Source organism: Lepidochelys kempii, chromosome 6, assembly GCF_965140265.1.
Source record: "Lepidochelys kempii isolate rLepKem1 chromosome 6, rLepKem1.hap2, whole genome shotgun sequence".
NCBI classification, from domain to species: Eukaryota; Metazoa; Chordata; order Testudines; family Cheloniidae; genus Lepidochelys; species Lepidochelys kempii.
In genome coordinates, this window is record NC_133261.1 from 8,353,105 (window position 1) to 8,497,283 (window position 144,179).

General features: G+C 45.8%; 2 pseudogenes; both read right to left on the minus strand.

Annotated features, from left to right (window-relative positions):
* Positions 1-20,895: 20,895 nt before the first annotated feature.
* Positions 20,896-76,269, minus strand: LOC140912906 (up-regulator of cell proliferation-like; annotated as a pseudogene).
* Positions 76,270-99,221: 22,952 nt separating this feature from the next.
* Positions 99,222-107,607, minus strand: LOC140912916 (up-regulator of cell proliferation-like; annotated as a pseudogene).
* Positions 107,608-144,179: the final 36,572 nt, after the last annotated feature.

Consider the following 144,179-nt stretch of genomic DNA (forward strand, 5'->3'; position numbering starts at 1 on the left):
AACGTCCAAAAATTCCTAACTACAAAAAATATTAAAAACTAGCCCTGGTAAAAAAACAAAAAATTATACACTGGCCAAAAAAGCCTTGTAAAACCCATGCTTAACAAAGTGGTATTAATTAAATGTGGGGCTTTATTCAACAGGCTGCGCCCTATGTTTTTAAATAAGTATCTTCAGCATATATTGTCCTTTCTGATTGGCTGTTAAATAACAAATACCAGAAACGCCTTGTTTCCACTGCCCCCGCCATTTTCTCCACTATACTATCCCCCGTAACACATCCAAGTACAGACAATACCATATAGTCTAATAACACCCAATAGCCAAGGCCTTCCCACTTTAGTAATTTATTTAAATATTGTTTAAAAATATTTTTAACGTTCAAAATATCCCATATAAGCAAACAATTAAGTAATACAAACCGGTCAGTAAAAGTAAAGGTATATCACATGACTACAAATAAGCCTAAAAAATTTAAAATGTAAATTAGTGGGTTTTATAATGGGGTTAATATAATGGCCATTCCAGGGGTCTGTAGTATATATATATAAAAAATGGGTCCTTATTGATTTTGGTGACCCAATTAGAAAATAATTAAATTCATATTTAAAAAAGGTGTGTTCTGCCACCAAAAAATTACCTGTACTAAAATAGTCCCAGTAATTAATAACCTAATCTGTACCATATTGCAATATACCCCTTCCTATGCTATTCATGTCAATGCTTCTTAAAGGTACATAAAAATTTTAAACAAATGTGGTACCGTATTTATTGAAAAAAAGTTTTAAAATACTAATTTACAGTAATTTATGTTACATTAAAAAATGTAAAATTTGTTTGGCCCTATCTCATTTCAGGTCAATTTTATATATCCAAACTGCTCCAAGGGGGCTGCTGTTCTGTTGGCACAACAAAGGCCGTGGGTCTCCTCTAGAAAAAGGAAATCTGGTAAAACACCTGTAAAATGGTGCCAGGAGTGCAGCAGCAATTTAAAACATTTCAAGGCCAACAGCATAATAAAAAATTAAAACAGCTAAAAAAGGCCACTGGTCTTATTACTAAAGGACAGTTAACCCAGGTACAGGCTAAAGTTGGTAAATTACATGTTATCTCCACCCTTAGTTCAAGGACCCAAAAGCTGTTCACAAAAATGGTATTAAATATCACTAAGGCAAAAAAAAAAATGCAGTAAAATCTGGCATGTTCAAACATGCAGAATTTCCCAGATAACCAGCTAACGGCCATTCAAAGTAACCTTAAGCATCAGGCTTGGTCCACTGCCCTTACTAGTGCTTCCAAAGTGCCATCTGATCTGTGGCTGTAAAAACAAACTTAAATGTTTTCAGGGTAAAGTTTCAGGCACTCGCAGTGCTCCTTCCAAGCCTACGGGCCGGTTAAAGGGGTGTGGGCTCCCACATACCAAATCCTGCCAGGTCCATAAAAAAAATGCAGGTAAAGTTAAATAATTCACCGTAATATTTAAAAAATTAAACCACCTTGTATGCCTAGCCAATTTGTTGTCAGTGCTCCTAAAATAACACCTAATGTTTAAATAAAAATAAAAAATTAATAAACACTTTGGCCTTTAAAGCCCCCACAGCATCAGTGCGTACAAAAGCTAAAGCCAAAAAAAGTCGTCACTGTTTATAACAATGGTTGTTAAAAAGGTAGCAAACAGAAAACGACCTGAACAAAACACCGAATTTTCCAATTAGTAACAGCTGTGTAAATGTTGAGGCCACCACTTTGTAAAATATACATTTTAATTTCATAACTGCTGGCAACAATTCCATTATTGGCCTGCAAATGAAGTCCTACAATTAAATCTTAGGTTTCAAATACCTTTGAATTAAACTACCTTCATACCAAACCAATTCCAAAACCTACACTCACTCCTACCAAAGGTTCAAAAAATTTCTAAATTACAAGGTCAAATTTATGTACTTCAAGTTATATTGTATTTATGTACTTCATTGATGTACATATATATTTATGTACTTCAAAGTATATTATATTATACTTCGAATTATATATTCAATTAAAAACCATGCATTCCACAGTTTATAAAGTGTCTATCATAATGTAGTGTGTTATGTAACTAAGGCTATAAATCAACCCCAGCAGATTGTTACAATAAAAACAGTAATGTTTATACTGTTTTCATGTAGTTTAAAAATATGTTGTTGTAAAAAATGTAATAACAAAAATACCTTTCATGTTCAAACAGTGTGCTTTGTTGTTATATCCAGTCACAGTTGATAAGGCTAACCATTTAATCTAAAATCAAAAATACAAAATCTAATAAAAATAAAAAATTTAAAATGGTAGTTGTGCTAAAAAATGCCCAAAAGGCGGGGGGAGAGTGTAAAACAAAATTAAAAAACATTAAATGTCGGCCTCTCAGTTGATTTAAAAACAAAGCAACAGTCAGGCTAATGCAGAACCATAATAACACAAAATTTGTAAAGGCAGACCTGGTAAAGCGTATAAAAAACTGCAAACAAAGCTGTTTAACCTTGCCTTAAAATAAAAATAAAATGTAATTGTTAGCAAAAAATTTTAAAAACAAATAAAATATCAAAAAAGTATAAACAAAGACACCATCTTATATAATCAAAGGGTATAAATACTGCTTTATATTGTTTATACTTTAAAAAACTACTAAGGCAAAGGTATTCTTCATCCATTGCATTTCTTCCCTTGCAATTGCTTAAAAATAAACTCTTTTTGGCTTGTTGCATTCAAACTAATATATTATGTGTATATATTTATTTTCTTCCACAGTACTAAACCACAATTGCTCCAAAACAAACAAACAAACAAACAAAGCCGCTCACTCTGCTAAAACCGCCAAAGTCCAAAAATTCCTAACTACAAAGGACATTAAAAACTGGCCCTGGTAAACAAGGCGAAGCGTTATACACTGGCAAAAAAAAAAACCCTTGTAAAATCCATGCTTAATAGTGTGGTATTAATTGGGTTTGGGGGTTTATTCCAAGGCTGCGCCCTGTGTTTTTCAATAAGTACCTTCAGCATGTATTGCCCTCCCTACTTCGCTTTCAAATAACAAATACCAAAGGTGCCTTGTTGCCACTGCCCCTGCCATTCCCTCCATGATACTTCTACCCCCGTAACACATCCAAATACAAACAACACCATATATTCTAATAAAACCCAATGGCCAAGGCCTTCACATTTTAATAATGTAATTAAATATTGTTTAAAAAATTAGGTTAAAGGTTCAAAATATCCTATCTAAGAAAACAATTAAATAAAAAACAAACTAGTCCATAAAAAGAAAAGTATACAATATCACTACAAATAAGCCTCAAAAATCTAAAATTAAAATTCGTGGATTTTATAGCGGGGTTAATATAAAAGCCATCTTAGGGGTCTATAATATGTCATAAAAAAGGTCCTTATTGGTTTTGGTTGCCCAATTAGTAAATAATCAAATTCATATTTAAAAAAGGGTGTGTTCTGCCACCAAAAATTTACCTGTACTAAAATAGTCCCAGTAATTAATAACCTAATCTGTACCATATTGCAAAATACCCCTCCTATGCTATTCATGTCAATGCTTCTTAAAAGTATTTTAAATTATATAAACAACAAATGTGGTATGGTACTTTACTAAAAGAAATGTGTTAAAGTAAGAGTAATTAATGCTATATTAAAAACTATAAAATTTACTCTTCCCCTATTTAGCTTTCAGGTCACGTATATCTATCCCAACTGCTCCAAAAAAGCTACCATTCGGTTAGCAGAGCAAAGCGCCCGTGTCTCCTCTAAAAAAATATTTGGTCAAACACCTGTCAAGTGGGGCCAATAGTGCAGCAGCAATTGAAAACATTTATAAAAGCCAACAACATAATAAAAAATCAGGGCAGCTAAAAAAGGCCACTAGTCTTATGACTGAAGCACAGTTAACCCAAGTGCAAGCTGAAATGGATAAATTACATGTTATCTCCGCCCTTAGGTTAATAACCCAAAAGCTATTAATAAAAATGGTATTAAATATCACTAAGGCAAAAAAAATTGCAATAAAATCTGGCATGTTCCAAATTTCCTAAATAACCAGCTAGCGGCCATTCACAGTGACTTTAAGCACCAGGCCTGGCCCACTGCCCTTACTCGTGCTTCAAAAGTGCCATCTGATCTGTGGCCGTAAAAACAAACTTAAACGTTTTCAGGGTAAAGTTGCAGGCACTCGCAGTGCTCCTGCCAAGCCTACGGGCCGGTGAAAGGGGTGTGGGCTCCCACATACCAAATCCTGCCGGGTCCGTAAAAACAATGCATAGAACATGAAACAATTCACGGTAATATTAAAAAAATTAATTCCCCTGGTATGCCGAGCCAATTTGTTGTCAGTGCTCCTAAAATAACACCCAATGTTTACATAAAAATAAAAAGCCAATAAACATTTTTGGCCTTTAAAGCCCCCACAGCCTCAGTGCGTACAAAAGCTAAAGCCAAAAAAAATGTGTCACTGTTTCTAACAGCGTTTGTTAAAAAAGTAGAAAACAAACACCGACCCTAACAAAACACCGGCTCTTCCAAGCTAGTTACAGCTGTGTAAACGTTAAGGTCACCATTTGCAAAACATACATTTTAATTTCACCATTGCTGCAAAAAATCCTTATCTATTGGCCTGCAAATAAAATCCTATAATTAAATCTTAGGCTTCAAATACCCTTTCATTAAACCACCTTAATACCTGACCAATTCCAAAACCTACACTCACTCCTACCAAAGGTTCAAAAACTCTCTAAATTACAAGGCCAAATCTATGTGCTTCAAAATATATATCAAATTAAAAAACATGCCTTTCATACCATCTATAAAGCATTTATCTTATGGACTAATTATAATATATTGTGCTATGCAACTAAGGCTACAAAATAACTCCAGCATATTATTACACTAAACACATTAATGTTTGTATTGTTTTTGTTTAATTAAAAAATATGTTATTGTTGTTATAAAAAACAGAATAACAAAAATACTTTTCATGTTCATACTAATTATGCATTATCGTTACATCCAACCAAAAGTTATGGAGCCGATCCTTTTAATCTAATATCAAAAATACAAGGTCTAATAACAATAAAAGTTTAAAAATGATGGTTGGGCTAAAAGCACTGAAGAGGGGAGTGTGAAAGTAAAAAAGGGCATTTAAGTGCAGCCATCTTAGTTCTGTTTAAAAAAAAAAAAAAAAAAAGCAAAAGTCAGGGTAACTCTAACCCCTAAGAATTCAAAACTTCTAAAGTCAAAACTGGTGTAAGCGTACAAAAATTGCAAAGCAAAAACCTTGCCTTAAAAGAACAATAAAATGTAATTGTAGCAAAAACATGTTAAAAACAAATACAATATAAAAAATGTATAGACAAAGCAGATTTTTATGTAATAAAAAGGTATAAATACTTGCTTTACATTGTTTATACTTTAAAAATTTGCATAAAAACAGACACCCTGTCCAAACGGCTGTCTTCCTTCTTGCAATTGCCTAAAAATAAAACTGTCTCTAACTTGTTGCATGCAAACTAAAAGTAAGAACTTGTCTTCTTCCACAGTATCCATTTGTTCTTGTGTCCACATTGGTACTGAGCTTAAAGAATTCCTCTCCCTCCATGGTATTTATCCCTCCGATGTATTTACAGAGAGCAATCACATGTTCCCTCAGCCTTCTTTTGGTTAGGCTAAAGCAGCCAAGCTCCTTGAGTCTCCTTTCATAAGACAGGTTTTCCATTTCTCGGATCATCCTAGTAGCTCTTCTCTGTACCTGTTCCTGTATCCTTCTTAAACATGGGAGATCAGAACTGCATACAGTCTTCCAGATGAGGTCTCACCAGTGCCTTGTAGAACGGTACTAACACCTCCTTATCTCTACTGGAAATACCTCACCTGATGCATGCCAAAACCGCATTAGCTTTCTTCACGGCCATATCACATTGGTGGCCCATAGTCATCCTGCGGTCAACCAATCCTCCAAGGGCCTTCTCCTCCTCTGTTACTTCCAATTGATGCATCTCCAGCTTATAACTAAAATTCTTGTTATTAATCCCTAAATGCATGACCTTACACTTCTCACTATTAATTTTCATCCTATGACTATTACTCCAGTTTACAAGGTCATTCAGGTCTTCCTGTATGATATCCCGGTCCTTCTCTGAATTGGCAATACCTCCCAGCTTTGTGTCATACACAAACATTATTAGCATACACTCACTTTTTGTGCCGAGGTCAGTAATAAAAAGATTAAATAAGATTGGCCCCAAAACCGATCCCTGAGGAACTCCACTGGTAACCTCCCTCCAGCCTGACAGTTCACCTTTCAGTAGGACCCTCTGTAATAATTTGTATTCTTGAACTAATAATTCCCCATGTGGCACCGTAACAAACGCCTTACTGAAATCTAGCTAAATTAGATCCACTGTGTTTCCTTTGTCTAAAAAATCTGTTACTGTCTCAAGGAAGGAGATCAGGTTGGTCTGGCACCATCTAACTTTTGTTAAACCATGTTGTATTTTGTCCCATTTACCATTGACCTCAATGTCCTTAACTACTTTCTCCTTCAAAATTTTTTCTATACTACAGATGTCAAACTAACAGGCCTGTAGTTACCCGGATCACTTGTTTTCCTTTCTTAAAAATAGGAACTATGTTAGCAATTCTCCAGTCATGTGGTACAACCCCTGCGTTTACAAATTCATTAAACATTCTTGCTCATGGGCTTGCAAGTTCATGTGCCAATTCCTTTAATATTCTTGGATGAAGATTATCTGGGCCCCCCATTTAGTCCCATTCAGCTGTACAAGTTTGGCTTCTATCTCGGATATGGTAATCTCTACCTCCATAGCCTCATTCCCATTTGTCATGCTACCATTACCCTAAGATCCTCATTAGCCTCATTAAAGACAAAGGCAAAGTACTTGTTTAGCTATTGGGCCATGCCTAGATATTCTATGATTCTATGATTATCCTTAACTTCCATTCAGTCCTCAGTGTTTAACTGTCCCACTTCTTCTTTCTTTGTTTTCTTCTTATTTATATGGCTATAGCACCTTTTACTATTTGTTTTAATTCCCTTTGCAAGCTCCAACTCTACATGGCTTTTAGCCTTTCTCACTTTATCCCGACATGTTCTAACCTCAATAAGGTAGCTTTCCTTGCTGATCCCTCCCATCTTCCACACCCTGTATACTTTCTGCTTTGTCCTAATCACCTCTCTGAGATGCTTGCTTATCCAGCTTGGTCTACAAGTCCTGCCTATGAATTTTTTCCCCTTTCTTGGGATGCAGGCTTCTGACAGCTTCTGCAACTTTGACTTGCAGGAATCCCAGGCCTCCTCTGCCTTTAGATCCATAAGTTCTTCAGTCCAATCCACTTCCCTAACTAATGTCCTTCATTTTTTTAAAGTTAGCCCTTTTGAAATCAAAAACCCTACTCACAGATCTATTTTTTGTTATCCTTCCCTTCAGGTTAAGGTGAATTAGCTCATGATCACTGGAACCAAGGGTGTCCCCTACAACCATTTCTTCTAGGAGGTTCTCACAACTTACCAAAACCAAATCTAAAATGACATCCCCAGTTGTTGGTTCAGCAACTACTTGATGAAGGAATTCATCAGCTATCGCATCTATTAAAATCTGAGCCCTATTATTATTATTACTAGCACTTGTCCTCCAGTCTATATCTGGGAAGTTAAAGTCTCCCATGAGCGCACAGTTCCCATGAGTATTTACTTCATTAAAAACATTAAAGAGGGCAACAGTGGAAGAAAACATGAGTTTTTCATTGTGTCCCCCACCGCTTGGGTCACCACCACTGCTGCCTCTGTGTCTGCCTTTGCCTTCTCATCTCAGTCCTTCTCCTCCAGCAGAACTCCCCCTCAACCTCCCCTGTCTCCAGCTCTGGTGGCTGGCTCCTCTGCCGCTGCAGCCACCTACACTCCTTCCGGCCAGATGAGGGATTTCAAAACGTTCTGAAGAGTGCGCAGAAATGGGTAGAGGAGCTTCACACTGAAGCTATTTCCCCACCCATTCAAGAATACAAGAGTCACCAAAGAAGACGACATTTTGTATATGAGGCACGGGATAATCTCATAAGAGACCCCAAACAACAATTCAAAGCTGAATTCTTTAACCGGGTGCTAGACTGTGCGATACAATCAGTTGCAGAATGTTTCATGCAGCTCAAGGATCACAGCAGCATATTTGGGATGTTGTAGGATGTTCCCAAACTCCTCACTGTACCTGAAGAAGACCTAAACCAGCAATGCAGGGCACTAGAGACCCTGTTGACACATGATGACATGTGCGATATTGATGCAAGTGATATAGGTGATGAACTGAAAGCCCTTTTCAGATACATTCAACAGGATCAACTCCAAAGGCTGTTCTGGAATATGCGTGCACAAATAAGATGACCACCATCTTTCCAAATTATTTTGTTGCTCTGTGCATATTTCTAACACTTCCTGTAACAGCTGCCAGTGGAGAACACAGCTTCTCCAAGCTGAAATTAGTAAAAACACATCTATGCTCCACAATGACCCAGGAGAGGCTAGTCAGCCTTGCAACCATCTCAATAGAGTATGAGTTGGCCCAGACTGTGGACCTTCAGGAAGCAGAAGCAGTTCAAATCTCTGCAACCAAGAAGGCACGGAAGCACCACTTTGATTATTCAAACATCAAAATGCCAGTGTTAACTTTCAAATGCCTGAACAGCAAATGTAACTTTTCTTGTCTGCATAATAAAGTGTACTGACAATTTTTGAACAAGGCATTTAAAGTTGTTAGTTCTCCTTTATTGGGGTAGGTAGCAGAGCAGTACCATGGGCGGAGTAGAACAGAAAGTAGGCAGAATTGAGACCTTTCAAAGTTTTGGCCCAAGCAAGGGGGCATGGGGGTGTCATTTGAGCTCCCCGCCTGATAGGGTGACCAGACAGCAAATGTGAAAAATCAGGAGAGGGGGTGGGGGGTAATAGGAACCCATATAAGAAAAAGACCCAAAAGTCGGCACTGGCCCTATAAAGTTGGGACATCTGGTCACCCTAATGCCTGAGGTGCCAAAATGTTGTGGGCCGGCCCTGCCGGCAGGTGCAGTGTATTGAATAAAACAAACACATACAAAACAGGATGTGATTGAAGAGAATTAGTCATTAAATTACTTATTTCTTTTCTGTTTATCTTGATGGAGGTATTAAATCAGGAATCACAGACTCTGCAAGCCCCAAAGCTGTGGGAGAAAGGTGGCATAAATCCCGAGTTGGAATTAGACTTTCAACAAACCAGAGAGCCGGAGGAGACAGACCTTCCCCAAGACAATGTCCTCTTATCGCCCTTTGTTCTCTAGTGGCAGTGAACATGGTTAGAAGAGATTGGCACTGCCAGGTGTGAATGGGGCTTGTGAGAGTGAAGTATTTTCATTGTATTCTGCAGATAATATTGCTCAGATTCAAAAGGAGATGCCGAGTTAACTCAAGCTACACCTTATGCATTGCCCTAACTCGACTCCTGTCCACATAGAAAAACCCTAAAGATGTGCTGCTTATAACTCAAGTGAGCTGGCCCCTCGGGGCACAGGCTAAAGCCTAAGTTAGCACAACTCACCAGCTAACATGATCTTTCTGTAGTATGGATGCAAGCTAGCTGCACTTGAGTGCTTCTAATTCGCCAATGCCTTCCCACTCTTCCCCCTGTGTCCCAAGAAAGGACAGACAAGTTCTCCCACCATCCACTGGGGAAGAATCCATACAGTGGCTCAGCTCACTGCTGTGCAAAGAGCCTTAGGATGAGCTCCTAAAAGTCTGAGTGCCCCACCTGAGTGAGTGCAGTGCCAGTCTGGACACAGCAGGACCTTTGTTTATTCACAGTGTGGCTCTTCTCATGTGAGAGAGGCTGATTCAAGCCCAGTAATTGAGTGTAGAAAACTCAAGTTAACTCTGCAGTGAAGACAAAGCCTCAGATCTTTCGGCTGACAGGGATCTATTCTACCACAGTGGTTCTCAACTGGGGGGGTCTGTGGCCCTGTGGGTGACGGGTGTCACAAGCAGGCTTAAGAGGATCTGCCCAAATAAACCAGAGAGCATGGCTGGCCTTAGACTCGGAGGCTTCTCTATCAAGCCTTAAAACCCACAGATTGTGTTAATCACTCCTATTTATGGACCAGGCGATTCCACAGGCTACTGCCCACTACCTCCAACTGTAACACAAACTTTAACTGTGACATCAGCAACATTAACATGAGCTTTCTAGAAACGTGAAGATACATGATCTATTCTTTTTGTGTGGGGGAAGTATGAATTCAGAGTTAAGGTTTTGTGTTGCAGTTCAAGCTAAAGGCATTTTTTTGTGTGTACTGTATTTCTTTATAGGGTTGCCTCTCGGTCCAAGTGCTTAGCAGTATTTGGGGCCTCTCCAGGTTGTTTCCATTAAGAGGAGAAATTGATTATAAATGTCCCATATTTCTTGGTACAATCTTGTTTACTTAAGAAGAAGGTGCACACAGTTCTGTTTCCCTGAACACAGTAGAAATGCAAACTTGCTTATAGCCAGTCCTGCGCCCTAACAAAGGGCTTTTTCTTGGCTTCCTCCACAGCCACATTACCAAGGCTTCTCTGGGTTTCTGCTGGCTTCCTTATTCCTTTCGATAGTTATCTGCAACATAAATCCATTCCCCAGCCCCTGCATTTTTGCAATCAGTCCTAGGGTTCTCCTCAGCCTGCTTGTCTCACCTACTACTCAGGCCTTGCCATGCTGGTCCATGCCTTGGGTGGTGGGTTCTGTTGTTTTTGCTCCCACTAAACCATGGGGTATTTAATTGCTCCCATATTTAGCCTAACTGAAAGGGTGCGTTGTCCACACCTGAACTTCAAAGGTGGCTATCAATGGACGGGATATATTTGACCTCCTTGTAGGAGGTGGAAAGAAGAAGAAACTGCAGTCGTAGGTGGGGAGGGAGAAAGAGCACAGATCCTAGCTCAGCTGCAAAGGCCTCCTTTGCCTTTCACAAAGATCATCAGTGCTGGGATCCCCAGTGATTGAACTAAGGATCTCTTGTACCATGGGCCAATCATCAGGGAGAGAACTCCTGACTAAGGATGCATGACATTAATGGGGGGGGGGCATTTACAGAGGTTATAGCTGCCCCCACCATTCCTTCTCTCCCATGTTCCTCCCAGATATTCCTGCTCCCCCAGTCCTTCCATAGCATAGGCCAGAAGGGCCTCTCCTTGCCCCCCCAGTAACCTGCCTTTGCAGCTGGGGAGGTGTCCCATCAGCACTGGCTCCTCAGAGCAGGACATCCCTTCCCGCAAGCCGCAGGAGAAGCTCTCGGAGAGCAGAACTGGCACCTGAGCTCTGGAAACCGCTTCAGGGACAAGTTTCCTCTCTCTCAATTTGACAAGGGGCAGGAAGAAGAGGCATAAATCCCTGGAGCTGTGTCGAGAGCTGGAGGAAAGGACTGTGTGTCCATGGCTGAAGGTGGGAGGGGAATGGATGGAGATGTGGTTCTCTGCTCTCTCACACGGAACGTGTCAGCCAGCACAGCTGAGCCATCGTGGGGTTCTGTTAATTTTCTGCTGTTAGATGCCTGCCCTAAATTACTGCCTCCCATCTGAATGAAGGCAAAGCAAGAGGGGCACTGTGCCCTCACCCTTGTCTGGACTTAGGGGATGTCTTCACCACCAAGCGTGGCAACGCTTTAATGTGGCTGTGTAGTCGCAGCACCAGCGCTGGGAAAGAGCTCTCCCAGTACTGTAAAAAAACCCACCCTGACCAGGGGAGTAGCTGCCAGTGCTGGGAGCATTTCCCCACCCCCGTGTCCCACCCAGCTACCAAGTGGCGGGAACTTTTACCAGCAGCGGAGGGTGGGGAACCCTGGTGGGCCAGCTTATATTCCATCTTAGTTCTGTTGAAGACTTGCCACTTTTAGGTCTGTAATCGAGTGACCAGAGAGATTGAAGTGTTCTCCAACCAGTTTTTGAATGTTATAATTCTTGACATCTGATTTGTGTCCATTTATTCTTTTACCTAGAGACTGTCCAGTTTGGCCAATGTACATGGCAGAGGGGCATTGCTGGCACATATCACATTGGTAGATGTGCAGATAAACGAGCCTCTGATAGTGTGGCTGATGTGATTAGGCCCTATGATGGTGTCCCCTGAATAGATATGTGGACACAGTTGGCAACGGGCTTTGTTGCAAGGATAGGTTCCTGGGTTAGTGGTTCTGTGGTGTGGTGTGTGGTTGCTGGTGAGTATTTGCCTCAGGTTGGGGGGCTGTCTGTAGGCAAGGACTGGCCTGTCTCCCAAGATTTGTGAGAGTGATAGGTCGTCCCTCAGGATAGGTTGTAGATCCTTGCTGATGCGTTGGAGAGGTTTTAGTTGGGGGCTGAAGATGATGGCTAGTGGCGTTCTGTTATTTTCCTCATTGGGCCTGTCCTGTAGTAGGTGAATTCTGGGTACTCTTCTGTCTCTGTCAATTTGTTTCTTCGCTTCAGCAGGTGGGTATTGTAGTTGTAAGAATGCTTGATAGAGATCTTGTAGGTGTTTGTCCCTGTCTGAGGGGTTGGAGCAAATGCAGTTGTATCGTAGAGCTTGGCTATAGACAATGGATCGTGTGGTATGGTCTGGATGAAAGCTGGAGGCATGTAGGTAGGAGCGGTCAGTAGGTTTCCGGTATAGGGTGGTGTTTATGTGACCATCGCTTATTAGCACCGTAGTGTCCAGGAAGTGGATCTCTTGTGTGGACTGGTCCAGGCTGAGGTTGATGGTGGGATGGAAATTGTTGAAATCATGGTGGAATTCCTCAAGGGCTACTTTCCCATGGGTCCAGATGATGAAGATGTCATTAGTGTAGCGCAAGTAGAGTAGGGGCAATAGGGGACGAGAGCTGAGGAAGCATTGTTCTAAGTCAGCCATAAAAATGTTTGCATACTGAGGGGCCATGCGGGTACCCATAGCAGTGCCGCTGATCTGAAGGTATACATTGTCCCCAAATGTGAAATAGTTATGGGTGAGGACAAAGTCACAAAGTTCAGCCACCAGGTTGGCCGTGACATTATTGGGGATAATGTTCCTGACGGCTTGTAGTCCATCTTTGTGTGGAATGTTGGTGTTGAGGGCTTCTACATCCATAGTGGCCAGGATGGTGTTATCAGGAAGATCACCGATGGATTGTAGTTTCCTCAGGAAGTCAGTGGTGTCTCGAAGATAGCTGGGAGTGCTGGTAGCGTAGGGTCTGAGGAGGGAGTCTACATAGCCAGACAATCCTGCTGTCAGGGTGCCAATGACTCAGATGATGGGGCATCCAGGATTTCCAGGTTTATGGATCTTGGGTAGCAAATAGAATAGCCCTGGTCGGAGTTCCAGGGGTGTGTCTATGCGGATTTGTTCTTGTGCTTTTTCAGGGAGTTTCTTGAGCAAATGGTGTAGTTTCTTTTGGTAACTCTCAGTGGGATCAGAGGGTAATGGCTCGTAGAAAGTGGTGTTGGAGAGCTGCCGGGCAGCCTCTTGTTCATATGCTGACCTATTCATGATGACAACAGCACCTCCTTTGTCAGCCTTTTTGACTATGCTGTCAGAGTTGTTTCTGAGGCTGTGGATGGCATTGTGTTCTGCACAGCTGAGGTTATGGGGCAAGTGATGCTGCTTTTCAACAATTTCAGCCCATGCACGTCAGCGGAAGCACTCTATGTAGAAGTCCAGTCTCTTGTTTCGACCTTCAGGAGGAGTCCACCTAGAATCCTTCTTTTTGTAGTGTTGGTAGGAAGGTCTCTGTGGATTAGTATGTTGTTCAGAGGTGTGTTGGAAATATTCCTTGAGTCGGAGACGTTGAAAATAGGATTCTAGGTCACCGCAGAACTGTATGATGTTCGTGGGGGTGGAGGGGCAGAAGGAGAGGCACCGAGATAGGACAGAGTCTTCTGCTGGGCTAAGAGTATAATTGGATAGATTAACAATATTGCTGGGTGGGTTAAGGGAACCATTGCTGTGGCCCCTTGTGGCATGTAGTAGTTTAGATAGTTTAGTGTCCTTTTTCTTTTGTAGAGAAGCAAAGTGTGTGTTGTAAATGGCTAGTCTAGTTTTTGTAAATTCCAGCCACGAGGAAGTTTGTGTGGAGGGTTGTTTTTTATGAGAGTATCCAGTTCTGAGAGCTCATTCTTAATCTTTCCCTGTTTGCTGTAGAGGATGTTGATCAGGTGCTTCCGCAGTTTCTTTGAGAGCGTGTGGCACAAGCTGTCAGCATAGTCTGTGTGGTATGTAGATTGTAATGGATTTTTTACCTTCAGTCCTTTTGGTATGATGTCCATCTGTCTGCATTTGGAAAGGAAGATGATGCCTGTCTGTATCTGTACGAGTTTTTTCATGAATTTCCGATCTTCCAGTTTTGGACAGTTAAGATAGTGACCCTCATGTCTGTGATTGCGTGACCAGAGAGATGGAAGTGTTCTCCGACTGGTTTATGAATGTTATAATTCTGGACATCTGATTTGTGTCCATTTATTCTTTTACGTAGAGACTGTCCGGTTTGGCCAATGTACATGGCAGAGGGGCATTGCTGGCACATGATGGCATATATCACATTGGTGGATGTGCAGGTGAATGAGCCTCTGATAGTGTGGCTGATGTGATTAGGCCCTTTGATGGTGTTCCCTGAATAGATATGTGGTAGATTGCGTGACCAGAGATCAGATATCACCATCGGCCCTTTACATGCTCCTCCTCCCACTGTCCTGTCCCTGCTTTGCCCCTTCACCCCCACAAGTCCTGCTGCTCCTCCATATCAACCCCCCCCCAAACACACAGCAGGACATATCCCACTCCCAGCGCTGTGCGGAGAACCAGCTCCTGTTTGGAGCCCTGCACTTATTAACAGTCTGGCCGGCAGACTCCTTCCTTCCCCCACTGCCTCTGGCTGGGCCAGCACCCTGGGAAAGCCCAAGACCCTCCGGCCCGGGACACTGGCCAGGAGGAGCCGAGCCCTCCGTGTGTCAAAGCCCTGTGCAATCCATGCATGGGGAAGCCGCTAAGCTATGGACTGGGGTGGGAAACAATTTCCAGCCTGTTCCCAACCTGACCCTGCAGGCTTCACAGCAGCCCCCGGACAGGGGTTTAGTGCCCTCTTTGCCCTGCGGTCCAGCCCCCAAGGAGCGTGGGGCTGCTCTGTCCCCTAGGCACCCTCCCCTGCTGAGCTACCTCTCTGGCCGGGTTCTCTGAAGCCTCTGCAATCAGGTTACCTGGGCCCTGGTGCACAGTGCATTCTTAAGGCTTAACCCCTTCCTTCCCACGCTGTAGCCGGGGGGGACAGAAGGCATCTAGGTTATGTTGGTGGCCAGCAGAAGCATGGAGTCTTAGCTGCTTTATGATACTGTGTGGGCAGGAAGGGACAAGCTGCTTCCAGCCACGGTGGGGGTGGGGGGAACAAGATGAGAATAGCTCTGCAAAGACGAGGGCCAGGTCATCATTTCCTCTCTACTCCTCCCCTGTGGCTGGAAGCAGCTCCTATCCCTTCCCTCCTGCACAGTGCCAATAGGCTGCTGGTGGCCACATGCCACATTTTGGTATAAGCCCTGGCAGAAATGGGGGGAGGCATGTGACCCTGCGTGCCCCCATCCATGTGTTGCCTTGGTAAGATGTGGCACCAGGTACTAGGAGCGGCAGGTCTGACCCGGGGGCCCAGCAAGGCATGGAGGGCAAAGAGCACCAGGCAGGGAAAGGGTCGAGTCCGTCAGTCACACACACATACACCCGTGTGAGAGAGGTGTATGGGCGTGTGTGTGCGTCACCTCACCCTGCAGGCGTGGGAAGGTGTGTGTGGGGGGGTGTCACACACCCCTAAATGTGAACCCTAAAGCCTTAAAGATAAGAAGATAAATAAAAAGAATCCAACTAGGCAGTATTTCTTTTTAATGGAGGCTCAGTCAACTTGATGCTAATTTGAATGTTTGTACTGCATAGTTCTGACTGATTGCCAGTGAACTCACGAGTAATTTTACGAGGTGTTCATATCCAGCATAGGGAAATATGGTCACCCTAATTATAAAACACACCACCATGTTGGGCTCTCTGCCCTATTTTCTGACAGTCTGCCCTGAGATTGGCACTCACAGTTGTGAGCCACTCCAGACAGCATGAAATTAGGAGAACCTGGTATAGGGGGAAGGGGGCACATAGCACCCCTAGCATGGAGGGAAGTTGGGAATGGGGGGCAGACAGAGCTCCTGGCCTGAGAGTGAAGGGAGGCCCTGGTTTAGAGGGAGGGAGTAATAGGGGGCACACAGAGCTCCTGGTGGGGGGAAGATTAGGGAACTCCGGTATGGAGGGAGTGAAGAAGAATGCGTGGGGGGGTAGGGGAATGGGAGCACATTCAGAACCCCTGCTATTGGGGGAGGAATGGGGGGAGTGAGGAATGGGGTACACAAAGCCCCTGGTATGGGGGGAATGGGAGTCACACAGAGCTGCTGTCATTGGAGGGGGAAACGGGGGGTAGTATGGGAGGAGGAGGGACTTTGGGGGGCACAGAGAGCCCCTGAAATAGAGGGGCATGGGAGCGTGGCATGCAGGAAGCTTGTGGGTGGGAATGGAGGGATGTGAGGATCCTCTGGGGTGTGAAATAAGTTCACCCGACAGTAGCAACTTAGTGTGTGACCCCCTTCGACACATACACTAAACCCAGAACATAAAGTTTGCAACATCAGCCTTATCCACAGGCCTGTGTCGGGGTACTGATATGGCAGGATGTAAGAGGCTGCACAGGGTGACTGTTGAAAAAAATGAGAAAACTGAATGAGATGATGGGGCTGGCTGCCTAGACAGGGAAAGGTACTTGGACAGAGCAGTGCTGGGGAAGGTCAGGGGGAGCTAGGGTAGCTCTGGCCTGACCAACTCCCAGGCTGAGGGCCTGATACAGGGCCTGGAGGAGGTATTAGGGCTGCAGAGGGGCAGCCAGGGGAGGAAGAGGCAGCAGATCCACCCCCTTACTGATGATGAGTGGCCAGTTCAGACTGCAGTTTGCCCCTGAGGGAAGGGGGCTAGGTGAAGAACGGCAGTGGGTCACTGAGGCGAGTGGTGGGATTAGGGGTAGCCAGTTCCCTGGAGGGGCAGCACCCAGAGAGTGGGGCACCGCCAGAGGGCAGTACCCCAGGAAAGTGCACCATGGTCTGGGAGGGATGTAGGGCCTAATGTGGTGGAGCTTGGAAAAGGGCAGGTAATTGTGGGCAAGACACCACCTGCAGAGGATGCTCCTGAGTGGCGAGAGCTAATGCCCTAGCCTGGCCAGCCTCGTATCTACCTCACAGTCTGTGTGAGAATCTAAAGAGATCCCCTCCCCCAACGAAGTGTCTGTATTATGCAGTGGACGCTTATGGTAAGTCAGACATTTCAATAAGTATTCTGGGGAGAGCCGCTGGCCGGTGTCCCTCTGGGTTGACAGAAAATTGGCAGAAGAGAAGAAGTCACATCCCTAAAGAGCGCACATCATCCCCCTCTCCTGTGACCCTTGGCACCATCACAGGCTCTATTTGTATCCAGTCGTTAACCAAGAAGAAACTGAAAGGGTTTGAGCTCAGGTTCAGACTGTCCTTCATCAGAGAGCATGACTCGCAGGGCAAGAGCAGCTGCTTCGGGACACCGATATCTTTCTGCTCTCCTCCAGCTCCCAGGGACGTGCTCCCAGCCAGGAAGCTGGTATGGCAGGGCCAGGTCACTACTGAGCTGTGACTGAGAAAGGCCAAGAAACAAAACAGATCATAGCTAGAGACATAAAGGGTGACAAGAAAACATTCTACAACTACGTTAGAAGCAAGAGGAAGATCAAGGACAGGGTAGGCCCATTACTCAATGAAGAGGAAAAAAACAATAACAGAAAATGTGGAAATGGCAGCGGTGCTTAATGACTTCTTTGTTTCAGTGTTCAAGAAGAGGGTTAGTGGTAATTGGACATCTAGTATACTGAATGCCAGTGAAAGTGAGGTGGGATCCGAGGATAAAATAGGAAAAGAACAAGTAAAAAATTATTTAGACCAATTAGATGTCTTCAGGTCACCAGGGCCTGATGAAATGCATCCTAGAATACTCAAGAAGCTGACTGAGGAGATATCTGAGCCATTAGTGATTATCTTTGAAAAGTCATGGAAAACGGGAGAGATTTCAGAAGACTTGAAAAGGGCATCTATAAAAAGGGAAATAAGGACAACCTGGGGAAATACAGACCAGTCAGCTTAACTTCTGTACCTGGAAAGATAATGGAGCAAATAATTAAGCTCTAAATTTGCAAACATCTGGAAGATAATAAGGTGATAAGTAATAGTCAGCATGGATTTGTCAAGAACAAATCCTGTCAAACCAACCTGATAGCTTTCTTTGACAGGGTAACGAGCCTTGTGGATGGGGAGAAGCAGTAGATGTGGTATATGTTGACGGTAGTAAGGCTTTTGATGCAGTCTCACATGACCTTCTCATAAACAAACTAACTAGGGAAAGACAACTTAGATGGAGTTACTATAAGATGCGTGCAAAACTGGTGGAAAACCATTCCCAGAGAGTAGCTATCAATGGCTAACTTCCTGTCAGGGTGGTTAAGCACTGAAATAAATTGCCTGTGGGGTTCTGGAATCTCCATCAGTGGAGATTTTTTAGAGTAGGTTAAACAAACACCTGTCTGGGATGATCTAGATAATGCTTAGTCATGCCATGAGTGCAGGGGACTGGATTAGATCAGTGGTTCTCAGCCGGGGGTCAGTGAGCCCTTTCAGGGGGGCCGCAGAGCCCCACGGCTGAAACCTGGAGCCCCAGTGCTGAAGCCTGGGGGCCCCCCTTCCTCCTAAGCCAGGAGCAGTGCAGGTCTGAAGCCAGTGGGCCCCCTGCCCTAGTTAGGAGCAGCGCGGGGCTGAAGCCCGTGGTGCCCTCCCCATGCCCCCCAAGCCGTGAGTGTCGCAGCCAGAAGCTAGGTGAGGCTGAAGCTGGCAGGGTCCCCACATCCCCTCCAAGCCAGGAGCAACGCGGTGCTCGAGCCAGCAAACCTCCCCTCCCCCACAAGCCAGGAGCAGCAGGGAGGCTGAAGCCGGGAGTCCCAGTGCCTTGCCCCTGAAGCTGGGCATTGCACTGGAAGCCCCCCTGCATGCATACAGCCCATAGCTACCCCCTGCCCATACACAGCCCTTAGCTATTCCCTCCCTGCACCGTGAGCTACTCCCCTCATTTCACACAGCCCCTAAATAACCTCCTGCCCGCACCTGAGCGGTTTTCAAACTTTTTGAACTGAGTCCCCCCTTTCAGTTATATTTTTGGTTGCATCCCCCCAGAGCCCAGACTAGCTGGGTGACCTCCTGAGTGAGACAGGGGGTGGAGATGGCACATCCTTCCTGCACCCTGCTGTGTGGAGCTGGAATGAGCCCTGCCAGGCCTTCCTCCCCCCAACCCCCCCAAAAATAGAAGTAAAACTATGCCTATGCCCAAGTGTGTCCCCCTGGCCTGGAGCCCATGTTTCCCCGCTGCTGGGCGCTGTTGTTTTTATAGGATGTTGAATGGGGCCTCAGCAAGAAAAAGGTTGAGAACCCCTGGATTTGATGATCTCTCAAGGTCCCTTCCAGTCCTATGATTCTATGTGGAAAGGAAAAATTTCTGGAGGCCGATCAGAGTGCAGTAATGCAACACCTCGTTCACACTGACGCTGGGGCGTTTCAGCCGAGACGCACCAAGCGTTATGCTTCTGGTGGAGGTGGATTAGCAGGGGCACTCCCGCTACAAAGTCCAGGTGCTCTACGTGCCTTGCCAGTGTGGATGCGTCGTGAGTTAGGGTGCCTGGGGCTGCTTTAATGCACTCTAACTCACAAGTGTAGCCAAGTCCTTAGTGATTTTCAGCTATTAGGCTGGGCAGAAATGCTGTCCTGCCACAAGTAATTGTCAGCTCTTTTGAGCACTTAAAATAACAAAAGGCCCTATCTTCTGAACAGTGGGGAGAAACAGGTTAAACCAGACCAGGGACCCTTAGGGAGAGTTCACTCCTCCTGGCAGAGATACCTCTCCTCACCCCTCTTACCTTCACAGGAGTCAGGCATTTGAGCACCTGGCTTAATGAGTCCTTTCAGCTGTGGGTGACCCCTCATTTGAGACAGGTTAAGCACAGTTCTGCTCCCCTTTACTCATACAATAAATACAACAACACTGACAACAGCATTTCACTACCCCTTCATTCAGTACTAAAGTGATTTGTAACCCAACACAAGTCAATATTGATCACTTTGAGCAACACCTCTATATCTGATGGATATCTAGGCAGAGTAGGTGAGTTCATGTAAATACAATTTCCTCCTAAAGTCTCTCCCGCTAACAGCTAGCTGTCATGGGAGAACTCATTCGGACCCTGTTTACATAGTTATGTTAGGAAGAAGCTTCTCCTCTAAAAACGTTTCTATACAATTTCCATTAGATGGTTTCTTGCACCTCCCACTGAGACATTTTGTAATGGCCACTGTCAGAGACAGGATGGATCACTGGTTTGATCCAGTACAGCAGGGAGATGAGATACCAAGCTAGATGGCCTTTAGGTCTGATCCAATACAGCAAGGATGTGGGATACTAGGCTATATGGGTGATTGGTCTGATCCAGTACTGCAGAGAGGTGGGGATACCAGGCTAGATGGGCTGTTATTCTGGTTCAGCAAGGACACAGGGATACACGGACTATCAGTTTGCTTTGGTATGGCTGTTCCTGTGCAGCAGCCTTGCACTAACTGGAAGATGTGACCTGCAATTGATTTTTTGTTTTTAGTTTTCAATTTAAAAAACGGTACAGGCTGTCAGATTTGTTCATATTCCGTTTTTTTTTTAATTAAGGGTTTTGTTTTGTTGAAGTGTATCCTATTTAAAGAGACTCTTGGCATGTCTATTATTTCATGTAAAATGCTTCCTTTAGGCTCTTCAGTGCCTGCTCTTTAGTTATATTTTTCCAGTCTCCTGGAAGTTCTGCTGCTTTAGCACCATACGCTCTAGCTAACTGGTCATTGAATGATTTGAAAACAAATTTCCGGAAATCAGAAGCATCAATGCTGGGATCAGGCTGAATGCGCCAGTCTGGGTAGTAATGGCGGTAATCTTTGTAGGGATGAAATTTCCCATCTGCGGCTGCAGTTCGGAATTCACGATTGGAAACCACATCAGAGGAGCATATGGAATGCTCAAGCTTTTGTGAATCACAATCCCTGAAGTTCCCTAACCCTTTGGGTCGATGGACTGATACAAAATGCTCTTTATGGTCAGTGCCTCCTGCTTCACAGGGGGCTTCACAGAACGGACACTGCTTCCCACAGCCAAACACTCGCTTGAAGATCTCATCCTGGGGTTTCACTGGCAGGCTGGAGAGTTTGGTCTCAAGTTCCAAATGATTAAACTGGGTTAAGATTTGTTGTTCCAGCTCCAGAAGGAAGATTTCAATGTTACCAGAAAGCTGCTCAATTTTTGCTGTGGTTTTAAACTGTACTCCAACTAAGCTATTGCTGGAAATGGCCAGGTCCTGCTGCAGCTCTTTGCAAAAGCTGTCTAAAAAGGCAGAAACTGTGTTATTGTTTTTATTTATGGAGTTTTTCAGAACTCCCTTGATTTTATTTATTATTCCGGATAGAATCCCTTTCTCCAAATCTCTCAAACTTGCCTTCCCTCCATAGTGGTCTATCAGACATCTCTGTATCCAGGATTTGACAAACTCTTCATAGTTACTTATGTATTTCACATAGTTGCCAAAGTTCATCTCTTCCAGCAGCTTCTTTAGCAAAAAGAACTGAAAGAAGCTTCGGCTGGCGTATTCAAGGGCCTGTTCACTGCTGAGAATATTGTCAACTATTTCTAGTCCGAGCCTTTTGTTGACATAACCCACCAGGGCAGGTTTGAGACACTGATCACAGAAATTCCTCACCCTTGTTTGGCTCTCTTTCTTTTCCAAATAGAGATCAGTAAATATGGAGAAATAATGAGGTTTCAGCTTCTCCAGACGTTGCTGAGGATCGTTTTCTTTGATAAAATCTTCATGCATCTTCTGAAATGCCCAAGCTGCTTCCCCCAAACGTGACGCTTCAGGTCAACTTCAAACAAAGGAGAAGTGTGAAGTTTCTCAATCTCCTCCTCTTTTAACCTCTCATTAACCATATGCAGCAGTTCTCCACAATAGGTTTCATCATAGTCTGTTTTGGATTTAACTTTTTCTTCAATGTGTTTCTTGCATTCAGTCATTAAAGATAGAGCAAGCTCTTCAGTTTTACAGTAACATTCCTGTGAGAAGTATTCTACAACTGCTCTGGTCCATTTTAGGTTTAAGTATTCCTTCTTCATTGTGAAAGACTTCATTCTATAATCCAGCAGGCTTTTTGCATGTTGCAGTATCTGTCTGACAGCACCCGCTCTGTGCTTCAGATCCTTTCTCAGCTGGAGATCCATATCTTGAACAACTTGACATTTCTGTAAAGTACAGAGCGTTAACTCTGACAAGGTTTCTCGTCACATCGTTTCAAATTCTTTCTTCAGTTTCTCATGGTCGAGTTTATCTTCTCTGTTTCGGCATTCAGCCAAGAGTCTGGCAACTTCCCCTTCAATTTTCTGCTTGTACCCAGACTGGATATTGTCTATCTTGCGCTGTCCTCTTCGTATTCGAATTGCTTCCTCACAGTTACTGGTTGAATAATTTTCAAGTTCTCTTTTGAGGCTATTCGTGCTCCTTTTGAAATCTTCTCTGTACTTTTCTATCAGGTTCAAATTTGGAGCTTCACCTTTCAAATACTGTTCTAAGTTATTCAAGAGCTTCTGTTCTCCCTGCTGTAGTTTCCCTTGTGCTTCCATTTTTAAGCTGTGAAAGAGATCACCCTCTAGTGTCTCTGGCAGCTGATTCTAGATAAAAGTTTCTTTTTCAGATATCCAGAGATACATCTCCTTGCGGAAACCCCATTGCCATTCAGAATACTTCACAGACAGCAGGTTATAGGCTTCAGCTACAAGGCTGTTTCTAAAGCTAAAGATGAAGTTCTCATGTTTCACTGACTTCCACAAGCTCTTCAACCATACAATAAAATCAGGAATATCCTTTCCAGCTCTTTTCCGTGAACGGTTCTCTATGAATTCAAACAGTTATTTCTTTAGCTTTCACACCCTCTCACTGTATCCAGTGTTTACGGGAGCCATGGGAGGGACTTCATGCCACAAGCCAGGTATGTACCAATTGTGTTTTTCTGGGTCATACTCCATAATATCAGAAAATGTCATTTCCCTGCTTTGCTTTTCCATCCTTGCTGCAGCTTTGGTCATTTCATTCAGCTGCTCCAGGAGGTGTTTCCTGTCCCTCATATTTTGAACATGAGCAGACACATCACTGACGTTCTGGTGCACAAACTGGCAGTTTGGCTGTTTTCCTATTTCCTCCATTCTGAGAAATGCCTGGACCACAATTTGCAGAACATCCTTCATTTCTGTGGCATTCTCCATGGCCATGTTAACGATGGTGACGTCACTCAGTCCAATCACCAGGGTGGCCAGCTCATTGTCATGTTGATAACTGTCTTCCAGTGCTGTTAGTTCAGGGGCCTTCAGACCTTCAGTGTCTATCACCAGGATGAAATCACAGCCAAGCGGCTCCTGAACAGCTTCTGTAACTTTAATGAGCGTCATGAAGTCTCCTCGCGCACTTCGACCGCTACTCACTGCAAACTGCAGGCCGAACATGGTGTTGAGAGGATGGATTTCCCAGTGCTCTGCACTCTCAGCACTGTTATAACCACCATTCTGGATCTATCCCCTAGCCTGATATGGAGATGAGTTAGAACCTCTACTACCCAGTTCATGGGGATGTTGGAGGCATCTCCATCGGTCAGCTAAACAGGAAACCCTTCCAGCATCAGGTCAGCTGCTATGCATGGGAGACGGGTGAAATGTCTTTGGCTTTCTTCCATTTTCCCTTCTTTAACCATTGAGCATTCAGCTTCATAGAACTGCCCCAACTCACGCATGAAATACTCCACCCCCAAGGAACTATCAGATATTAATTCATCTAATTCCTCCAGCTGTTTTTGGTCCACTCCTGGAGTTTCACATTTCTCTTTATAGTCCGCCCGCATTTTAGAAAGATTCGCCTCGCAATATTATCCAGGATAAATTTCATCCATTTCAGAAAGTAATGTTTCTCCACTGGCTTCAGCTGTACTATTCCCTTGATGAACTTAGTCAAACCATTAGTACGGTCACACTGATTCTGCTGTCTGCGTATCTCTAACCATTTCTGTTTCAGTGCAGATTTATAGTCTTCAATGGCCATGACCCCTTGCCTTTTCATTCGGCACATCTCTTCTTCCACTTTAGCCAAGTTTTTCCATAGGTCTCCTTGCAGGCTCAGCATTTCCCTTTTGTATTTTGCCCCATCTCTTATTTCTGCAGTGATTTCTTCAGTATATTTGCTCACACATTGACATGCCTGACAGTCCTCATTCACCAGGATTCCTAGGTCAGGTGCCGTCACAGCCATGGCTTCCAAACTCACTGTCTTCAGAGATGAATTCACTATGGTTCCTATGGTGGACTGCACCTTTTTCACAAATCCTGCATTATTCATGGTACGATCTTTCACCAGTAGCTGTGATTTGCTCAGCTTCAACACTGAGGACAGCTTATTAAGGAATCCCAGAGTTTCTTTGGGTTTCTTATTCTTGTAGTTGAGGATGAAGTAATATTTAGAGCTGGATTCTTTCCAAGATGATATCAGTGCCTATTCTCTCTCACCGATGCTCTCGGTAACTATGAACACTGCGGAGGAGACCTCTGTTCAAAAGCTAAACTGTAGCCAGTGGGACTCAATGTCTCCACGCAGATTTGTAACTGCAATGGGTTCTGGGAAAAGATCAGAATTTTCCATCCCCCCAGGGAAATACCAGGCAATCTCAACCAGCCCATCTGCGATTTTCCGAAGGAAGTTCCCAGACTCCATGTCCCGCACTGATAAAGAAATCGTGGTGCTGCTGGGAGGGGCTGAGAACCTCATTGAGGAGGTGGGACTTGGAGAAGCTGCAGCTCCCCATCCACACAAAAGAAATGGTTGGCATTGACGTGAGCATCAAGCTCTCCTCTCTGAACCCTCTGTTCTCTGCCAGGGAGTGCGGCCTCCACTTCCGCACAATGTCCCTCATGGCCCACAGTATTAGGGTGCACTTGGGGGTGTCAAGGGTGAGTAGCAGCAGAGGAAAGGCAAACTGGCACATGGACATTTTGGACAGGATCTCCTGCTTTAGGAAGCTGTCTGAGCAAAGCAGAACAGCACAGAGAACATCAAGAGGTTGCAGAGAAATTTTCATCTCAGTGTCACTAAAACAGAAAGTGCCATCAATATGCAGCTTCTCCTCATAATCACCCATTTCTTCTGCAGGAGCCTTGTGCCCAATGCTTGTATTTCTGGCCGTCCCATTCAGAGCCATGACCTTCCTCAGGAAATGCCAAGGTAAATCATCTAATGCCTCTGGAATCTTGTTCTTGATGCTTTCTGGGCAAATCTCCAGGACATCCCTCAGCCTGATCTTGATGCTTCTGTGCTTCTCCAGGTTTAATCTGGACAGAACATCTTGAAATGCTTTACTTCTTTCTGCAGAAGGAAGTTAAAACAAACCAAAATTTCAGAGTAGAAAATGGTGACTTTATATACAGTTTACTCATTCCATAGACAGCCTGATGTTTGTAATTTAAAGAAAAGCAGTACCCAGTAAGTAACAGATGACTTATACATCCTGGGTTCAATTCTTCTCTTACTTATATTGATATAACAAAAATGAAGCCAATGGGATTACTTCTATACAAATAAAACATAGTTCTGGCCCACTTTGAACTCCGCTAATGTGAGGTTGGTTTGCATTTTTTGATCCCAATCCTTATCCTCAGTGCAGTGCAGAGTCCACTTTAAAATGGCTTAAGTGGCCAACTGAGAATTTCCTAGAAAATCTTCCAGTATAACCAGCTCTATGACATCGCAGCTCACAGCTACTGGAGGAGGGGGCATAGACTCAGGACCCTGTCTCTGTGGTGATCCCAGAAGCTGGAATGATCCCTTGGCTGCTCTAAGCTGCTGCTCAGGATCAGACTGGTGCCTGGCAGTCTGAGGATCAGGTGGCTGTGATGGTAGCCTTCACCCCTCACCCTGAGCTGTGCTGGGCATCAATGGCTCATCCGGAGGATCTGACCCTTTATTTCCCTTTCAGCAGTCAGTGCAGATTACACCTTCTGGGTTACGCCTTCCTTTTTGATTTTCTTCATATCTTCCTCCATCTCTTTGCTGGGACATGTCTTTTACAGGTGTAGCTAACAGCACTGTGGCTTTGCTTACCTCCCAGCGACCAAATCAGTCCCTTCACTCACGCTACTTCCTCTCTCCTTTTGGGGAGCTGTGAGGACTGTCATTACTTACAAAGCAAATTTACCCACATTGCAACCTGGGGAGCTAATGCTAAGACACCTCCAGGCCAGTCCTGGTACGGTAATGTCTCCGGTGCAGTGTTAGGGTATTTGGACCTGATAAACGATTAACCCATTTATTATGTGTTATAGAGACATTATTAAGGTCACAAGAGCAAACTATTCCACTGCACAGGAAAGATAGGAAGAATGGCAAGAGACCACCCTGGCTTAATCAGGAGATCTTCCATGATCTAAAAATAAAAAAAAGAGTCCTACAAAAAGTGGAAACTAGGTCAGATGACAAAGGACGAATACAAACAAACAACACAAGTATGTAGGGGCAAAATTAGAAAGGCCAAGGCACAAAAGGAAATCAAACAAGCTAGGGACATAAAGGGTAACAAGAAAACATTCTACAAATACATTAGAAGCAAGAGGAAGACCAAGGACAGAGTAGGCCCATTACTCAAAGAAGACAAAAAACCAATAACAGAAAATGTGGAAATGGCAGACGTGCTTAATGACTTCTTTGTTTCGGTTTTCACCAAGAAGGTTGGTGGCGATTGGACACCTAACATAGTGAACACCAGTGAAAATGGGGTAGGTTCAAAACAGGAAAGAGCAAGGTGAAAATTACTTAGACAAGTGAGATGTCTTCAAGTCACTAGAGCCCAATGAAGTGCATCCTAGAATACACAAGGAGCTGACTGAGGAGATATCTGAGCCATTAGCTATTATCTTTGAAAAGTCATGGAAGACGGGTGATATTCCAGAAGACTGGAAAAGGGCACATATAGTGCCTATCTATAAAAAGGGAAATAAGGACAACCCAGGGAATTACAGACCAGTCAGCTTAACTTCTGGACCCGGAAAGATAATGGAGCAAATAATGAAGGAATCAATTTGCAAACATCTAGAAGATAATAAGGCAATATGTAATAGTCAGCATGGATTTGTCAAGAACAAATCATATCAAACTGACTCGATAGTTTTCTTTGACAGGGTGACGGCCGTGTGGATGGGGGGAAGTGGTAGATGTGGTATATCGAGACTTTAGTAAGGCATCTGATATAGTCTCAAATGACCTTCTCATTAAAAAACTAGGGAAATACAACCATGATGGAGCTATTATAAGGTTGGTGCATAACTGGTTGGATAACCATTCCCAGAGTAGTTATCAATGGCTCACAGTCATGCTGGAAGGGCACAACGAGTCGGCTTCTGCAAGGATCAGTTCTGGGTCTAGTTCTGTTCAATATAGTCATCAATGATTTAGATAATGGCATAGAGAGTACACTTATAAAATTTGCAGACGATACCAAGGTGGGAGGAGTTGCAAGTGCTTTGGAGGATAGGATTATAATTGAAAAAGAGCTGGACAAACTGGAGAAATGGTCTGAGGTAACTAGGACGAAATTCAATAAGAACAAATGCAAAGTATTCCACTTAGGAAGGAACAATCAGTTGTACATGTACAAAATGGAAAATGACTGCCTGGGAAGGATTACTGCAAAAAAGGGATCAAGAGGTCAGAGTGGACCACAAGCTAAATATGAGTTAACAGTGTAAGACTGTTGCAAAAAAAACCAAACATCATTCTGGGATGTATTAGCAGGAGTGTTGTAAGCAAGACATGCAAAGTAATTCTTCTGCTCCAGTCCACGTTGATTATGCCTCAGCTGGAGTATTGTGTCCAGTTCTGGGTGCCACATTTCAGTAAAGATGTGGACAAACTGGAAAAAGTCCAGAGAAGAGCAACAAAAATTATTCAAGATCTAGAAAGCATGACCTATGAGGGAAGATTGAAAAAATTGGGTTTGTTTAGTCTGGAAAAGAGAAGACTGAGAAGGGACATGATAACAGTTTTCAAGTACCTAAAAGGTTGTTTTAAGGAGGAGGAAGAAAAATTATTTTCCTATCCTCTGATGATTGGACAAGAAGCAATTGGCTTAAATTGCAGCAAGGGAAGTTTTGAGAGGAAATTTTTCCTAATGTCCGAACTGTCAGGGTGGTTAAGCACTGGAATAAATTGGCTAGGGAGGTTGTGGAATCTCCGTCATTGGAGATTTTTAAGAGCAGGTTAGACAAACACCTGTCAGGGGTGGTCTATATGGTGCTTGGTCCTGCCTTGAGGGCAGGGGACTGGACTTGATGACCTCTCAAGGTCACTTCCAGGCCTATGATTGTATAATGAAGCACCAGCTCTGCTTTAGTTTAGGTTGAGAAGCCCTTTCTACTTAAATGTTATTTCTTCTTAGTGCTGTAAGATCTGTATGCTTACTTGGACTGTCTTGAAATTTGTTGTCTCATGGGGGAACAGGATAGGGTTAGTGACCCAAATTTTGGGGTCATTTGAGCAAGGAGTTCCCTAGGCACAGCTCGTCAAAAACACAGCATTTTGCAAAATCAGCAGTCTTATAATGGAGAGGATTGTGCACCACACAGCTCAAGATCCCCTACTTGATCTCAGTCACTCAGCATTTATTTCAGCCAGTGTGTGGCACTGACTGCCCGTTTGAGGAAGCAAAACTGAAAACATCTATTAAAGGAAACCTTTGTCTTTCTAGAACACTGCATGCAAACACTCATGAGCCAAAGAGATTGAAACGTGCATGGGCTGTGAGCCTAGGCAAGAGTCTTTCCAGACAGTCCACTCTCACAGTAGCTGGATGGCTCAAGTACATTTGAGCCCTACTCTACTCCACAGTATTAACAACCTTCCTCAGAATACCATCCTTGCCACCATGGATGTCACTTTCCTATACACCAATATCCCTCACAATGACAGGATAGCTGCCTGCCCCAAATATTTAAAAGACAATGGACAACCATCAATTATCCATCCCAAACACATAGCCAAACTCATCCAGTTCATCCTCGCCTGTCATAGATTTACCTTCAGCAATAAACATTTTGTCCAAAGCATGAGAACAGCCAGGGGTACTAGGATGGCTCCCCAATATGCTAACCTCTTCATGGGTCATCCTGAAGAAGAATTTCTGGAGAAGTGCATCATGAAACCAGTGATATACCTGAGAAATTTTCATCCTATGGGAAGACAGCTTAAACTCCCTCAGACTTCCACCACAACTTCAACAACCACCACCCATCCATTAAACTCTCTCTGGAGCTTTCCCACACTAGCATCAACTTCTGGACACCACAATCAGCTTCAGCAATGGAACCCTACAGACAACCATATACAAGAAACCCATGGATCACCACACCTACCTTCATAGATCTAGTAACCACCCCAACCATACCAAGAAATATGTTATTGACAGCCAGGCACTCAGATACCACAGAATGTGCTCTGAGGAGAAAGTAAGTGATATATACCTTAATGAAGGGATAGCCTATTTTTGTCAAGGTCCAAATTTCTTGGTCAAGGTACAGTCAAGGTCCAGAATCCAAGAAAAAAATGTTTAAAACCCCATAATGATAATAAAGAAATAAAAACATTGTGGGGTCCATTCAAAAGCATCTCGCATTCCGGATTTGGCCCACGGTCCACCTATTGACTATTCCTGGCTTAACACACTTGTTGTCGATATTGTGAAGGCCAAAACTATAACCGTGGTCAAAAAAGACCTAGGTAAATTGATGGAAGATAGGTCCATCAATGACTATTAGCCAGGATGGGCAGGGATGGTGTCCCTAGCCTCTCTTTGCCAGAAGTTGGGAATGGGTGACAGGGGATGGATCACTTGATGATTACCTTTTTTATTCATTCCTTCTGAAGCACCTGGCATTGGCCTCTGTCAGAAGACAGAACACTGAGCTAGATGGACTTTGGTCTGACCCAGTATGGCTGTTCTTATGTTCACTTAAAACCACCTTCACCAAACAAGGACACTTCATCAGAGAAGTAGATTGCATCATGCAACAGGCCACCCAAATACCCCAGGAGAATCTGCTTCAATACAGAAATAAACCCCCTTCTGACTGCATACCCCTATTTGTCACCTACCACCCCACACTGGAACCCATACAGTAAAGCTAGTGTAACCACCAATGGGTGTAAACAACTACACCCCATACTTGATGGGTACCCCATCATGAAAGAAATATTTCAAGAACCATCTCTTCTGGTCTTCGAACAATCTCTTCAAACTCATTGTTGCCCTGGTTTGAGGGATGTGTATACCCCATTATGTGATCAAACTAATTGCAACCATATTATGTGCATTCTGCCAATAGGAATTAATGAAATAGAACACCACATAGTTAAGGGTTAATTTGGAGACAGGCTTTTAGAAGCGAGGTCATATCTAGCTGATAGTTTTTTGCTAATCAGAATGGGAGGAGGGGACAGACAAGTAAACAACTGAGACTGAAAACCTTGGTGGTTGGAAAACTTTGAATCTAGGCACCTCTGATATGAAAAGTTGACTGAAAGTTAGAAAAGAGATGATCCAGTTGGGGTCATTATGACCTATGTGTTTTGTAGAAGTTAGTTATAAAAGATTAGCTAATAGAGTATATTGTGGAGCAGTCCTCTGAAGCCATCTTGAGACACTTTTTTCTGACACCCTTTCTCCCTGGTGGGTGAGCAACTGGCCACTGCAAACCTGCTGTTAATTACTCAATACCATTCCAGATCTTAGGAAAAAGATCTGGGATGTTCTAAACCTATTGCTTATGTCTCTGTATGCTTAAATCTAATAAACTGCAGTGTTAGATAAGAGCATACTTACTTGCATTTAATCCTTGATCAGACAGAAGTGCTGTGTTCCTATTGATTGATTCCTGACACTGCATGGAGTGAAATAGTTAAGTTGCCCCTGCTGTGGGTTCTCAAAACCCCAGGTAACCCTCGTCATCAAGAGCAAGCTCCCCACAGACCAGGACACACCCACTCAAAGCAGCACCAGACTCTGCCAGAACTATAGATGCAAAACTTGCAGACATATCTCCATTACTATAATGATCAACATTCCACACAAAACACCTTTCAAGATCCCAGGATCTTATACATGCCTATCACATGTAGCACACTTCATCCAGTGCACTAAATGCCTGAATAATGATTATATGGATGAAACAGATAAGCATTATAAACTCAAATGAATATACACAGGAAAATGATAAAAGACAAAAACACCCTATCACCTGTGGGTGAACACTTTTCATAAAGTAATCACTCTATATCTGACCTATCAGACCCAATCCTCAAAGGCAACTTGCACAGCATTTTCAAAAGAAGAACCAGGGAGCTTACATTCATTACTCTGCTGGACAACAAATCATGGATTATGGACATCATGGATTGAACAGAGACACTAGATTTATGGTTTATTAAAACAATCTGTAATCCACTAACCTCTTCTTTTTTTCCTATGTTTGCAGAGGTGCTAATGGCCCATTCTACTTTGAATGGTCCCTTACAATATTTGCTAACTACTTATGCTAAATAATCTGTTCCATCTTGCATTTTGCTCTGACATTGGGAGTAATGTTCCCAGACCTGAAGAAGAGCTCTTTGTGGCTCAAAAGCTTGTCACTCTCACCAACAGAAGTTGGTCTAAGAAAAGATATTACCTCACCCACATTGGCTTTCCAATATCCTGGGATCTACCCAGCTACATCTACACTGCAGACAACCCTATGCTTGTCAGAAATCTGAGAATCATCTCTAGGAATATTGACAGGTTTCAGAGTAGCAGCCGTGTTAGTCTGTATTCGCAAAAAGAAAAGGAGTCCTTCTGGCACCTTAGAGACTAACCAATTTATTTGAGAATAAGCTTTCGTGAGCTACAGCTCACTTCATTGGATGCATTCAGTGGAAAATACAGTGAGGAGATTTATGTACACACAGAACATGAAAAAAATGGGTGTTATCATACACACTCACTTAAGATGAGCTATTACCAGCAGGAGAGTGGGGGCGGAGGGTGTGGGGAAGAAAACCATTCTTGATAACTTCTGGAAATGGCCCGCCTTGCTTATCACTACAAAAGGTTTTCTCCCGTGCCCCCCCCGGTGGTAATTATTATTTTCTGCGAGTATCTGCTGCTGTTCTTGTGACACAGTGCCCTCTGGTGGGCAAAAGGTGGAATGCAGCAACATTTTGGCAGAAGCTTTTTTTTTCTACACAAAAAATTAAAGATATGCATGGCTCATTAATTATGCATGCCTACAGTAGTACAGAATTCCTCCAGGAGTAACGTTTGGTGAAAACCTGATTTCACAACAGCTGTTCCTTTGTAGAAGATTTTCTTCTTTGATGAAACACAAATGCCTCATGATTAAAAAAATCCCATTCCCCATGCACCAAGTGAACACTCCAAGGGTTGAAATGCAGGACTATTCAAGTTCAAAATCTTGGTCTTTATCTTCAAGGTGCTCAATGGCCTTGGCCTAGTGTATCTAAAAAATCAACTAACGCTACAGGACAAAGACTGTGGTCAACATTTACTCTTGTCTGCCACAATGAAATGGAATTCTTTACAAGGTAAAGCTCGTCTAGGTAGGAGACAGAGTTTCCTTGAAAAGGTGACCAATAATTTAAATCTGATTGAATATCAGATGAGGAGTGAGCAGAGGGATTCAAAGAGGAAAGTGATGGGTTCAAATCAACAGGTAGAGAACATGCTTTTAGCAGCTCAACCTCAATACATTATTTCTTTAAAAAAATGCTTATGGATACACTGGACACAGAAATATTTTGGATTGCTTTTTCCCAAAATTGGCATTTCTGAATTGTTTGGGATATATACTCAATGTGTGTCCACCTCAGATACCCATCCTACCTGACCTTCAATGAAATTGAGGAGTTCAACATTAAAAATTAAACGTTGTTTTAAAACTAAGTATTTTAAATACTTGTGGCACCTTAGAGACTAACAAATTTATTTATATGCTCAAATACATTTGTTCGTCTCTAAGGTGACACAAGTCCTCCTTTTCTTTTTGCGAATACAGACTAACACGGCTGCTACTCTGAAACCTATTTTACATACATTATTCTTCCTCTATAATGTGGTCATGGCCTTTCCAGTGTGCAGTAAATCAGTTACTGAAATTGCGAACTGATGGTAGTTGGCTTATTTAGGCACATTATGGTACCTTTCCTCAGTCCTCAAGTCCATGCAGTTCCATCCCCCCTCTTGAGTCACATGAGCTTGGGGAGGAGAGAAACTATGGAGACAACCCAGAAACTCAGCTGAGGGGGACTGGGGCATGCAGCTCTAACGAGGACCTGCAGATTCTGATGGTGTCATCAATCACACGTTCATAGAATCATAGAATATCAGGGTTGGAAGGGACCTCAGGAGGTCATCTAGTCCAACCCCCTGCTCAAAGCAGGACCAATCCCCAATTAAATCATCCCAGCCAGGGCTTTGTCAAGCCTGACCGTGAAAACTTCTAAGGAAGGAGATTCTACCACCTCCAAAGGGAACGCATTCCAGTGTTTCACCACCCTCCGAGTGAAAAAGTTTTTCCTAATATCCAACCTAAACCTCCCCCACTGCAACTTGAGACCATTACTCCTTGTCCTGTCCTCTTCTACCACTGAGAATAGTCTAGAACCATCCTCTCTGGAACCACCTCTCAGGTAGTTGAAAGCAGCTATCAAATCCCCCCTCATTCTTCTCTTCTGCAGACTAAACAATCCCAGTTCCCTCAGCCTCTCCTCATAGGTCATGTGTTCCAGACTCCTAATCATTTTTGTTGCCCTTCGCTGGACTCTCTCCAATTTATCCACATCCTTCTTGTAGTGTGGGGCCCAAAACTGGACACAGTACTTCAGATGAGGCCTCACCAATGTGGAATAGAGGGGGACGATCACGTCCCTCGATCTGCTCGCTATGCCCCTACTTATACATCCCAAAATGCCACTGGCCTTCTTGGCAACAAGGGCACACTGCTGACTCATATCCAGCTTCTCGTCCACTGTCACCCCTAGGTCCTTTTCCGCAGAACTGCTGCCTAGCCATTCGGTCCCTAGTCTGTAGCTGTGCATTGGGTTTTTCCGTCCTAAGTGCAGGACCCTGCACTTATCCTTATTAAACCTCATCAGATTTCTTTTGGCCCAATCCTCCAATTTGTCTAGGTCCCTCTGTATCCTATCCCTGCCCTCCAGCGTATCAACCACTCCTCCCAGTTTAGTATCATCCGCAAATTTGCTGAGACTGCAATCCACACCATCCTCCAGATCATTTATGAAGATATTGAACAAAACCGGCCCCAGGACTGACCCCTGGGGCACTCCACTTGACACCGGCTGCCAACTAGACATGGAGCCATTGATCACTACACGTTGAGCCCGACAATCTAGCCAACTTTCTACCCACCTTATAGTGCATTCATCCAGCCCATACTTCTTTAACTTGATGACAAGAATACTGTGGGAGACCATGTCAAAACCTTTGCTAAAGTCAAGAAACAACACATCCACTGCTTTCCCTTCATCCACAGAACCAGTAATCTCATCATAGAAGGCGATTAGATTAGTCAGGCATGACCTTCCCTTGGTGAATCCATGCTGACTGTTCCTGATCACTTTCCTCTCATGCAAGTGCTTCAAGATTGAATCTTTGAGGACCTGCTCCATGATTTTTCCGGGGACTGAGGTGAAAACCCGTTGTGGGTTTTTTATATATTTTCACTCTAGACATTAGTAGTATACAGCTCAATAGGATTCATCAATATATATATTTTTTACAGGTTTCCACACCCTCTTTTGTCCTCCAGTTTCATATGTTGACACATACACATTTGGCACTGTTGACCATTTTTGAAGGAAAAAAAAGTATTTTTTCCTTTTCACAAGGCATATTTATTAGAGATGACTTGAAGAAGTCTTCTTCTGAAAGCAGTGAAATTGAGAAAGCCTTTACAAAATACATACACCACAGGAAGCTGAGTATTTTGTACATTGTGCAAAATGTGTTTTGCCAGGGGAAAAAAGACAAATGATTATTTTAAAAACAAAGTATATGGTTCTCTTTAAAACCATGGAGATAAACTGCAAGTTACAACCCAGGCATGGCAAACGTACCCTGGGAAAACACAATTCTTTTGGGAGGCTTTTGAGGATGCTATCAAAAAGCCCAGAAGTTTCTGCTGGTGGATTTAAATGTTTTAGCACCCGAAGCCTACAGGTTAAGAACAAGCATTTCTCCCCCAGACTGGCCCTATGTATACACCTTGAAAAAAACAGAAAAGTAGTAATTTTTTTAACAATCCTTAGCCATTTTAAAAAAAAGAGCATCCCCCTGATAAGCATGTCTAGCCATGTACACAGAAACCTAGCTCTTTTGAAACTCCTCATCAAAGCCAGACCGCATCAAAGGAAGGTTATTCTGTGCTCAGCCTCTGACAACCTGGTAGTGGCCAGCTCTGAAATAGCACTCAACTCTGTGAAAGGAAAAGTCCCCCAGAAACCCTAACAAGTAAGCATGCTAAAAAGAAAATGGGGGATTAGTAAAACACTGAGCGATTACAAAAACCTGTTCCTCAAAAGAATAAAAGATGATTGTAAAACAGATCAGGGGTTTTATCAAACATTTGTTGAGTTTTGCTGTCAGGCATTTTAAATAAAATGGTTGAAAAATTGTACCTCGTTCCTAGCCATCAGCTAGAACAAACACACCTCTAGTGATAAAACATGCCTCTAGTGATGAAGAAAATATCAGAACCACACCTCCTCACCAATTGGATTCAGAGATGAAAGACGTTCTTGAAAGATCCAGTTTATCAGACTCTGAAAAGGCTAAACTTTACGAGAGGGTCCTACAAAGGTATCTGGTATTGGCCAAGAAGGGTGAAGAGAAAAGACTAAAAGAAGTCTCTTTCTCCCAGAGTAAGAGGAGCAGGGGGCTGGGCCCATGGCAAAAAGGCGGAGGGTCATGGCCCCTTGGCCTCCCCATCTTCCAGCATCCCTGTCACCATGTGGTCATTTTCTGGCAGGGGCATGCCTATGGACAGAACTCTAAGGCTTTCAAGCCATGTGTAGGGCAGCTTGTGTTTGGAACAAAGGAAGCACAGGCTGCATGACAAAAGACTATAAAAGGCAGCTGCATCTTCTCCATTTTGTCTTCAGTCCTGCTTCTTATCTCTGGATGAACTTTGCTACAAAATGAAGCTCTGAACAAAGGACTGAATGACCCATCCTAGCTGGGGTTGTGTTCCAGAGGGACATTCAAGCCAGCAAACTCACAAGTACTGATAGGAGCCTGATATATGGACTTTCAAATCTTTGTATATATGTAACTGCTTTACCATTTAACATCTATCTTCTTGTTCTTTCTTTGTTCTTTATAATAAACCTGGCTGGCAGAGTGGTATTTTGGGTAGTATCCAAACCTATACTGGCCTGGTGACATGGCTGACCCTTTGGGGTCAGAAGAACATTTTGTATATGTGAGCAGAGTTTTTAGATAACTTCTCACTGTACTGGACGTAGGTGTTGATTGGGAGCCAGAGACTGGAATGCAATTAAGGGGCTGTGTGATTTCATTTTTGCTTCTTGATAACCAGTGTGGGGGATTGGAAGCACAGTTTGTGACTGGTTGGGGAGTTTAACTTCAGTGTTACCCACCAGTCTGGGGAGTATCTGCTCTCCCCTTTGCAGCCTGCCCTGACATTGGCATTTCCAGTGAGGGGTTCCCCTCGCACTGCTGGTCACACCCCGTTTGGACTGTATCAGTTAGTCACCATGCCTTTTGGTTTCTGTGCGGCCGCAGCCACATTTCAGTGACTTACGGACAGGCTGCTGCAATCTCACCACCTATATGCAGCAGCCTACATAGACAATATAGTTGTAGACAGCCTCATGTGGGAAGAACATCTCCAACACCTCACAACCATCTTGCAAGCTATAGGGGAAGCCGGGCACACCATCAACCTAGTCAAGTGCCATCTTGGGCAGCGAGAGGTAACATAGTTGGGGTACAGTGTGGGCCAAGGTACCCTACACCCCCAGTTGGATAAAGTACAAGCCTTAGGGGACTGCCCGGCCCCTATGACAAAAAGGCCGGTAAGCCAAGTCTTGGGCCTAGCAGGATACTATTGCTACTTTCTGCCAAACCTTGCAACGCTCATGTCACCCTTACCCGACCTAAAAAAGAGCTTCCAGCTTCACAAGATACAGTAGTCAGCAGAGTGTGAGAGAGCTTTCCTGGAACTGAAGGATCGACTAACTAGGGATCCCATCCTATTCCACCCAGACTTTGACAGAGCCTTCACATTACAGACTGACGTGTCAGAAATGGGATTGGGAGCAGTGTTTTCTCAAGAAGCTGAGGGAGAGGAGCGTCCAGTTCTTTATTTGAGCAGGAAGTTGTTTCTCTGAGAGCAGAAGTATTCAACGATAGAAAAGGAGGTGTTGGTGGTGAAGTAGGCAATCAATGCACTTAGGTATCATCTACTGGGGAACCCCTTCCATTTGGTCACTGACCACATGCAACTTCGATTGCTTAACATTATGAAGGACATCAATGCCTGGGTCATGAGGTGGTAACTTTCACTGCAGCCCTACGATTTTCAAGTTGGCCACCGACCCGGTAAGGCCCATGCAAATGGCAGACTTCTTTTCCCGAGTGGGCAGTAAAAACCCAGAAGAGAGACCACAACCAGATTCCCTCTTAAAGAGAGGTGTGCATGACGGGGCGCAGTGGTTGCCCTTGTAAGAACCATGACAAGTGCTATGTAAGTGAACTTAGCCAGTATGCCATGTTACCAACTCTTATTGTGAATTTAGAGTTACATGGTGTCTTTGTAAAGTCCAATAGGATCTCCTTATTCCTGGCTTTAAAATCCTGAAATTTCCCATAGTAGAAATAATCGCTGTCTCCCATTATTTGAAATGAGATTGATGCCAAACTGCCCTGGGATGAGACGACTATCATTCACTACAGGCTTTGCATGTGAAAGTAAGGCTGCCCCAAATAGAGATGGCTGCCATCTCCCACAGTTTTCCATTATACTGAAGCCAGGATGCCCTCAGAGACAATGGCCACTTTCTGGACTCTGTGGTTAATGGCTGGACAAGTAACTCTGAGGAACTGGGAGGAACGTGGGAAGCAGGAGACATCCTCATGAGGAGAAGAGGCTATTCAGAGAGGTGGGGGGGAGGACTGAGGAGATCTCAGGGAAATAGGGGGTGAAAGAGGGAAAATGTGAGGGGTAAGATATTATAAGGGCAGGGGAGAGGGTGGGAAAATGTGGGGGCAAGCGAATGCAAGGTGGCACTGGGGACAGAAGCCTCTGGGGGGCAATGGGAGGAGTGTGGAGTGGAGGAGGGGACTTAGTGGGGCAGGGAGGGGAAGGGGATAGGATAGGGGTAAAGGAGAGAGATGAAGAGGCACAAAATGGCAGCTCCACCCTTGCAGGGGTTAGGAGTAGATAAGGGGAGTCATCTTCAAGCAGATGGGGGGGAAGTCTGCAGTTTGCATATTTGTTTAGTGTTGAATTTGACCCTAAGGCACTCCACAGACTAAAGCAGGAGGCAGCTTTCCCCTAAAGGCTCACAAACCAGACAAGAAATTTACAAACCGTGAAGTATAGTATAATTATCGTTTTACTCTTGTGATATTTAGGCCAATCTCATGTGTATTTGGTTTTTGAAGGTCCTAATGGATCATTTTTGTAAACTTAAGTGAAGCATGTTGGGTGAAATTCTGGCTCCACTGAAGTCAGTGACAAATTCCTGTTGGAGGAGAGAGGTTCTTCAACAGCCACCCAATAGGAGAAGTGGGGGGAAACAACCTAACTAGTTTGAAGATGGAGCTTGAAAAGTTTATGAATGAAATGATGTCATGGGGTTGCCTATGACAGCAGGGACTGAATTCGATGACCGAGGAGATTCCTTCAAGTCCTATGTTCTATTGACTTCAAAGGCACCAGAATTTCACCCACTGAATTTAGGTACAGTGCAAAAATTATGAGAGGAAATACCGTTAAGTCCTTCTGTCTCCTCCAACTCCAGGACCGGCTCAATGTACCCTTCTTGCTCCAGCTTTAAGACATCTTTCTGCCTTGACTTTGGAGCTCTCTGTGTCGCTGAATCTTGCTCCTGATTTAAACCATCTGATAGTGAAATTAAAGAAAATAAATTATCGGTACTTCATCAATAATTGACTTTCTCACTAGACACAAACACATGTATTTTCTTCCCCATTTGTGTGAATACAAACAAACTGAAAATGTGGAAGGATCACTGCTAATTTCCTTGTAATAATCTGAGAAGTGCAATGTATAAGATGGAGTCCTCAGCTATTTGTAGGGAATTTTACTATGAAATCCTGGGCCATATCTGAAATAGATGAAGATGCAAAAATGCAACCTTTACTTCTGCAAAAATATATTAAGTGTTGGGTTTGTTTGTGGGGGTTTTATTATTGTTTTGGTTTCACTCAAATAATTTTAAAAGCAGCTGAAGGTTGCAGGTGAAAATTTCTTAGGAGGCTTTTCTATTCCTCACTGAGGCCCAATACCCAGGTTAATTTAGAAAAAAGAGGTGTTAAATAATAACAGTTATAACCAAAAGAAAAAAAATGTTTTTGTCATACGGTAGAATGAAATGTCTTCTAAATTCAGAGGTGCTTTCCTATTTATAGGACTACTGAATGTCACACAGGTTACACATTGCTATTTTACTGGGACGTTCTGCAAGCTTCATACACTTTTGATTTTGTGCAACTGTACAAGTACATAGTGAAATCAGGATAGACCGTTTTGTTTGTTTTTTGCTTGAGTTTATTTTATTTCTTTTTTCCCTGGGGAAAAAAAAAGCACTGGGTGATATTTTCATTCCTGCTCTGGACCCTTTATGCTGGGTAAAAGGACCAGAGGAATGGTTCCAGCGGAGGGAGAATCCCCTCTATACAGGAAGTGATGCTTTGCCACTGTTAAAAAAAAATACAACTGTTTCTCTGAGAAGGTCTAACAGCTCCATACTTTAGAACAGGGATTTGACATTTGGAGCAAGGGGGCCTTTTGCTGTCTCTCAGAAAATTCTTCCAGAACTACCCAATTTATACGCCTCTGAAAATAACTCTTGGCACATGCTCAGTAGAGGCTTGTTAGAAGCTGGCAGCCAAAATCTAAGATTCCATCCTCACTGAGCATGATCCATCCCCACACAGCTCCAAGTTAACCTTAGTGAATGCCCTCCATCCCTGAAATTCTCTGTGCCAACCTCACTGAGCATGATCTGCCTGCAAAGAACTCACAGAGTATGCTCTCGCCCAGGGCTTGAGGCTGACAAAAAACTTTCCCTGCAATTGCTCCTTGCAGTTGCTGGTGGCCACCGTGGCATCGGGCATTGAACTGCTAGCAGGGTGAGTGTCTGCTGTGGTCTCAAAGCTCCCCCTGCTGGCACCCTGGCAGTGAGGATGAAAGCCTGATTCCACTGTAGATGGGGTGAGAAGCAGAACAGGGACTGGGGCAGCTGGAGGATATTAATGGAATGTGGCAGAACGCAGTGTAATGGGAATCAGAGGCAGAATGGTGTAGGCGCCCCAGGTATCCGTCCCTTTTCTACCACCCCACCCAAAAAAACCTCATCCTCTTATACCCACAAGCTGCCTGTGATGGCCCCGATTTCCATGAGTTGCTTCAGGCTCCCAGCATTGCCGATAGTGCACCCGTCACAGTTCCTGGGAGTGAGGAGTAGAGCCCCAAACCAAGTGGGAAGAGTCCCGCTTACCTATAGATCCTTTGCTTTTTCTACGGAATGGGGAACATGGAAAGCATCCTTTTTTCTTCTTCCTTTTCCATTTTTCTTTGGGCTCTAGTGTCTCCTTAGCTAATAAAGAAGAACAGATTAAAAGAGTATTCAGTGGTTACCCTTGTAATAGGCATGATAAGTGAGATGTAAGTGAACTTGGCCAGTATACCATGTTGCCAACTCACATTGTGAATTTAGAGTTACATGGTCTCTTTTAAAAGTCCAATAGGATCTCCTTATTCCTGGCTTAAAAATCCTGAAATTTCCCATATTAGAAATGATTGCTGTCTCCCATTACTTTAAATGAGATTGACACCAAAATGTCCTCAGATGAGACGATTATCATTTACCACAGGCTTTGTGCTGGGTAAAATGTCCAGAGGTGTGTTTCCAGCTGGGATAGAATCCCCTCTACACAAGAACTGATGATAGCCGCAGGACCAAGGGTGCGGTCTGAATCCCTAGGGTAGGAGGCATACCCGGGGTGGAGCTGCAGGCAATCAAAACATATCAGGGATGGACCCACAAAACGTAGCTCTGCAGAGATAGTGGGAAGTCCTGCTGCTCACAGGCAGTCAGGGACAGGCTGCTATTACTTAGAAAGCCCCTGCCTTGGAAGATGTTTTGGCCCCAGAGTAGCCCACAATCAGGAGTTTGTAAAGGTGGTTTAAAGCCATCTTGTCCTCCTCTTCATGGACTGCAAATAAAGGGCAGCACGGAATCTAAACCCATATGATCAATGTTACTATTTAATATTATTAATCATGTTTATTACATCAGTAAGAAGGGCCTAAGGCAGGGGTAATCAATAGGCAGACCGCAGGCCAAATCCAGACTGCCAGATGCTTTTGAATGGAACCCCAAATCTTTTTATTTTCTTCTTATAATTTTTTTTATTATTATTTCCTCTGGAGTCTGGACCGTGACAAAAAAAAATAATTGACTATCCCTGGCCTAACGTCTAACCGGAAGAAGCCCCATTGTGCTAGCAGACAGTCCCTGCCCTGAAGAGCTTGTAATTTAACTAGTCCGGACATGCCAGCAGAGTGAACAATGTAATGGCAGCAAACATGTTAGTTCCAAGATACATTTTTGAGGGGGTATTTAGGAGGGGATCAATTCAATGTAAAGAAAAGGGCACAGGGTATGGGAGAGGCAGGTAGGAGGCAGGCGTGATACTGTGGTGAACAGACTGGGAGGGAGGGTTGGAACAAACAGCCAATTAAGGGACTGCTGCACTAAGGTGAGGGGATAAAATTGGACCCCATCAAGGCTACCCCTCCCTCCAGTACCTGGACACAGAATGTGCCCTGGAAGTTAAGGTTAATATGAGAAGTTAAGGTTAATATGAGAATCTTAACTTGAGCATTTCTTGACTTTATTAAAAATTGTAACCTTAATATTACATTAATGTAATCTGTGTGTACACATAGTGATGATAATTGTGAGACAAGTTATAGAGGGAGCTAGTAACAAACCCTATATTTAGATTGCCTCACTATAAAAGATTCTCATGATTCCCTCTCCCCGACACACACAATATCTAAGACCTCCATTGTTGGAAGCAGAACAGAAAGATAGTCCCTGCCCCAAACAGCTGACAATCTAAATATAAGACAAGATAGTGCAGTAAGTACTTTAGCTTTCAGCCAAAAACTTTTTCTTTCTAATATGGACACATTTCTTTCTCAAACCTATATACAATTACTGATAGCTCAGAATTATAGTGGATGAAGATCATGACAGGCAATGATAGACTTACCCCATTCGTACCTTTTACAAAAGACCAGGTCTAAACTTTTGACTGAAATGTTCCAACTGGAAAGTTTGGTTTGGATAAAATCAAACTTTTTTTTTTTTTGAAACTCAAAAGCCACTCCTGGAAAACACTATTGAGTAAGGCAACAATTACAAGGGTACTATGAAAGGAGGTTTATTAATTGATGATAGTCCTTTAACTATATCTTAAAAATACCTTTTAATATTTTATTTATATGCTAGTTTATATCATATTTGGGGAGGTGTCAAGGTTCCTTCCCCACTCTGAACTCTAGGGTACAGATGTGGGGACCTGCATGAAAACCTCCTAAGCTTACTTTTACCAGCTTAGGTTAAAACTTCCCCAAGGTACAAAATTATTTTACCCTTGGATTTCCACTGCCACCACCAAACTTTATCTTGGTTTCTGAAAAAATGGAGTTTGGACACGTCTTTCGCCCCGAAATCCTCCCAACCCTTGCACACCACTTCCTGGGGAAGGTTTGGTAAAAATCCTCACCAATGTGCATAGGTGACCACAGACCCAAAGCCTTGGATCTTAGAACAATGAAAAAGCATTCAGTTTCCTTACAAGAAGACTTTTAATAGAAGTAAAGGAATCACCTCTGTAAACTCAGGATGGTAGAAATCTTGCAGGGTAATTAGATTCAAAACATAGAGAATCCCTCTAGGCAAAACCTTAAGATACAAAAAAGACACACAGACAGGAATAGTCATTCTATTCAGCACAGCTCTTTTCTCAGCCATTTCAAGAAATCATAATTAACACATACCTAGCTAGATTACTTACTAAAAGTTCTAAGACTCCTTTCCTGTTCTGTCCCCGGCAAAAGCAGCATACAGACAGACACAGACCCTTTGTTTTTCTCCCTCCTCCCAGCTTTTGAAAGTATCTTGTCTCTTCATTGGTCATTTTGGTCAGGTGCCAGCGAGGTTACCTTTAGCTTCTTCACCCTTTACAGGTGAGAGGATTATTCCTCTGGCCAGGAGAGATTTTAAAGGGGTTTACCCTTCCCTTTATATTTGTGACAACTATTAATCGAAAGAAAGAAAGAAATTAGTAGTCCTTACATATCCTGCTTTCTTTGTATGTGTCCGTCTTCCTTAGATCATAAGGTCTTTGTATTGTTAAGGAAAAGTTAGCACATGTGACTCCATTTTGGTTTGGGGCCCACCATTGTCTAAAAGCAAGCACATCATGCACCAGGAGGAGTGTTCCTTAGACACTGCATCCCTGTGAAAATCCTCCTCCTTGTCTCCAGCCTGTCTTGACTCCCAGTATCTGGTTTTTGTCAGTCTCTAACTCCCTATCTCCTGGCCTGTGATGTGAGGCCTCCCATCCTGATAAAAAAAGTTCCTGATGCATGGCTTTTGGACCATGCTGTGTAATTAACATACTGGTTTAGCAGGAGGAATGCACCAAGCAGGGATAGGTGGTAGATAAGAAAAGGGTTTGTTTATTGGCTAAGGTTTCTGATGCACGAGGGCAATATGCTTTGCTAAAAAGTATATAACCTTTGTATAATCTGTATTCGGGGTCCCCTCCTGGCTAGCAGGGGGGCACCACGCTCGAGCGTAATAAACTTGGTGTTTCGTGGGAACTCTGCAGTTGTGGACTTTGTTTATGTGCCTCAGCCTAGATTCGAACTGTGCGTGACCTATCAGGTATAATTCGTAACAGCATTTGTGTGCGTGTCCTACAAGGTGTAATTCGCAGCATTTGTGTGCGTGTCCTACCAGGTGTAATTCGCAGCATTTGTGTGCATGTCCTACCAGGTATAATTCGCAGCAGTTGTGTGCGTGTCCTATCAGGTATAATTCGTAACAGTTTTAAGGAGTGTCCTTACTCTTTCTGTTTTGTAAAGCACACACGATTGGTACTGAACAGATAAATAATGGATACATCACCAAAAAACAAACAAAAAACAAAACAAAACCCACCTTTGTCATAAAGGTTTGTCTCCTCAGTAAAGTAAGCCATAAAAATTAGGACCAAGGCTACGAAGTCAAGTACTCTCAAGTTAGGAAATACCAGAATGAGTATTGCCCATGAAACATTAACTCTGCAATAAATAAGTCAGGGATCCTGCAGACAACAGACTCCTTCAATACACAGCCACAGGGCAGAGAATTCTGTGCACTGAATAAGGCAGGGGTTGCGAGGGAAAAAAATAACATGGGATCATGTAATTAACGTCTGCATCATCGGGCAAAGGCACAAGAGGACTGAATTAAGGGTGCCACGGCAACACTTATTTGGACATTTGCTAACCTGAGAATGCTAAACTTCTTAACCTTTTAATCCTTTTTAAAACCTTGACTTTGTATTTCCTAATTATTTGATGGTTTAATTTATTGATGAAAGCTAAGCTAAGAAGCGTTAAATGAAGGGTTTTTGGTTTCTTAATTTCCTTCGTTTTTGAATAGAAAGAACATCTATTATATATGTGCTGTTTAAACAATGAAGCTCTTACTCATCTGTTGTTTTCAGTATATATTTTATTGCCATTCTTATCTTTGTGAAGGTCCCTTTTCACCACTCAGTGCTGTGTTGATCAGAGTATAGAAAGTAATTAAATTAAACTGTATTAACATAAAATTCATTTTATGCAACTTCAGTATCAGTGAAAGTTCTAAGCTCTAATCCTCAATTTGTAAGAAGCAGATAAACAATATCCAAGTAAAAGAGCAGGAATTTTGCATCTTATTTTCACTGAGCCTTTACTAAGGAAAGTAGCAAACAATTGCTCTTTGAAAAGAAACACTGTACAGTACCACAGTATAAACCCAAATGAGCCCAGCAGGAGACTGTCCTGCTTATCCAAATCTGGTCCTGTTTCATTACAAACTTCCTTTCTGTGATGATGTTCTGATAAGAAGGGGGCAATCAGTTGTCAAAGGTAGCTGTTGCCATGGCAGCCAGGGGCTAGTCATTCTCCCCAGGTGTGACAAGGAGCTGGAGGCAGGGAGCGCTGAGTGGTGGATTATCTCTGATGTCACAATGCTACTGCTCAGGCAGCACCAGTGGGCAGCAAATGTGCAGTGTGTGTGTCGGGGGGGGGGGGGGGGGAACAGGCTTTCCCAGTGCTCCTGTTTCCCCAAATTTCCTAAAGAAACCTACAACATAACACCGAATGCACATTAGTGATTGTTCCACACACATGCTAATTAGTAGCTGAAATTTGATTCAAATTCCCGATGGCGTGTTTAGAAACCAGTGTTCCAAAACAAGGGGAGACCTTGTAAAACAGAAAATTTGGATGCTCTGGTGTATTTGTGGTTGTGTTAAAATTGAATACTGCGATTTTAAATTTTGGGCACGGTTCCTGGACCTACTTGCATGCTAAGCAGCTCAGTGGGGGTGTAGCAGCAGTCAGTCAGCAGGTACCCAGTGAATTGTGCCTCTCTGTTATAGGCAGAAGCTTACATTCTCTCCTTCTGATTTTGGGGTTCTTATGTGTTTTTGTTCTGGTCTTAAGAAACAAATTAGCGAGACATTGCAAACTTCCAGCAAGAATCATTTATGTTTTTCTCTAACTTCTCTGCTTGTGTGCCAGAAAACCTAAAAGAAACCTAAAACCTAATCTCATAAAAACTGAAATAAAATTCTGCAGCCAAAAGTCCTAACTTCCCCCATACTAATTTCCCCCTACTCTTACTGACATCTTCTGGTCAACTGTTTGAAATGGGCCACCCTCATTGCCACGACAAAAGTGATTTTTCCTCCTCTGGTATCCTACTCTTAATTGAATTGTCTCGTTGGAACATGTCCATCTCCATGATATTTCGTTTGCTGGGAGTCCCAATGAAAATGGGATAGTGGGGGAGTTCAGAGGTTGTTGTAGGGGTGTTACAGCATTGCCACGCTCACTTCTGTGCTGCCTTCAGACCTGGGCTCTGAGGGCAGCAGCCAAGAAACTTTCTGAAGTGAGAGGAGGTTCTAAGATGTGCGGAGGGGTCCCTGCTGCTGAGAGCACCTCAGCTGGGGGCTCCTACCTACTAGTCCCCTGGCAAATTAACGCAAGGACCAATTTGGGGGCATCCAGAAAAATGGACCCCTGAGCCCCAGAAGGAACTGCAAGGGAAGCCCTGAGCCCCAGCTGCGGATGCCGGGAAGACACCCAGAGTGCCGAGAGCAGTGGGGAGGGGCATGAAAGTCCTGAGCTCAGCACCCCAGCCTTGGCTGCAGCCACGGGGGTCAGAAGCCCCTAGCCCAGACACCCAGAGATGTGGCTGGAGCAGAAGTTGCCAAGGCCAAACCCCTGAGCCCAACGCTGGGCTGATGCAGTGCACTCACTTCTGCATGCCTCTGGTGCATCTGATATCCCCAGCCCAGCAGACAAACAGCTAGGAGGCCCCTACTGGGTTCTCCTGGCTGGAGGGATCCCAGCAGGACAGGGAGATCGGATTTCATGGGGCAGGGCTAATTCGATCTTGCCAAGAAAGGCACAACAAGAACCAACAGCTGTCAGTTGAAGCCAGAGAAATTCAGATGAGAAGTAAGGCACACATTTTTGACAGTGAGGGAGACTAACCACTGGAACAAACAGAAAAGGAGGACTTGTGGCACCTTAGAGACTAACACATTTATTTGAGCATAAGCATTCGTGAACTACAGCTCACTTCATCAGATGCATGCAGTGGAAAATACAGTGGGGAGATTTCATATACACAGAGAACATGAAACAATGGGTGTTAGCATACACACTGTAATGAGAGTGATCAGGTAAGGTGAGCTATTACCAGCAGGAGAGAGGGAAAAAAACAAAAAATAAAAAATCTTTTGTTGTGATAATCAAGGTGGGCCATTTCCAGCAGTTGACAAGACCATCTGAGGAACAGCGGGTGCTGGCGGGGGGATAAACATGGGGAAATAGTTTTATTTTCTGTAATGACCCATCCACTCCCAGGCTATATTCAAGCCTAAATTAATTGTATCCAGTTTGCAAATTAATTCCAATTCAGCAGTCTCTCACTGGAGTCTGTTTTTGAAGTTTTTTTTTGTTGAAGACTTGCCACTTTTAGGTCTGTAATCGAGTGACCAAAGAGATTGAAGTGTTCTCCAACCCAGTTTTTGAATGTTATAATTCTTGACATCTGATTTGTGTCCATTTATTCTTTTACATAGAGACTGTCCAGTTTGGCCAATGTACATGGCAGAGGGGCATTGCTGGCACATGATGGCATATATCACGTTGGTAGATGTGCAGCTGAACGAGCCTCTGATAGTGTGGCTGATGTGATTAGGCCCTATGATGGTGTCCCCTGGATAGATATGTGGACACAGTTGGCAACGGGCTTTGTTGCAAGGATAGGTTCCTGGGTTAGTGGTTCTGTGGTGTGGTGTGTAGTTGCTGGTGAGTATTTGCTTCAGGTTGTGGGCCTGTCTGTAAGCAAGGACTGGCCTGTCTCCCAAGATCTGTGAGAGTGATGGGTCATTCTTAAAGATAGGTTGTAGATCCTTGATGATGCGTTGGAGAGGTTTTAGTTGGGGGCTGAAGGTGATGGCTAGTGGCGTTCTGTTATTTTCTTTGTTGGGCCTGTCCTGTAGTAGGTAACTTCTGGGTACTCTTCTGGCTCTGTCAATCTGTTTCTTCCCTTCAGCAGGTTGGTATTGTAGTTGTAAGAATACTTGATAGAGATCTTGAAGGTGTTTGTCTCTGTGTGAGGGGTTGGAGGAAATGCAGTTGTATCGTAGAGCTTGGCTGTAGACAATGGATTGTGTGGTGTGGTCTGGATGAAAGCTGGAGGCATGTAGGTAAACATCGCGGGCAGTAGGTTTCCGGTATAGGGTGGTGTTTATGTGACCATCCCTTCTTAGCACCATAGTGTCCAGGAAGTAGATCCATTGTGCGGACTGGTCCAGGCTGAGGTTGATGGTGGGATGGAAATTGTTGAAATCATGGTGGAATTCCTCAAGGGCTTCTTTTCCATGGGTCCAGATGTTGAAGATGTCATCAATGTAGCGCAAGTAGAGTAGGGGCATTAGGGGACGAGAGCTGAGGAAGCATTGTTCTAAGTCAGCCATAAAAATGTCGGCATACTGTCAGGCCATGCGGATACCCATGGCAGTGCCGCTGATTTGAAGGTATACATTGTCCCAAATGTGAAATAGTTATAGGTGAGGACAAAGTCACAAAGTTCAGCCACCAGGTTTGCCATGACATTATCGGTGATACTGTTCCTGATGGCTTGTAGTCCATCTTTGTGTGGAATGTTGGTGTAGAGGGCTTCTACATCCATGGTGGCCAGGATGGCCTTTTCTGGAAGATCACCGATGGATTGTAGTTTCCCCAGGATGTTGGTGGTGTCTCGAAGATAGCTGGGAGTGCTGGTAGCGTAGGACCTGGGGAAGAGGTGGATTCTCTGTTTCCTGGTATCCTCCCATCACAACTGGTTATCATTCTGGAAGGTGCCATGGCACCTTTTTGTGAATTACAAGCAATTGGGCTTAATATGGTGGTAAGTGTGTGAAATGTCATAGCCAGTGAAATAGAGGCCGGATTAGGAGATCAAATAGTTTCACAATCTATGTCTGTGTGGAAAACCCAGTGTGGGGTGAGGAATAGACTCTGCTGTTTTACTGGGTGGCCTGCTCGCTCCCCAGAATCAATAATGAGCAAGCGGGGAGATCCAGGGTGCAGCTCAAACATCCAGCTGGGCTGGCCAGGGGCAGACATCAGGCCTGCAAGGGAAAGGTGAGTGTGGCAGTGACTTCACAAAGGCCTTTGGCAGGAACTCAGCCTATTGGGCAAAGATGATGAGGCGGGTGTGACCCCACAGAGCTCCCTTGACAACAGCCCGGCAGGACAGGGGTGTGGGGCAGGGGGAACCTCGGAGACCCCGGTAGCCTTGCTGCAGCAAGCCTCCATCTCGCGGTCTCTCAGTGGGGACCAAGAGACGGTTGGTGTGGAGGAGATTCTCGGGATTATTTTTATGACTGTATTGATTGTGTGGAAAGAAATCGTCATCTGTGTAGAAGGTAAGAAAAAATATAGGCTCTAAGTAGAAGATGGGGGACCCTATCCTAGCAGATTCAAAGGCATCCCCACCCTCCCAGTGAAAAAGTTTTTCCTAATATCCAAGCCTTCCACACTGCAACTTGAGATCATTGCTCCTTGTTCTGTCATCCGCCAGCTCTGTGAATTTCATGAGAATCAATCTTTCATTAGGAAAATAATTCAAAAATACAAAGACAAAAAATGTGAATTGAAATCTATCCATCCTGATCTTCAGTGTCTGGGGGGTGTGGGCCTCGGAGGCCAGACTGAGACCCTCATTGGCTAGGGACACCCAGGAAGCCAGTAAAAAAATTCCAGTCCTCTTTGCAACCAAGCCTCCATAATCCAAGGAACACCTGAGGGCTGCGGGAGATAGAGGAGTGCTGAGAATGTCTAACTCATGATTGAAAATACAGAGATGTGTTATTGGCTTTGGATGGGGGACAAGTATCAAATCTGTTGGGGTTCTTGCCCCAAACAACAATCACCCATTGTCCTTTAGAGCACAAGGGCTCTAACACGCCTGACGTGCTCAAATCTCTTGCCTGCTAGGACTTAGAGAATTTTCTCCATCTCCATGATAGAGAGGGAAAGAGAAAAGAAGTGACCTCTCTTTGGTCACAAACCACGGTCATGCTGGAGCTAGAAAGAGAAGCATAAGAAAAACGTTGCATGAAAATGTTTTGCATTTAAAACTGATTTCTTAAACAAAGGAAATTTGAAGTGTGGTTAGTGAACTAAAATGATACGTTCTGGTTTTCACGTGTTTCTAGATTTAGGAACTAGTATATCCATCCCCTCACACCTAGTTTTTATCCATAGATTGAGGGAGGAAAAGAAGTTGCCTGTTTTGTGAACTCTCAATGGCTTTCTTGAATTTCAACGAACGAGTCATTGAACTGAACTCTTTGAATAAACTGAAAAGAAGACAATAGTTTCTGCACCTTCCAAGGAAGCTATTGCTGTCCAAAGCTGGCTTAGCATTTCAGCTAACTTTGCTTCCAGGGCTTTAGCTATCATGTCAGTGGTGTGACTCTCTCAAAAACTTGGCAGTGAACATGTTCGATTTCATGTTATTTTTTCCTCTTCTCTTTAAATTATTGAAGAGATTTTCATAAATTTTGCCCTTAATTTAAAATAGATGATTTTTTTGGTCAAGCTGGGCCTTACAAATCTCTAAGGATGAAGATTCCACCACCTCCATAGGTCACACTCAGGGCCAGGGAGACTGGGAATAGAAGAAAATCACCAGTGAAAGCCAGGAGTCCAGATTCCCACCCCCCTGCCTCAGTCACAACAACAAGTCACACTCAGAGCCAGGGAGACTGGGAATCGAGTCCCGCTGGCACTTCCCAGCTCTGGAAGGGACTGTTCCTCTCGTGGTTAGTGCGGGAGCCTGGACAAAGGCTCCATCCCCGGCTCTATCCCTGACTCCCTCAACGACCCTGAGGCAGTGGCTTCTCCTGCCCAGGCCTCTGTTTCCCTCACTGGGGCTGGGGACACTCCCCTACAGCCCTTGGGTCATCACGCTTCAGGAATGTGCGTGAGGTACGAGGAGACCTGGAGATGGGAGGTGTGCTGCTGGCCATAGGTCAGTGTTGTGAACCCCCGGTTGCTAGGCTGAGTTTATCCATCCCCTGGCAGTAAAACATCATCTTGTTTTCACAGCCACTTTCGATCTGCAGGCTTCTACTCCCTGCTCTGCTGGCAGGGCATTGGGCAGCACCCTTACCAGCCCACCTGGGTGCAGGAGATCAAGGAGGAGGGCAAGAGACTAGGCCTCGGTGAGTATCTGCCACCCAGCGCTTTCCCATCTAGAGCAAGTGAGTGGAGTTCTCCAGAGCCATCCCCAGTGTGGTGGGAATGGGCCAGCAAGAGGGCTCCCAGCCCTTCCCTTGCAGGAGATTGTTCCCCACGTCGAGAGTCTTTGGGGAGGGCAGAACCTGCCAGGTGCTGAACACCCACAACCGCAATCAGTGGGAACTGAGGGCGACTCCTCCCTCCCAGCATTGGCACCTTGTGAACTTTCGCTGAGGACTGTCCGGGTGCTGCTCTTTCCCTGGCCTGGGAGGGAGCGGGACCTTCTGGGGTGGAGGGAGCTGCTTGTCCAAACTAACAGAGAGCCCCACTGCTCTGAAAGGACGAGACTCCCCTGGTGTCACAGGGCCCCAGGGCTGAGGGGGAACGTTGGGAGCAGCCTGTGCTGTGAGCTGCTGCCAGTGGGTGTGGACGGCAGCCCCCATGCTCTGGGGTGGGGTGTGTGGTGAGGAGAAATTGCCTCAGCGGAGGGGAGGTGGATGGAGGAACAGGCAGGCACATTAATGAGAGGCTGCCTTGAACCCAGACTCATGGCTGCTCCCCACTCATTCCCAGGATGCAGCGGCTGAGGCGGATGCTGAGGAGGAAGGCCGGGCTGGTGGCTCCGGAGCCGGTAGGGAGCAGCAGCCGGCTTTCCCAGGAGGATAGCGGCCCCTCTGTCCCCGCGGGCGGGGAAGAGGCCAGTGGCCAGGCGAGGAGGAGGAGCTCCCTGGCTTTCTGGAGGAGGAGGAAGACATTGGCTCCCTTAGCATGCCCTGAGGCCCCTTCTGGTCCCAAATGGAGGTGGCCCAGGGTGATGCTATGTAGGAGGGACCCAAGAGAGGGTGGGAGCCTGGGAAGGTGGCTCTGCAGCTTCCTTCACAGGAAGCGGAGGAGCCAGGAGCCGCACCCCAGTGCCCAACCGGAGCCATCCACCAGCCTGGCCACCGAGGAGTCCCCAGCCAGCCCAGAGCAGGAGCTGGGCGACTCTGGCACGGGGACCAGCAGCTCCTCCTTCTCCCGAGGGGCCAGCAGCCCCTCCGTGGGTTCTGAGAGCCCTGAGGCTGAAGGCTCCCTCTGTGCAGGTGAGGGGAGACCCACGGGACAGGGGGGAGGACAGGGGCAGCGGGGGACTAGTAACACCCTGTCAAGGTTTCTTCCCTACTCTGAACTTTACGGTACAGAGGTAGGGACCTGCATGAAAGACCCCTAAGCTTATTTTTACCAGCTTAGGTTAAAAAAACTTTCCCAAGGTATAAACTTTGCCTTGTCCTTGAACAGTCTGCTGCCACCACGAAGCATTTTAAACAAAGAACAGGGAAAGAGACCACTTGGAGACGTTTTCCCCCAAAATATTTCCCCCAGCCCTACACCCCCTTTCCTGGGGAAGGCTTCATAATAATTTTTACCAATTGGTAAAGGTGAACACAGACCCAAAGTCTTGGATTTTAAGAACAATGAAAAATTAATTAGGTGTTTAAAAGACGAATTTTAATTAAAGAAAAGAGAAAAGAGTCACCTATATAAAGTTAGGATGGTAAATACCTTATAGGGTAATTAGATTTAAAACAGAGAATTTCTTGAGGCAAAACCTTAAGTTACAAAAAGACACAAAAACAGGAATATACATTTCCTTCAAAGTTAGTAACAGCCCGTTTGTTGAGCCATTTATGAAACAGATTTGTTATTTGGTTTACATAAGCCACATTAGTTCAGGCCTTTTTTAAGGGTTTGAAATTTAACTTTGTAAGTTTTAGGTGTAACTTGAAATTGGCAATTTGGCTGTATTGCGCAACAAATGGCCTGTAATATCTGGCCAAGCCTAAGAAGGATTGGACCAGTTTTTTGTTTTTTTTTTTACTTTGGGACAGTCCATTTTTGGATAGCATTCACTTTGGCCTGTAGGGGGTTGATAGTTTCTTGACCCACCTGATGTTCAAGGTAAGCTACTCTGTTTAGGCCTATTTGACACTTTTTAGTCTTAACAGTTAGTTTTGCCTCCCTTATGCTCTTGAAGACTTTTTGTAGGTGTTCCAGGTGTTTTGCCCAGGATTCCAAAAATATGGCCACATCATCAAGGTCTGTGACTGCACATTTTTCCAATTCCGCTAGGATACCATCTACAAGTTTTTGGAAGGTGGCGGGTGCATTCTGCAGCCTGAAAGAGAGCACATTAAATGCATACAGCCCGACATGTGTGATGAAGGCGGACATTTTCTTGGCGGATTTATTTAGCGGTACCTGCCAGTACCCCTGGGTTAAGTCCAAGATAGGGATGAACTGGGCCCGTCCCAGTTTCTTCACTAGTTTATTTGTTTGTGGCATTGGATAGTTGTTTGGGAGCGTTACAGCATTCAGCTTATGGTAGTCCATGCAAAAACGTATTTCCCCATTTGGGTTGGGAACTAGAACCACTGGAGATGCCCATGCACTGCCAGAGGGGCAGATTACACCCATTTGTAGCATATCCTGGATCTTCCATTCTATAGCAGTTTTAGCTTGAGGAGACACCCGGTAAGGGCGGGCTCTAATTGGGTGAGCATTACCTGTGTCAATGGAGTTGTATGCCCATTCAGTCAGTCCTGGGTGGCTGAGAACGTCGGCGTGTAGCTAGTGCACAGCTCCTTGATTTGCTGTCGCTGCATATGCCCAAGGGTCATGGAGAGGTTTACCTTTTCCACACCACCAGCACTTTTTCCTTTGTAGTAGACACCTTTAGGCCACTCAGCGTTATCTCCTCCCTGGGCTGTAAACTGACAAATCTTTAATTCTTTGGAATAAAAGGGCTTTAGAGAATTAATATGGTACACCTTAGGCTTTCAGTTGGAGGTGGGGAATGCTATGAGAAAATTAACAGCTCCCAGGAGCTCTTGGACCATTAATGGCCCTTCCCACAATGCTTTTATTCTGTGGGCCTAGAGTGCCTTCAAGACCATGACCTGGTCCCCTACACTGAAGGAATGCTTTCTGGCATGTTTATCATACCAGGCTTTTGGCTCTTTTTGAGCATCCTGTAGGTTTTCTTTGGCAAGGGCTAAAGAGGTTTGGCAGGTGTTTTGCAGGTTAGTTACAAAGTTCAGAATGTTAGTTCCTGGAGAAGGTGTAAACCCCTCCCATTGCTGCTTTACCAACTGTAATGGCCCCTTAACCTCGTGGCCATATACAAGTTCAAATGGTGAAAACCCTAAACTGGGATGTGGTACAGCTTTGTAGTCAAAAAGCAACTGCTGCAACACTAGGTCCCAATTATTGGAGTGCTTATTTACAAATTTACATATTATGGCCCCCAAAGTTTCATTAAAATTCTCCACCAGGCCATTTGTTTGATGGTGGTAAGGAGTGGCAACCAAGTGGTTCACCCCATGAGCTTCCCAAAGGCATTCCATAGTTCCTGCCAGGAAATTAGTTCCTGCATCTGTAAGGATGTCGGAGGGCCAACTTACACTGGCAAAAATGTCTGCTAGTTCCTGGCACACACTTTTAGCCCTGGTGTTGCTTACAGCTACTGCTTCTGGCCATCGGGTGGCAAAATCCATGAAAGTCAGTATGTACTGCTTTCCTCTGGCTGTCTTTTTTGGAAAAGGAGCCAGAATATTTACAGCTACTTGCTGAAATGGAACCTCAATGATGGGGAGTGGCTGGAGAGGGGCTTTGACCTGGTCTTGGGGTTTTCCCACTCTGTGGCACACCTCACAAGACCGGACATAGGTAGAAACATTCTTGCCCATTCCCTCCCAGTGGAACGACTTTCCCAAATGGTTTTTGGTTCTGTTCACCCCAGCATGGCCACTAGGATGATCATGGGCTAAGCTTAATAGCATTACCCGATACTTAGTTGGAACTACCAACTGTCTCTGAGGATGCCAGTTTTCCTCGTATCCACCAGAAAGAGTTTGCTTGTATAAATGTCCTTTTTTTACAACAAACCTGGATTGATTCGAAGAGCTGAGAGGCGGTGGGTTGTTCCGTGCCGCCGTCCAAGCTCTCTGGAGGCTTTGATCTGCTTTCTGTTCGGTCTGGAACTGTTCCCTTGATGCTGGAGACATCAATTCCTGATTGGATTGTGGACCTGGGCTTGGTCCCTCTGGAAGCGATGCAGGTGATGGGGCTGTTTTAGTTGACTGTGAACCGCTCTTGGCTGGTGCACTATGTTGGGGTTTAGGCTCTGGCTGAGCCTCTTGTGTAGGGTTATCTGCTGCTGCCAGTGCAGGTTGGGTGGGGCCCTCTGGTGTTGGGGTTGCAAGTACTGGATTCAGTGCTGGCAATGGGTCTGGTGCTGTTTTTTTTGCTGGTTCCAGTTCTGGGACTGGCTCTGTCTGGGTCTCTGTGACTGGATTCACTCCTGCTGTTGCAGACGTTTGTATGGGGTCGGGTTCCAATATCTTTGAGTGCGTCCTGGTAGAAGTCTCCGAAATAGAGCTAGGTGTGACAGCTTGCTTAGCCTGTCTGCGGGTGACCATTCCCAACTTCTTGGCTAGCTTCACATGATTGGCCAAGTCTTCCCTCAACAGCATGGGGATGGGATAATTATCATAGACTGCAAAAGTCCACGTTCCTGACAAGCCCTTGTAGCGAACAGACAACTTGTCTGTAGGCAAGTCAAAACAGTTGGCCTTGAAGGGTTGAATTGTCACTTGGACCTCTGGGTCAATTAAATTGGGGTCCACTAAGGAAGCCTGGATAGCCAATACTCCGGTGTCCCTCCATTTTGTGACCTTCTTCCTGCCCACACTCACAGTTTCCCTCCACTCTGAGGGTGTCTGGGAGGCATCTGGGCCTGAGGACCTCTGGTGTGATTTTGGTGCAATGAACTATAATTTCCAGGGGTTCTTGGGGCAGTTGGGCTTGACATGTCCCGGCTTGTTACATTTAAAACTTTGCCCAGCTGACTGGTCACTGGGGCGAGGTGGGTTGCTGGAGAACGGTGTGGTGGGACAACAAGGTGTCTGGAGTGTTCCTTGGGGTGTAGTTGGGGCCTTGGGCTGCCCCGGGTGGTAGGATGTGGTCTGAGGGTGTCCCTTCTGGTATCCGCTCCAACTGTGACCAGGGTTGTTCCTCTCTCCTCCCTCCACCCGTTTTGTTCCGGTTTGCCCCGCCTCTCTGGCACTCTGGGACTGCTTGTATAGATCAGCATAAAAAGCAAGACTTCCTGCTGAGTCCATTTTTTTATCCCATAAACACTGCTATCTATCATCCTTGGACATATTCAGGAATTGCTCCTGTATTATCAAATCCCGTATTCCTCCAAAGCTAGTTACATCCTGTCCATTGAGCCATTTCTCAAACAGATCTGTTCTCTGGTTTACATAAGCCACATTACTTAGTCCAGGTCCTCTCTTAAGGGCTTTCACTTTTACTCTGTAAGTTTCAGGTGTAACTTGAAATTGTTTTAAAACCAAACCCTTGGATTTATTATAGTTCGAAGCCTCCTCAATCACCATCTTATTGAATATGTCCAGAGCTCTTCCAGGCAATCTTGCGGCCGATCTGGTCATCTTGTGAGCTTCAGGGATTTGATGGAGTGTGCAAAGTCTCTCAAAGGTGAGAAAATATTCAGCAATATCACTGGATTCATTATACTGTGGACATAGTGTAATGGATTGTTGGGGAAGGATTTGTGGATTGTTGGGGAAGGATTGTTAGGGTTATTTAGTATATTCTGCCGAGCCTTTGCCTTCTCCATCTCCACTGTATGCTTCCTCTCTTTTTCCTTCTTCTCCTCTGCATGCTTCTTTTCTTGTTCCCTCTCCTCCATTTCTTTTTCCTTTGCCTCCATTTCTTTTTCCTTTGCCTCCATTTCTTTTTTTGCCTTCATTTTCTCTGCCTCAGTTCGACCCATCTTTTATGTTCCTTTTGTTTTTCCTCAGCCTCAAATCTGGCTAATTGCAGCTTCTGTTGAACATGGCATTCTGTCCTCCTAACCTCTCTGTTTTTAACTCACTTTACACCCAAGAGTTAGAAATAAAGCAAAAAACCCAAAAACCCTGACTTGTAAAATTTTGCTGTGCTGTAACCCGATACCTTTTTTCTTTGATAGCTGTTCTCAGCCGACAGAAAACTCCTTTTGTTATGCCTGCTGCTCTGTCCCCCTGACAGAGAGACAAAATCTACAGCTGCAATCACCTTTTACAAAACCTTTTAAAATCCTGCTGTGCTTCTGGTCCAAAATGATCCCACCACTGCCACCATGTCAAGGTTCCTTCCCCACTCTGAACTTTAGGGTACAGATGTGGGGACCTGCATGAAAGACCCCCTAAGCTTGTTTTTACCAGTTTAGGTTAGAAACTTCCCCAAGGTACAAACTTTGCCTTGTCCTTGAACAGTATGCTGCCACCACCAAGCATTTTAAACAAAGAACAGGGAAAGAGACCACTTGGAGACATCTTCCCTCAAAATATCCCCCAAGGCTCTACACCCCCTTTCCTGCAAAGGCTTAATAATAATCCTCACCAATTGGTACAGGTGAACCGAGACCCAAGCCCTTGGTTCTTAAGAACAATGAAAAATTAGTTAGTTTTTTAAAAGAAGAATTTTAATAAAAGTAAAGGTAAAAGAATTATCTCTGTAAAATCAGGATGGTAAATACCTTACAGGATCATCAGATTTATAACACAGAGAATCCCTCTAGGCAAAACCTTAAGATACAAAAAGACACAAAAACAGGAATAGACATTCCCTCCAACACAGCTTATTTTACCAGCCATTAAACAAAAGAAAATCTAACACATTTGCTAGTTAGATTACTTACTAACTTAACAGGAGTTGGAAGGCTTGCATTTCTGATTTGTCCCCAGCAAAAGCATTACACAGACAGACAAAACCCTTGATTAGTCCCCCGCCCCCCTCCAGATTTGAAAGTATTTTGTTCCCTCATTGGTCATTTTGGGTCAGGTGCTAGCGAGGTTATCTTAGCTTCTTAACCCTTTAGAGGTGAAAGGGTTTTGCCTCTGGCCAGGAGGGATTTTATAGCACTGTATACACAAAGGTGGTTACCCTTCCCTTGATATTTATGACACACCCTGTGGCCATTGGCTCACCAAGGCGCCAGGACGGAGCCACGGGAGCCCCACTGACACCTGTGGGAGTGGCCCAGCCACACTCCATGGCAGGAGATGCTGGGCAGAGTTGGGGGAACTCCAGCCTCCCCTGATAATGTTGGGTGGGGGCTGATGGCTACGGGGCCCTGAGGCTGATGGGGCTGAGGTCATCTCTGGGAAGGGCAGGGTGGGGACCTTGATGCCATGGGGTTCCTTGTTGAGGATGGGGGACATTGAGCCATTTCTCTACCCTGCATTCTCACAGCAGTAGCATAAATGATGCTTTTCTCCTTCTCTCCCTGGTGCAGAGACCCTCAGTGCCCAGCTGGAGGAGGAGGAGGAGGAGGAGGATGTGTCCCCTGAACAAGACACCATCAGGGTCATCCAGCAGCACCTCCAGGGCAGAGTTGAGGTACAAAAATCTTCCAGCTGCACTGCCCCCAAGTCTGTCCTGCCCCTTGTTCCATCCCCACCCACATTCGGGGTCTTGTCCCAGAGAATCCATCACCCGCAATGGGGGGCACTTCTCCCCTGTTACCTGGCACCCCAAAGTGGGGGTGTTCATCTCATGCAGGCCAAGGTGTCCGCTCCCCGCAGACACTGCCCCAGTTACAACCCTAGTCTGTGCAGGGTGACACTGGTTTTGGGAAGAGGGGCGGCTTTCCCTGTCCAACTCCAGGGAGGTCCTGAGACCTGGAGCTTTTGTAGGTGGGGTGGGGAGGTCCCTACCTGACCGTCTCTCTCTCTCTCTCTCTCTCTCCCACAACCCCACTCTTAGTGGGTGGAGGACAGGGCCAAACAGCTCCGCTTCCTCCACGCTGTCCCACGTCTGTGCTTGTCGGCACAGCAGCAGGGGTGGGACACTCTGGAGCCGCACTTCTCCAAAGCGGCCCTTGTGGAGAGCATTGCGGTGAGTGGGACCCCGTGCCCGGCTCCTGGGGTGAGGGAGCCCAACATGGCAGGAAGAGTTAGTGGGGCTGGAGGGGGAAGCAGAGGACAGGGCTTCCTGGGGATGAGGACTGGGGAGCAGGGAAAGAGGAAATTCTGACACTGATGGGGAACTGGCAGTGGGGAAACTGTAAGGCCGGAGGGGCAGCTGAGGCTGAGGGGAGGGAAGAATTGGGTGGGAGAGGAGGAAGGAAAGAGTAAGTTTGATGGATGGGAGGAATGGGGAGGCCAGCTGGTTGGGGGTGGGGGTGACACTGACTGTTTCTGCAGAGCACTTTGGCCTCCTCCCTGGGAAGCGCCTGTGGGTCTACAGGGCCTGAATCTCACATGCAATTTTATCTCCTTGGGGTCTCTCAGGAGCTGATTGAAGATCTGCCCATGGTGTCTGAGCCGAGTTCCATCGTCTCCAGCTCCATGGCCGCGGTTTGCAGCCTCAGGTACCAGGACCCTCCCATCCAGCTGCTCTAACCCTGGTGCAGATCCTCTCAGGCCTAGATTAACCCCAGCCGTGTCTGTTTGCATCCCCCAGCAGAGGAGGTGGGGACATCCCCTCTTTCCTGGCTGGGGGTGATTTCACTCCCGTAACGTGACAGTGACCACAGGGAGGGATCATTGCAGGGGAGGAGGGTCATGTGCATGACACTGCCAGCGCCACTCCGGTGCTGCCAAGCATAACACGGGCTCCTCTTTCCCTCCAGCAAACTGAAGCCACCACTTGCCCTGGAGCTGGAGTCACGCCTCCTGCGGGCTCTACAATACACCATTTTCACTATGGGCACGGGGCAGGACACCACCCACTTCCGGGTAGGTCATGATCCTACTTCTCTGTCCCAGGAGCAGGAGCGGCCTCTGGTCCCTGCCCCCTCGGTTTGATGGAGCTGCTGAGAATAGGGGAGGGGTGAGCAGAGCGGGGGGCAAGCCCGGGCAGGGCGTGTGGGGTCGGGGGGATGACACAAACTGCAAGGGAGGGCCCCTTCCCGCCAGTGAGGATTGCGTTACCCCTCTGTGGCTGATCCCAGCCTTCCCTCTTCTCCTCATTGTGTGCTCTGCTGCCTGGACTTTCCCAGGGATCCTACCTCCCACCCATTGCGGTTTGGCTTTTCCATATTCTGCTGGGTACCAGGCCCTGCGCAGAGAACTGCTAAGGGCAAGGATTGAAGAGCCAGCAGGCATCCAGCCATGAACTCTTTTTAAGTGTCCCTGCAGTGATGTGAATGGCAGAGGCCAGGATGTACCTTTTGGGTCTGGCCAGAGCTCCCCAGAGAACCCTCCTGGTCCCCTGAGAGGGGTAGCCCCATGTCCCATGACTGACGGGTGCTCCCTCTTCTTGCAGGCTGTCAAGGTTCCTTCCCCACTCTGAACTCTAGGGTACAGTTGTGGGGACCTGCATGAAAACCTCCTAAGCTTACTTTTACCAGCTTAGGTTAAAACTTCCCCAAGGTACAAACTATTTTACCCTTTGCCCTTGGATTTCCACTACCAAACTTTATCTGGGTTTACTGGGAAAACAAAGTTTGGACACGCCTTTCCACCCAAAATCCTCCCAACCCTTGCACACCACTTCCTGGGGAAGGTTTAGTAAAAATCCTCACCAATGTGCATAGGTGACCACAGACCCAAGCCCTTGGATCTTAGAAGAATGAAAAAGTATTCAGTTTCCTTACAAGAAGACTTTTAATAGAAGTAAAAAGAAAAGAATTACCTCTGTAAAATCAGGATGGTAAATACCTTACAGGTTAATTAGATTCAAAACATAGAGAATCCCTCTAGGTAAAACCTTAAGTTACAAAAAAGACACACAGACAGGAATATTCTTTCTATTCAGCAAAGCTCTTTTCTCAGCCATTTCAAGAAATCATAATCTAACACCCACCTAGCTAGATTACTTACTAAGTTCTAAGACTCCATTCCTGTTCTGTCTCCGGCAAAAGCATCACACAGACAGACACAGACCCTTTGTTTTTCTCCCTCTTCCCAGCTTTTGAAAGTATCTTGTCTCCTCATTGGTCATTTTGGTCAGGTGCCAGCGAGGTTACCTTTAGCTTCTGAACCCTTTACAGGTGAGAGGATTTTTCCTCTGGCCAGGAGGGATTTTAAAGGGGTTTACCCTTGCCTTTATATTTATGACACAGGCTCTGCACAACACCTACTTAGAGAGCCTGGACACCATGCTCGGGGGCCTGCTGGCAGAGACCCCCACCACGGACAAGCTGCAGCACCTCTTGGAGGTGAGCAGAATGGGAGGGTCTGGGGGGGAATTTACCATGAACCCCGTGGGAGGGCTGCAACGGAGAGACTAGAAGAACCATGTTTCCATTGTGTCCTCCCAGCTTGGACCCAGATGGCCACGCTTTCCCAGAGCCATCAGTGCAGTTGAATGCTGGGACCCTTCCGCCATCCGGGGTAGTGGTGGCGGGGAAGGGGCGGGGGCAGAGGGAAGGAGCTGGGACTGTCAGCCAGAGCTCTGCATGGTTCCATTGAGCACTAACAGTGAGCACCAGGCCTGGCTGGGGACTGACAGATTGAAACCCCTGTGCGACCTGGGACACAGGCCTCTGAGAAAAGTTACTGGCTCCTTTCTAGGGAGACCCTGAGATACAGGAGAAGACTGAGGGAATCAGCTCTTCTGTCCTAGGGACACGGCAGTTCCTGGAGTGATTGTCCCCACGGCCCCTCCATCCATCCTACCAAGGCCTCTGGAGCTGGGGTCTGGGGGCACAGGGCATGTGCCTCGATCCTGATGGGCTGTTGATGGATCAGGGGTTCAGAGCAAATAGACCAGCCCCAAGGCTGAGCTTTGTCCCAGGCTGGAGAGACAGTGACAGCTTGTGCCCAGCAAGATGTGGGCAGTGTCATGAACCCCCACATGAGGAGTCAGATATTGCACCCTGAGCACAAGTTCTCTGCCCCATGTGGAGTGGGAGAGGCTCGTTTGTAGAGCATGTAAGCCTGCCGGCTGACCCTCCCCTGCCTTCTTGTCCCGCAGCACCTCCATTTCTGGCTCGACTCCAGAAACACCCAGGAGAGAGCTAGGGCCATACGGAGCAGCGCTGCCCTGCTCCGATTTGCCACCTCCCTCTCCGGATTTGACGTAAGTGACCTTTGACCCCAGCATCCTGCAGAGCCAGGGCTTGAGTCAAATTCCTCATCCCCTGGTTAAGTGGTCCCCCCTGGCTCCGTAAGGGACTGCGCCATTCCATAGGCCACTGGCTGGCAGGGTCGTGCCTGGCCTCAGTGCCCTTGTTAATCTGGAGAAGCCTGGCAGCTAGTGCTCATAGAGGGCCCAGGCCGTGGGTCCCTTTGCTCCAAGCTCCCTTTGGGGCAGAGAGAAAGAGGGCTCTAGTTCCTCTCCCCCAGTGCCTCCTACAGATGCATGGGAGCAGAGCTCTGGCCCCGGGGAGCTGGGGAGCTGAAGGTAGAATGTTGATGGATTCCCCCCTTCTCCTCCTCCACCAGACCTCCTCCGATTTCCCCAAGGCGGGCAACTTTGTGCTGCGTCTGGGTCTCTACCTCTCTGACCCAGCCGATGACATCAGCCGGCAAGCCAGGGCTGGGATCTATTGGCTGCAGAGGCTCCTGCTGCAGAGGAGGGGTAAGAAACTCAGCTGGGCAATGGGACCCCATAGAAATGAGTCCCTTGGAGACTAGCTCCAGCTGGCCATTGGGACACCAATAGAACTAAGGCCTCTGCTCTTAGACTAACTGCAGCAGGGCAGAGGGACCCCAATGGAAAGAAGGCCCCTGTTTTGGGCCCCCCACTTACTGGCCAAGGGACCCTACACAAAGAAGCTCCCTCCTCTGAGACTGACCCCAGCTTAGATGATGACTCACACTCATCTCCCTAATTCAGGGAGTGAGGAAGGGGACGAAGATGCCAGGGAAATTAGCTGCTTTACCTCATAGCCTGGCTCTGTCCCCCAGTCCAGAGAAATCAGCCCCCCCAGGGGGCTGCCAGCTGGTGAGGGGACAGGAACGGACCTATTGAGACACATGGAGGGAAAGAGCCCATCATGAAGGCAGGGGCAGGGACCACAGGGGATGGACACAAAGCTTGTAGAATGTCACCAGTTGGGTAGCTAGGGCCAGATCCTGAAGTCAGTGGCTGTGGGGCGTTTTCAGCATTAGCAGCCACCATTAACAGGCACCCATGCCCAGAGCACAATGACCGTAAGGGTCACCTGATTACTGTGATGAATGAGACAAATCCCCCTTCAGGTACTAAAGCACCTGGTGGGGACCCTGCCAGTCCATTGGGCCGTGGATGCCATGAGAACCCCAGCCAGTGTTCACCCAGCAAAGGGAAGAGAAGGAAACAGGCATTAAAGCCAGATGCCAAACCTCCCCAATGGGTGTGTCTTTCTCCCCCAGGGCTGAACATCAGAGAGGAGAGCGATCTGTGGTGTCGGGACGGGCTCCAAGACACCGAGCGCCTGGCGTACAGAAACATGGCCAGGGTGGGGGAGGTAAGGACTCTCGGCCAGGGTATTGCAGTAGCTCAGGTGTGGAGCTGTCTCCCCCTGCAGTGAGTGTGTTCTGTAGGGGGAGGGATAGCTCAGTGGTTTGAGCATTGGCCTGCTAAACCTAGGGTTATGAGTTCAATCCTTGAGGAGGCCATTTAGGGACCTGGGACAAAAATCTGTTGGATGATTTAGTTGTGGATTGGTCCTGCTTTGAGCAGGGGGTTGGACTAGATGAACTCCTGAGGTCCCATCCAAACCTGATATTCTATGATACTTATTTCCAGCAGACAGTGTTTGGCTGCAAGAGGCCGAGGAGCCTGGGCTGGACCCTTGCTAACGGTCCAGGCTTGTGTGTGTTGCATGGATCCATGGTTACATGGCATAAAAGGGATCCTCTGGTGGGTTGAGTTAATGAAGGATTGTATATCCAGGAATCTGGCTCTGCTCACTGCCTCCCTGGCTGACACCCTGGTGTCTGAGAGGTGAGCCCCTGGGTCAGTGAGTTGGGAAGCTCACACCAGCAATTGCTGGACCAGATCCTTGTTGGATTCCCTGCACCTCTGGAAGCACAGGCAGGGTGTGGGGTTTGCCGAGCACCAGGGCGAGTCAGGAAGCAGAACCTGCCCCTGCCCTGGGCGTTGTGTGAGGGACACTGAGCTCCTTTCCTGGGCTGAGTCACTGCAGCATATGTGACACTCGTGGGATTGTCGGTGGAATGGGGAGCAGGAACGGAAGCAGATCGAAAAGGCCCCTAACCTCTAGCGGGTGAGCTGCAGGAAATAGCGCTGCTGGGAGCAGTAGCGGGTCCTTTGTTGTCTTTGTGAGCTGGGTTCCAGACTGCGCAGACACGTTCCCAGCATGTCATGGCACCTGTGGTGACTCCCGCTCCAGAAAGAGCTATTCCTCAGTGCCTGCAACCTCTTACTTAAGGGGGTTCCTTGGTCCATGGGACCCCAAAAGTTGGCTGCACAAGGAGGACTCTTGTCCACCTTGTGAGATAGTAGAGGGATTTGGAGCCTGGTTCTGGACAATTGACAAGGGCTCTGGTGCTGTTGGTTTTAGGTCTTTGGAGAGATCTTCACGGAAGGCCAGAAAAGATCTTTCCTCCAGGCAGCGCTTCTGGCCATACATGACCCCCAGCTCCGTGTCAGCCAGGCTGGGCTTGTGCTGACATATTCTATCCTGGGGGAAGCCGGCCAGCTGATCGGGAATGAGGTAACCAAAGAAGGATCAATTGGGGAGGGACACCCAGGGCCTTTCACCTCCAGGCCATTGACAGTCACTCCCATCCCATCCCCTTGCACTGACCTGGGAGCAAGGAGAGGATGAACCCGGGCAGGTGCCATTGGTAGGTGTCAGCTTCTCCCCTGAACAGCTCAAAGCAGAGCAGACCCAGCTCGGCTATTTACAAACATGTGTCACATCAACATGACACGCTGCTATTGCTCATGCTAGGGGCTGCCAACTCCCCCTGTGAGAGTTTCATACCCCTCCCGGCCTCAGGCTGGTTCCTAGGGCCCTAGTATCATGTTATCCCAGCCACCACCTGCTCTGGGAGAACTGGAGGAGTCAGTCAGCAGAGGCTGCTGAAGTGCCCCATTCCCCAGAGCTACTGTCCATGGCATCATCTTAATAACGGGGGGCGGAGGGGGTCCCTTGGGAAAGGTGTCCACAACCTCTCACCCCACAGCACTACTGTCCAGAGCCTTCCAGCCCCTCAGCTGGAGGGGGAGAGGGTGGATAAGGGGATTCTGGGGAGTGGAGCTTAATCCCTGGCTGGGTTGGGAGGTAGAATAGCTCTCACAGGGGGACTGAGAGGAAGGGGACAGGAGTTCATTCCACAGTGGTGGGAGTGGGGTTGGAGGTCATTTGAGAGGAGACAAGATTTCGTCTCGGAGGGTTGGGTGCGGGAATCTGTCCCTTGGATGTGGGGAGGGTTGGGGTGGAAATTTTGCTGGCTCCCAGTGCCGTTCATGCCCTTCGTTGCCATGGGTGTCGGAGGCTCTGACCGATCCTTGTTCCCTTGCAGCAGGAGGACGTGACAGCAGCGATCATGGCGCACCTGTTCTACATCCGGTGCTTGCGCCAGGTGCCCAAAGCGCTGCAGGGGCTGTGCTCCGTGGGACAGCCTTGAAGGGCCCCCCCTTCCCATGCCCAGAAGCTCCCACTCCCTGCTGCAGGTACTGCTCTTTCCTGCTGGGCCTGGGGGAGAAGGGCTAGTGGGAGGGGCCATAAACACCACAGCACTGAGAGAAACCCAGACCGAGCACCTCGCTCTCACCACCCTGCCCCACCCTGACTCCTGGAGCTGGGGCCAGGCCAGATACGGTCCCTGCCCCCATGCCCAGAGGCCAGTTTCAGAAGCATCAGGCTTTCAGGGCCATGGGACTGGCCCAGAAATGGGAGCATCCGCAGAGCCAGGGTTTATACTCAGTAATCATTGCATTCTGGGAGGGGTGGCCCGATGTGGAGCCCTCCCCTGTCGTCACTGCTCAGACCTCCCCATTGCCCATGTTACTCCGTTGCAGTGAATGTCTGACCATCCCCCACCTGGAGCCCAAGCCACACACATGGTATCTGAACCCTTCCCAGACAGGAATGAAACTCCCCCCTAACACCTTGGGGCAAAGAAGGATCCTCCCCATCTGGCAGGTGGGGACTGAGACACAGAAGAAGGGCTGCAATCCTGGTCACACACTCCTGGGGGTAGATCTGGGAACTGGAGTGGATCCCAGGCTAGTCCCTTTCCCCGAGAGGCAACTTCACTTTCTGCCCTTTATTCTCCCCTCCTGCTGCGGAGGCGGGTCTCTGAGTGTGAAATGAACCAGGAGAGGGATGGGGTCCTGGCACAATGCTTGGGTGGGAGCTCCCCTTGGCTTGGACCCCAGGGTCAGAGACATCTTTGTCATCTTGCTCTCCTTCTTTTATTCCTAGGAAGGGAGTCCCCCGATTAGGGGTCTCTAGGGATCCAGCTGGGCAGTGCCTAGGAGAACCTATAAGTCATCCTGGTTCCCGCCTGCATGCACCACCCTGTCCTGCCCTGCCCTCCGGTTCTTCATTGTTGACTCTGCTTTGACCCTTGGCTCCGGTCTCTGATTATGACTTTGGCGTGACCCTTCTTGGCTCCAGATGTTGCCTGCCCACCTTGATTCCATATCTCCTTGCCCTTCTTTAGCCCCACTCCAGGCCCTCCACTGACCCGCTCCAGCATTGCCTTCTCCTCCTGATCTTCCCCAACCACTCGGACGTTGACTACCCGGTTTTGACCCTCGGCCTGTATCTGGACTCTGGCTTGACATTGACTTGGCTGATCTTTGCTCTCTGACTACTGGGCTATGACCTTTGGCATGGATTTAGACTCTGGCCCTGGTTCTGCTTCTGCTTTGTCGATGGACTCTGATCTCGGTTTTGATCCTGCTGTGTCCCTGGACCTTGATTCTAGTACCACTCTTAGCCTCGGCACAATCCTGCACCTTGCTGCGACCTGTGCTCCCACCCCTGGGCATCATGATCAGATGCAATACATGACATTAGGTGGTGCAACTTTTTGGAGAAAAGCAGGATCTCCGCAAGTCAGTGGCCTGTATGCAACAGGGACACACCACACCAGGTGTGAACCAGGGCCTCACTACATGAGCCTGGCCCGATGATGTCCCTGCTGGAGCTGCACAATGGAAATGATTGAAAATGTCGGGGTTCCTTGAACCAGCCTCTGCCTCTGGACCTACTCCACCTTCTTGACTCGGACACCCGGCATTCCTGATCAATACCCGGATTACATGGATACCTTTGAAAGAAATGGGGACTCGTTGCCTCTGCACCAGGACTATGACTGCCCCCTTGACCTGCAACCTTGGTTGAAAGTTGCCTTCATCAGTATTTACACATTGGTGGAACCAGAATTAGTGGCTCTCCCTGCGTACAGGCTTGAAAACCGGTCCTAAGAGTTTATGAGCAAATTAGCGTTTCCCACGGGTGCCCAGGCCCTTTTGGGGAAGAAGAAATGTGGGACTCTACTATGTCTCTCTTTAGACAATCAGCCCCTGAAAAAAAGGATCATTTGGAACCATAACCCCCAGTTAGGAATCCCACAATTGTTTGCTCGCAGGAAATCTGCAAAGTTGTTCATCAAACTTCATCTGTGAGGATTTCCAATCTAACACTCATTTGGGCAGGGGACAAATGGAAGGCAGATTTCAAAGCACACTATGGACATTTTAACTGTCAGACATGCCATTTGAGCTAACTAACGGTCCCCTGCCCTTGCAACACTTCATCAGTGATGTATTTGGGGCCATTTTGGATCTGCACAGTGTCATCTATTCAGGTGACAGACTTCTTTTTTTTGGAGAACCGAGAGCAGCATGCGCACCAGACCTGAACCTGGAGAGGTTTCGGCAGCATGGTCTCAGCACAGAATTCGAAAAGCGTACCTCCGGCTAACTCTCCACAGAGTTTTTGGGCTACATCCTCTCCCCGGAAAATGTTACGATTGATCCAAATAAGGTGGAAGCCATTCATAGATGGGATGAAGTTTGAAGTCCTCAAGAAGACCAGTGCTTCCTAGACTTCACCCGCTTTACTGCTGCTTCGGCCCAGGGTTCTCAGAGCCAATAACCCCCACGAGAGCTCTCCTCCACATAATGGCCATGTTTGTTTGGTCACCCAAGTTCCAAAAAGCCCACAAACAGCTCACAACTGCCTTCACTACTGCACCTATTTGGAGACTCAGTGCTCATCCTGGAAGTAGATTCATCTACTATGACCACCAGGGCCTGCTTCATTAGCTGGTGCCAGATGTGGGCTGAAATTCAGACTTAGCTTGACTGATGTGACTTCTGCGCTTTCAGCAAGGCACCACGCACCAAACTCCTTGGCATTTCAGGCCTCTGGAGACCCTGCCCTGGCCATGGGCAGCCATTGCCAGGAATTTTACCGAATCAAATGGCCACATGATGGGACTGACTCTCATAGATCACCTGACCACGATGGCATGCTTCATCCTCTTCTGAACATGTACCGTCGATTGATAGGACAGATCAGTTCCAAATTTGCAAAGGCCAATGAAACCTTTATTTTGCTAAATGTAGATTTCCCACTGATTTCATGTCATGCTACAAATGACCTCTCCAAAATTCCCAGCTATCGACCTGGGTGAACGAATCCATCACCTGCAAGAAGAATGAAGGGAGCCCCTTCAGGACACTTGGAAGGAGTTCAGATACTGTATGGACTGCTGATGACAAGAGGGAAGCCATTTGCTGAAGGGAGGTACAAAGTCCCTGGCACTGACCAAATCCCTAAGCTCTGTCCATGGCAGCAGTTCCTGGCCCATCCCCTTTGCTGACCTTCTGATAACATCTTCCTCCCCTGGGTCTAGGGAGCAAACTCTGGGTCCCTTCCCTCACTCTGGCACAATCTGTGCCCAGAGTGTCTGAGTCCCTCACCGAAAATGGGTCTCTCCTCCCTTCTCCTCCCTGTGGGGTGGGGGAGACTTGTACCCCCATTTTACAGACAGGGAATGAAGGTGAGGAAGTGACGTCTCCAAGGTCACACCGAGCAATGTCGGGGAGAGCTGGGAACTGACTGGGTTCTACAGGAGTGCCCTCCCCAGAGGGGCAGCTTCACTTTCTGCCCTTCCTCCTCTCCTTCCCTCTTGACCCGTCTTTGAAGGGGGCTCTGAAAGGGAAATGAGCAAGGGTTTCCTCCCCGCTCTGTCTTCCAGGTTCTGGGATCTGTCCATGTCGCCAACAGCAATGCAGCCTGCAGCTGGCCCGGCTTGGGGAGCCATGGCCTCATCCTGTGAAATCGAGAAGTACTGGCTCTCAGGGATGCTTAGATGGAAAACCACACACCCCACCCGGAGGTAGGAGACACCCATTCCCAGGTTGTCCTGAGGAGCCGCAATTCCTCCAGGAGCTGGGGAAGGGCACAGTGATCAGTTTATCAAAAGGTAGGGAAGGATCGTGTAAGAAGAAGGTCTAAGAGAGAAGGAGCATGAGCTACTCTCTGTATTTGGGCGTGGCAGGGATCAAGAGAAGGGACAGGGGCTGTTAGAGGGCAATGGTGAGGTACAAGGGGTGTCAGAGGTGGGGGCAAGGCCTGAAAAGTTCAGATACATTAGAACAATTGTGCCAGAGACTCACCGGTTGAGGTGCTGAAAGCTCTGAACTAGGGTTGGCCAAAATCATCCTCCTCAGATGGGAACATCCCAAAAGTCTGTAGAAGCTCAGCCTCTGAGGTGAACGTTGTGGCCCCAACCTCTCTGCTCTGTACCTCACAGGATTCCCACTGGCTGTTCCAATCCAGGATGAAAACTATGCCACCGAAGTCTCACAGCACCTGGGCAGTGAAGTGGCCACTTAAACCCACTGTGATGCACAGACCTTGCCCTGGCTGTCTGCACAGGGCTGAATTTCACCCATTCAGAGTGTAAGGAAATAATTGGCTGAAGGCCTTTTTCTGCTCGGATGTGGTTCTAGGGGGAAAGAACCACGGAGATTTTTAACCTGTATTGCTCCCGGGACTGGTGCTGCAGTGATGCAGAGAAGTGCTGATGCACTGGATTTTTTTGGATTCCCCCCCCTCCCGCTATTAATCCACTCTCTTCCTCTCTTTTAACTGGTATTCTAAGGGCACCCCATGCTTCATGTGGGTATTCTTGGGTGGGCAGATTGCATCAGACCTGCACCACAATAAATACTAGTGAATGACATATGCAGACACTAAAGTTCTGCAGCCTAATTCTCAGAAACTTTCCTCTTCAATGTAGAATCAGGATTTTGTTTTTAATTTATTTTTTGAAGGTGCTAAGCAGATGCTACCCTGTAATAAGAGGAAACAGAAGCAAAAACTGAAAGAATGTTACTTAAACCAATGAACAGATGCAGAGAGTGGAAACACAGCAAAGCAAGCGAATGTATCCTGTGAGTAAATAACCTGGAAGCAAATGGGGGAGAAAACCTCATCTGGGTAATTGTGGTTCTTGGGATAAAGATCAGGTTCCTGGTGTGTAGCCTGGCTGAGATTCTGCCTTTTCCCTGGATCCCAGACCTGGGCTTCACACGTCATTCTCCTTATTTTATTCCTAGGGAAAAAGGATCCCCAAAGGAGGTGTGAGGATCTTCGACTAATGTCTGCAAGAAGCTTCAGCCACCTTCACTGGTAGAAGTCACTTTCTTTCCTACAACGCCACTAGTGCCCTTTCTGCTCTCCAGGCCTGCTCCCTGCAGCAGGACAGAGACACCCCTTAACTCCCCGAGTCCTGATTTCCTGCCATTCAAGGGGCTGGGGGCTTGCATTGCCCCCACCCCCACCATCAGATACTTTTCCGATGGGAATCTCCCTAGAGCAGGGGAGAAATCTGTTCTTCCTTTAGAACCAGTCTGCTCAGTAAATCAACCCACACTGACCTCATCTTGGCTGCTTTGTTTATCCATGATTAGTGGTGTTGCCGGCACCCAGCGCCGAGAGGCTGAACAACAGCTTGAGTTGGTTCGTTACCCGGTGTGCTGCACCCAATAATCACAACGGGGTGGAGAAACAGAAAAGTTTATTTGCAGCTGCAAAAAGGTACAGGGAGAATAAAATCTCAAATCCTGCACACAGAGCAGGAAGTTACACAGGCTTTTATGCATTCTTTTTTCCAGCATACTTATCCAATAGCAAGCTGCCCCAAGTATCCATATAGCCAGCCAATCCAGTTCCCAGCTAGTTCCCTGATTTTCTGTATCATTTGTTAAACTATACATAGAGCTGCTTTATTTAGCATTGTTCTTCCATCTTTCCCCTGTTTGGCCTTGCTTAGTTGCAGGCAGTCTGACTCTGCAACATATTGTTGCAGATTCTTAGCATAACTGCTGTGTGTGCCTCCAGGCTGGGGCCGGGGGGGGCAAGGACACGTGGGCCTAGTACGCAGAGCTGCTGCGAGTGCCTCCAGGCAGGATGGGGGGCCAAGAACACCTGGGCCTAGTGCGAGGGGGCTTTATCGACACTCGTGGTCTTCCATCCCCTCGAGTTACCTAGTGGCCATGCCCCAGTGTCCCCAACAGTGGTATCTTTGGAAATTCCTTCGCGTTTGGGGGAGTGTGGTGGAGCGGGGGATACGGGAGCTCCAGCAGATTCCCCTGAAGAACACCACCCTGTCTTTCTCTGGTCAGGGTCGGACTAGCCGTCCATTGCAGAGGTGAAGACCAGATGGGAGCTGCTGGATTGACCTTGATATGCCATGTCCTTGTGTGGATGAAGGACCTACATCTCAGGGATGGCCAGCAGCAGATGTACCATGTATCCAGGAATGGTCTGAACAACCTACACTGACAGGTAAGTAAAGTCGTGGCCACATGCAGTGGTGAGCTGGAGCCGGTTCGCGCGAACCGGTTGTTACATTTTGAAGCCATTTTAGAACCAGTTGTTAACCCGCTTCCCTGCAGGGGGCGCTGAGGCTTTGATGGGCTCCGGCCGGGAAGTGATGTAATTCCTCCTCTGGCCGCCGGGGGCGCTGCGCTGTGGAAGCCACGTGGGCTGCCGCCTGGCCCTGGGCATGAGCCCTGGGGCTGCTGCTGCTCCCCTGGCCCTGGGGCTCCCACTACTGCCTGCTGGGTCCCCGGCTGCTCTGCTGGGCCTGGGCTGCATCCTGCTGCTCTCCCCGTGAGCACCCACCACCCTGCCCGCAGCCAGCCCCCGTCTCCAGCCACCCCCCACCCCCTGCCCGCAGCCAGCCCCTGCCGCACCCCCTGCCCGCAGCCAGCCCCTGCCCACAGCCAGCCCCTGTCTCCAGCCACTGCCGCTCCCCCTGCCTGCAGCCAGCCCCTGGTGCTGCTGCTGCTCCCCTGGCCCTGGGGCTCCCACTACTGCCTGCTGGGTCCCTGGCTGCTCTGCTGGGCCTGGGCTACGTCCTGCTGCTCTTCCCGTGAGCACCCACCACCCTGCCCACAGCCAGCCCCTGTCTCCAGCCACCCTCTTCCGCTCCCCCTGCCTGCAGCCACCCCCTGCCGCACCCCCTGCCCGCAGCCAGCCCCTGTCTCCAGCCACCCCCTGCTGCTCCCACCCCCACATCCACTGGTGCCCTGCTGTTCCCAGGGCAGTAACCCTGCACACCTGCTTCAATGATGGGGAGAGGGAGCAGCTGGGACCTACACATGTGCACACCCTAGGGTGACCAGACAGCAAGTGTGAAAAATCAGGATACGGGGTGGGGGGTAATAGGAGCCGGGGGGTAATAGGAGCCTATATAAGAAAAAGACCCCAAAATCAGGACTGTCCCTATAAAATCAGGACATCTGGTCACCCTAGCACACCCCCAGGGTGTGGCGGGGACCTACACATGTGAGCTCCTTTTTAGTATAGGCCCATCTTTTTAAAAAAGAACTTTAGGCAGGATTAATATACATCCATATTTTCCCAGGCAGGTCAGGCTTTTTGGTTCTTAAATCGCCGTCCAGGAGGAATTTTTAAATTTTAAAAATTCCTCCCGGGAAAATACAGACTTATGCTAACTCTGTTTGTACAAAAAATACATACTGGGGCACATCCCTTAAATCAGAACTTTTTATAGGGAACCGGTTGTTAAGATTTTGGCAGCTCATCACTGGCCACATGTAGACACCACAGGAATTGGGGGGATTGAACCAGGGTCCTTCAGCACAAGCTCCGCTCACTCATTGTCAACCAATCCAGCTCCACCCACTAGACCTCACCCCCTTTCACAGTCACAGAATCCAGGAGCCCTAAGTCTCAGATCCATGCCTCACATCACAAGGCCAAATATCCTCCCTTTATGGGTGCTGTAGAAGGGACCATCTGCACAGACCCCTCTACATTCCCCCCATCAGAGACTGCAGCCACGGGTGACCAGTGAATGAGCAGAGATCTCCCCTGTGGGAATCAGAGGGGCTGCACATTTGGGGTTTCACAGGGAAGGCGTCTGGCAGCCATTAACAGACTGACCCTGTGAAGAGATTTTCCATCTCTAACAAAGGGTTTCTGTTCCCCCAGACCTCAGCCGCTCAGCAGAATGCAGGAGAGCCGAGTGCTGATGGGCTAGAGGGGTCACAGGAGTCACCGTGCAGCAGCTGTGGTGTCTACAGTCAGCATGGGCCAAACCCTGTGCTCCAGGCTGTTTCTCTGGATTGCGAAGGGGAGTTTGGCTTGGGGAATCGGTTGCTGGTGCCTGTGTCCACAACTGGGATGTTTTCAGGAGACTACTCAATGGTCCATGAAGCGCCATCCAAGCAAGTGGAGAGTGGACATTAAAGAGCGAGGCTGGGACCTCCACGGAGCTGCTGCAGTCCAGCATCCACAGCCAGAAGAGAGACAATGGGAAAGGTACGGAGATGGCTGGCCACAGCAGCAGCCGCCATCTCATAAACCTCTGCTCTTGCTCTACACAACAGAGGCAGGACAAAGAGCCACACAGTGAGAGCTTGGGTTGCAATGAGCAATACACGGTTTTTCAGTACATTATGCTGCCCTGACAGTCTACTGCCTGTAATGTGCACATCCAGCCTCCCAGGCTGACCTCAGTGGGAGTTAGGTGCCCTGTGCCCACAGGACACGGCTGGCCTTACTAGGAGGTGAACTGAGGTGGTCGACTCAGGTGCCAGACTGTGGGGGGCACCAGTAGGACCCAGAGTGTAGAAAACTGTGTCTGCTGCTGGTGCATGTGGATTCTCTCTGCTCGAGATGCACAGAGAGGGTGGAGTGCTGTGCTGGAGGAAGGAGGGCACAAGAGACATAACAGGCAGGCAGGAGAAAAGGTGAGAGAGAATCACAGAAAGCAGCAGGAGCTGCAGGGAGAGAGAGGAGGAGGAGCCTCTTATGTACCTCTCTAGCATCCCCAGGAGCCTGGACTGATTAACCCCAGCTTCTCAGGGAGCTTCCTGTTTCCTGCTGCTTCCCTGAACCCACGTGAGGAGAACAGGAAGTCAGCTGAGGTAGTAGGAGCCAGTTAGGCCCTTAAGACGCTGATTTCTTCCCTCACTCAGGCCCTGCTACCAGCCTGCTTATTTGTCCCCTTCAACTGAGCGTTGAGAGCCACTATAGCTGGCACAGAACAGCAGTCATGAGTGAAAGAAGAAAACGTCCCTCTGAGGCAGCATTCAGAAAAAGAGAAATGCTTCTTTTGCTTTCTTTATCTAAGCAGGAAGGAGCTCTCCTGTGATACGTAGACACAAATGTTCACGGTGAGCCTTCCGGCCCCAGTAAGGGTGTGAGTGGTGAGGAGATACCTCATCTTCCAGTTAGTCAGAGTGCAGGTGACCTGGCAGCTACTGCAGCATCCATATCTGCATCTCCAATGGATGTAACCATGCACGATCCTGAAGAAAAGTGTAGCTCAGAGAAGAGTGTGGTGGAGGCGCAAGAAACTGCTGCTGCTGAGTTGAATTCCTTGAGTCTAGATGATCCAGGACTGTGGACCCACTTGAGCAGTAGCCTGAGGGACTTCCTTGTACTGCACGGGCCACAGCAAGTGAAAAACTTCATGTTCCCCAAAGACAATGAAAATAGTAGTTCCCATCCAACACATTACTGGCATGAAATCCCCAATGGTGAGAAAGTGGAGAGGCCACGGCTTATGTATTCAAAAATCGAAAATACTGAATTCTAATGTTCCAGCCTCTTTGGGCTCTACAGAAACAAAGGACTGGAAAAATCTGGCTAGAAATCTGGCATGCCATGAGAAGGCAGCAAATCACCAGAGAGCATTTTATAGGTGAAAAATCTTGAGATGAGACTAAGGTTAAAGGCCTCCATAGATGATCAGCATCAAGAGAAGATTGCATCAGAGTCTCTTTCCTGGCAAAATGTTCGGAAAAGGCTCCTTGCCATTGTGAGAATGCTTGCTACCCAAAAACCTAGCACTGCGTGGCATGTCAGATCAGCTGTATGTGCCAAACAATGGAAACTTCCTTAAAATTGTGGAGCTGATGGCTGAGTTTGGTGCTGTACTCCAGGAGCTTCTAAGAAGTGTCATCACCCAAGAAATGTACACACACTACTACCTTGGAAAACCATTTAAAATGAGATCATTCAGTTACTGGCAACAAAAGTCAAATGGATGATTGTGGGAGATCTTAAGTCAGCAAGATATTACCCTGTTATTCTGGACTGCACACCTGACATCAGCCATACGGAACACACGCCTTTCATGGCGAGTGTTGTGTGCAGGCCACAGAATCTCACCCACCCACTCCTACAATAAACCTCTCACCTGCGTCTGAGCTATTGAAGTCCTCAAATCATGGTTTAAAGACTTCAAGGTGCAGAGAATCTTCCAGCAAGTGACCCGTGCCCTATGCTGCAGAGGAAGGCAAAAGAACCCCAGGGCTTCTGCCAGTCTGCCCTGGGGGAAAATTCCTTCCTGACCCCAAATATGGCAATCAGCTGAACCCTGAGCATGTGGGCAAGATTCACCAGCCAGATACTACAGAGAATTCTTTTCTGGGTAACTCACATCCCATTCCATCCAACATCCCGTCCCAGGCCACTAGGCCCCATCTACCACAAATAGTCAAAGATCAATTAATTGCCAAAATCATGTTAACCCATCATACTATCTCCTCCACAAATTTATCAAGCTTAATCTTGAAACCAGCTAGGTCTTTTGCCCCCACTGCTTCCCTTGGAAGGCTGTTCCAGAACTTCACTCCTCTGATGGTACTCTCCTCTAATTTCAAGTCTAAACTTCCTGTGGAAGTAACAAAAAGGGATTTAAGTTCAGCCATCTTAGTTCTGTTGAAAAGAAAGCAAAAGTCAGGCTAACTCTAATGCAAAACTTGTAAAGGCAAAACTGGTAAGCGTATAAAAATTGCAAAGCAAAGTTGGTTTTAACCTTGCCTTACAATAACAATAAAATGTAATTGTTTAACATTTTTTGCTACAAATAAAATATAAACAAGTATAAACAAAACAAAGCTTTATTATTACATAAATAATAAAACGCTATAAATACTTGCTTTACATTTTTTATACTTTAAAAATTTGCGTAAGGACACTCTGTCCAAACGGACGTCTTCCTTCTTGCAATTGCCTAAAAATAAAACTGTCTCTAACTTGTTGCATCCAAACTAAAAGTAAGAACTTGTTTTCTTCCACAATTTGGTGCCGTGACTCAGATAACGATTCCCGGCTAAAACAGCAGCAACTACTACAAACCTTTCCCCTTCAAAGTCCAAAGCACCAAACAAAAGGTAAAAAAAACCTATAAAAATCGATACTGGGGTATCAAAAAAAATATCCTAACCATGGGACTGTCTGTCCCTTTGGGCTCACGCCATGCAAACTTATTTATTATGCAACAAGGCCAAATGCACAGTGGTGCTGAAAAACTTTTTTCCGCACCCCCAATATGAGGTTGAGGTCAAACCTAATCAAAGCTAAAAAATTTTGCTGCCTCAATAAGGGTGTATTACGTCCAAACATAAAACATTAAGGTTATAGATTAAAAAAATGCATCTAAATATAAAAGTAAATAAAATAAAAGTAAATAATAAATGTGTAAAAAGTAAGTGCCGTTATCGAGGTCTGGGACTTAAGCTAACTTCAGGCACACCAGGGCCCTCACTCTCTAAGTAAAAAAGTTCTAAACATAAGGGGGGAGGGGTCAGCCAAACCACATGACCCAGCAAACAGTGCAAAAAAGTAAAAGCCCTTCCTACTTATAAACTGCTACCCCGCAAACCCTTTCCCTAAAGTATATAAAAATCTTTTTAGCTTTTAAGCAGCTAACACAGCAAACAAAATAAATAAATAAAATCATACACGTCAAAAAAAAAGCTACAAAAACCTCCATAAGTCTCAAGTGCAAAAGCCAAAAAACTCCCTCCCCAAATTAAAAACTCAAGTACAAAATGTAAAAACTAAATGTAATGCAACCAAATGCCTCCCTACCCAAACTATATTGTTAACCCTCTCAGCTCTTTCATATCCCCAATTAGTTAAAGCTAAATGAAAAAAACAATAAGGGGGGGGGGAGGGTTAATTTAAAAGTCAGTTTGGCCTAAAAATAAAAAAAGCTGCCCTGCATTCAAAAATCAAAAAACAGAGACCAAGCCAAGTAGAAAAAAAACTGCTTTCACACCCAGCTGGCTGAAAAAAAAATATAAACACACATAAAACAAAAAGCAAATAAGTTGCAAAACTAAAATTACATTTGCAAAGATTGGCTGCCTGGTAAAACCCAACAGTCTGCCTTTGCAACCCTAAAGCCAGAATGGTTTGAAAACGCTAAAAAGGCCACAAACAGCCGGCGTAAACTAAAATACCAAGCAAAGATCCCTAAAAGGAATGCCCCCAAAAACCCAGGGCATAAAAATCGCTCCGAAAAGGAAAAGCAAGTTACAAAATTTTGCGGCGTACCTCTAAACAATCTATACACAAAACAACCTACCATCCACCTCTCTCTCTCAATCTCTCTCTCCTACCCCCAGGGCTGGCTAGCCCGGGCAGCGTGTGTACATGTATAAAAGTGGGTCAAGGTTTAAGTATTAACATTTTTTCTTCCTTTAAGTGACGTAAAAGCAGTTCCTACACTCACCACTGTGTTAGTTTATTAATAAAGATTTAAAATTCAGTCACATGGTGTGTGCTCTTCATCTCCGCCCCTGCGATCCTGTGGTCTTAGCCTAATTAACTAAGGCACAGGCAAATTGGTAACAAAAAATCTGAGACAGTTGAAGAAAAAATTGCAAAGGGAAAAAGCCCTGAACAGTGCACACCATCTATCTGTTTTATCCTTGTTATTTTACGCTTGCTTTGTTTGGCACTGTTGGTATTATAGGTTAAAAATTGCATAATTAAAAATAAGCCCCACTCTCCATTGTAGTATGCCTAAAAACCAAAAAAACGGTTTAGCATTCCGCTCTCCACCCCGGGCTGCAAACAAAGGGTGCAGGTGGGTCTACCCCAAGTCATAGCAAAACTAAGCAATAAAAAAAAATTAAAAAAATATGTGTACCCAACAGCTCAAAAAAATGAAGCAACTAAAAGCATAAATCACTATCCAAGCAGCAACTCAAACCTCCGCCCAAAACAAGTTGCAAGCCTTAAAACAAAACTTCCAGGCAAAAAAAGCGGAACGCACATGCCTGAAGCCCTGGCTAAGCAAGTACCAGCCCTTCAGGAACATGTGAAAATGTAACCATGTGTGCTCAGCATATGCCGCAATGGCCGTGTGTCTGCCGTAAAAAAACATAAAACAGTGAGAATGCCAATTGGCCATGCATTCTGCCCAGGTGGCCAGCCTCACACACCACCACCCGGGTAGCCCTTGGAAATAAAAATGTTTCCAAAAAAATAACCCAAAGGGGTGGGGGCTAGTTCAAAAGCCCACCCTCCTTGCTAAAGTGGTAATAAAACAAGGCTTGTACCCATAAAAAGGAACGGTTCTGCAAAAAAAGCAAAATCGGGCCCAAGCAAGCAACACAATTTTTTTTTTTAAAAGTTAAAAACTTTAAAAGCATAGCTAATAACAAGCATCAAAAATTTAAATCCCTAAAACAATTAATTAACTTAGATTTTACTATTTTAAGTGTCATTTTAAAAAATAAGTAATTTTAAAAAACTAAAGTTAACTCTATAATTGCTAAAAAAATTAAGTAGTTAAATTTTACAAAATGCTGGGAAGAAAAAAGAAATTCTTGGTTTCTTTGCAGCCAGTTGAAAGAAAAAAAAAGGGCCCTTTTCAAAAAAAGGTCTGCAAATAAATCCAGGCAAAAAAAAAATGATTTAATTAAAATCATTTGGCCATAAACATTTTAGTCAAATGAGCTAAAAATACATAAGGGGTTTTATTAAAACCTAACTGCCCCAAGAAAAAAACGGGGGCTTAAAATGGGTTCAAGCAGCCGTAAAATCTGCAGAACAATGCCAGGCATTAATAAAATGTGTTAGGTCTCTGTATTCACAGGTAAGACAAGTCCTGCTCCAAGAAACTTCACCCAGCCTGCCATTGGTTAAAAAACAGGTAACTGGGTCTACGTACAGGTCCATCAACACAAAACTGCTCTGGCCCCACGCTAAAAAGGCCCTTAGCAAGTCCTGCTAACTACCAACACGGCTGTAAAGTGCCAAGAGCTCACTGCCTGAACCCATGCTTCTTTCTGCAAAAAAGTCCCTCGGCCTCAAAATAACTCCACTTCAACTACTAATCAGCCTGTCCCTCCTTCTGGTATTGCTTTTCCTCCTTCTGGACAGCAAAACTAACAAACAAACAAACAAACTGAAGTGCTAGTAACCGCTCACTTGTCCAGTAATGAAATTACCACACAGCCAGCATTTGCCAAAAAAACCCAGACCACTGCAGGGTAACGTGCTGGTCATTCTCCCCTGCATGGTACTAAACCACAACTGCTTCAAACAAAAAAAACCCGCTCTCTCTGCTAAAACTGCCAACGTCCAAAAATTCCTAACTACAAAAAATATTAAAAACTAACCCTGGTAAAAAACCAAAAAATTATACACCGGCCAAAAAAGCCTTGTAAAACCCATGCTTAACAAAGTGGTATTAATTAAATGTGGGGCTTTATTCAACAGGCTGCGCCCTATGTTTTTAAATAAGTATCTTCAGCATGTATTGTCCTTTCTGATTGGCTGTTAAATAACAAATACCAGAAACGCCTTGTTGACACTGCCCCCGCCATTTTGTCCACTATACTATCCCCCGTAACACATCCAAGTACAGACAATACCATAGAGTCTAATAACACCCAATAGCCAAGGCCTTCCCACTTTAGTAATTTATTTAAATATTGTTTAAAAATATTTTTAACGTTCAAAATATCCCATATAAGCAAACAATTAAGTAATACAAACTGGTCAGTAAAAGTAAAGGTATATCACATGACTACAAATAAGCCTAAACAATTTAAAATGTAAATTAGTGGGTTTTATAATGGGGTTAATATAATGGCCATTCCAGGGGTCTGTAGTATATATATAAAAAATGGGTCCTTATTGATTTTGGTGACCCAATTAGAAAATAATTAAATTCATATTTAAAAAAGGTGTGTTCTGCCACCAAAAAATTACCTGTACTTAAATAGTCCCAGTAATTAATAACCTAATCTGTACCGTATTGCAATATACCCCTTCCTATGCTATTCATGTCAATGCTTCTTAAAGGTACATAAAAAAATTTAAACAAATGTGGTACCGTATTTATTGAAAAAAAAGTTTTAAAATACTAATTTACAGTAATTTATGTTCCATTAAAAATTGTACAATTTGTTTGGCCCTATCTCATTTCAGGTCAATTTTATATATCCAAACTGCTCCAGGGGGGCTGCTGTTCTGTTGGCACAACAAAGGCCCTGGGTCTCCTCTAGAAAAAAGAAATCTGGTAAAACACCTGTAAAATGGTGTCAGGAGTGCAGCAGCAATTTAAAACATTTCAAGGCCAACAGCATAATAAAAAATTAAAACAGCTAAAAAAGGCCACTGGTCTTATTACTAAAGGACAGTCAACCCAGGTACAGGCTAAAGTTGGTAAATTACATGTTATCTCCACCCTTAGTTCAAGGACCCAAAAGCGGTTAACAAAAATGGTATTAAATATCACTAAGGCAAAAAAAAAAATGCAGTAAAATCTGGCATGTTCAAACATGCAGAATTTCCCAGATAACCAGCTAACGGCCATTCAAAGTGACCTTAAGCATCAGGCTTGGTCCATTGCCCTTACTAGTGCTTCAAAAGTGCCATCTCATCTGTGGCCGTAAAAACAAACTTAAATGTTTTCAGGGTAAAGTTTCAGGCACTCTCAGTGCTCCTTCCAAGCCTATGGGCCGGTTAAAGGGGTGTGGGCTCCCACATACCAAATCCTGCCAGGTCCATAAAAAAAATGCAGGTAAAGTTAAATAATTCACCGTAATATTTAAAAAATTAAACCACCTTGTATGCCTAGCCAATTTGTTGTCAGTGCTCCTAAAATAACACCTAATGTTTAAATAAAAATAAAAAATTAATAAACACTTTGGCCTTTAAAGCCCCCACAGCTTCAGTGCGTACAAAAGCTAAAGCCAAAAAAAGTCATCACTGTTTATAACAATGGTTGTTAAAAAGGTAGCAAACAGAAAACGACCCGAACAAAACACCGAATTTCCCAGTTAGTAACAGCTGTGTAAATGTTGAGGCCACCACTTTGTAAAATATACATTTTAATCTCATCACTGCTGCCAACAATTCCATTATTGTCCTGCAAATAAAGTCCTACAATTAAATCTTAGGTTTCAAATACCTTTGAATTAAACTACCTTCATACCAAACCAATTCCAAAACCTACACTCACTCCTACCAAAGGTTCAAAAAAATTCTAAATTACAAGGTCAAATTTATGCACTTCAAGTTATATTGTATTTATGTACTTCATTGATGTACATATATATTTATGTACTTCAAAGTATATTATATTATACTTCGAATTATATATTCAATTAAAAAACATGCATTCCACAGTTTATAAAGTGTCTATCATAATGTAGTGTGTTATGTAACTAAGGCTATAAATCAACCCCAGCAGATTGTTACAATAAAAACAGTAATGTTTATACTGTTTTCATGTAGTTTAAAAATATGTTGTTGTAAAAAATGTAATAACAAAAATACCTTTCATGTTCAAACAGTATGCTTTGTTGTTATATCCAGTCACAGTTGATAAGGCTAACCATTTAATCTAAAATCAAAAATACAAAATCTAATAAAAATAAAAAATATAAAATGGTAGTTGTGCTAAAAAATGCACAAAAGGCGGGGGGAGAGTATAAAAACAAAATTAAAAAACATTAAATGTCGGCCTCTCAGTTGATTTAAAAACAAAGCAACAGTCAGGCTAATGCAGAACCATAATAACGCAAAATATGTAAAGGCAGACCTGCTTAAGCGTATAAAAAACTGCAAACAAAGCTGTTTAACCTTGCCTTAAAATAAAAATAAAATGTAATTGTTAGCAAAAAATTTTTAAAACAAATAAAATATCAAAAAAGTATAAACAAAGACACCATCTTATATAATCAAAGGGTATAAATACCGCTTTATATTGTTTATACTTTAAAAAACTACTAAGGCAAAGGTATTCTTCATCCATTGCATTTCTTCCCTTGCAATTGCTTAAAAATAAACTCTTTTTGGCTTGTTGCATTCAAACTAATATATATATATATATATATATATATATATATATATATATATTTTTTCTTCCACAGTACTAAACCACAATTGCTCCAAAACAAACAAACAAACAAAACAAACAAACAAAGCCGCTCACTCTGCTAAAACCGCCAAAGTCCAAAAATTCCTAACTACAAAGAACATTAAAAACTGGCCCTGGTAAACAAGGCGAAGCGTTATACACTGGCAAAAAAAAAAAAACCCTTGTAAAATCCATGCTTAATAGTGTGGTATTAATTGGGTTTGGGGGTTTATTCCAAGGCTGCGCCCTGTGTTTTTCAATAAGTACCTTCAGCATGTATTGCCCTCCCTAATTCGCTTTCAAATAACAAATACCAAAGGTGCCTTGTTGCCACTGCCCCTGCCATTCCCTCCGTGATACTTCTACCCCCGTAACACATCCAAATACAAACAACATCAGATATTCTAATAAAACCCAATGGCCAAGGCCTTCACATTTTAATAATGTAATTAAATATTGTTTAAAAAATTAGGTTAAAGGTTCAAAATATCCTATCTAAGAAAACAATTAAATAAAAAACAAACTAGTCCATAAAAAGAAAAGTATACAATATCACTACAAATAAGCCTCAAAAATCTAAAATTAAAATTCGTGGATTTTATAGCAGGGTTAATATAAAAGCCATCTTAGGGGTCTATAATATGTCATAAAAAAGGTCCTTATTGTTTTTGGTTGCCCAATTAGTAAAGAACCAAATTCATATTTAAAAAAGGGTGTGTTCTGCCACCAAAAATTTACCTGTACTAAAATAGTCCCAGTAATTAATAACCTAATCTGTACCATGTTGCAAAATACCCCTCCTATGCTATTCATGTCAATGCTTCTTAAAAGTATTTTAAATTATATAAACAACAAATGTGGTATGGTACTTTACTAAAATAAATGTGTTAAAGTAATAGTAATTAATGCTATATTAAAAACTATAAAATTTACCCTTGCCCTATTTAGCTTTCAGGTCACATATATCTATCCCAACTGCTCCAAAAAAGCTGCCATTTGGTGAGCAGAGCAAAGCGCCCGTGTCTCCTCTAAAAAAAATATTGGGTCAAACACCTGTCAAGTGGGGCCAATAGTGCAGCAGCAATTGAAAACATTTATAGAAGCCAACAACATAATAAAAAATCAGGGCAGCTAAAAAAGGCCACTAGTCTTATGACTGAAGCACAGTTAACCAAAGTGCAAGCTGAAATGGGTAAATTACATGTTATCTCCGCCCTTAGGTTAATAACCCAAAAGCTGTTAATAAAAATGGTATTAAATATCACTAAGGCAAAAAAAATTGCAATAAAATCTGGCATGTTCAAAATTTCCTAAATAACCAGCTAACGGCCATTCACAGTGACTTTAAGCACCAGGCCTGGCCCACTGCCCTTACTCGTGCTTCAAAAGTGCCATCTGATCTGTGGCCGTAAAAACAAACTTAAACGTTTTAAGGGTAAAGTTGCAGGCACTCGCAGTGCTCCTGCCAAGCCTACGGGCCGGTGAAAGGGGTGTGGGCTCCCACATACCAAATCCTGCCGGGTCCGTAAAAACAATGCATAGAACATGAAACAATTCACGGTAATATTAAAAAAAATAATTCCCCTGGTATGCCGAGCCAATTTGTTGTCAGTGCTCCTAAAATAACACCCAATGTTTACATAAAAATAAAAAGCCAATAAACATTTTTGGCCTTTAAAGCCCCCACAGCCTCAGTGCGTACAAAAGCTAAAGCCAAAAAAAAAAATTTGTCACTGTTTCTAACAGCGTTTGTTAAAAAAGTAGAAAACAAAAACCGACCCTAACAAAACACCTGCTCTTCCAAGCTAGTTACAGCTGTGTAAACGTTAAGGTCACCATTTGCAAAACATACATTTTAATTTCACCATTGCTGCAAAAAATCCTTATCTATTGGTCTGCAAATAAAATCCTATAATTAAATCTTAGGCTTCAAATACCCTTTCATTAAACCACCTTAATACCTGACCAATTCCAAAACCTACACTCACTCCTACCAAAGGTTCAAAAAATCTCTAAATTACAAGGCCAAATCTATGTGCTTCAAAATATATATCAAATTAAAAAACATGCCTTTCATACCATCTATAAAGCATTTATCTTATGGACTAATTATAATATATTGTGCTATGCAACTAAGGCTACAAAATAACTCCAGCATATTATTACACTAAACACATTAATGTTTGTATTGTTTTTGTTTAATTAAAAAATATGTTATTGTTGTTATAAAAAACAGAATAACAAAAATACTTTTCATGTTCATACTAATTATGCATTATCGTTACATCCAACCAAAAGTTATGGAGCCGATCCTTTTAATCTAATATCAAAAATACAAGGTCTAACAAAATAAAAGTTTTAAAATGATGGTTGGGCTAAAAGCACTGAAGAGGGGAGTGTGAAAGTAAAAAAGGGCATTTAAGTGCAGCCATCTTAGTTCTGTTAAAAAAAAAAAAAAAAAAGCAAAAGTCAGGGTAACTCTAACCCCTAAGAATTCAAAACTTCTAAAGTCAAAACTGGTGTAAGCGTACAAAAATTGCAAAGCAAAAACCTTGCCTTAAAAGAACAATAAAATGTAATTGTAGCAAAAACATGTTAAAAACAAATACAATATAAAAAATGTATAGACAAAGCAGAGCTTTATGTAATAAAAAGGTATAAATACTTGCTTTACATTGTTTATACTTTAAAAATTTGCATAAAAACAGACACCCTGTCCAAACGGCTGTCTTCGTTCTTGCAATTGCCTAAAAATAAAACTGTCTCTAACTTGTTGCATGCAAACTAAAAGTAAGAACTTGTCTTCTTCCACAGTATCCATTTGTTCTTGTGTCCACATTGGTACTGAGCTTAAAGAATTCCTCTCCCTCCATGGTATTTATCCCTCCGATGTATTTACAGAGAGCAATCACATGTTCCCTCAGCCTTCTTTTGGTTATGCTAAAGCAGCCAAGCTCCTTGAGTCTCCTTTCATAAGACAGGTTTTCCATTTCTCGGATCATCCTAGTAGCTCTTCTCTGTACCTGTTCCTGTATCCTTCTTAAACATGGGAGATCAGAACTGCATACAGTCTTCCAGATGAGGTCTCACCAGTGCCTTGTAGAACGGTACTAACACCTCCTTATCTCTACTGGAAATACCTCACCTGATGCATGCCAAAACCGCATTAGCTTTCTTCACGGCCATATCACATTGGTGGCCCATAGTCATCCTGCGGTCAACCAATCCTCCAAGGGCCTTCTCCTCCTCTGTTACTTCCAATTGATGCATCTCCAGCTTATAACTAAAATTCTTGTTATTAATCCCTAAATGCATGACCTTACACTTCTCACTATTAATTTTCATCCTATGACTATTACTCCAGTTTACAAGGTCATTCAGGTCTTCCTGTATGATATCCCGGTCCTTCTCTGAATTGGCAATACCTTCCAGCTTTGTGTCACACACAAACATTATTAGTGTACACTCACTTTTTGTGCCAAGGTCAGTCATAAAAAGATTAAATAAGATTGGTCCCAAAACCGATCCCTGAGGAACTCCACTGGTAACCTCCCTCCAGCCTGACAGTTCACCTTTCAGTAGGACCCTCTGTAATAATTAGTATTCTTGAACTAATAATTCCCCATGTAGCACCATAACAAACGCCTTACTGAAATCTAGCTAAATTAGATCCACTGTGTTTCCTTTGTCTAAAAAATCTGTTACTGTCTCAAGGAAGGAGATCAGGTTGGTCTGGCACGATCTACCTTTTGTAAAACCATGTTGTATTTTGTCCCATTTACCATTGACCTCAATGTCCTTAACTACTTTCTCCTTCAATTTTTTTTCTATACTACAGATGTCAAACTAACAGGCCTGTAGTTACCCGGATCACTTGTTTTCCTTTCTTAAAAATAGGAACTATGTTAGCAATTCTCCAGTCATGTGGTACAACCCCTGCGTTTACAAATTCATTAAAAATTCTTGCTAATGGACTTGCAATTTCATGTGCCAATTCCTTTAATATTCTTGGATGAAGATTATCTGGGCCCCCCATTTAGTCCCATTCAGCTGTTCAAGTTTGGGTTCTACCTCGGATATGGTTATCTCTACCTCCATAGCCTCATTCCCATTTGTCATGCTACCATTACCCTAAGATCCTCATTAGCCTCATTAAAGACAAAGGCAAAGTACTTGTTTAGATATTGGGCCATGCCTAGATATCCTATGATTCTATGATTATCCTTAACTTCCACTCAGTCCTCAGTGTTTAACTGTCCCACTTCTTCTTTCTTTGTTTTCTTCTTATTTATATGGCTATAGAACCTTTTACTATTTGTTTTAATTCCCTTTGCAAGGTCCAACTCTATATGGCTTTTAGCCTTTCTCACTTTATCCCGACATGTTCTAACCTCAATAAGGTAGCTTTCCTTGCTGATCCCTCCCATCTTCCATGCCCTGTATACTTTCTGCTTTGTCTTAATCACCTCTCTGAGATGCTTGCTCATCCAGCTTGGTCTACAAGTGCTGCCTATGAATTTTTTACCCTTTCTTGGGATGCAGGCTTCTGACAGCTTCTGCAACTTTGACTTGCAGGAATCCCAGGCCTCCTCTGCCTTTAGATCCATAAGTTCTTCAGTCCAATCCACTTCCCTAACTAATGTCCTTCATTTTTTTAAAGTTAGCCCTTTTGAAATCAAAAACCCTACTCACAGATCTATTTTTTGTTATCCTTCCCTTCAGGTTAAGGTGAATTGGCTCATGATCACTGGAACCAAGGGTGTCCCCTACAACCATTTCTTCTAGGAGGTTCTCACAACTTACCAAAACCAAATCTAAAATGACATCCCCAGTTGTTGGTTCAGCAACTACTTGATGAAGGAATTCATCAGCTATCGCATCTATTAAAATCTGAGCCCTATTATTATTACTAGCACTTGTCCTCCAGTCTATATCTGGGAAGTTAAAGTCTCCCATGAGCGCACAGTTCCCATGAGTATTTACTTCATTAAAAACATTAAAGAGGTCTCTATCCATAGTGTGGAAGAAAACATGAGTTTTTCATTGTGTCCTCCACCGCTTGGGTCACCACCACTGCTGCCTCTGTGTCTGTCTTTCCCTTCTCACCTCAGTCCTTCTCCTCCAGCAGAACTCCCCCTCAACCTCCCCTGTCTCCAGCTCTGGTGGCTGGCTCCTCTGCCGCTGCAGCCACCTACACTCCTTCCGGCCAGATGAGGGATTTCAAAACGTTCTGAAGAGTGCGCAGAAATGGGTAGAGCAGCTTCACACTGAAGCTATTTCCCCACCCATTCAAGAATACAAGAGTCACCAAAGAAGACGACATTTTGTATATGAGGCACGGGAGAATCTCATAAGAGACCCCAAACAACAATTCAAAGCTGAATTCTTTAACCGGGTGCTAGACTGTGCGATACAATCCGTTGCAGAACGTTTCATGCAGCTCAAGGATCACAGCAGCATATTTGGGATGTTGTAGGATGTTCCCTCCTCACTGTACTGTACTCCTCACTGTACCTGAAGAAGACCTAAACCAGCAATGCAGGGCACTAGAGACCGTGTTGACACATGACGACATGTGCGATATTGATGCAAGTGATATAGGTGATGAACTGAAAGCCCTTTTCAGATACATTCAACAGGATCAACTCCAAAGGCTGTTCTGGAATATACGTGCACAAATAAGATGACCACCATCTTTCCAAATTATTTTGTGGCTCTGTGCATACTTCTAACACTTCCTGTAACAGCTGCCAGTGGAGAACACAGCTTCTCCAAGCTGAAATTAGTAAAATCACATCTACGCTCCACAATGACCCAGGAGAGGCTAGTCGGCCTTGCAACCATCTCAATAGAGTATGAGTTGGCCCAGACTGTGGACCTTCAGGAAGCAGAAGCAGTTCAAATCTCTGCAACTAAGAAGGCACGGAAGCACCACTTTGATTATTCAAACATCAAAATGCCAGTGTTAACTTTCAAATGCCTGAACAGCAAATGTAACTTTTCTTGTCTGCATAGTAAAGTGTACTGACAATTTTTGAACAAGACATTTAAAGTTGTTAGTTCTCCTTTATTGGGGTAGGTAGCAGAGCAGTACCACGGGCGGAGTAGAACAGAAAGAAGGCAGAATTGAGACCTTTCAAAGTTTTGTCCCAAGCAAGGGGGCATGGGGGTGTCATTTGAGCTCCCCGCCTGATAGGGTGACCAGACAGCAAATGTGAAAAATCAGGAGAGGGGGTAGGGGGGTAATAGGAACCCATATAAGAAAAAGACCCAAAAGTCGGCACTGGCCCTATAAAGTTGGGACATCTGGTCACCCTAATGCCTGAGGTGCCAAAATGTTGTGGGCCGGCCCTGCCGGCAGGTGCAGTGTATTGAATAAAACAAACACATACAAAACAGGATGTGATTGAAGAGAATTAGTCATTAAATAACTTATTTCTCTTCTGTTTATCTTGATGGAGGTATTAAATCAGGAATCACAGACTCTGCGAGCCCCAAAGCTGTGGGAGAAAGGTGGCATAAATCCCGAGTTGGAATTAGACTTTCAACAAACCAGAGAGCCGGAGGAGACAGACCTTCCCCAAGACAATGTCCTCTTATCGCCCTTTGTTCTGTAGTGGCAGTGAACATGGTTAGAAGAGATTGGCACTGCCAGGTGTGAATGGGGCTTGTGAGAGTGAACTATTTTCATTGTATTCTGCAGATAATATCGCTCAGATTCAAAAGGAGATGCCGAGTTAACTCGAGCTACACCTTATGCATTGCCCTAACTCGACTCCTGTCCACACAGAAAAACCCTTAAGATGTGCTGCTAATAACTCAAGTGAGCTGGCCCCTCGGGGCACAGGCTAAAGCCTAAGTTAGCACAACTCACCAGCTAACATGATCTTTCTGTAGTATGGATGCATGCTAGCTGCACTTGAGTGCTTCTAATTCTCCATTGCCTTCCCACTCTTCCCCCTGTGTCCCAAGAAAGGACAGACAAGTTCTCCCACCATCCACTGGGAAAGAATCCATACAGTGGCTCAGCTCACTGCTGGGCAAAGAGCCTTGGGATGAGCTCCTAAAAGTCTCAGTGCCCCACCTGAGTGAGTGCAGTGCCAGTCTGGAAACAGCAGGACCTTTGTTTATTCACAGTGCGGCTCTTCTCATGTGAGAGAGGCTGACTCAAGCCCAGTAACTGAGTGTAGAAAACTCAGGTTAACTCTGCAGTGAAGACAAAGCCTCAGATCTTTCAGCTGACAGGGATCTATTCTACCACAGTGGTTCTCAACTGGGGGGTCTGTGGCCCTGTTGGAGGGGGGGGGGGGTGTCACAACAATAAAGAGAGACTGGGAGTGGCTACGTCATTATGGAAGGTAGCCTATTTCCCCTTGTTTTTTCCTGCCCACCCCCCCGACGTTCTGGTTTAACTTGGATTTAAACTTGGAGAGCGGTCAGTTTGGATGAGCTATTGCCAGCAGGAGAGTGAGTTTGTGTGTGTGGTTTTTGGAGGGGGGTGAGGGGATGAGAGAACCTGGATTTGTGCAGAAAATGGCCCACCTTGATTATCATGCACATTGTGAAGAGAGTTGTCACTTTGGATGGGCTATTACCAGCAGGAGAGTGAGTTTGTGTGGGGGGGTGGAGGGTGAGAAAACCTGGATTTGTGCTGGAAATGGCCCAACTTGATGATCACTTTAGATAAGCTATTTCCAGCAGGACAGTGGGGTGGGAGGAGGTATTGTTTCATGATCTCTGTGTGTATATAAAGTCTGCTGCAGTTTCCACGGTATGCATCCGATGAAGTGAGCTGTAGCTCAGGAAAGCTGATGCTCAAATAAATTGGTTAGTCTCTAAGGTGCCACAAGTCCTCCTTTTCTTTCTCCCTACACATTTACTGTAATAACTCTAACTTCCCTTTTAACTAGAAATCCCCCTGCATTCAGCTTCCCTCAGTGCTGTTACAGCCTCTCCCACCCCAGCAGTTACCGAGCTGTGGCCCGTTGTGCCTGGGCACCCCAGCAGGAGCCACCGAGGTTCAGGGCTCCCTGGAGCCTTTTTACTGCCCCAGCGCCCCCATCCCCTGTGCTGAGCTGCTCGGAGAGTGCAAACCTTTCTTCTAGACTGGATGGATGTTCTTCAAACTGTTATTAACATGAAAGATCAGTGAACTGAGGGTGTGTCTGTGTCTCTCCAGCCTCTCGCTCTCCAAAACAGAGGACTGTATGTTTCTGAGCGTGTCTTCTCTCAGTTCGGAGACGTTCCTTCACATTCCCAGGCCAGGCCGTGTCGGTAGCAGTCAGAGAGACGGGGGTCAATGGCAGCAGGAGGGGACGGCTCTCTTTCACTGAATGAGAATGTGGGAGGCTTGCAACCCATGAAACAAAGAGCTAAAAATAATGAGGTGTTTTATGAAAGGGGCCCCCGCTGTTACCCCAGCATTATGACTGAGACTGGGGTATGAATGAAGCCCAGTTTGTCCTCCCTTACAGGGGGGATCCCAAGCGTGTGACAAATGCTCCAGACCTCTCCCCTGGAGCCCCACAGAGGGGGAGCTGCAGTGACTGGGGCCTCTTGTACCCAGCTCTTGCCCCACCCTGCGCAGCACCAGAGCCTCCCGCTTCCCCTGCCGGCTCTGGGGCTGGGCCCAGACCCCTCCCTGACCCTGCAGCCCGGGCTCCCAGCACAGCCACAGCCCTGCCCAGGGGTCTGGATGAACTGAGGAGCCCTTTATAGCCCCCCCGGCACCCAGGCCAGCCCCTGATTGGCTGCTCCATTATCCTCTGTGCAAATTAGCTCCCACCCCCGAGGCTAATGAGGGCCCAGGTGGCTGTAAGGGGGGAGGGGAGCTTGGCATGTCCTGGGGTGACAGTTAAACCGACACAGCAGAGTCACCCTGTGGAGCTGGGGGTCACTAGGGAAGGGAGGGGGCAGTTCAGGGGGGCTGAGGTGCAGGAGGGGCTGCAGGGGTCAGGAGATGGGTTCAGGGGAGCAGAGGGGGTTGGGGGTTCATACAGGGCTCATTAGGGGGACTGAGGAGGGGGCCAGAATGGGGGAGGGGCAGAGTCCAGGCACGGGGTAGATTTGGGGGGCAGAGTTGAGGGGATTGTTGAGGAGGGGGAAGTTCAGGGGCAGTTTACAGGGGTCAGTGTTGGGGAGGGGGAGAAGTTCAGGCTGACTCCCTCCCTCCCCAAGGCAGGGCTGTGGGGCACAAACTGGCTTTATTAGCAGGCAAGGACTTTCTCCTCCTCCCAGCCCCATGCGGTTTGGGGCTGGGGGCACAGAGGTTGGAGCAGGGGAGGGGTGTTATCAAGCCAAAGGGCGGGGGATTGTTTGCTTCAGGGCAGGGAGCAGAATGGGGCGGGTGCCGTCCAAAGGGCAAGCGAAGGAGATGGAAGCAGGAGGCGGCAGGTGGCAGTTCAGGGGGCATGAGGGGCAGGAGGGGGAAAAGGCTTTTTGGGGGTGATTGAAGGGCAGGAGGTGCAGGGCGAGGCAGGGTGTCAGGAGGCGGATTCAGGGGAGCAGAGAGGATTTGGGGGGGTTAGTAGAAGACCCATGGGGAGATTTGTGGGGGGAGGGTGTGGGAAAGGTCAGATTACAGGAACTGTTGCTGCTTCCCCCTGCCCCCCCTCCCCCCAAATCAGCCCAGCTGGGCCCCTCTGCCCTGGGGTGGGGAACTCGCACGATGGGGCTGCTTGCACTGCAGCCCCAGCCCCTGCTAGGGTGCCCAGATAGCAAGTTTGAAAAATCGGGACAGAGTGTGTGTGGGGGGTAATAGGCACCTATAGAAGAAAAAGCCCTGAATATTGGGACATCTGGTCACCCTAGCCCCTGCAGCGTCCCTGCCCCAGGAGACCTGTTGCCCCATCACCCCCAGGCCGAGCTGTGGGAAGGGAGACCTGAGCCGCCCCAAGGAGGGAGGCCGGAGAGCCTCAGTGCAGCAGCAGAAGGGGAGAAGAGCCCAGTGCTGGGAGCAGCGGAGAGACAGAGCCCATATGTGAGGTGTAAGAATTGGATGGGGAGAGGTGGGAATTAATGATCACCTGGAGAGTGGGAGGCCCTGAGTGGCAACACTAGGATTGGTCGTGTTCTGTGTGTTTATTATTGACCTGGAATAATGGACTAAAAACTTGAGATAGGAAAACTTGCCCGGGCCACCGAATTCTTTTGTTTGGGTGGATTGTGAGGAATTTCAAAAAGAGCTTGATAATGTCAGGCAACATTCAATGTGTCTGTGCAAGGTGCTGCCTTTCAAGAAGGCTGACTTAAGAAAATTCAGGGAGTTGGTAGGTAAGATCCCTGGGTAGCAAGTCTAAAGGGAAAAACAGTTCAAGAGTTGGCAGTTTTTCAGAGACATTATTATGTGCCTGTAGCAAGGCGAAGGCTCACCGGCATAGCGCCTCCTGCTGGTCATCTTGGAAGTTAGCTCTTCAGCACTGGGAGCCCCCTCTGCAGGCTGGTGTCTTGCCTGCCTTAGGGCCCCCATATCCCTCCTGGACCGCAGTGCCCTTTTACCTTGGGGTGCTGCCCCCTAGCTGTACCCCCACACTCTGGGTCTCCCCTCCCAGGGGAACCCCCAACCCTCTAAACCCACCTTGCCTCAGTGGCTACTGCCAGTCATCATCTAGCCCCTGCTCACTGGGGCAGACTGCAGTCTGTAATAGCTACTCATCATTGGCGAGGGGGTAGGACCTGCTGCCTTTGCCTATCCCCAGGCTGCCCCTCTGCCTCCCCAGTACCTTTCTTAGGCCTTCAACAAGGCCTCAGCCTGGGGATTTAACCAGGCTGCTGCTCCCCAGCTCCCTTTGCCCTTCCCCAGCACTGCTCCACTTCAGGTACATTGCTCCCAGGCAGCTAGCCCTTCTCCCTCCAGGGCTAGAGTGACACTCCTCTCACTTCTGGCCCCAAGCCCTCTTATAAGGGCCAGCTGGACCCTGATTGAGCTGGCCACAGCTGTGGCTGCTTCCCGAATCAGCCTAGCCCAGCTACAGCCCTCTCCAGGGATGCTTTTAACCCCTGTTTTACTGGAGTGGGGCAGTTGCCCCACAACAAGGCCTAAAAGAAAACTATTCCACTGCATAGGAAAGATAGGAAGTATAGCCAGAGACCATGCTGGCTTAACCAGGAGATCCTCAATGATCTAAAAATCAAAAAATTGTTGTACGTAAAGTGGAAACTAGGTCAAATTACGACAAAGGATGAACATAAATAACACAAGTCTGTAGGGACAAAACGAGAAAGGCCAAGGAAAAAAACAGATCATAGCTAGAGACATAAAGGGTGACAAGAAAACATTCTACAAATACGTTAGAAGAAAAAGGAAGATCAAGGACAGGGTAGGCCCATTACTCAATGAAGAGGGAAAAAACAATAACCGAAAATGTGGAAATGGCAGAGGTGCTTAATGACTTCTTTGTTTCAGTGTTCAAGAAGAGGGTTAGTGGTAATTGGACATCTAGCATACTGAATGCCAGTGAAAATGAGGTGAGATCCGAGGATAAAATAGAAAAAGAACAAGTAAAAAATTATTTAGACCAATTAGATGTCTTCAGGTCACCAGGGCCTGATGAAATGCATCCTAGAATACTCAAGAAGCTGACTGAGGAGATATCTGAGCCATTAGTGATTATCTTTGAAAAGTCATGGAAAACGGAAGAGATTCCAGAAGACTGGAAAAGGGCATCTAAAAAAAGGGAAATAAGGACAACCTGGGGAAATACAGACCAGTCAGCTTAACTTCTGTACCTGGAAAGATAATGGAGCAAATAATTAAGCTCTAAATTTGCAAACATCTGGAAGATAATAAAGTGATAAGTAATAGTCAGCATTGATTTGTCAAGAACAAATCGTGTCAAACCAACCTGATAGCTTTCTTTGACAGGGTAACGAGCCTTGTGGATGGGGAGAAGCTGTAGATGTGGTATATGTTGACGGTAGTAAGGCTTTTGATGCAGTCTCACCTGACCTTCCCATAAACAAACTAGGGAAAGACAACTTAGATGGAGCTACTATAAGATGCGTGCAAAACTGGTGGAAAACCATTTCCAGAGAGTAGCTATCAATGGCTAACTTCCTGTCAGGGTGGTTAAGCACTGAAATAAATTGCCTGAGGGGTTCCGGAATCTCCATCAGTGGAGATTTTTAAGAGAAGGTTAGACAAACACCTGTCCGGGATGATCTAGATAATGCTTAGTCATGCCATGAGTGCAGGGGACTGGATTAGATCAGTGGTTCTCAGCGGGGGAGTCAGTGAGCCCTTTCCGGGGGGCCGTGGAGCCCCACGGCTGAAACCTGGAGCCCCAGTGCTGAAGCCTGGGGGCCCCCCCTTCCTCCTAAGCCAGGAGCAGTGCGGGTCTGAAGCCAGTGGGCCCCCTGCCCTAGTTAGGAGCAGCGCGGGGCTGAAGCCTGCGGTGCCCTCCCCATCCCCCCCAAGCCGGGAGTGGCACAGCCAGAAGCTAGGTGGGGCTGAAGCTGGCAGGGTCCCCACATCCCCTCCAAGCCAGGAGCAATGCGGTGCTCGAGCCGTCAAACCTCCCCTCCCCCACAAGCCAGGAGCAGCAGGCAGGCTGAAGCCGGGAGTCCCAGTGCCTTGCCCCTGAAGCTGGGCATTGCACTGGAAGCCCCCCTGCCTGCATACAGCCCATAGATACCCCCTGCCTGCACCCTGAGCTACCCCCTGCCCATACACAGTCCTTAGCTATCCCCTCCCTGTACCCTGAGCTACTCCCCTCATTTCACAGAGCCCCTAACTAACCTCCTGCCCGCACCTGAGCGGTTTTCAAACTTTTTGAACTGAGTCCCCCCTTTCAGTTATATTTTTGGTTGCATCCTCCCAGAGCCCAGAAAGCTGGGTGCCCTCCTGAGTGAGTCAGGGGGTGGAGATGGCACATCCTTCCTGGACCCTGCTGTGTGGAGCTGGGATGAGCCATGCCAGGCCTTCCTTACCCCCCCGCCACCAAAAAAAAAATAGAAGTAAAACTATGCCTATGCCCAAGTGTGTCCCCCTGGCCTGGAACCCACACTTCCCCCCTGCCGGCCCCTGTTGTTTTTATAGGATGTTTTTATAGGGGCCTCAGCAGGAAAAAGGTTGAGAACCCCTGGATTTGATGATCTCTCAAGGTCCCTTCCAGTCCTATGATTCTATGTGGAAAGGAACAATTGAAACCGGGTGACATGGGCAAATCCACTGAGCAGCTGGGCTGACAGATAGAGTACGGCAACTGCATGGCATGTGGCAATGAAGAGAAGAGATTCCCCCGTGGGACAGTAGAGGGAGCCACTGCCCAATCCAGCTACACTCACAGCCCCACTGTCGAGAAGGGACACAGAGAGGGAGTGTCATGAGTTGGGGTCACTGCAGAGAGTTTGGGCCATCAATGTTGTTACTGGGGATTTCTAACCCTACATATTTCAGTCTGTGTGTGTGTGTGTGTGTATAGTTATCTAATTTCCCTTGTAACTGTGGAAAATCCAGTCTTTGGGTTGTGGTTTAACTGCTTCACCTGGGGGTTGCTCCATTGACTCCACAGGTGGCCCTGCCTATCCCACCACAGCGGTTACTAACTTGTGCCACATTGGGTCTCCACCTGAGTGAGAGCTCAGGGCTCCATGAAATTTTCTCACTGTTTAAGTGAGAAAACAAAGCCCATTTTTCATGAGGTCAGTCATTCTTATCAGCATCAGGCCTCTCAGAAGGGCTCATTTAAATGTTAAGGGGTCCTGTATCGCTTGGGATCTTGGGTTTGTACTTTGGAAGCATCACATCTCCTGAAATGTTTGCTGACCTCACCCACTATCCTTCCTCTCAGGGCTAAATAAAACAAAAAGTTTCAAGGCAACATTTCAAAATAAATAAGCCACCACAAAAAAGTCCGTTCCCAAGTTTATTTTGTTTAACTGTAAATGGTTTTCTGTTGCTTCTTATGCGTGATTACATTAAAACAAGAATACTAATTTCTTATTGCACAATAGGGAGAGTAAATGATAGTCATGCTCTAAATATAGCAGTTTAATTGTCTTCAACGGATTCTTATTTGGGGGGAGAGACTCAGTTTAAAAACTCAACATACATGCCAATCATTTATCTGTGTTTACAGCCTATTCTAAAGTAATTACTTCCTACTATGTAATACTCAGGTCCTGAATCTGCCCTTGTGTTGAATAAAGAAAGTTTCACTGATGTAACTTAGGCTATGTCTACACTGTCAGATGTACAGCGCCAGGAGCTGCAGTGCCCCTCAGAGAGCGCTGCAGGGAAAGCGCTGCTGTGTGTTCACAATGCCAGCACAACGGCAACTCTTGCAATGGCCACAGAGAGCAGTGTATTGTGGTAGCTATCCCAGCATGCAAGTGGCTGCAACATGCTTTTCAAATGGGGTGGGGTTGGGTGGAGTGTGACAGGGAGTGTGTTGTGTGTATGTGGGCGGAGAGAGAGTGGGTTTTGGGGGGGCTGAGAGCATGTCAGCATGCTGTCTTGTAAGTTCAGACAGCAGCAGACTCCCCTCCTCCTGCCTCTCAAGCAGCATTCCACAGTAATGGTTTGCTTTGTCCCAGAGCAGATAAGCATGCCAGCTGTCAGAAACGGAGCTTGGAAAGGACATATCCGCATTCCTACAGCCGATTCCAAACAATGACAAGAGTGGCCACTTGACTTAAGTGGATTAGGGGACGTTTCCGGAGGCCGATCAGAGCGCAGTAATGCAACACCTCGTTCACACTGACGCTGGGGCATTTCAGCCGAGACGCACCAAGCGTTATGCTTCTGGTGGAGGTGGATTAGCAGGGGCACTCCCGCTGCTGAGTCCGGGCGCTCTATGTGCCTTGCCAGTGTGGATGGGTCGTGAGTTAGGGTGCCCGGGGCTGCTTTTAATGCACTCTAACTCACAAGTGTAGCCAAGTCCTTAGTGATTTTCAGCTATTAGGCTGGGCAGAAATGCTGTCCTGCCACAAGTAATTGTCAGCTCTTTTGAGCACTTAAAATAACAAAAGGCCCTATCTTCTGAACAGTGGGGAAGAACAGGTTAAACCAGACCAGGGACCCTTAGGGAGAGTTCATTCCTCCTGGCAGAGATACCTCTCCTCACCCCTCTTACTTTCACAGGAGTCAGGCATTCCAGCACCTGGCTTAATGAGTCCTTTCAGCTGAGGGTGACCCCTCATTTGAGACAGGTTAAGCACAATTCTGCTCCCCTTTACTTATACAATAAATGCAACAACACTGACAACAACATTTCACTACCCCTTCATTCCGTACTAAAGTGATCTGTAACCCAACACAAGTCAATATTGATCACTTTGAGCAACACCTCTATATCTGATGGATATCTAGGCAGAGTAGGTGAGTTCATGTAAATACAATTTGCTCCTTAAGTCTCTCCCGCTCCCAGCTAGCTGTCATGGGAGAACTCATTCGGACCCTGTTTACATAGTTATGTTAGGAAGAAGCTTCTCCTCTAAACATGTTTCTATACAATTTCCATTAGATGGTTTCTTGCACCTCCCACTGAGACATCTTGTAATAGCCACTGTCAGAGACAGGATGGATCACTGGTTTGATCCAGTACAGCAGGGAGATGAGATACAGAGCTAGATGGCCTTTAGGTCTGATCCAATACAGCAAGGATGTGGGATACTAGGCTATATGGGTGATTGGTCTGATCCAGTACTGCAGAGAGGTGGGGTTACCAGGCTAGATGGGCTGTTATTCTGGTTCAGCAAGGACACAGGGATACACGGACTATCAGTTTGCTTTGGTATGGCTGTTCCTGTGCAGCAGCCTTGCACTAACTGGAAGATGTGACCTGCAATTGATTTTTTTTTAGTTTTCAATTTTAAAAAACGGTACAGGCTGTCAGATTTGTTCATATTCCGTTTTTTAAAATTAAGGGTTTTGTTTTGTTGAAGTGTATCCTATTTAAAGACACTCTTGGCATGTCTATTATTTCATGTAAAACGCTTCCTTTAGGCTCTTCAGTGCCTGCTCTTTAGTTATATTTTTTCCAGTCTCCTGGAAGTTCTGCTGCTTTAGCACCATACGCTCTAGCTAACTGGTCATTGAATGATTTGAAAACAAATTTCCAGAAATCAGAAGCATCAATACTGGGATCAGGCTGAATGTGCCAGTCTGGGTAGTAATGGCGGTTATCTTTGTAGGAATGAAATTTCCCATCTGCGGCTGCAGTTCGGAATTCACGATTGGAGACCACATCAGAGGAGCATATGGAATGCTCAAGCTTTTGTGAATCACAATCCCTGAAGTTCCCTAACACTTTGGGTCGATGGACTGATACAAAATGCTCTTTATGGTCAGTGCCTCCTGCTTCACAGGGGGCTTCACAGAACGGACACTGCTTCCCACAGCCAAACACTCGCTTGAAGATCTCATCCTGAGGTTTCACTGACAGGCTGGAGAGTTTGGTCTCAAGTTCCAAATGATTAAACTGGGTTAAGATTTGTTGTTCCAGCTCCAGAAGGAAGATTTCAATATTACCAGAAAGCTGCTCAATTTTTGCTGTGTTTTTAAACTGGACTCCAACTAAGATATTGCTGGAAATGACCAGGTCCTGCTGCAGCTCTTTGCAAAAGCTGTCTAAAAAGGCAGAAACTGTGTTATTGTTTTTATTTATGGAGTTTTTCAGAACTCCCTTGATTTTATTTATTATTCTGGATAGAATCCCTTTCTCCAAATCTCTCAAACTTGCCTTCCCTCCATAGTGGTCTATCAGACATCTCTGTATCCAGGATTTGACAAACTCTTCATAGTTACTTATCTATTTCACATAGTTGTCAAAGTTCATCTCTTCCAGCAGCTTCTTTAGCAAAAAGAACTGAAAGAAGCTTTGGCTGGCGTATTCAAGGGCCTGTTCACTGCTGAGAATATTGTCAACTATTTCTAGTCCGAGCCTTTTGTTGACATAACCCACCAGGGCAGGTTTGAGAAACTGATCACAGAAATTCCTCGCCCTCGTTTGGCTTTCCTTCTTTTCCAAATAGAGATCAGTAAATATGGAGAAATAATGAGGTTTCAGCTTCTCCAGATGTTGCTGAGGATCGTTTTCTTTGATAAAATCTTCATGCATCTTCTGAAATGCCCAAGCCGCTTCCACCAAAACGTGACGCTTCAGGTCAACTTCAAACAAAGGAGAAGTGTGAAGTTGCTCAATATCCTCCTCTTTTAACCTCTCATTAACCATATGCAGCAGTTCTCTGCAATAGGTTTCATCATAGTCTGTTTTGGATTTAACTTTTTCTTCAATGTATTTCTTGCATTCAGTCATTAAAGATAGAGCAAGCTCTTCAGTTTTACAGTAACATTCCTGTGAGAAGTATTCTACAACTGCTCTGGTCCATTTTAGGTTTAAGTATTCCTTCTTCATTGGGAAAGACTTCATTCTATAATCCAGCAGGCTTTTTCCTTGTTGCAGTATCTGTCTGACAGCACCCCCTCTGTGCTTCAGATCCTTTCTCAGCTGGAGATCCATATCTTGAACAACTTGACGTTTCTGTAAAGTACAGAGCGTTAACTCTGACAAGGTTTCTCGCCACATGGTTTCAAATTCTTTTTTCAGTTTCTCATGGTCTAATTTATCTTCTCTGTTTCGGTATTCAGACAAGAGTTTGTCAACTTCCCCTTCAATTTTCTGCTTGTACTCAGACTGGATATTGTCTATCTTGTGCTGTCCTCTTCGTATTCGAATTGCTTCCTTACAGTTACTGGTTGAAGAATTTTCAAGTTCTCTTTTGAGGCTATTTGCGCTCCTTTTGAAATCTTCTCTGTACTTTTCTATCAGGTTCAAATTTGGAGCTTCACTTTTAAAATACTGTTCTAAGTTATTCAAGAGCTTCTGTTCTCCCTGCTGTAGCTTCCCTTGTGGTTCCATTTTTAAACTGTGAAAGAGATGACCCTCTACTGTATCTGGCAGCTGATTCTGGATAAAAGTTTCTTTTACAGATATCCAGAGATACATCTCCTTGCGGAAACCCCATTCCCATTCAGAATACTTCACAGACAGCTGGTGATAGCTTTAGAAACAGCCGTGTAGCTGAAGCCTAAAGATGAAGTTCTTATGTTTCACTGACTTCCACAGGCTCTTCAACCATACAATAAAATCAGGAATATCCTTTCCAGCTCTTTTCCGTGAACAGTTCTCTATGAATTCAAACAGGTATTTCTTTAGCTCACACACACTCTCACTGTATCCAGTGTTTACGGGAGCCATGGGAGGTACTCCATGCCACAAGCCAGGCATGTACCAATTGTGTTTTTCTGGGTCATACTCCATAATATCAGAAAATGCCATTTCCCTGCTTTGCTTTTCCATCCTTGCTGCAGCTTTGGTCATTTCATTCAGCTGCTCCAGGAGGTGTTTCCTGTCCCTCATGTTTTGATCATGAGCAGACACATCACTGACATTCTGGTGCACAAACTGGCAGTTTGGCTGTTGTCCTATTTCCTCCATTCTGAGAAATGCATGGACCACAATTTGCAGAACATCCTTCATTTCTGTGGCATTCTCCATGGCCATGTTAACGATGGTGATGTCACTCAGTCTAATCACCAGGGTGGCCAGCTCATTGTCATGTTGATAACTGTCTTCCAGTGCTGTTTGTTCAGGGGCCTTCAGACCTTCAGTGTCTATCACCAGGATGAAATCACAGCCAAGCAGCTCCTGAACAGCTTCTGTAACTTTAATGAGTGTCATGAACGCTCCTCGCGTACATCGATCGCTACTCACTGCAAACTGCAGGCCGAACAAGGTGTTGAGAAGAGTGGATTTCCCAGTGCTCTGCACTCCCAGCACTGTTATAACCACCATTCTGGATCTACCCCCTAGTCTGATATGGAGATGAGTTAGAACATCTACTACCCATTTCATGGGGATGTTGGAGGCATCTCCATCGATCAGCTCCACAGGAAACCCTTCCAGCATCAGGTCAGCTGCTATGCATGGGAGATGGGAGAATTGTCTTTGGCCTTCTTCCATTTTCCCTTCTTTAACCATTGAGCATTCAGCGTCATAGAACTGCCCCCAACTCATGCATGAAATGCTCCACCCCCAAGGAACTATCAGATATTAATTTATCTAATTCCTCCAGCTGTTTTCGGTCCACTCCTGGAGTTTCACATTTCTCTTTATAGTCTCCCCGCATTTCAGAAAGATTCCCCCTAGCAATATTATCCAGGCTAAATTTCATCCATTTCAGAAAGTAAGGTTTCTCCACTGGATTTAACGGTACTATTCCATTGATAAACTTAGTCAAACCATTAGTACGGTCACACTGATTCCGCTGTCTACGTATCTCTAACCATTTCTGTTTCAGCGCAGATTTATAGTCTTCAGTGGCCATGTCCCCTTGCCTTTTCATTTGGCACATCTCTTTTTCCAATTTAGCCAAGTTTTTCCATGGGTCTCCTTGCAGGCTCAGCATTTCCCTTTTGAATTTTGCCCCATCTCTTATTTCTGCAGTGATTTCTTCAGTATATTTCCTCGCACACTGACATGCCTGACACTCCTCATCCACCTGGATTCCTAGGTCACGTGCCGTCACAGCCATGGCTTCCAAACTCACTGTCTTCGGAGATGAATTCACTATGGTTCCTATGGTGGACTTCACCTTTTTCACAAATCCTGCATTATTCATGGTACTATCTTTCACCAGTACCTGTGATTTGCTCAGTTTCAACACTGAGAACAGCTTATTAAGAAATCCCAGAGTTTCTTTGGGTTTCTTATTCTTGCAGTTGAGGATGAAGTAATATTTAGAGCTGGATTTTTTCAGAGATGATAACAGCTCGTATTCTCTCTCACCGATGCTCTCGGTAACTATGAACACTGCGGAGGAGACCTCTGTTAAAAAGCTAAACTGTAGCCAGTGGGACTCAATGTCTCCATGCAGATTTGTAACTGCAATGGGTTCAGGGAAAAAGATCAGAATTTTCCGTCCCCCCTGGAGTTCCGTTCCCAGACTCCATGTCCCGATGGATAAAGAAATCGTGGTGCTGCTGGGAGGGGCTGAGAACCTCATTGAGGAGTTGGGACTTGGAGAAGCTGCAGCTCCCCATCCGCAGAAAAGAAATCGTTGGCATTTCTGTGAGCACCAGGCTCTCCTCTCTGAACCCTCTGCTCTCTGCCAGGGAGTGTGGCCTCCACTTCCTCACAATGTCCCTCATGGCCCACAGTAGTAGGGTGCCCTTGGGGGTGTTGAGGGCGGGTAGCAGCAGAGGGAGGGCAACTGGCACATGGACATTTTGGACAGGATCTCCTGCTGTAGGAAAATGAGCAAAGCAGAACAGCACAAAGAACATCAAGAGATTGCAGAGAAACTTTCATCTCAGTGTCACTAAAACAGAAAGTGCCATCAGTATGCAGTTTCTCCTCATAATCATCCATTTCTTCTGCAGGAGCCTTGTGCTCAATGCTTGTATTTCTGGCTGTACCATTCAGAGACATGACCTTCCTCAGGAAATGCCAAGGTAAATCACCTAATGCCTCTGGAATCCTGTTCTTGATGCTTTCTGGGTAGATCTCCAAAACATCCCTCAGCCTGATCTTGATGCTTCTGTGCTTCTCCAGGTTTAATCTGGACAGAACATCTTGAAATGCTTTACTTCTTTCTGCAGAAGGAAGTTAAAACAAACCAAAATTTCAGAGTAGAAAATGGTGACTTTATATACAGTTTACTCATTCCATAGACAGCCTGATGTTTGTAATTTAAAGAAAAGCAGTACCCAGTAAGTAACAGATGACTTATACATCCTGGGTTCAATTCTTCTCTTACTTATATTGGTATAACAAAAATGAAGCCAATGGGATTACTTCCATGCAAATAAAACATAGTTCTGGCCCACTTTGAACTCCACTAGGTTGGTTTGCATGTTTTGATCCCAATCCTTATCCTCAGCGCAGTGCAGAGTCCACTTTAAAATGGCTTAAGTGGCCAACTGAGAATTTCCTAGAAAATCTTCCAGTATAACCAGCTCTATGACATCCCAGCTCACAGCTACTGGAGGAGGGGGCATAGACTCAGGACCCTGTCTCTGTGGTGATCCCAGAAGCTGGAATGATCCCTTGGCTGCTCTAAGCTGCTGCTCAGGATCAGACTGGTGCCTGGCAGTCTGAGGATCAGGCGGCTGTGATGGTAGCCTACACCCGTCACCCTGAGCTGTGCTGGGCATCAATGGCTCATCCGGAGGATCTGACCCTTTATTTCCCTTTCAGCAGTCAGTGCAGATTACGCCTTCTGGGAAGACTTATTTTTGATTTTCTTCATATCTTCCTCCATCTCTTTGCTGGGACATGTCTTTTACAGGTGTAGCTAACAGCACTGTGGCTTTGCTTACGTCCCAGCGACCAAATCAGTCCCTTCACTCACGCTACTTCCTCTGTCCTTTTGGGGAGCTGTGAGGACTGTCATTACTTACAAAGCAAATTTACCCACATTGCAACATAGGGAGCTAATGCTAAGACACCTCCAGGCCAGTCCTGGTATGGTAATGTCTCCAGTGCAGTGTTAGGGTATTTGGACCTGATAAACAATTAACCCATTTATTATGTGTTATAGAGACATTATTAAGGTCACAAGAGCAAACTATTCCACTGCACAGGAAAGATAGGAAGAATGGCAAGAGACCACCCTGGCTTAACCAGGAGATCTTCCATGATCTAAAAATAAAAAAAAAGAGTCCTACAAAAAGTGGAAAGTAGGTCAGATTACAAAGGATGAATACAAACAAACAACACAAGAATGAAGGGGCAAAATTAGAAAGGACAAGGCACAAAAGGAAATCAAACAAGCTAGGGACATAAAGGGTAACAAGAAAACATTCTACAAATACATTAGAAGCAAGAGGAAGACCAAGGACAGAGTAGGCCCATTACTCAAAGAAGACAAAAAAGCAATAACAGAAAATGTGGAAATGGCAGACGTGCTTAATGACTTCTTTGTTTCGGTTTTCACCAAGAAGGTTGGTGGCGATTGGACGCCTAACATAGTGAACACCAGTGAAAATGGGGTAGGTTCAAAACAGGAAAGAGTAAGTTGAAAATTACTTAGACAAGTGAGATGTCTTCAAGTCACTTGAGCCCAATGAAGTGCATCCTAGAATACACAAGGAGCTGACTGAGGAGATATCTGAGCCATTAGCTATTATCTTTGAAAAGTCATGGAAGACGGGTGATATTCCAGAAGACTGGAAAAGGGCACATATAGTGCCTAACTATAAAAAGGGAAATAAGGACAACCCAGGGAATTACAGACCAGTCAGCTTAACTTCTGGACCCGGAAAAATAATGGAGCAAATAATGAAGGAATCAATTTGCAAACATCTAGAAGATAATAAGGCGATATGTAATAGTCAGCATGGATTTGTCAAGAACAAATCATATCAAACCGACCCGATAGTTTTCTTTGACAGGGTGACGGCCGTGTGGATGGGGGGAAGCAGTAGATGTGGTATATCGAGACTTTAGTAAGGCATCTGATATAGTCTCAAATGACCTTCTCATTAAAAAACTAGGAAAATACAACCAAGATGGAGCTATTATAAGGTAGGTGCATAACTGGTTGGATAACCATTCCCAGAGTAGTTCTCAATGGCTCACAGTCATGCTGGAAGGGCACAACGAGTGGGCTTCTGCAAGGATCAGTTCTGGGTCTAGTTCTGTTCAATATAGTCATCAATGATTTAGATAATGGCATAGAGAGTACACTTATACAATTTGCAGACGATACCAAGGTGGGAGGAGTTGCAAGTGCTTTGGAGGATAGGATTATAATTGAAAAAGAGCTGGACAAACTGGAGAAATGGTCTGAGGTAACTAGGACGAAATTCAATAAGAACAAATGCAAAATATTCCACTTAGGAAGGAACAATCAGTTGGACATGTACAAAATGGAAAATGACTGCCTGGGAAGGATTACTGCAAAAAAGGGATCTAGAGGTCAGAGTGGACCACAAGCTAAATATGAGTTAACAGTGTAAGACTGTTGCAAAAAAACCAAACATCATTCTGGGATGTATTAGCAGCAGTGTTGTAAGCAAGACATGCAAAGTAATTCTTCTGCTCCAGTCCACGTTGATTATGCCTCAGCTGGAGTATTGTGTCCAGTTCTGGGTGCCCCATTTCAGTAAAGATGTGGACAAACTGGAAAAAGTCCAGAGAAGAGCAACAAAAATGATTCAAGATCTAGAAAGCATGACCTATGAGGGAAGATTGAAAAACTTGGGTTTGTTTAGTCTGGAAAAGAGAAGACTGAGAAGGGACATGATAACCGTTTTCAAGTACCTAAAAGGTTGTTATAAGAAGGAGGAAGAAACATTATTTTCCTATCCTCTGATGATTGGACAAGAAGCAATTGGCTTAAATTGCAGCAAGGGAAGTTTTGATAGGAATTTTTTCCTAATGCCCGAACTGTCAGGGTGGTTAAGCACTGGAATAAATTGCCTAGGGAGGTTGTGGAATCTCCATCATTGGAGATTTTTAAGAGCAGGTTAGACAAACACCTGTCAGGGGTGGTCTAGATGGTGCTTGGTCCTGCCATGAGGGCAGGGGACTGGACTTGATGACCTCTCAAGGTCCCTTCCAGTCCTATGATTCTATAATGAAGCACCAGCTCTGCTTTAGTTTAGGTTGAGAAGCCCTTTCTACTTAAATGTTATTTCTTCTTAGTGCTGTAAGATCTCTATGCTTACTTGGACTATCTTGAAATTTGTTGTCTCATGGGGGAACAGGATAGGGTTAGTGACCCAAATTTCAGGGTCATTTGAGCAAGGAGTTCCCCAGACACAGCTCGTCAAAAACACAGCATTTTGCAAAATCAGCAGTCTTACAATGGAGGGGATTGTGCACCACAGAGCTCAACATCCCCTACTTGATCTCAGTCACTCAGCATTTATTTCAGCCAGTGTGTGGCACTGACTGCCCGTTTGAGGAAGCAATACTGAAAACATCTATTAAAGGAAACCTTTGGCTTTCTAGAACACTGCGTGCAAACACTCATGAGCCAAAGAGATTGAAACGTGCATGTGCTGTGAGCCTAGGCAAGAGTCTTTCCAGACAGTCCACTCTCACAGTAGCTGGATGGCTCAAGTACATTTGAGCCCTACTCTACTCCACAGTATTAACAACCTTCCTCAGAATACCATCCTTGCCGCCATGGATGTCACTTTCCTATACACCAATATCCCTCACAATGACAGGATAGCTGCCTGCCCCAAATATTTAAAAGACAGTGGACAACCATCAATTATCCATCCCAAACACATAGCCAAACTCATCCAGTTCATCCTCGCCTGTCATAGAATTACCTTCAGCAATAAACATTTTGTCCAAAGCATGAGAACAGCCAGGGGTACTAGGATGGCTCCCCAATATGCTAACCTCTTCATGGGTCATCCTGAAGAAGAATTTCTGGAGAAGTGCATCATGAAACCAGTGATATACCTGAGAAATTTTCATCCTATGGGAAGACAGCTTAAACTCCCTCAGACTTCCACCACAACTTCAACAACCACCACCCATCCATTAAACTCTCTCTGGAGCTTTCCCACACTAGCATCAACTTCTGGACACCACAATCAGCTTCATCAATGGAACCCTACAGACAACCATATAGAAGAAACCCATGGATCACCACACCTACCTTCATAGATCTAGTAACCACCCCAACCATACCAAGAAATATGTTATTGACAGCCAGGCACTCAGATACCACAGAATGTGCTCTGAGGAGAAAGTAAGTGATATATACCTTAATGAAGGGATAGCCTATTTTTGTCAAGGTCTAAATTTCTTGGTCAAGGTATAGTCAAGGTCCAGACTCCAAGAAAAAAAATGTTTAAAAACCCATAATGATAATAAACAAATAAAAACATTGTGGGGTCCATTCAAAAGCATCTCGCATTCCAGATTTGGCCCATGGTCCGCCTATTGACTATCCCTAGCTTAACACACTTGTTGTCGATATTGTGAAGGCCAAAACTATAACAGTGGTCAAAAAAGACCTAGGTAAATTGATGGAAGATAGGTCCATCAATGGCTATTAGCCAGGATGGGCAGGGATGGTGTCCCTAGCCTCTCTTTGCCAGAAGTTGGGAATGGGTGACAGGGGATGGATCACTTGATGATTACCTTTTTTATTCATTCCTTCTGAAGCACCTGGCATTGGCCTCTGTCAGAAGACAGAATACTGAGCTAGATGGACTTTGGCCTGACCCAGTATTGTCACTTAAAACCACCTTCACCAAACAAGGACACTTCATCAGAGAAGTAGATTGCATCATGCAACAGGCCACACAAATACCCCAGGAGAACCTGCTTCAATACAGAAATAAACCCCCTTCTGACTGCATACCCCTATTTGTCACCTACCACCCCACACTGGAACCCATACAGTAAAGCTAGTGTAACCACCAATGGGTGTAAACAACTACACCCCATACTCGATGGGTACCCCATCATGAAAGAAATATTTCAAGAATCATCTCTTCTGGTCTTCGAACAATCTCTTGAAACTCATTGTTGCCCTGGTTTGAGGGATATGTATACCCCATTATGTGATCAAACTAATTGCAACCATATTATGTGCATTCTGCCAATAGGAATTAATGAAATAGAACACCACATAGTTAAGGGTTAATTTGGAGACAGGCTTTTAGAAGCGAGGTCATATCTAGTTGATAGTTTTTTTGCTAATCAGAATGGGAGGAGGGGACAGACAAGTAAACAACTGAGACTGAAAACCTTGGTGGTTGGAAAACTTTGAATCTAGGCACCTCTGATATGAAAAGTTGACTGAAAGTTAGAAAAGAGATGATCCAGTTGGGGTCATTATGACCTATGTGTTTTGTAGAAGTTAGTTATAAACGATTAGCTAATAGAGTATATTGTGGAGCAGTCCTCTGAAGCCATCTTGAGACACTTTTTTCTGACACCCTTTCTCCCTGGTGGGTGAGCAACTGGCCACTGCAAACCTGCTGTTAATTACTCAATACCATTCCAGATCTTAGGGAAAAGATCTGGGATGTTCTAAACCTATTGCTTATGTCTCTGTATGCTTAAATCTAATAAACTGCAGTGTTAGATAAGAACATACTTACTTGCATTTAATCCTTGATCAGACAGAAGTGCTGTGTTCCTATTGATTGATTCCTGACACTGATTGATTCCTGACATTCCACACAAAACACCTTTCAAGATCCCAGGATCTTATACATGCCTATCACATGTAGCACACTTCATCCAGTGCACTAAATGCCTGAATAATGATTATATGGATGAAACAGATAAGCATTATAAACTCAAATGAATATACACAGGAAAATGATAAAAGACAAAAACACCCTATCACCTGTGGGTGAACACTTTTCATAAAGTAATCCTCTATATCTGACCTATCAGACCCAATCCTCAAAGGCAACTTGCACAGCATTTTCAAAAGAAGAACCAGGGAGCTTACATTCATTACTCTGCTGGACACCAAATCATGGATTATGGACATCATGGATTGAACAGAGACACTAGATTTATGGTTTATTAAAACAATCTGTAATCCACTAACCCCTTCTTTTTTTCCTATGTTTGCAGCGGTGCTAATGGCCCATTATACTTTGAATGGTCCCTTACAATATGTGCTAACTAATTATGCTAAATAATCTGTTCCATCTTGCATTTTGCTCTGACATTGGGAGTAATGTTCCCAAACCTGAAGAAGAGCTCTTTGTGGCTCAAAAGCTTGTCACTCTCACCAACAGAAGTTGGTCTAAGAAAAGATATTACCTCACCCACATTGGCTTTCCAATATCCTGGGATCTACCCAGCTACAACTACGCTGCAGACAACCCTACGCTTGTCAGAAATCTGAGAATCATCTCTAGGAATATTGACAGGTTTCAGAGTAGCAGCCGTGTTAGTCTGTATTCGCAAAAAGAAAAGGAGTCCTTCTGGCACCTTAGAGACTAACCAATTTATTTGAGCGTAAGCTTTCGTGAGCTACAGCTCACTTCATTGGATGCATTCAGTGGAAAATACAGTGAGGAGATTTATGTACACACAGAACATGAAAAAAATGGGTGTTATCATACACACTCACTTAAGATGAGCTATTAGCAGCAGGAGAGTGGGGGCGGAGGGTGGGGAGAAGAAAACCTTTCTTGATAACTTCTGGAAATGGCCCACCTTGCTTATCACTAGAAAAGGTTTTCTCCTGTGCCCCCCGCCCCCGCCAGTGGTAATTATTATTTTCTGAGGGTATCTGCTGCTGTTCTTGTGACACAGTGCCCTCTGGTGGGCAAAAGGTGGAATGCAGCAACATTGTGGCAGAAGCTTTTTTTTTCTACACAAAAAATTAAAGATATGCATGGCTCATTAATTATGCATGCCTACAGTAGTACAGAATTCCTCCAGGAGTAACGTTTGGCGAAAACCTGATTTCACAACAGCTGTTCCTTTGTAGAAGATTTTCTTCTTTGATGAAACACAAATGCCTCATGATTAAAAAAATCCCATTCCCCATGCACCAAGTGAACACTCCAAGGGTTGAAATGCAGTAGCATTCAAGTTCAAAATCTTGGTCTTTATCTTCAAGGTGCTCAATGGCCTTGGCCTAGTGTATCTACAAAATCCACTAATGCTACAGGACAAAGACTGTGGTCAACATTTACTCTTGTCTGCCACAATGAAATGGAATTCTTTACAAGGTAAAGCTCATCTAGGTAGGAGACAGAGTTTCCTTGAAAAGGTGACCAATAATTTAAATCTGATTGAATATCAGATGAGGAGTGAGCAGAGGGATTCAAAGAGGAAAGTGATGGGTTCAAATCAACAGATGGAGAACATGCTTTTAGCAGCTCAACCTCAATACATTATTTCTGGCCTTTCCAGTGTGCAGTAAATCAGTTACTGAAATTGCGAACTGATGGTAGTTGGCTTATTTAGGCACATTATGGTACCTTTCCTCAGTCCTCAAGTCCATGCAGTTCCATCCCCCCTCTTGAGTCACATGAGCTTGGGGAGGAGAGAAACTATGGAGACAACCCAGAAACTCAGCTGAGGGGGACTGGGGCATGCAGCTCTAACGAGGACCTGCAGATTCTGATGGTGTCATCAATCACACGTTCATAGAATCATAGAATATCAGGGTTGGAAGGGACCTCAGGAGGTCATCTAGTCCAACCCCCTGCTCAAAGCAGGACCAATCCCCAATTAAATCATCCCAGCCAGGGCTTTGTCAAGCCTGACCGTGAAAACTTCTAAGGAAGGAGATTCTACCACCTCCAAAGGGAACGCATTCCAGTGTTTCACCACCCTCCGAGTGAAAAAGTTTTTCCTAATATCCAACCTAAACCTCCCCCACTGCAACTTGAGACCATTACTCCTTGTCCTGTCCTCTTCTACCACTGAGAATAGTCTAGAACCATCCTCTCTGGAACCACCTCTCAGGTAGTTGAAAGCAGCTATCAAATCCCCCCTCATTCTTCTCTTCTGCAGGCTAAACAATCCCAGTTCCTCAGCCTCTCCTCATAAGTCATGTGTTCCAGACCCCTAATCATTTTTGTTGCCCTTCGCTGGACTCTCTCCAATTTATCCACATCCTTCTTGTAGTGTGGGGCCCAAAACTGGACACAGTACTCCAGATGAGGCCTCACCAATGTCGAATAGAGGGGGACGATCACGTCCCTTGATCTGCTCGCTATGCCCCTACTTATACATCCCAAAATGCCATTGGCCTTCTTGGCAACAAGGGCAAACTGCTGACTCATATCCAGCTTCTCGTCCACTGTCATCCTTAGGTCCTTTTCCGCAGAACTGCTGCCTAGCCATTCGGTCCCTAGTCTGTAGCTGTGCATTGGGTTCTTCCGTCCTAAGTGCAGGACCCTGCACTTATCCTTATTGAACCTCATCAGATTTCTTTTGGCCCAATCCTCCAATTTGTCTAGGTCCCTCTGTATCCTATCCCTGCCCTCCAGCATATCTACTACTCCTCCCAGTTTAGTATCATCCGCAAATTTGCTGAGAGTGCAATCCACACCATCCTCCAGATCATTTATGAAGATATTGAAAAAAACCGGCCCCAGGACTGACCCCTGGGGCACTCCACTTGACACCGGCTGCCAACTAGACATGGAGCCATTGATCACTACCCGTTGAGCCCGACAATCTAGCCAACTTTCTACCCACCTTATAGTGCATTCATCCAGCCCATACTTCTTTAACTTGCTGACAAGAGTACTGTGGGAGACCGTGTCAAAAGCTTTGCTAAAGTCAAGAAACAACACATCCACTGCTTTCCCTTCATCCACAGAACCAGTAATCTCATCATAGAAGGTGATTAGATTAGTCAGGCATGACCTTCCCTTGGTGAATCGATGATGACTGTTCCTGATCACTTTCCTCTCATGTAAGTGCTTCAGGATTGAATCTTTGAGGACCTGCTCCATGATTTTTCCGGGGACTGAGGTGAAAACCCGTTGTGGGTTTTTTATATATTTTCACTCTAGACATTAGTAGTATACAGCTCAATAGGATTCATCAATACATATATTTTTACAGGTTTCCACACCCTCTTTTGTCCTCCAGTTTCATATGTTGACACATACACATTTGGCACTGTTGACCATTTTTGAAGGAAAAAAAAGTATTTTTTCCTTTTCACAAGGCATATTTATTAGAGATGACCTGAAGAAGTCTTCTTCTGAAAGCAGTGAAATTGAGAAAGCCTTTACAAAGTACATACACCACAGGAAGCTGAGTATTTTGTACATTGTGCAAAATGTGTTTTGCCAGGGGAAAAAAGACAAATGATTATTTTAAATACAAAGTATATGGTTCTCTTTCAAAGCATGGAGATAAACTGCAAGTTACCACCCAGGCATGGCAAACGTACCCTGGGAAAACACAATTCTTTTGGGAGGCTTTTGAGGATGCTATCAAAAAGCCCACAAGTTTCTGCTGGTGGATTTAAATGTTTTAGCACCCGAAGCCTACAGGTTAAGAACAAGCATTTCTCCCCCAGACTGGCCCTATGTATACACCTTGAAAAAAACAGAAAAGTAGTAATTTTTTTAACAATCCTTAGCCATTTTAAAAAAAAAGCATCCCCCTGATAAGCATGTCTAGCCATGTACACAGAAACCTAGCTCTTTTGAAACTCCTCATCAAAGCCAGACCGCATCAAAGGAAGGTTATTCTGTGCTCAGCCTCTGACAACCTGGTAGTGGCCAGCTCAGAAATAGCACTCAACTCTGTAAAAGGAAAAGTCCCCCAGAAACCCTAACAAGTAAGCATGCTAAAAAGAAAATGGGGGATTAGTAAAACACTGAGCAATTACAAAAACCTGTTCCTCAAAAGAATAAAAGATGATTGTAAAACAGATCAGGGGTTTTATCAAACCTTTCTTGAGCTTTGCTGTCAGGCATTTTAAATAACATGGTTGAAAAATTGTACCTCGTTCCTAGCCATCAGCTAGAACAAACACGCCTCCAGTGATGAAACATGCCTCTAGTGATGAAGAAAATATCAGAACCACACCTCCTCACCAATTGGATTCAGAGATGAAAGACATTCTTCAAAGATCCAGTTTATCAGACTCTGAAAAGGCTAAACTTTACGAGAGGGTCCTACAATGGTATCTGGTATTGGCCAAGAAGGGTGAAGAAAAAAGACTAAAAGAAGTCTCTTTCTCCCAGAGTAAGAGGAGCAGGGGGCTGGGCCCATGGCAAAAAGGCGGAGGGTCATGGCCCCTTGGCCTCCCCATCTTCCAGTATCCCTGTCACCATGTGGTCATTTTCTGGCAGGGGCATGCCTATGGACAGAACTCTAAGGCTTTCAAGCCATGTGTAGGGCAGCTTGTGTTTGGAACAAAGGAAGCACAGGCTGCATGACAAAAGACTATAAAAGGCAGCTGCATCTTCTCCATTTTGTCTTCAGTCCTGCTTCTTATCTCTGGATGAACTTTGCTACAAAATGAAGCTCTGAACAAAGGACTGAATGACCCATCCTAGCTGGCGTTGTGTTCCAGAGGGACATTCAAGCCAGCAAATTCACAAGTACTGATAGGAGCCTGATATATGGACTTTCAAATCTTTGTATATATGTAACTGCTTTACCATTTAACATCTATCTTCTTGTTCATTCTTTTTTCTTTATAATAAACCTGGCTGGCAGAGTGGTATTTTGGGTAGTATCCAAACCTATACTGGCCTGGTGACATGGCTGACCCTTTGGGGTCAGAAGAACATTTTGTATATGTGAGCAGAGTTTTTAGATAACTTCTCACTGTACTGGACGTAGGTGTTGATTGGGAGCGAGAGACTGGAAAGCAATTAAGGGGCTGTGTGATTTCATTTTTGCTTCTTGGCAACCAGTGTGGGGGATTAGAAGCACAGTTTGTGACTGGTTGGGGAGTTTAACTTCAGTGTTACCCACCAGTCTGGGGAGCATCTGCTCTCCCCTTTGCAGCCTGCCCTGACATTGGCATTTCCAGTGAGGGGTTCCCCTCGCACTGCTGGTCACACCCCGTTTGGACTGTACCAGTTAGTCACCATGCCTTTTGGTTTCTGTGGGGCCGCAGCCACATTTCAGTGACTTACGGACAGGCTGCTGCAATCTCACCACCTATATGCAGCAGCCTACGTACACAATATAGTTGTAGACAGCCTCATGTGGGAAGAACATCTCCAACACCTCACAACCATCTTGCAAGCTATAGGGGAAACCGGGCACACCACCAACCTAGTCAAGTGCCATCTTGGGCAGCGAGAGGTAACATAGTTGGGGTACAGTGTGGGCCAAGGTACCCTACACCCCAGTTGGATAAAGTACAAGCCATAGGGGACTGCCCGGCCCTTATGACAAAAAGGCCGATAAGCCAAGTCTTGGGCCTAGAAGGATACTATTGCTACTTTGTGCCAAACCTTGCAACGCTCATGTCACCCTTACCCGACCTAAAAAAGAGCTTCCAGCTTCACAAGATACAGTAGTCAGCAGAGTGTGAGAGAGCCTTCCTGGAACTGAAGGATCGACTAACTAGGGAGCCCATCCTATTCCACCCAGACTTTGACAGAGCCTTCATATTACAGACTGACGTGTCAGAAATGGGATTGGGAGCAGTGTTTTCCCAAGAAGCTGAGGGAGAGGAGCGTCCAGTCCTTTATTTGAGCAGGAAGTTGTTTCCCTGAGAGCAGAAGTATTCAACGATAGAAAAGGAGGTGTTGGTGGTGAAGTAGGCGATCAATGCACTTAGGTATCATCTACTGGGGAACCCCTTCCAGTTGGTCACTGACCACATGCAACTTCGATTGCTTAACATTATGAAGGACATCAATGCCTGGGTCATGAGATGGTAACTTTCACTGCAGCCCTACGATTTTCAAGTTGGCCACTGACCCGGAAGGCCCATGCAAATGGCAGACTTATTTTCCCGAGTGGGCAGTAAAAACCCAGAAAAGAGACCACAACCAGATTCCCTCTTAAAGAGAAGTGTGCATGATGGGGCTCAGTGGTTGCCCTTGTAAGAACCATGATAAGTGCAATGTAAGTGAACTTAGCCAGTATGCCATGGTACCAACTCTTATTGTGAATTTAGAGTTACATGGTGTCTTTGTAAAGTCCAATAGGATCTCCTTATTCCTGGCTTTAAAATCCTGAAATTTCCCATAGTAGAAATAATCGCTGTCTCCCATTACTTGAAATGAGATTGATGCCAAACTGCCCTGGGATGAGACGACTATCATTCACTACAGGCTTTGCATGTGGAAGTAAGGCTGCCCCAAATAGAGATGGCTGCCATCTCCCACAGTTTTCCATTACACTGAAGCCAGGGTGCCCTCAGAGACAATGGCCACTTTCTGGACTCTGTGGTTAATGGCTGGACAAGTAACTCTGAGGAACTGGGAGGAACGTGGGAAGCAGGAGACATCCTCATGAGGAGAAGAGGCTATTCAGAGAGGTGCGGGGGAGGACTGAGGAGATCTCAGGGAAATAGGGGGTGAAAGAGGGAAAATGTGAGGGGTAAGATACTGTAAGGGCAGGGGAGAGGGTGGGAAAATGTGGGGGCAAGTGAATGCAAGGTGGCACTGGGGACAGAAGCCTCTGGGGGGCAATGGGAGGATTGTGGAGTGGAGGAGGGGACTTAGTGGGGCAGGGAGGGGAAGGGGATAGGATAGGGGTAAGGGAGAGAGATGAAGAGGCACAAAATGGCAGCTCCACCCTTGCAGGGGTTAGGAGTAGATAAGGGGAGTCATCTTCAAGCAGATAGGGGGGAAGTCTGCAGTTTGCATATTTGTTTAGTGTTGAATTTGACCCTAAGGCACTCCACAGACTAAATCAGGAGGCAGCTTTCCCCTAAAGGCTCACAAACCAGACAAGAAATTTACAAACCGTGAAGTATAGTGTAATTATAGTTTTACTCTTGTGATATTTAGGCCAATCTCATATGTATTTGGTTTTTGAAGGTCCTAATGGATCATTTTTGTAAACTTAAGTAAAGCATGTTGGGTGAAATTCTGGCTCCACTGAAGTCAGTGACAAATTCCTGTTGGAGGAGAGTGGTTCTTCAACAGCCACCCAATAGGAGAAGTGGGGGGAAACAACCTAACTAGTTTGAAGATGGAGCTTGAAAAGTTTATGAATGAAATGATGGCATGGGGTTGCCTATGACAGCAGGGACTGAATTCGATGACCGAGGAGATTCCTTCAAGTCCTATGTTCTATTGACTTCAAAGGCACCAGAATTTCACCCACTGAATTTAGGTACAGTGCAAAAATTATGAGAGGAAATACCGTTAAGTCCTTCTGTCTCCTCCAGCTCCAGGACCGGCTCAATGTACCCTTCTTGCTCCAGCTTTAAGACATCTTTCTGCCTTGACTTTGGAGCTCTCTGTGTCGCTGAATCTTGCTCCTGATTTAAACCATCAGATAGTGAAATGAAAGAAAATAAATTATTGGTACTTCATCAATAATTGACTTTCTCACTAGACACAAACACATGTATTTTCTTCCCCATTTGTGTGAATACAAACAAACTGAAAATGTGGAAGGATCACTGCTAATTTCCTTGTAATAATCTGAGAAGTGCAATGTATAAGATGGAGTCCTCAGCTATTTGTAGGGAATTTTACTATGAAATCCTGGGCCATATCTGAAATAGATGAAGATGCAAAAATGCAACCTTTACTTCTGCAAAAATACGTTAAGTGTTGGGTTTGTTTGTTGGGTTTTTATTATTGTTTTGATTTCACTCAAATAATTTTAAAAGCAGCTGAAGATTGCAGGTGAAAATTTCTTAGGAGGCTTTTCTATTCCTCACTGAGGCCCAATACCCAGGTTAATTTAGAAAAAAGAGGTGTTAAATAATAACAGTTATAACCAAAAGAAAAAAAATGTTTTTGTCGTATGTGTAGAATGAAATGTCTTCTAAATTCAGAGGTGCTTTCGTATTTATAGGACTACTGAATGTCACACAGGTTACACATTGCTATTTTACTGGGACGTTCTGCAAGCTTCATACACTTTTGACTTTGTGCAACTGTACAAGTACATAGTGAAATCAGGATAGACCGTTTTGTTTGTTTTTTGCTTGAGTTTATTTTATTTCTTTTTTCCCTGGGGAAAAAAAAAAGCACTGGGTGATATTTTCATTCCTGCTCTGGACGCTTTATGCTGGGTAAAAGGGCCAGAGGAATGGTTCCAGCGGGGGGAGAATCCCCTCTATACAGGAAGTGATGCTTTGCCACTGTTAAAAAAAATTACAACTGTTTCTTTGAGAAGGTCTAACAGCTCCATACTTTAGAACAGGGACTTGACATTTGGAGCAAGGGGGCCTTTCGCTGTCTCTCAGAAAATTCTTCCAGAACTACCCAATTTATACGCCTCTGAAAATAACTGTTGGCACATGCTCAGTAGAGGCTTTTTAGAAGCTGGCAGCCAAAATCTAAGATTCCATCCTCACTGAGCATGATCCATCCCCACACAGCTCCAAGTTAACCTTAGTGAATGTGCTCCATCCCTGAAATTCTCTGTGCCAACCGCACTGAGCATGATCTGCCTGCAAAGAACTCACAGAGTATGCTCTCGCCCAGGGCTTGAGGCTGACAAAAACTTTCCCTGCAATTGCTCCTTGCAGTTGCTGGTGGCCACCGTGGCATCGGGCATTGAACTGCTAGCAGGGTGAGTGTCTGCTGTGGTCTCAAAGCTCCCCCTGCTGGCACCCTGGCAGTGAGGATGAAAGCCTGATTCCACTGTAGATGGGGTGAGATGCAGAACAGGGACCGGGGGGCAGCTGGAGGATATTAATGGAATGTGGCAGAACGCAGTGTAATGGGAATCAGAGGCAGAATGGTGTAGGCGCTCCAGATATCCGTCCCCCTTCTACCACCCCATCCAAAAAAACCTCATCCTCTTATACCCACAAGCTGCCTGTGATGGCCCCGATTTCCATGAGTTGCTTCAGGCTCCCAGCATTGCCGATAGTGCACCCGTCACAGTTCCTGGGAGTGAGGAGTAGAGCCCCAAACCAAATGGGAAGAGTCCCGCTTACCTATAGATCCTTTGCTTTTTCTACAGAATGGGGAACATGGAAAGCATCTTTTTTTCTTCTTCCTTTTCCATTTTTCTTTGGGCTCTAGTGTCTCCTTAGCTAATAAAGAAGAACAGATTAAAAGAGTATTCAGTGGTTACCCTTGTAATAGGCATGATAAGTGAGATGTAAGTGAACTTGGCCAGTATACCATGTTGCCAACTCACATTGTGAATTTAGAGTTACATGGTGTCTTTTAAAAGTCCAATAGGATCTCCTTATTCCTGGCTTAAAAATCCTGAAATTTCCCATATTAGAAATGATTGCTGTCTCCCATTACTTTAAATGAGATTGACACCAAAATGTCCTCAGACGAGATGATTATCATTTACCACAGGCTTTGTGTTGGGTAAAATGTCCAGAGGAGTGTTTCCAGCTGGGATAGAATCCCCTCTACACAAGAACTGATGACAGCCGCAGGACCAAGGGTGCGGTCTGAATCCCTAGGGTAGGAGGCATACCCGGGCTGGAGCTGCAGGCAATCAAAACATATCAGGGATGGACCCACAAAACGTAGCTCTGCAGAGATTGTGGGAAGTCCTGCTGCTCACAGGCAGTCAGGGACAGGCTGCTATTACTTAGAAAGCCCCTGCTTTGGAAGATGTTTTCGCCCCAGAGTAGCCCACAATCAGGAGTTTGTAAAGGTGGTTTAAAGCCATCTTGTCCTCCTCTTCATGGACTGCAAATAAAGGGCAGCACGGAATCTAAACCCATATGATCAATGTTACTATTTAATATTATTAATCATGTTTATTACATCAGTAAGAAGGGCCTAAGGCAGGGGTAATCAATAGGCAGACCGCAGGCCAAATCCAGACTGCCAGATGCTTTTGAATGGAACCCCAAATCTTTTTATTTTCTTCTTCTTATAATTTTTTTATTCTTATTTCCTCTGGAGTCTGGACCTTGACTATACCTTGACCAACAAATTTGGACCGTGACAAAAAAATAATTGACTATCCCTGGCCTAACGTCTAACCGGAAGAAGCCCCATTGTGCTAGCAGACAGTCCCTGCCCTGAAGAGCTTGTAATTTAACTAGCCCGGACATGCCAGCAGAGTGAACAGTGTAATGGCAGCAGACATCTTAGTTCCAAGATATATTTTTTGAGGGGGTATTTAGGAGGGGATCAATTCAATGTAAAGAAAAGGGCACAGGGTATGGGAGAGGCAGGTAGGAGGCAGGCGTGATACTGTGGTGAAGAGACTGGGAGGGAGGGTTGGAACAAACAGCCAATTAAGGGACTGCTGCACTAAGGTGAGGGGATAAAATTGGACCCCGTCAAGACTAACCCTCCCTCCAGTACCGGGACACAGAATGTGCCGTGGAAGTTAAGGTTAATATGAGAAGTTAAGGTTAATATGAGAATCTTAACTTGAGCATTTCTCGACTTTATTAAAAATTGTAACCTTAATATTACATTAATGTAATCTGTGTGTACACATAGTGATGATAATTGTGAGACAAGTTATAGAGGGAGCTAGTAACTGTTGCGGTTCAGTGATGAGACAGAACACAGCTTTATGCAAGCAAACAGGCTGGTCAGCGAAGATGGGCTGTTCTGCCCCCCCTGCCTTCCACCTTCTCCTTTTATTATATTTCTCCCCCTAAGCATTACACACTGCTACACAAAGGAATGTATGACGTTGATTCATATGCTTAATTACCATCCTCTATCTACTACAGTCCTGGTTCTCAGGCCTTGAGCCCAGGCTAAAGAAACCTCTCACAGTTGCTGTCCAAACAATCAAGTTCTCAGGGTTCATATCTAGCCCTTGTCCTTGGATAGAGCAATGTGTGCATTGCTCCTAGGAGACAGTCAGGGTGTGCCCCGCCTGCTTCCAGGTGAAATAGCTAGACATTAACCCTTCATCTCCCCTTTTTTGTTTATTGATAATTGGCCATCTCATGGTAGCCGCCAATTTGTTTTATCATGCTATTTAACTCCCAGACAGACAAGGACATAACCTGGGGAGCTTTCCAGGGCAAAAATTTTACAAAGTCTTAACAAGGAAGGAATACATTGTACACAGCAACAACAAAAAATAAGCCCAATAATTACAAACACAAAATAACCAAAAGCTTAACATCTGCAATATAATCATCTAAAAGGGATACACTTCTTTTACTACAATTGTAACCAGCAAAAGGCAATATAAGTATCATTCTACTAAGACAGCAAAGGGTGCCATCACTTAAATTTGCAGGAATATAATTAAAGGTGCATGAACCACAAGTAAAAACCCATCCTGATGGTAGGATGATATGGCCATAATTATATGAAACATTAACAGCATGGGAACAATTTAAAAGGGATTAAGAAATTTTTTGACAGCCCAATGGCACCTTTGTACTAGTGCAGTTAACTACACGCGCACAGGTGACATTGTGAGCCCCGGCCGGGTACGGTGTGTGGAGGGATATAGCCGTGCGAGGCAGAGTATAGTTGGCCGGGCCCCAATTAGCCATGCTAAAATACTGGGAGAAAAGATTAGCATAAGCAAAGAGCAGTATCTTATTCTCCTTCGGGCTTGTAACGGGGGAGGCGCTTCCGAGCCAACCCCTACAGAAAATAGCAGGCACAAAAGGCACACAATCATCACAGAATTAGCAGTGATTTGGGCGAGAATCGCCACAAACAAAGTCTTAGGAGTTTCTGGCTGCTGATCTGCTGCCAGTTTTCGTTGAGCCGTTGCGACCAATGCTTTTACTGCTCCCCATGTCACGGGCTGGCTTGGGACGCTACGCCTCCTCCGTTTCCGTCCCGCCATTGTCGACTCGGGGGGCAACGCGGTCTCCTCCAAGGTCAGCTGAAACTCTGGTATGGGATTCGACAGCCCCTGGTGCCATGCCATGTTGTTTAAGTGCTGGTCGCATGCACCGGGCTGGAACCCACAACGGTCCTGCAGGGAGAGACACAGCAGCATATCCCCGACCCCAAGTGATTAGAGGTGCTGGGCCCAGCCACTGTGGATCGGGCAGCTGACGGTAAAAGACACGCGGTCTTTCCAGTACCTCAGATTTGTGAAAATGCCGATCCGCAGGGGTCTGCTGATCTGCATTCAGTGTTAAATTATTTAAAGTAAACAAGAGAATATACATCTGTTGTTGAATGTCTCCTAAGGTTCGGAGATGCAGCTCCCCTTGTTTTAATTGTTTATCTAGCAAGGTTTTGAGTGTGCGATTGGCACGTTCAACAATGGCTTGGCCCGTGGAATTATAAGGGATTCCGTGTTTAAGACGGACGTCCCAGCGGGCACAAAAGGTGGAGAGGGCTGCAGAGCAGTAGGCTGGGGCATTATCTGTTTTAATTTGGCAAGGGCGACCCATAACAGAAAAGCAGGCCAGCAAATGGTGAATAACTTTGTTAGTGGCTTCCCCACGTTGTGGGGTTGCCCAAAGGAAGCCTGAATAAGTATCAACGGAAACATGTAAAAATGAATAGGGGCGGAATTGTGGTACATGAGTAACATCCATTTGCCACAGCTGATTTGCTGCGGTACCTCGGGGGTTAACGGCATAAGAAAAAGTAGGAGCAGCAGCAGCACAGTGGGGGCAGGAACGAACAATAGAACGTGCATGATCAGCAGGAATGTGGAACTGCCGGGCCAAAACAGAGGCAGACTGATGAAAAAAGGCATGGCTTTCAATGGGGTCAGAAAAAAGGGAATTCACCTGACCACGCAACGCGCGATCGGCGCGTGCATTGCCCTCAGTGAGTGGCCCAGGCAGAGGGGTATGACTGCGAATATGAGCAACAAAGTAAGGGAAATGACGAGTGGCAAGAAGACGCTGTAAAGACAAAAACAGGCGAAGGAGATCTGCATCAACCTGAGGGGTAATGAGGGCAAGGGGTAAATGATCAATTACCTGATAAACATAATGGGTATCCACAATTAAATTAAAGGGACAATCAGTAAAAAGTTGAAAGGCCAAAATAACAGCAGCCAATTCTGAACGCTGTGAGACGGCGAGTGAGACAACGTAGATCCAAAGCCTCCTCCACCCCGAGTTCGATCCTCGGCAGCTGGCACCTGATAGGGGACTAAAATCAATTGTGCAATTGACCGTCCACGCGGGAGCGACTGTGGAAGATGAGTCCACACCTGAACCTTAATAATGCCAGTGTAATCAGCATCAATGACCCCTGGAATGACAAAAAAGCCCTGTTTCCCAGCATGTGAGCGAGGGAGAACAAGACCTACAAAGCCGGCAGGGAGAGGTCCCATCACCTGTGTAGGTATGGCACAGACCTCCTCTGGCAGCTGAAAGTCAGTGTCCTCCTGCATGATCAAATCAAGCCCTGCACTTCCAGCAGTCGCTGCCCTCATAGAGTCTACGGATTCCAAGGCAGAGGAGCGATTGCCTGAGTAGGAAACACCCCCGTTTGGCCCTGGGTTCGGGGGGGACCCGTCGCGCGGTTTCCCGACCCGCTACGACACTGATTAGCCCAGTGATAACCTTTCCCACACTTGGGGCACTTCTTTGAGGGTCGGGCTGGTGCCTTAGATGAGCGGCACTCCCGCTGAAAATGACCCTCCTTTCCACAGCGGTAACAACGCTTCCCCTCCTTCCCGGTTTTTCTGAGGGCGGCAGCCAGAACTCCAGCCTTGTGGGCTTGTGTGCCAATGTTCTGGCACGCCCGCAGCATGTCTGAGAGCTCTAAAATACCAGAGACTTGTGCTGCCTGGAGAGCACGGCGGCAATCCTCATTTGCATTTTCAACTGCCAATTTTAACAGGAGCTCATGAGCTGCCTCAGTGTTATCCACCTGTCGGAGGATAGCCTCCTGCAATCTGTTGGTAAAATCCAAAAAGGACTCTAAGGCACCCTGACAGATACTGACAAAGCTTTTGGTAGGCTTGCCTGAATCCGGGACCTTCTTGAAAGCATGCTGGGCACAGGTGGAGATAATGGGGAAGACAGCCTGAGGGAGTTGAGACTGCATCCCAATAGTAGCAAACTGGCCCTCCCCTGCCAAATGCTCATAAATGATACCTTGCTCTCTATATACCTGGGCTTGGCGTTCTGCCATCTGCCGATACTCACTAAGCCAAATAACATACTGACTGGGTGACAACATCATGCGCAGCAGCGTTTTCCAATCCTCAGGGATTAGGGAGTACCCAGCACCCATCCCTTCAATGAGACCACGCACAAAGGTGCTAGTCAGGCCAAATTCACGAATTGCTTTCTTTACCTCTCTAACCACCGAGTATGGCAGAGTGGTCCATGTGCCCACGGGGTTGCCCTGGTCATCATTCTGCCAGGTCACCGGGCAAACGGAGACCAGATCAGCCAGCTCCTCTGCTGTAAGATCTGATCGAGCTTTCGCTGCGTGAACCATTTGTTGCACCAGCGAAAGCTTCTGAGCAGATGCAGATGACTCTCCGGGGGGCCCCATGGGGGGAGGGTGATCACACACCGGCTCCGGTGGGGAAGGCCAGGGAGGCGGTGGTAATAGAGGCACTGGGGGCGAAGCAGGGGGAGGGATGGCTGCAGGAGCGGACGGGGGTGGCAGGATCGGCAGCTCCTCTGTTGGGGCTGGAGAGGGCCTTTCCGAGGCGACATGCTGTGTCGCATCGCCAGGAGGGGGGATGGCTGCAGGGGCGGACGGGGGCGGCGAGAGCACCAGCCTCGCGAGGGACGGTCTGTCCGAGGCGACACGCTGTACCACGTCGCGGCAGAGGTGCCAGGCATGTAAAGCCTGCACGGGTGCCCGAGGCTCTTTGTGCAATGTCTGGCCCAATCGCTCCCAGTCCGCTAGCTTAAGGCTTCCAGCTTCAGGATACCACGGGCACTTGGCACGCACCTCCTGTAGCAGGAGAGTGAGTTCTCGAGCCGGGCAGTCATGATGAGCCTTACGCAGCAAATACTGCAGCTCATTGCGGTGTTGCACTTGCAAAGCAGAGAGGGAGCTTCCCATACTTACCACAATGAAAAATACTCACCGGGATCCACGAAGTGGATGAGTGACGCGTCTGAAACCCTTGCCGGGCGAGGTGAGTGCTGAGGGCCCCACGTTTGGGCGCCAGTTGTTGCGGTTCAGTGATGAGACAGAACACAGCTTTATGCAAGCAAACAGGCTGGTCAGCGAAGATGGGCTGTTCTGCCCCCCCTGCCTTCCACCTTCTCCTTTTATTATATTTCTCCCCCTAAGCATTACACACTGCTACACAAAGGAATGTATGACGTTGATTCATATGCTTAGTTACCATCCTCTATCTACTACAATCCTGGTTCTCAGGCCTTGAGCCCAGGCTAAAGAAACCTCTCACAGTTGCTGTCCAAACAATCAAGTTCTCAGGGTTCATATCTAGCCCTTGTCCTTGGATAGAGCAATGTGTGCATTGCTCCTAGGAGACAGTCAGGGTGTGCCCCGCCTGCTTCCAGGTGGAATAGCTAGACATTAACCCTTCAAGTAACAAACCCTATATTTAGATTGCCTCACTATAAAAGATTCTCATGATTCCCTCTCCCCGCCACACACAATATCTAAGACCTCCATTGTTGGAAGCAGAACAGAAAGATAGTCCCTGCCCCAAACAGCTGACAATCTAAATATAAGACAAGATAGTGCAGTAAGTACTTTAGCTTTCAGCCAAAAACTTTTTCTTTCTAATATGGACACATTTCTTTCTCAAACATATATACAATTACTGATAGCTCAGAATTATACTGGATGAAGATCATGACAGGCAATGATAGACTTACCCCATTCGTACCTTTTACAAAAGACCAGGTCTAAACTTTTGACTGAAATGTTCCAACTGGAAAGTTTGGTTTGGATATAATCAAACTTTTTTTTTTTTTGAAACTCAAAAGCCACTCCTGGAAAACACTAGTGAGTAAGGCAACAATTACAAGGGTACTATGAAAGGAGGTTTATTAATTGAGGATAGTCCTTTAACTATATCTTAAAAATACCTTTTAATATTTTATTTATATGCTAGTTTATATCATATTTGGGGAGGTGTCAAGGTTCCTTCCCCACTTTGAACTCTAGGGTACAGATGTGGGGACCTGCATGAAAACCTCCTAAGCTTACTTTTACCAGCTTAGGTTAAAACTTCCCCAAGGTACAAAATTATTTTACCCTTGGATTTCCACTGCCACCACCAAACTTTATCTGGGTTTCTGAAAAAATGGAGTTTGGACACGTCTTTCCCCCTAAAATCCTCCCAACCCTTGCACCCCACTTCCTGGGGAAGGTTTGGTAAAAATCCTCACCAATGTGCATAGGTGACCACAGACCCAAAGCCTTGGATCTTAGAACAATGAAAAAGCATTCAGTTTCCTTACAAGAAGACTTTTAATAGAAGTACAGGAATCACCTCTGTAAACTCAGGATGGCAGAAACCTTGCAGGGTAATTAGATTCAAAACATAGAGAATCCCTCCAGGCAAAACCTTAAGTTACAAAAAAGACACACAGACAGGAATAGTCATTCTATTCAGCACAGCTCTTTTCTCAGCCATATCAAGAAATCATAATCTAACACATACCTAGCTAGATTACTTACTAAAAGTTCTAAGACTCCATTCCTATTCTGTCCCCGGCAAAAGCAGCATACAGACAGACACAGACCCTTTGTTTTTCTCCCTCCTCCCAGCTTTTGAAAGTATCTTGTCTCCTCATTGGTCATTTTGGTCAGGTGCCAGCGAGGTTACCTTTAGCTTCTTCACCCTTTACAGGTGAGAGGATTATTACTCTGGCCAGGAGAGATTTTAAAGGGGTTTACCCTTCCCTTTATATTTGTGACAACTATTCATCGAAAGAAAGAAAGAAAGAAAGAAAGAAAGAAATTAGTAGTCCTTACATATCCTGCTTTCTTTGTATGTGTCCGTCTTCCTTAGATCATAAGGTCTTTGTATTGTTAAGGAAAAGTTAGCACATGTGACTCCATTTTGGTTTGGGGCCCACCATTGTCTAAAAGCAAGCACATCATGCACCAGGAGGAGTGTTCCTTAGACACTGCATCCCTGTGAAAATCCTCCTCCTTGTCTCCAGCCTGCCTTGACTCCCAGTATCTGTTTTTTGTCGGTCTCTAACTCCGTATCTCCTGGCCTGTGATGTGAGGCCTCCCATCCTGATAAAAAAATTCCTGATGCATGGCTTTCGGACCATGCTGTGTCATTAACATACTGGTTTAGCACGAGGAATGCACCAAGCAGGGATAGGTGGTAGATAAGAAAAGGGTTTGTTTATTGGCTAAGGTTTCTGATGCACGAGGGCAATATGCTTTGCTAAAAAGTATATAACCTTTGTATAATCTGTATTCGGGGTCCCCTCCTGGCTAGCAGGGGGTCACCACGCTCGAGCGTAATAAACTTGGTGTTTTGTGGGAACTCTGCAGTTGTGGACTTTGTTTATGTGCCTCAGCCTAGATTCGAACAGTGAGTGACCTATCAGGTATAATTCGTAACAGCATTTGTGTGCGTGTCCTACCAGGTATAATTCGCAGCAGTTGTGTGCGTGTCCTATCAGGTATAATTCGTAACAGTTTTAGGGAGTGACCTTACTCTTTCTGTTTTGTAAAGCACACACGATTGGTACTGAACAGATAAATAATAGATACATCACCAAAAAACAAACAAAAAACAAAACAAAACCCACCTTTGTCATAAAGGTTGGTCTCCTCAGTAAAGTAAGCCATAAAAATTAGGACAAAGGCTACGAAGTCAAGTACTCTCAAGTTAGGAAATACCAGAATGAGTATTGACCATGAAACATTAACTCTGGAATAAATGAGGCAGGGATCCTGCAGACAACAGACTCCTTCAATACACAGCCACAGAGCAAAGAATTCTGTGCACTGAATAAGGCAGGGGTCGAGAGGGAAAAAAATAACATGGGATCATGTAATTAACGTCTGCATCATTGGGCAAAGGCACAAGAGGACTGAATTAAGGGTGCCACGGCAACACTTATTTGGACATTTGCTAACCTGAGAATGCTAAACTTCTTAACCTTTTAATCCTTTTTAAAACCTTGACTTTGTATTTCCTAATTAGTTGATGGTTTAATTTATTGATGAAAGCTAACCTAAGAAGCGTTAAATGAAGGGTTTTTGGTTTCTTAATTTCCTTCATTTTTGAATAGAAAGAGCATCTATTATATATGTGCTGTTTAAACAATGAAGCTCTTACTCATCTATTGTTTTCAGTATATATTTTATTGCCATTCTTATCTTTGTGAAGGTCCCTTTTCACCACTCAGTGCTGTGTTGATCAGAGTATAGAAAGTAATTAAATTAAACTGTATTAAAATAAAACTCATTTTCTGCAACTTCAGTATCAGTGAAAGTTCTAAGCTCTAATCCTCAATTTGTAAGAAGCAGATAAACAATATCCAAGTAAAAGAGCAGGAATTTTGCCTCTTATTTTCACTGAGCCTTTACTAAGGAAAGTAGCAAACAATTGCTCTTTGAAAAGAAACACTGTACAGTACCACAGTACAAACCCAAATGAGCCCAGCAGGAGACTGTCCTGCTTATCCAAATCTGGTCCTGTTTCATTACAAACTTCCTTTCTGTGATGATGTTCTGATAAGAAGGGGGCAATCAGTTGTCAAAGGTAGCTGTTGCCATGGCAGCCAGGGGCTAGTCATTCTCCCCAGGTGTGACAAGGAGCTGGAGGCAGGGAGCGCTGAGTGGTGGATTATCTCTGATGTCACAATGCTACTGCTCAGGCAGCACCAGTGGGCAGCAAATGTGCAGTGTGTGTGTGTGTGGGGGGGGGGGGGAAATAGGCTTTCCCAGTGCTCCCGTTTCCCCAGATTTCCTAAAGAAACCTACAACATAACACCGAATGCACATTAGTGATTGTTCCACACACATGCTAATTAGTAGCTGAAATTTGATTCAAAGTCCCGATGGCGTGTTTAGAAACCAGTGTTCCAAAACAAGGGGAGACCTTGTAAAACAGAAAATTTGGATGCTCTGATGTATTTGTGGTTGTGTTAAAATTGAGTACTGCGACTTTAAATTTTGGGCACGGTTCCTGGACCTACTTGCATGCTAAGCAGCTCAGTGGGGGTGTAGCAGCAGTCAGTCAGCAGGTACCCAGTGAATTGTGCCTCTCTGTTATAGGCAGAAGCTTACATTCTCTCCTTCTGATTTTGGGGTTCTTATGTGTTTTTGTTCTGGTCTTAAGAAACAAATTAGCGAGACATTGCAAACTTCCAGCAAGAATCATTTATGTTTTTCTCTAACTTCTCTGCTTGTGTGCCAGAAAACCTAAAAGACACAATCTCATAAAAAAATGAACTAAAATTCTGCAGCCAAAAGTCCTAACTTCCCCCATACTAATTTCCCCCTACTCTTACTGACACCTTCTGGTCAACTGTTTGAAATGGGCCACCCCCATTGCCACGACAAAAGTGAATTTTCCTCCTCTGGTATCCTACTCTTAACTGAATTGTCTCGTTGGAACATGTCCATCTCAATGATATTTCGTTTGCTGGGAGTCCTAATGAAAATGGGATCGTGGGGGAGTTCAGAGGTTGTTGTAGGGGGGTTACAGCATTGCCACACTCACTTCTGTGCTGCCTTCAGACCTGGGCTCTGAGGGCAGCAGCCAAGAATCTTTCTGAAGTGAGAGGAGGTTCTAAGATGTGCGGATGGGTCCCTGCTGCTGAGAGCACCTCGGCTGGGGGCTCCTACCTACTAGTTCCCTGGCAAATTAATGCAAGGACCAATTTGGGGGCATCCAGAAAAATGGACCCCTGAGCCCCAGAAGGAACTGCAAGGGATGCCCTGAGCCCCAGCTGCAGATGCCGGGCAGACACCCAGAGTGCTGAGAGCAGTGGGGAGGGGCATGAAAGTCCTGAGCTCAGCACCCCAGCCTTGGCTGCAGCCACGGGGGTCAGAAGCCCCTAGCCCAGACACCCAGAGACGTGGCTGGAGCAGAAGTTGCCAAGGCCAAACCCCTGAGCCCAACGCCGGGCTGATGCAGTGCACTCACTTCTGCATGCCTCTGGTGCACCTGACATCCCCAGCCCAGCAGAAAAACAGCTAGGAGGCCCCTACTGGGTTCTCCTGGCTGGAGGGATCCCAGCAGGACAGGGAGATCGGATTTCATGGGGCAGGGCTAATTTGATCTTGCCAAGAAAGGCAAAACAAGAACCAACAGCTGTCAGTTGAAGCCAGAGAAATTCAGATGAGAAGTAAGGCACACATTTTTGACAGTGAGGAAGACTAACCACTGGAACAAACAGAAAAGGAGGACTTGTGGCACCTTAGAGACTAACACATTTATTTGAGCATAAGCATTCGTGAACTACAGCTCACTTCATCAGATGCATGCAGTGGAAAATACAGTGGGGAGATTTCATATACACAGAGAACATGAAACAATGGGTGTTAGCATACACACTGTAATGAGAGTGATCAGGTAAGGTGAGCTATTACCAGCAGGAGAGAGGGAAAAAAACAAAAAATAAAAAACCTTTTGTAGTGATAATCAAGGTGGGCCATTTCCAGCGGTTGACAAGACCATCTGAGGAACAGCGGGTGGTGGCGGGGGGATAAACATGGGGAAATAGTTTTACTTTGTGTAATGACCCATCCACTCCCAGGCTATATTCAAGCCTAAATTAATTGTATCCAGTTTGCAAATTAATTCCAATTCAGCAGTCTCTCACTGGAGTCTGTTTTTGAAGTTTTTTTGTTGAAGACTTGCCACTTTTAGGTCTGTAATCGAGTGACCAAAGAGACTGAAGTGTTCTTCAACCAGTTTTTGAATGTTATAATTCTTGACATCTGATTTGTGTCCATTTATTCTTTTACATAGAGACTGTCCAGTTTGGCAAATGTACATGTCAGAGGGGCATTGCTGGCACATGATGGCATATATCACGTTGGTAGATGTGCAGGTGAACGAGCCTCTGATAGTGTGGCTGATGTGATTAGGCCCTATGATCGTGTCCCCTAGATAGATATGTGGACACAGTTGGCAACGGGCTTTGTTGCAAGGATAGGTTCCTGGGTTAGTGGTTCTGTGGTGTGGTGTGTAGTTGCTGGTGAATATTTGCTTCAGGTTGGGGGCCTGTCTGTAAGCAAGGACTGGCCTGTCTCCCAAGATCTGTGAGAGTGATGGGTCATTCTTAAAGATAGGTTGTAGATCCTTGATGATGCGTTGGAGAGGTTTTAGTTGGGGGCTGAAGGTGATGGCTAGTGGCGTTCTGTTATTTTCTTTGTTGGGCCTGTCCTGTAGTAGGTAACTTCTGGGTACTCTTCTGGCTCTGTCAATCTGTTTCTTCACTTCAGCAGGTGGGTACTGTAGTTGTAAGAATGCTTGATAGAGATCTTGTAGGTGTTTGCCTCTGTGTGAGGGGTTGGAGCAAATGCAGTTGTATCGTAGAGCTTGGCTGTAGACAATGGATTGTGTGGTGTGGTCTGGATGAAAGCTGGAGGCATGTAGGTAAGCATGGCAGTCAGTAGGTTTCCGGTATAGGGTGGTGTTTATGTGACCATCCCTTCTTAGCACCGTAGTGTCCAGGAAGTAGATCTATTGTGCAGACTGGTCCAGGCTGAGGTTGATGGTGGGATGGAAATTGCTGAAATCATGGTGGAATTCCTAAAGGGCTTCTTTTCCATGGGTCCAGATGATGAAGATGTCATTAGTGTAGCGCAAGTAGAGTAGGGGCATTAGGGGACGAGAGCTGAGGAAGCATTGTTCTAAGTCAGCCATAAAAATGTTGGCATACTGTCGGACCATGCAGATACCCATGGCAGTGCCGCTGATTTGAAGGTATACATTGTCCCAAATGTGAAACAGTTATAGGTGAGGACAAAGTCACAAAGTTCAGCCACCAGGTTTGCCATGACATTATCGGTGATACTGTTCCTGATGGCTTGTAGTCCATCTTTGTGTGGAATGTTGGTGTAGAGGGCTTCTACATCCATGGTGGCCAGGATGGCCTTTTCTGGAAGATCACCGATGGATTGTAGTTTCCCCAGGATGTCCGTGGTGTCTCGAAGATAGCTGGGAGTGCTGGTAGCGTAGGGCCTGGGGAAGAGGTGGATTCTCTGTTTCCTGGTATCCTCCCATCACAACTGGTTATCATTCTGGAAGGTGCCATGGCACCTTTTTGTGAATGACAAGCAATTGGGCTTAATATGGTGGTAAGCGTGTGAAATGTCATAGCCAGTGAAATAGAGGCCGGATTAGGAGATCAAATAGTTTCACAATCTATGTCTGTGTGGAAAACCCAGTGTGGGGTGAGGAATAGACTCTGCTGTTTTACTGGGTGGCCTGCTCGCTCCCCAGAATCAATAATGAGCAAGTGGGGAGATCCAGGGTGCAGCTCAAACATCCAGCTGGGCTGGCCAGGGGCAGACATCAGGCCTGCAAGGGAAAGGTGAGTGTGGCAGTGACTTCACAAAGGCCTTTGGCAGGAACTCAGCCTATTGGGCAAAGATGATGAGGCGGGTGTGACCCCACAGAGCTCCCTTGACAACAACCCGGCAGGACAGGGGTGCGGGGCAGGGGGAACCTCGGAGACCCCTGTAGCCTTGCTGCAGCAAGCCTCCATCTCGCGGTCTCTCAGTGGGGACCAAGAGACGGTTGGTGTGGAGGAGATTCTCGGGATTATTTTTATGACTGTATTGATTGTGTGGAAAGAAATCGTCATCTGTGTAGAAGGTAAGAAAAAATATAGGCTCTAAGTAGAAGATGGGGGACCCTATCCTAGCAGATTCAAAGGCATCCCCACCCTCCCAGTGAAAAAGTTTTTCCTAATATCCAAGCCTTCCACACTGCAACTTGAGATCATTGCTCCTTGTTCTGTCGTCTGCCAGCTCTATGAATGTCATGAGAATCAATCTTTCATTAGGAAAATAATTCAAAAATACAAAGACAAAACACATGAAGTGAAATCAATCCATCCTGATCTTCAGTGTCTGGGGGGTGTGGGCCTCGGAGGCCAGACTGAGACCCTCATTGGCTAGGGACACCCAGGAAGCCAGTAAAAAAATTCTAGTCCTCTTTGCAACCAAGCCTCCATAATCCAAGGAACACCTGAGGGCTGCGGGAGATAAAGGAGTGCTGAGAATGTCTAACTCACGATTGAAAATACAGAGATGTGTTATTGGCTTTGGATGGGGGACAAGTATCAAATCCGTTGGGGTTCTTGCCCCAAACAACAATCACCCATTGTCCTTTAGAGCACAAGGGCTCTCACACGCCTGACGTGCTCAAATCTCTTGCCTGCTAGGACTTAGAGAATTTTCTCCATCTCCATGATAGAGAGGGAAAGAGAAAAGAAGTGACCTCTCTTTGGTCACAAACCACGGTCATGCTGGAGCTAGAAAAAGAAGCATAAGAAAAACGTTGTATGAAAATGTTTTGCATTTAAAACTGATTTCTTCAACAAAGGAAATTTGAAGTGTGGTTAGTGAACTAAAATGATACGTTCTGGTTTTCACGTGTTTCTAGATTTATGAACTAGTATATCCATCCCCTCACACCTAGTTTTTATCCATAGATTGAGGGAGGAGGAGAAGTTTGCCTGTTTTGTGAACTCTCAATGGCTTTCTTGAATTTCAATGAACGAGTCATTGAACTGAACTCTTTGAATAAACTTAAAAGAAGACAATAGTTTCTGCACCTTCCAAGGAAGCTATTGCTGTCCAAAGCTGGCTTAGCATTTCAGCTAACTTTGCTTCTAGGGCTTTAGCTAGCACGTCAGTGGTGTGACTCTCTCAAAAACTTGGCAGTGAACATGTTCGATTTCATGTTATTTTTTCCTCTTCTATTTAAATTATTGAAGAGATTTTCATAAATTTTGCCCTTAATTTAAAATAGATGATTTTTTTGTCAAGCTGGGCCTTACAAATCTCTAAGGATGAAGATTCCACCACCTCCATAGGTCACACTCAGGGCCAGGGAGGCTGGGAATAGAAGAAAATCACCAGTGAAAGCCAGGAGTCCAGATTCCCACCCCCCTGCCTCAGTCACAACAACAAGTCACACTCAGAGCCAGGGAGACTGGGAATCGAGTCCCGCTGGCACTTCCCCGCTCTGGAAGGGACTGTTCCTCTAGTGTTTAGTGCGGGAGCCTGGACAAAGGCTCCATCCCCGGCTCTATTCCTGACTCCCTCAACGACCCTGAGGCAGTGGCTTCTCCTGCCCAGGCCTCTGTTTCCCTCACTGGGGCTGGGGACACTCCCCTACAGCCCTTGGGTCATCACGCTTCAGGAATGTGCTTGAGATACGAGGAGACCTGGAGATGGGAGGTGTGCTGCTGGCCATAGGTCAGTGTTGTAAACCCCTGGTTGCTAGGCTGAGTTTATCCATCCCCTGACAATAAAACGTCATCTTGTTTTCACAGCCACTTTCGACCTGCAGGCTTCTACTCCCTGCTCTGCTGGCAGGGCATTGGGCAGCACCCTTTCCAGCCCACCTGGGTGCAGGAGATCAAGGAGGAGGGCAAGAGACTAGGCCTCGGTGAGTATCTGCCATCCAGTGCTTTCCCATCTAGAGCAAGTGAGTGGAGTTCTCCAGAGCCATCCCCAGTGTGGTGGGAATGGGCCAGCAAGAGGGCTCCCAGCCCTTCCCTTGCAGGAGATTGTTCCCCACGTCGAGAGTCTTTGGGGAGGGCAGAACCTGCCAGGTGCTGAACACCCACAACCGCAATCAGTGAAATCAGTGGGAACTGAGGGCGACTCCTCCCTCCCAGCATTGGCACCTTGTGAACTTTCGCTGGGGACTGTCCGGGTGCTGCTCTTTCCCTGGCCTGGGAGGGAGCGGGACCTTCTGGGGTGGAGGGAGCTGCTTGTCCAAACTAACAGAGAGCCCCACTGCTCTGAAAGGACGAGACTCCCCTGGTGTCACAGGGCCCCAGGGGTGAGGGGGAACGTTGGGAGCAGCCTGTGCTGTGAGCTGCTGCCAGTGGGTGTGGACGGCAGCCCCCATGCTCTGGGGTGGGGTTTGTGGTGAGGAGAAATTGCCTCAGCAGAGGGGAGGTGGATGGAGGAACAGGCAGGCACATTAATGAGAGGCTGCCTTGAACCCAGACTCATGGCTGCTCCCCACTCATTCCCAGGATGCAGCGGCTGAGGCGGATGCTGAGGAGGAAGGCTGGGCTGGTGGCTCCGGAGCCGGTAGGGAGCAGCGGCCGGCTTTCCCAGGAGGAGAGCGGCCCCTCTGTCCCCGCGGGCGGGGAAGAGGCCAGTGGCCAGGAGAGGAGGAGGAGCTCCCTGGCTTTCTGGAGGAGGAGGAAGACACCAGCTCCCTTAGCATGCCCTGAGGCCCCTTCTGCTCCCAAATGGAGGTGGCCCAGGGTGATGCTATGTAGGAGGGACCCAAGAGAGGGTGGGAGCCTGGGAAGGTGGCTCTGCAGCTTCCTTCACAGGAAGCGGAGGAGCCAGGAGCCGCACCCCAGTGCCCAAGCAGAGCCATCCACCAGCCTGGCCACCGAGGAGCCCCCAGCCAGCCCAGAGCAGGAGCTGGGCGACTCTGGCACGGGGACCAGCAGCTCCTCCTTCTCCCGAGGGGCCAACAGCCCCTCCGTGGGGTCTGAGAGCCCTGAGGCTGAAGGCTCCCTCTGTGCAGGTGAGGGGACACCCACGGGATAGGCGGGAGGACAGGGGCAGCGGGGTACTAGTAACACCCTGTCAAGGTTTCTTCCCTACTCTGAACTTTACGGTACAGAGGTAGGGACCTGCATGAAAGACCCCTAAGCTTATTTTTACCAGCTTAGGTTAAAAAAACTTTCCCAAGGTATAAACTTTGCCTTGTCCTTGAACAGTCTGCTGCCACCACGAAGCATTTTAAACAAAGAACAGGGAAAGAGACCACTTGGAGACGTTTTCCCCCAAAATATTTCCCCCAGCCCTACACCCCCTTTCCTGGGGAAGGCTTCATAATAATTTTTACCAATTGGTAAAGGTGAACACAGACCCAAAGTCTTGGATTTTAAGAACAATGAAAAATTAATTAGGTGTTTAAAAGACGAATTTTAATTAAAGAAAAGAGAAAAGAATTACCTATATAAAGTTAGGATGGTAAATACCTTACAGGGTAATTAGATTTAAAACAGAGAATTTCTTGAGGCAAAACCTTAAGTTACAAAAAGACACAAAAACAGGAATATACATTTCCTTCAAAGTTAGTAACAGCCCGTTTGTTGAGCCATTTATGAAACAGATTTGTTATTTGGTTTACATAAGCCACATTAGTTCAGGCCTTTTTTAAGGGTTTGAAATTTTACTTTGTAAGTTTTAGGTGTAACTTGAAATTGGCGATTTGGCTGTATTGCGCAAAAATGGCCTGTAATATCTGGCCAAGCCTAAGAAGGATTGGACCAGTTTTTTTTTTTTTTTTTTACTTTGGGACAGGCCACTTTTGGATAGCATTCACTTTGGCCTGTAGGGGGTTGATAGTTTCTTGACCCTCCTGATGTTCAAGGTAAGCTACTCTGTTTAGGCCTATTTGACACTTTTTAGTCTTAACAGTTAGTTTTGCCTCCCTTATGCGCTTGAAGACTTTTTGTAGATGTTCCAGGTGTTTTGCCCAGGATTCCAAAATATGGCCACATCATCAAGGTCTGTGACTGCACATTTTTCCAATTCCGCTAGGAGACCATCTACAAGTTTTTGGAAGGTGGCGGGTGCATTCTGCAGCCTGAAAGAGAGCACATTAAATTCATACAGCCCGACATGTGTGATGAAGGCTGACCTTTTCTTGGCGGATTTATTTAGCGGTACCTGCCAGTACCCCTGGGTTAAGTCCAAGATAGGGATGAACTGGGCCCGTCCCAGTTTCTTCACTAGTTTATTTGTTTGTGGCATTGGATAGTTGTTTGGGAGCGTTACAGCATTCAGCTTATGGTAGTCCATGCAAAAACGTATTTCCCCATTTGGGTTGGGAACTAGAACCACTGGAGATGCCCATGCACTGCCAGAGGGGCAGATTACACCCATTTGTAGCATATCCTGGATCTTCCATTCTATAGCAGTTTTAGCTTGAGGAGACACCCGGTAAGGTCGGGCTCTAATTGGGTGAGCATTACCTGTGTCAATGGAGTGGTATGCCCGTTCAGTCAGTCCTGGGTGGCTGAGAACGTCGGCGTGTAGCTAGTGCTCAGCTGCTTGATTTGCTGTCGCTGCATATGCCCAAGGGTCATGGAGAGGTTTACCTTTTCCACACCACCATCACTTTTTCCTTTGTAGTAGACACCTTTAAGCAACTCAGCGTTATCTCCCCCCTGGGCTGTAAACTGACAAATCTTTAATTCTTTGGAATAAAAGGGCTTTAGAGAATTAATATGGTACACCTTAGGCTTTCGGTTGGAGGTGGGGAATGCTATGAGATAATTAACAGCTCCCAGGAGCTCCTGGACCATTAATGGCCCTTCCCACAACGCTTTTATTCTGTGGGCCTAGAGTGCCTTCAAGACCATGACCTGGTCCCCTACATTGAAGGAACGCTTTCTGGCATGTTTATCATACCAGACTTTTTGCTCTTTTTGAGCATCCTGTAGGTTTTCTTTAGCAAGGGCTAAAGAGGTTCCGCAGGTGTTTTGTAGGTTGGTTACAAAGTTCAGAATGTTAGTTCCTGGAGAAGGTGTAAACCCCTCCCATTGCTGCTTTACCAACTGTAATGGCCCCTTAACCTCGTGGCCATATACAAGTTCAAATGGTGAAAACCCTAAACTGGGATGTGGTACAGCTTTGTAGTCAAAAAGCAACTGCTGCAACACTAGGTCCCAATTATTGGAGTGCTTATTTACAAATGTACGTATTATGGCTTCCAAAGTTTCATTAAACTTGTCCACCATGGCATTTGTTTGATGGTGGTAAGGAGTGGCAACCAAGTGGTTCACCCCATGAGCTTCCCAAAGGCATTCCATAGTTCCTGCCAGGAAATTAGTTCCTGCATCTGTAAAGATGTTGGAGGGCCAACTTACACTGGCAAAAATGTCTGCTGGTGCCTGGCACACACTTTTAGCCCTGGTGTTGCTTAGAGCTACTGTTTCTGGCCATCGGGTGGCAAAATCCATGAAAGTCAGTATGTACTGCTTTCCTCTGGCTGTCTTTTTTGGAAAAGGAGCCAGAATATTTACAGCTACTTGCTGAAATGGAACCTCAATGATGGGGAGTGGCTGGAGAGGGGCTTTGACCTGGTCTTGGGGTTTTCCCACTCTGTGGCACACCTCACAAGACCGGACATAGGTAGAAACATTCTTGCCCATTCCCTCCCAGTGGAACGACTTTCCCAAATGGTTTTTGGTTCTGTTCACCCCAGCATGGCCACTAGGATGATCATGGCCTAAGCTTAATAGCATTACCCGGTACTCAGTTGGAACTACCAACTGTCTCTGAGGATGCCAGTTTTCTTCGTATCCACCAGAAAGAGTTTGCTTGTATAAAAGTCCCTTTTTTACAACAAACCTGGATTGATTCGAAGGCTGAGAGGCGGTGGGTTGTTCCGTGCCGCCGTCCAAGCTCTCTGGAGGCTTTGATCTGCTTTCTGTTCGGTCTGGAACTGTTCCCTTGATGCTGGAGACATCAGTTCCTGATTGGATTGTGGACCTGGGCTTGGTCCCTCTGGAAGCGATGCAGGTGATGGGGCTGTTTTAGTTGACTGTGAACCGCTCTTGGCTGGTGCACTATGTTGGGGTTTAGGCTCTGGCTGAGCCTCTTGTGTAGGGTTATCTGCTGCTGCCAGTGCAGGTTGGGTGGGGCCCTCTGGTGCTGGGGTTGCAAGTACTGGATTCAGTGCTGGCAATGGTTCTGATGCTGGTTTTTTTGCCGGTTCCAGTTCTGGGACTGGCTCTACTACTGCTGTTGCAGACGTTGGTATGGGGTCTGGTTCCAACATCTTTGAGTGCGTCCTGGTAGAAGTCTCCAGAACAGAGCTAGGTGTGATAGCTTGCTTAGCCTGTCTGTGGGTGACCATTCCCACCTTCTTGGCTAGCTTCACATGATTGGCCAAGTCTTCCCTCAACAGCATGGGGATGGGATAATTATCATAGACTGCAAAAGTCCACGTTCCTGACAAGCCCTTGTAGGGAACAGACAACTTGTCTGTAGGCAAGTCAAAAGAGTTGGACTTGAAGGCTTGAATCATTGCTTGGACCTCTGGGTCGATTAAATTGGGGTCCACTAAGGAAGCCTGGATAGCCAACACTCCGGTGTCCCTCCATTTTGTGACCTTCTTCCTGCCCACACTCACAGTTTCCCTCTGCTCTGAGGGTGTCTGGGAGGCATCTGGGCCTGAGGACCTCTGGTGTGATTTCGGTGCAATGAACTGTAATTTCCAGGGGTTCTTGGGGCAGTTGGCCTTTACATGTCCCGGCTTGTTACATTTAAAACTTTGCCCAGCTAACTGGTTACCGGGGCGAGGTGGGTTGCTGGAGAACGGTGTAGTGGGACAACAAGGTGTCTGGAGTGTTCCTTGGAGAATAGTTGGGGCCTTGGGCTGCCCCGGGTAGTAGGGTGTGGTCTGAGGGTGTCCCTTCTGGTATCCGCTCCAACTGTGATCAGGGTTGTTCCTCTCTCCTCCCTCCACCCGTTTTGTTCTGGTTTGCCCCGCCTCTCTGGCAGTCTTGGACTGCTTGTATTGATCAGCATAAAAAGCAAGACTTCCTGCTGAGTCCATTTTTTTATCCCATAAACACTGCTTTCTATCATCCTTGGACATATTCAGGAATTGCTCCTGTATTATCAAATCCCGTATTCCTCCAAAGCTAGTTACATCCTGTCCATTGAGCCATTTCTCAAACAGATCTGTTCTCTGGTTTACATAAGCCACATTACTTAGTCCAGGTCCTCTCTTAAGGGCTTTCACTTTTACTCTGTAAGTTGCAGGTGTAACTTGAAATTGTTTTAAATCCAAACCCTTGGATTTATTATAGTTCGAAGCCTCCTCAATCACCATCTTATTGAATATGTCCAGAGCTCTTCCAGGCAATTTTGCGGCCGACCTGGTCATCTTGTGAGCTTCAGGGATTTGATGGAGTGTGCACAGTCTCTCAAAGGTGAGAAAATAATCAGCAATATCACTGGATTCATTATACTGTGGACATAGTGTAATGGATTGTTGGGGAAGGATTGTTAGGGTTATTTGGTATATTCTGCCGAGCCTTTGCCTTCTCCATCTCCAGTGTATGCTTCCTCTCTTTTTCCTTCTCCTCCTCTGCATGCTTCCTTTCTTTTTTCCTTTGCCTCCATTTCTTTTTCCTTTGCCTTCATTTTCTCTGTCTGAGTTCGACCCATCTTTTATGTTCCTTTTGTTTTTCCTCAGCCTCAAATCTGGCTAATTGCAGCTTCTGTTGAACATGGCATTCTGTCCTCCTAACCTCTCTGTTTTTAACTCACTTTACACCCAGGAGTTAGAAATAAAGCAAAAAAACCCAAAAACCCTGACTTGTAAAATTTTGCTGTGCTGTAACCTGATACCTTTCTTCTTTGATAGCTGTTCTCAGCCTACAGAACACTCCTACAGAAAAATTAATTAGGTTTTTAAAAGAATTTTAATTAAAGTAAAGGTAAAAGAATTACCTCTGTAAAATCAGGATGGTAAATACCTTACAGGGTAATCAGATTTAAAACATAGAGAATCCTTCTAGGCAAAACCTTAAGTTACAAAAAGACACAAAAACAGGAATATACATTCCCTCCAACACAGCTTATTTTACCAGCCATTAAACAAAAGAAAATCTAACACATTTGCTAGTTAGATTACTTACTAACTTAGCAGGAGTTGGAAGGCTTGCATTTCTGATTTGTCCCCAGCAAAAGCATTACACAGACAGACAGACCCCTTTATTTATTTAGCCCTCCGCCCCCCTCCAGATTTGAAAGTATTTTGTTCCCTCATTGGTCATTTTGGGTTAGGTGCCAGCGAGGTTATCTTAGCTTCTTAACTCTTTAGAGGTGAAAGGGTTTTGCCTCTGGCCAGGAGGGATTTTATAGCACTGTATACACAAAGGTGGTTACCCTTCCCTTGATCTTTATGTCACACCCTGTGCCCATTGGCTCACCAAGGCGCCAGGACTGAGCCACGGGAGCCCCACTGACACCAGTGGGAGTGGCCCAGCCACACTCCATGGCAGGAGATGCTGGGCAGAGTTGGGGGAGCTCCAGCCTCCCCTGATAATATTGGGTGGGGGCTGATGGCCACGGGGCCCTGAGGCTGATGGGGCTGAGGTCATCTCTGGGAAGGGCAGGGTGGGGACCTCGATGCCATGGGGTTCCTTGTTGAGGATGGGGGACATTGAGCCATTTCTCTACCCTGCATTCTCACAGCAGTAGCATAAATGATGCTTTTCTCCTTCTCTCCCTGGTGCAGAGACCCTCAGTGCCCAGCTGGAGGATGAGGAGGAGGAGGAGGATGTGTCCCCTGAACAAGACACCATCAGGGTCATCCAGCAGCACCTCCAGGGCAGAGTTGAGGTACAAAAATCTTCCAGCTGCACTGCCCCCAAGTCTGTCCTGCCCCTTGTTCCACCCCCACCCACATTCGGGGTCTTGTCCCAGAGAATCCATCACCCGCAATGGGGGGCACTTCTCCCCTGTTACCTGGCACCCCAAAGTGGGGGTGTTCATCTCATGCAGGCCAAGGTGTCCGCTCCCCGCCGACACTGCCAAGTTACAATCCCAGTCTGTGCAGGGTGACACTGGTTTTGGGAAGAGGGGCGGCTTTCCCTGTCCAACTCCAGGGAGGTCCTGAGACCTGGAGCTTTTGTAGGTGGGGTGGGGAGGTCCCTACCTGACCATCTCTCTCTCTCTCTCTCCCCCAACCCCACTCTTAGTGGGTGGAGGACAGGGCCAAACAGCTCCGCTTCCTCCACGCTGTCCCACGTCTGTGCTTCTCGGCACAGCAGCAGGGGTGGGACACTCTGGAGCCGCACTTCTCCAAAGCGGCCCTTGTGGAGAGCATTGCGGTGAGTGGGACCCCGTGCCCGGCTCCTGGGGTGAGGGAGCCCAACATGGCAGGAAGAGTTAGTGGGGCTGGAGGGGGAAGCAGAGGACAGGGCTTCCTGGGGCTGAGGAGCAGGGAAAGAGGAAATTCTGATATTGATGGGGAACTGGCAGTGGGGAAATTGTAAGGCCGGAGGGGCAGCTGAGGCTGAGGGGAGGGAAGAATTGGTGGGAGAGGGGGAAGGAAAGAGTAAGTTTGATGGATGGGAGGAATGGGGAGGCCAGCTGGTTGGGGGTGGGGGTGACACTGACTGTTTCTGCAGAGCACTTTGGCCTCCTCCCTGGGAAGCACCTGTGGGTCTACAGGGCCTGAATCTCACATGCAATTTTATCTCCTTGGGGTCTCTCAGGAGCTGATTGAAGATCTGCCCATGGTGTCTGAGCAGAGCTACATCATCTCCAGCTCCATGGCCGCGGTTTGCAGCCTCAGGTACCAGGACCCTCCCATCCAGCTGCCCTAACCCTGGTGCAGATCCTCTTGGGCCTAGATTAAGCCCAGCCGTGGCTGTTTGCATCCCCCAGCCGAGGAGCTGGGAACATCCCCTCTTTCCTGGCTGGGGGTGATTTCACTCCTGTAACGTTACAGTGGCCATAGGGAGGGATCATTGCAGGGGAGGAGGGTCATGTGCATGACACTGCCAGCGCCACTCCGGTGCTGCCAAGCATAACACAGGCTCCTCTTTCCCTCCAGCAAACTGAAGCCACCACTTGCCCTGGAGCTGGAGTCACGCCTCCTGCGGGCTCTACAATACACCATTTTCACCATGGGCACGGGGCAGGACACCACCCACTTCCGGGTAGGTCATGATCCTACTTCTCTGTCCCAGGAGCAGGAGCGGCCTCTGGTCCCTGCTCCCTCGGTTTGATAGAGCTGCTGAGAATAGGGGAGGGGTGAGCAGAGCGGGGGGCAAGCCCGGGCAGGGTGTGTGGGGTGGGGGGGGGATGACACAAACTGCAAGGGAGGGCCCCTTCCCTCCAGTGAGGATTGCGTTACCCCTCTGTGGCTGATCCCAGCCTTCCCTCTTCTCCTCATTCTGTGCTCTGCTGCCTGGACTTTCCCAGGGATCCTACCTCCCACCCATTGCTGTTTGGTTTTTCCATATTCTGCTGGGTACCAGGCCCTGCGCAGAGAACTGCTAAGGGCAAGGATTGAAGAGCCAGCAGGCATCCAGCCATGAACTCCTGCTAAGTGTCCCTGCAGTGATGTGAATGGCAGAGGCCAGGATGTACATTTTGGGTCTGTCCAGGGCTCCCCAGAGAACCCTCCTGGTCCCCTGAGAGGGGTAGCCCCATGTCCCATGACTGACGGGTGCTCCCTCTTCTTGCAGGCTGTCAAGGTTCCTTCCCCACTCTGAACTCTAGGGTACAGTTGTGGGGACCTGCATGAAAACCTCCTAAGCTTACTTTTACCAGCTTAGGTTAAAACTTCCCCAAGGTACAAACTATTTTACCCTTTGCCCTTGGATTTCCACTACCACCACCAAACTTTATCTGGGTTTACTGGGAAAACGTAGTTTGGACACACCTTTCCCCCCAAAATCCTCCCAACCCTTGCACCCCACTTCCTGGGGAAGGTTTGGTAAAAATCCTCACCAATGTGCATAGGTGACCACAGACCCAAGCCCTTGGATCTTAGAAGAATGAAAAAGCATTCAGTTTCCTTACAAGAAGACTTTTAATAGAAGTAAAAAGAAAAGAATTACCTCTGTAAAATCAGGATGGTAAATACCTTACAGGGTAATTAGATTCAAAACATAGAGAATCCCTCCAGGTAAAACCTTAAGTTACAAAAAAGACACACAGACAGGAATATTCATTCTATTCAGCACAGCTCTTTTCTCAGCCATTTCAAGAAATCATAATCGAACACCCACCTAGCTAGATTACTTACTAAGTTCTAAGACTCCATTCCTGTTCTGTCTCCGGCAAAAGCATCACACAGACAGACACAGACCCTTTGTTTTTCTCCCTCCTCCCAGCTTTTGAAAGTATCTTGTCTCCTCATTGGTCATTTTGGTCAGGTGCCAGAGAGGTTACCTTTAGCTTCTTAACCCTTTACAGGTGAAAGGATTTTTCCTCTGGCCAGGAGGGATTTTAAAGGGGTTTACCCTTGCCTTTATGTTTATGACACAGGCTCTGCACAACACCTACTTAGAGAGCCTGGACACCATGCTCGGGGGCCTGCTGGCAGAGACCCCCACCACGGACAAGCTGCAGCACCTCTTGGAGGTGAGCAGAATGGGAGGGTCTGGGGGGGAATTTCCCATGAACCCCGTGGGAGGGCTGCAAAGGAGAGACTAGAAGAACCATGTTTCCATTGTGTCCTCCCAGCTTGGACCCAGATGGCCACGCTTTCCCAGAGCCATCAGTGCAGTTGAATGTTGGGACCCT